This window comes from Trichosurus vulpecula, chromosome 5 (assembly GCF_011100635.1).
Source record: "Trichosurus vulpecula isolate mTriVul1 chromosome 5, mTriVul1.pri, whole genome shotgun sequence".
Taxonomy (NCBI): Eukaryota; Metazoa; Chordata; class Mammalia; order Diprotodontia; family Phalangeridae; genus Trichosurus; species Trichosurus vulpecula.
Window position 1 is genome coordinate 266,516,801 of NC_050577.1, and position 143,667 is coordinate 266,660,467.

Here is a 143,667-nt window from a genome sequence, read left to right on the forward strand (position 1 = left end):
CATCTACCACTATATCACTCAAGGCCTTAAAGCCTAAAATGTTGGCCTCGGAGGTAAGGAGGGGCAGAAGAATCATCAGTGGCCATTAAACAACTTTATAGCTGGAGAGGGAATGAAACCTTGCTTGCCACAGTCCATCAGCCATGGATATCTCCCCCTCCCCCACCCAATTTCTCTAGCACCTGCTATTTTGAAGTCAGGGAGGAAAGGGCAGAATCTGTCAGCTAGATGAACAACTCATCCCAGCTTCCCAGCAATACCTTTCATTGCCCCTCCTCCACCAATGACCCTAGAAGCCCTGGTTAGCAAGACTGCCTGGGAATAACACTGCATTCAAGACACAGACAGGTTATTTTTAAACCTTACCATGTGTTGCCAGTCCCTTTACCCCCAACTTGAATCTTTACAGATCCACAGAGCCTTTAGTCTTGGGATCTCATTATCCCCTACAAAGCCATTTCCATATTGCCCACAGGTGGGCTGTGTACAGATTTTAAAGCAGGACTCCCAGCACATATAACCTCCCAGTAAGTGTCCATTGCCTCCTTTTGTTAAAAATAATTATTTTATTTCTTTGGAAAATGGTGGGGCCCTGCTCTGTGGACTCCTAACCCCACCTGGGTTAACAATTCCCTAGCCCACTGCCCTGAAACATTAGGGCCTCCTGGCATTCCTCCCCCCAACGGACCCAGAGAAATTCTCACATTGAGAATGAGCCAAAGTCTCTGAGTCTGAAAGCTCCACATTCTGACTTTCCTTGACCCCATTACCCTCCCTTTACAGGGTCTGGGCTCATTTTCAAAAATCAGTGCTAGAATCTATGCTGGGGGTGTGGGGGAGAGAGGGGCAGAGGGCAGTGTTTGGGACAGCTCAATATCCCATCAGCCAAGTCTTTCTGAGGACACAAAAACCCTTCAGTTAACCCTGCCTTTCCTGGCAGCCTGTAAGTCCTTTCTCCCTTGTAGGCCCCTCTGGTTGGGTTTGAGGGAAGCTGGAAAGGTGTGCTTCTTAGGAGGCAGGGGAAAATCTAACCTTCCTTCACCTTTCCTAGAACACCAACCAGTACCCGTAGGTCTGCTATCCTCATTCTCTCATGAGTTCCCTTCTACGCACATGAAGAGAAGAGTTGAATGAGCCCTCTTCTCCCACCCTCTTTGCCAGGGAGGAAGTATCAGAGAAGTGTCCAGTGACCTGGTCAGTGTGGCATGGCAGTGATGCGCATGCTCTGTGAGGCAATGGGGTAAGTCACCATGGGGGTAGTGGTGTGGCTCATTGTGATTCCTGCCAGCGGCTGGGCCATTGAAACAGCCACAGGGGCAACAGACACCGCCACAGGGGCCATGGAGACTGGAGGTGGGGCCATGCCTTGGGCAATTGTCTGGGCCAGAGCAGCTGAGAGCGGCGTGATCTCTGGGTTCAGGTGAGGGGGTGGTGGTGGTGGAGGGGCTGTGGGAGGTGCTGCATTAGTCGGTGGGGCAGCTGGTGCACCTGTAGGGGCTACAAGCTCTTGCTGGGACACAGGTCTAGGCTGCAGGGCCTGGCTGCTGAGTGTGGTGTGTGTCTGAGCAATGCCATGGTTGTAGTTGGTGACAGTGCCCACGCTGGGTGCCAACGTTTGTTCTGTGGCTGGTGCTGTGGAGCTCAGGGTCATGACCTTGGCCTGGTTACGGAACTGGGCATTCTGCTCCAACAGGACTTCATTGGTGGCCAACAAGTTGCTGACCTGCTTCTTTAGCTCCTCCACCCGCTTCCTGAGCATAGCATTCTCCTCTTCTAGCAACCGGCACTCCAATCCCCGGGGTGGGGCCAGGCTATACTCAAATGTCTCAAAGTGGGAACTATCTGCGGGGCACCCACCCCCTCCCCGACGACGTTTGGGGCATGGCTCATGGTCCTCAAAGCCCCGGTCTGGAAGATCATATGTGTCATAAAGATCATGGCGACGGCTGGTGGGCACTGGACCTGTAGATCCTCCTCCACCAGTGCCCCCCCCACCCCGAGCTTCAAATTCAAAATCCCGCTGCAGATGGCGGAACTTGCACTTGGCTCCACGCTGACAATCCCCCTTGAGAAAGTCCCGACAGATAGGAACCTCCTCTTTGCCATTGGGTAGGTCAGCTGGGGAGAGGCCCAGGCCAGCTGCCACCTTCTGCCTTAGCCGTGGGGGTAGTTCACCTGTCTTCTTGTAGCCGTCCTCATCCTCCTTGGAGCCGTGGATGAAGCGGCAGTTCAGACGACTGCACTCTTTGTTCTGGAAGTCATGGCAGAAGATGAACTCGTTCTTGCTCACCCCCAAGTTGGAGACCTCACTCATGTCCGGGTGGCGGTAGCGACAGCGTTTGCCCCGCTTACACACATTCCTCAGAAAGTCCCGGCAGATAGCATCTGAGCTGCCTGCATTGGCTCCTGACCCAGCTCCACTGGTCTCCTCGCTGCCACCGCCTCCAGAGCCTCCATTACTGCTCCCTGTGCCATTGGTATAGCTGTCTCGGTCAGGCATTCTGGTCCCACTCCAAATGAGTGGCTTCCTCCTTTTCCACGACCCTTGGGTACAAATGGGAAAAAGGAAAGCAGTGTCAGACAAAGGGATCCCTGGAAAAGGAACCTGCCTTTCCCTATTCTTGGCAGTGAGAGACTGGCCCAAGGGGTCACTAGTAGATTCTGTGCCTACCATACTTACAGACTGGAACTGCTGCCACTGCTGGAGTATGAAGAGTATCAAGAGAGGTCTTGCCCAACTCTCTCCCCCCTGGCACCCCCCCCCATTTGTGTTGAGAGTGATTCACTTTCCTTGCTTATTTTGGGCAGGGGAGAAGGAAGGGAGGCGGGGAAGGAGGGTTAAGCCACCCACCTGCTGATTAATGATATCTAGCTGAAGAGGATAGTGTAGGATTTTGCCTCTCCCTCTCACTGACCTTATTAAAGTCACTGGAATGAAATCAAAACTTTTCCTAAGTGTTTGAATAAGCTTGGGGGGTGGGGAAAGTGAGGCGTTAGAGACAGGACGCAGACAGTACTAGGGAAAAGGACAATAGGAGCACAACCTTCATTTTTATGCTCTGATCTACTCTGTACCTTTCCCAAAGGTCTCTAAGTGGGGGGTGGTGGGGGTGGCATCTGTATTCCAAACCTCCAGACTTTCTGGAACCCCGGAGAAAGGGAGAAGCGTCACCAGCTTGGGAAGCCCCTGAACTTTTCCAGGTGGTTATTACATGGGGAGGAGGATTCAGCAGCTGTCGTCTCCCCATCCCCAGGATAAAAAGCTTTTTGGGAAACAAGGCCAAAATGGGAGGAGGAAGTTAATCTGAACCCTGTGAACTCCACAGAAACCTTCTTTCTGTCCCTCCTCCTCCACCACCAATACCCCTTCTCACCTCCTACTCCTCAAAACCCCACCCCAGCTCAGATGGATTTCATGAGAGCTTTGACTTAATACTAAGCCAGGCTACTCCTCACACTCATAAAATGTGTATTTATTTATAGACTCTATAAAATCCTCCTAAATCTTCCTCTTTCCTCAAGGGACATCTGAACTATCAAATCTACTGCTTGCCCCACCCTCTGGCCCAGGTCTGCTGTCTCTGTTACCATGTCTTACCCCCAAGTATTTTCCACATGTTGCTAAGGGCCCCCTCTGCTGCTCAGGGATGGCAACACCATCATTCTTCCCCTTGAATCAGTGAAACCTCTCCTGCTTTTACTCCCAGGGTCCAACTAATTCTTACTCCTGCCTCCCTCCTTAGCTATCCTTCAAGTAGGCCCATAAGGTCACCACCGGCCCATGAGATGCAGCGACAGTGGTAGCATTTAAGAAAGGGGAATCTAGAATTAAAAAGAGTGGTAAAAGGGTTGCTAAAAGAGATGGCTCTGAGAGGGTGACACCAGTGAGCCAGACAATATCCATCCTAAGCCTGTCCTCACCCTACATCCCAGATCAGGAGACACACTACCTCTCTCCCCTCAAACTGTCCCGGGACAGATACCTAAGTTATCTCAGGTATAGTCTGGGGCTGTTGCAGGTATCCACTTCCACATCACTGATGGGATCTGAGCAGGAACAGAGCCTTAACGGAGGCCTGCGGGTTTCCACGAAGCTGCAGAGTCCGACAGGGCAGTAGGATTTTGGGGGTGTGCACTCTGAAGAGTCTCGACTTGGGGTGCCAGGTCCCTTAGGCTCCAGGGTCTCTGCACTGTTTCCTACCTGTCAAAGGGAGGCGATGCTGATAGGAAGAGGGACTGGGGACAAGTCGGGATCAGAGATAACAAAATGTGGAGGAGAAGACAACACGCGTGGGAAAGCGGAACTTTGGGACGGGAGGAGTCTGGGAAAAACAGCGTGGATGTGGAAGGTAGGCTGGGGTTGCTGAGGATGAGTTGGGCCAAAGCTGGGGGAAAGTGAGAGCAGGGGCCCGGCGGCTCTGCAGCCCGCCGCGCGCCGGACGCGCGGGTGGCGCGCACCGGCTGAGCCACACGCTGTGAGAGCCTCAATCGGAAGACCGGGGATCCGTGACGTCACGGGGAAAGGAGAGGGGTGTGCTGAGCCAAGGGGAGTACCTGTGCTCAGGAAGCCCCGTCGAGGGGCCTAGGCTAACAGAGCGGCTCCGCTGGCCGGCCCGCGGCGGAGCCGGACCAGGCAGGCGTCTGGGGCCAGTCCCGGCTCCTCCCCTCTTCGGGCGCCGCCTCCCCCTCCCTCACCTGCAGCCGGAGCCACCGCTGTCCCTGCTGCAGCCGCCAGTACCGCCTGCCGGCTCCTCCGACTCTGACAAAGAGCCGCCCACCTAGAGGCACTTCCGCTTCCTTCGGAAGAGGCGACGCTCTAGGAACCAGCCCCGGAACCAAACTCGATCGACACGGTAACTGCGCATTCGGCCCCAGGAAGCTCCCAGCAGGCTCCGCGCGTTACGATGGTAACAGAACGCTTTGCGCAGCGCGATAAACAGGAAGTAACGCGCACCCGCGCAATCTTGGGTTCGATGTTAACCGCAGTCACCGTGTCCCACCTTCCTAAAATGCCTGGGGGGAGTCTTTAATTTTTAATACTTTATCACCTCCCACAACCACAATTCCACCCCGTTTCTCTTCCCACTCCAGCGTCGCAAAATCACTTCCAACTCATGCTCTATCCATTTTCATCACCTGGCACTCGCTGCAGAGCCAGAAATCTGCCCCCCCCAATAAGTATCCAATCACATATATTCCCTGGGTCGTATTTCCTTCATATGCCCTTAGCAAAAGTAGTGACAATAGGTAACAAAGGCCTTGAAATAATACACAAGCTCATTTTTTCACGCAAGAAAGTACTGAGGATTTATTATGCAGGTGCGCTACACTTAGCCACAAGGAAAACAATCAGTCCGGAATGACAAAAGTCCCATGGCACAGAGTCAAGAGTCAGGCTGGTGGAATTTTCATTAAATGATGGCATATCCTTCAGTCAGGGAGGTGGTAAGATGGTGGTAAGAATCCTTTTTCCAGATGGTGATGTCTCCTGATTGTTTCTGCTTTCCTGATGTCACCAAAGGTCATTCCATCTCTGCTCCTGTGGCCTCCGTGGTTAGCACAGTCTGGTTACTTGGACCTCTGCCTCATCTTTCTCCTCTTGCGTTTCAGCCTGTACAGGGAAACCAGGTAAGCCCCCTCCAACTTTCCTACCTAAGGGAAGTCTGTATGCAACTCAATTCCAATAAAAACAATCTACACGTACATAAGTTTATTATTTTTATTCCCACTGACAGCAATCACACAGAACAAAAAAAATGCAATCAAGAAATTAACCCATTTTTCCCGCCCAACTTCCTTCTTTTTCAGGATTATATAATTCGTGATTTTTTTTTCTAACGACTAGAGTTATTCTTTTTGCAAACTTGTCAACCACATCCACCCTCGACCCGCATCTACCTACCTACGCATTCGCTTCTTCCTCCACTGTAGTCCAAAACGAGCCGGAGTAAAATAAGAGTCAGTTAGTACCAATAAAAGTATCGTAAGTCCCCCAAACAAGCAACTGGATCCACACTGCTTCTCTTATGTTTAACATCTACATTTTGCAAAAGCAAGCCGGGCGCGTGATCCTTTCTCTTTCTAAAGTTCGCTAAAAATTCAACTTCTTTCCTTAAAACCGGGTCTACCCCAGAAAGCTCAGTGCATTTATCTAGTGACGATAGAGCTGCTGTACTGTTCATCCCCACCCCGGCGTTTTGAATTGAGAATATAAACGCAACTCGATGAGCACTGAATGTTGCGAATCTCCAGGTCTAACATAAGCACTGCCTCCCCATTCCCAGTACACCCACAGCCGGAGCTATCCCAGCCGCCTCTTGCTCCCCTTTTCCTGCTCTCCTACATCGAAAACCCACGCTGGCTTTCCTCTTCTGCTCACCCAGCTCCCAGGGGGTGGAGGGGGAGGCCGGACCCTGGAAGGCGAAGCGCCAAGCCACAGGCCGCTCCTTCCCCCCCCCCCACCCCTTTCCCCTTAGCAGGCCTCGCTCCCCTGCGGACTCCTCTGCCCCAGGGGCGCAGACAGAGATCCACTTACCTTGGCTCTCATGGCGCAATGGAAGCTGTAGGGAGAAAGGAAAACAACAAGGTTAGTCTGGAGGGCTGGTGGCAAACGCCGAGTCCAGATGGCAGCGGATTGCGAATCCCCGTCTAAGAGGGAGAAAAAGCAGAACGCACTCACTCGACAAGATGGCGCTAAGAAGAAGAGAGAGAGAACGCCTCCCGCGCGTCTTATTTAACAATGCGATCGTGTCGTCACTTCCGTCCTGAGTCCCTCACGGGTCCGCCCCTCTGGTGGGGCGGGGTTTCCCGGGAAAGGAATAATGGCGGCTGTCTTTTTTTTTCCCCCTGAAGCTTCGTGGGACCTCGATTACGCGGCGCACCTACGGAAAATCCTTGGAGAACACCCTGAGGAGTGACCACCAAAATATCCGCCGGGTTCTCGACCACGCCGACGCTTTTCACTTCACGGTCCTTATCCGGATTATCCCGGTACGGCAGCAGCTGCCCTTCTCCAACATGGCCTTTGGGGAATCAAGGTCATTTCCGCCCTCACTCAGATAGTTTCATGGGAGTTGTAGTCCCTTGGTGACACTCGCCATTTTACTGTGGATGGTCCACTCCCACGTGTGGAGGTGAGGTCCAGTAAGTGGGACCGGGGAGAGGAACAGGGAGAAGTTGCCTATTTTGTGTTTCAGTCTCTGTCCCTAGTGCTTATCAGTCTCAAAAAGAAAATTTCCAAAACAAACTTATTATCTTTCTTAAAAAAAATACACATATTTAAAATCAGCAAAAATCTGCCTTCTCTCCTCTCTTCCCCGACTCCCACCCCCATCCCCGTCCTCGCCAACCCTTCCCTCTTACCGATTGGGAGTGAAAGAAAATCAAAGCCCCTGTTATACACAGGTATAGTCAAAACAAATCTCTACTTTGATAGGTCTCATTCTGTACTGCAAGCCCTTCACGTCTGTATCAGGAGATGTTTCATCATTAGTTCTCTTGAAATATGGTGATTACACTGATGATTCCTAATTCTCTAGGAATTTAGGACAAGTTTTTTTTTTTTTATCATACTGCTGTCATTGTATGAACTTTTATCCTGGTTCTGTAAATTCTGCATCAGTATCAATCTTCCCAGGTTTCTTTAAAACTGTCTCCTTCATCATTTCTTACAGCACAATAATATTCCGTCACGTTTATATACCATCACTTGTTCAGTTATTCACCATTTTTCCATTGAGATTTCCATTCTTTGCCACCTCAAAAAGAGATAAAAATATTTTTACACATTTCTTAGAATTTTTCCCTTCCATTCCTCTCCTACTTAATCTACTTTCTCCTATTTCCCGGCGAGTAAGTTGTATTTTGTGCCCAACTACAGTATGTATTTTTTTTTTGGAGGGGGGAAAGCAGGGCAATTGGGGTTAAGTGACTTTCCGGAAGCGTGGTAAGTGTGTCAAGTGTGTCTGAGGCTGGATTTGAACTCAGGTCCTCCTGACTCCAGGGGCAGTGCTCTGCTCACTGCTCTATCTAGCTGCCCCTGTGTATTCTTTCTTTGACCAGTTCACGTGAGAGTAAGGTTCAAATGTCAGCCATCTTCTCCACACCCCTTTCCTCCTTGTATACATAGATGTCTACTTGCTCACCCTAATCATGTAAGATAATTTTCCTAGCTTTCCATTCCCTTTCTTCCCTTCACATCCTCAGTATATTCTCCTCTTAAGATAGTTAAACAGTAGAATCAATCCCAGGCCTTCCATCTAATTAGACTCCCTCCATGACCCATGATGATGAGGGGCAAACACATTATCTTTCCCTTTTCCCTCTGATGCTTCCAGCCACTCAGGTTCATAACCTAGTCTCCTACTGGACTCTTTCCTCCACCTGCTCTACCACTCATCAGTTGACTGCTTGGTCTTGTTAATTCTGCCTTCTCAATACCTCACCTATCCATCTTCTCTTACAGAACCACTAAAGGCCCTCATCACCTTTTGCCTGGATTATTACAATAGCCTCTGATCTCTCCTCTCCAACCCATCTTTCACCCGTTGCCAAAGTGATTTTCTTAAAGCACAGTTCTGACATTGCTTCTCAGCTCAAAAAGCTTCTGTGACTCTGTGATTGCCTCTAGGATAAAACCCTAAATCCTCAGTTTGGAATTTAAAACCTTTCATAATCTGGCTCCAGCCCATCTTTCCAGACTGGTTACACATTTCTCCCCTTCTGCTCCAGTCAAAATCACCTGTGTACTTGCTCTGTATCTGACAGATCGCCTTCTGCCTCCTTGACTTTGTTCTCGATACCCCTTCCCCACCTCTACTTCTTGGAATTACAAGGTGATTTTTAAGGCTTAGCTGAATTGTCGCTTCCTTAAAAAGATCTTTCCTGATTCCTCCAGCTAGTGCGTCCCCTAAATTAATTTGTATTTATTTTGTTTATATACTGTATTTACTTTATCTATGAACCCTGGTGTATTCCTCGTTTTCCAAGTAGATGGTTCACTCCTTGAAGCAGGGATTATTAAGTGGTGGGAGTGGTGCTAAGACCAAAGCTTAGTAGTTCCAGTCCTCAAGAGATTTACATATGTATATACATACATATATATGGTCATCTTGGAATGGGAGAGGGGGTATAAAGGAACTACAGGCTGGGGAGACCAGGAGGTATTCTCAAAGGCTGAGGGGAGGGGGGAGGGCATTCCGGGTATGCTTGTTGTGTATAAGGAACAGCAAAAAGGGCAGTTGGTAGGACTATAGAGTGGATGGTGGAGGGTACTGTGTGATAAGGCTGGAAAAGTAGTATGATGCCAGGTTGTGAAGAGCTTTAGAGGACACAGATGAGTTTATATTTAATAGAGGTGGTAAAGAGCCATCAGGATTTGTTGAATACTCACATCTCATCAGTACCTTGCGTCCTTGGGGGGCCTCCCTGATTGGAGCGGGGAATGGAGTGCTCTACCTAAAACCTCCATTTAAAGAGGGTGCTCAGGCCAGCCGCCTCTTCATTTCTCACCTAGTTGTACTGTCCTCCTTTGGACCTCTACATTATCTATCTTTTGCCTCCCTCCTCTACATATCCCCCCTTTTAATCATCCTTTTGTGTGTTGTCTTCCCCTCATTAGATTTTAAGCTCCTTGAGGGCAAGGGCTTGTCCTTCCATCCCCAGAGCTTACTTAGCACAGTACCTGGCACATAGTATGTCTTAGTAAGTCTTTATCGTGAACTGATGCTGAGTGAAGTGAGCAGAACCAGGAGAACATGGTACACAGTGACAGCCACAGTGTTCAATGACTGATTTCGATAGACTTAGCCCTTCTCAGCCATACAAGGACCTAAAACTTTTCGAAAGGACTCATGATGGAAAATGCCATCCACATGCAGAGAAAGAACTATGGAGTCGGAATGCAGAGAGAAGCAGACTCTTTTCTCCTTTGTTTTCTTTCTCATGGTTTCTCCCATGTTATAATTCTTCCATGCAACATGACTAATGTGAAAAAGTGTTTAACAGGAATGTATGTGTAGAGCCCATATGGGATTGCATGCTGAGAGAGGGGAGGGAGGGAGAGAAAATTTAAAACTTATGGAAATGAATGTTGAAAACTGAAAATAAATGTTTTTTAAAAAGTCTTTATTGACTGACATAATCATACCTATATTTTAGGGAAAGCACTCTGATGGCTTTATGGAGAATGGATTAGTGGGGAGAGACTTGAGAAATAGGGACTAATAGCAGTGCTATAGTCCAGTTGTCCAGGTAAAGCGATAAAGTCCTGAACTGGGGTAGTGATTGAGTGAGGACAGAGAGATGTTAAGGAGGTGGAAACAAAGTTCAGCAACTGATGGGACAAGTGGGAAGAATGAGATTGAGATGTCGAGGACACCAAAGGTGACTAGGACAGTGGTGCACTTGATAGAAAGGTGGAAGACGAGTGGGTTTGGGGTTTTCTTTGGACAACAAAATCAACAGATTTTGAGATGACTACAGGACTTCTAGTTTGAAATGTCCAATAGAGCTCCGGTGATGCCAGACTGTAGCTCAGGAGAGAGAATGGGGATGAAGATGGAGATTTAAGTGAACCCCTGAGATCTGAAGAAATCAGCAAGAGTGAGAGTGTGTTAAGAGAAAATGGGCAGTTTTGCCAAGCTCCCTCTTGGCACATCATTTTCTCGGCCTTAGTTTCCTGATCTGTGAAACAGGGATGCCTACTTCGCCGGGGATCTATCTGCCCCATGAGTAGCAAAGAAGGTCACGTGAGACAAAATATGTAAAATGCTTTGTAAATTATAAACCACTGTATAAATATCAATTATTATTAGAAGCATTCTCAAAGTTTAATTGTTGGAAGGAAGGCAGATTAGAGATCAGGAGAGACTTAAAGGGAAATCATCTTCCCCAAGGAAAATAGGAAGATAGGAAAACAGGAACAAGAGTCCTACCTGTTAGGGAATGGATAATTTTAATAACAACAACAATAATGCTTTTATTTATATAGCATTTCACATTTGTTCTCATTTGGTCTTTCAACTTTCATTGATGTTTCAGAAGCCAGTGCTTGCCCCTCATGGGCTCGAAATACAACACACACACCTACCACCACTCCAGGGTAAACCCAAGCAGCTGAGGTGCCTGTTTCCCCATTAAATTGAGGTGGGAGGTCCCTGGGCTGAAAGAGTCATTATCTCTATCATGGTTTATTTATTTATTTATCCTCCTACAGCTTGAAGTTTAGTTGCAAAACAAAGGATAAAAAAAAAAGGCAAACAGGTCATTCTCTTTGTTATTTGTTAAATTCAGAATAATAACTAAATGCAGTTCTACCAGGGAAAAGAAATTCCAATTGGCAAAGCTAGAATTGTAGTACCTGAGGAAGAGCCTCAAAGTTGGAACAGATTATGACACCACCATCCCCTACCCTTTGTGAACAAAATCCCCAAATGCTGGCTCCTTTCAACTCTATGGCTGTCTCCCCCTAGGAAGTAAAGGAGACAAGAAATCACCTAGTCCAGCCTCCTGAGACATGAATCTCGTCACAAATGCCCCCACCAAATAGGCTTCCATGAAGATCTCTACTAATTAGGAACTCAATAGTCCATTCCTCTTCTGGAAAGTTCTGGTCCTGAGGTAGCCTCCCCATACTTGGACCCAGAATCAGCCAGTTTGGCATACTAAAAGGAGCTGGGGGGCCTGTGTTGGAATCTCTTTGCTACTTGGATGACTTGGGGCAAAGCCCTCCTTTCTCCCATCTTCTTCCACTCACTTGTGGTTTTTAGAATAGCCCTTTACGTTCAAGAAAAACAAATCTAATTATCTCTTCACGGTGCCTAAACCCCTTCCTAGGGTTTTGTGGAATTTAGAGCTTTAAGAGATCTTAGAGATGATCCCTTATTTTACAGAGAAGGAAAATTAATAATCTCTAAGTTTCCTTCCACTTCAAAATCCTGAGGCCCAGATAACAACTTTGCAAGACAATAAGAGTAATAACACCAGATAGCACTTATTTATTATATATTTATATCTATAATATATTAAGGTTAGCAAAGTATTTTATAAGTACCATCTTATTTTATCCTCATAAACCTGGGAGGTAGAAGCTGTTATCATCTCAGGCTACTACCTCAGGGTCACATAACCAGTGTCTTAAGACCAGATTTGAACTCAGTTCTTCCAGACTGTTTAGCAGCCTATCCACCGGGCCATCTAGCTGCCAGGTCTTAAACCCTGGTTGATTCCCAAATACTCCTTTCTGCTATACCAGTTTTTTGAAGATGTCAGTTTCCCAGTTTCCTCTGCATTAATTATCCTTAGTCACTTCAACTGTTCTTCACACCATTATGGTTACGGTCCTTTGGATACAATTCAGTTCAGTGCCTTTCCAAAAATGTTGACCCAGAATCGATTTGACTCCCACATGTACGACAGGGGCAGTATTAGAAGTGGAGCTCACTTGTAAAAACTCATGAGCCTAAAGTTGGATCTGTGTACAATAGCAATCAAATTTTTCTGTACCTTCACCAATCATACTTAGGTAAAGAAATAAACTACCAAATGAAAACATGGCACTTGTTATTCCTATTAGAGGGAATGGCACCAGATTATTGTAGCTTGTTAGAATCTTTTTGGACCCAGATTCTGTGATCCAACAATTAGCTATCCTTCCCAGCTTCTCAAAAAATTGTAGACGTGCTTTCATTCAGATCATGGCTATTAATGTTGAGTAGAGCAGATCTGAGGCAGTCTTACTTGCATATTGGCATATTAATAAATGGCGGGACTTCCAGAGACTTATCTGCTGCCCTCCCTCCAACCAAATCCATCCACACACTGAACACAAATATTACTTATCAATTTTATTTTTAAAAAATAACAGAACATTCCTGGGGGGGATGGGTCATCCTATTATTTCTGAACAAATGGACTTAGCAAGAGGTACATTTCCACTCCAGAAAAATTAAACAACCATAAATCCCCCACTTCCTACAGACACATCTTAAAATTCTAATCCAGAGAAATTAGTGGGATTTTTCTTACTCTTTCATCACTCCCAGAGGACGGAATGTAACTTAGATGGTATAAATGGCCCTCATATGAGGATAGTGGGGAGCTATCATATCCTAGGAAACCTGTTCCAGTTTACTGGAACTTGCTTATCCAAGACACATCTACTAAGACCACTCCCTCCCCCCCAACCCATCACCAAATCAGCAGCATTACAAATGGCACATCAGAAAATCATCAGCAAATCCAATTTTTTTATTGACGCAATCTCAGTGCGTTTAAAAACCCCGTGAGTTAGTGGGAGCCCCAGCTCCCCAAGACCCCACTTGCTATCTGCCCCCTCCCACAACAACCCACAAAGCCCCAAGAATCTGTACAATCCAAGTCAACAGCTTCAGAAAGGAGGAGCCCCCTCCTTAAGAGTCAATCTGCTCCCCTGACTCCTGCCCTCTCTCAGAAGAGGGACGTTAGAGCACCACGCACAGGAACCAAACTGGCAGACGGGGCTTTCAGCTCTAGATCGGGAACTATGGGCAATTCCAGGAACAAGGCTGAGTTGAGAAGGGTCATTTCTTTATAGTTCTGTGAGAAAACAAGTGGATCCTGTCCTTGCAAAAATTAAAAATTTAAACAAGAGGATCCACATAACAGAAGAGAATCCCAAAATTATAGGCTCCAGCTCCTACAAAACGGGAGGGGCCTGGCCAGACAGCCTGGATCTGAATAGGATTCTGCTACATAAGAATCAAAATGAGAAATGGAGGAAGATACTTCCCCAACCCCATTTTGAGGCAAAGACAAAGACTTGAAGAGGCAGAATGGGGCTGTCACCCCAGACAAACAGTAAGATACTGACCACTAGGAAAGATGAGAGTAAAAAATTTCAGGGGAGGTGGCGGCGGTGCGTAAGCTAGATCGGCCATCTGCCTCTCCCTGTAGAGCTGGGCCATCAACCTTGACCAAGCAGAGAGCAATACAAAAAGTTAGAAAGAGGGGCTTGAAGACAGGTTTTGACTCCTGATTTTATTATTCAATTTCTTTTTCCTGTTTAAAGTAGTCTGCGATGGCCAGGAGCCCTAGCCTCCCAAGGCCAGAGTCAGTCGGAGCTGGTAGTCATTGGAAGGAGGGTTGGTTGTAGGGACTGGGATGAGGGGAGAGGTTCCTGCTCTGCCAGCGGTCCTGGATGGAAAAGATGAACCGCTCTTTGTGGAGCCCAGGGTGTAGTAGGAGGGGAAATAGGGAGGAGTGCTAGGCTAGAGAGATGGAAACCATCTCAGTCCCCGGCTTCATTCTCTTCCGCCGTTTCCCCAGTGGTGGCATTCTCTGCAGTCTTGGAGGCCTGGAATGGAAAGGACAACTAAAAACCTCTTAACAGTTTGGGTTAGTGTCTGGGTCAATTTGGTGGGACTTGGGCATAAAGAGACAAACTTGTCCATGAGGGCCAATGGGAGTCTGATCACCTTCAATGAACTATTCTTTGACAACTGCAAACCAACATTAAAGTTAAGGACCCAAGCTACGAGGATTATAACTGACCTTCTTTTTTTTCTTTTTCTGGGTCTTCCGACTGGCTGAACTCTGAAGGAGTGCCTAGAGGAAGGGGAAAGAAAACAGATGATATGTAGGAAGAAAACCAGCACTTCCTATAATGAACTCTCTTAGGCCTTTCTCCCTCATTCTCCTTCCTGTTCAGTAACATAGAGGTCCTGGATCCACCCTCCCACACCACTACTCACCTTTAGCTCTGCATCCTGGACCTCTAGCTCAGACTTGTACAGCTCAGGCTCAAAGGGACCACTAGTTATCCGCATGGGACCATTGGGCATGAGGAGTACTGTGAATTTGAACTGGGCAACAAACTCACCTATGGAAGAAGGGAGAGTTTGGGGTGGGGTAGAAGGTCAGTGACTGCCCTCTGACACAATAAGCCCCGACCCTGAAGTTACTCAGCTCCAAAGTCAAGAAATGCGTTAAGAACTTAATACATCGCTGCTTGTAACATCCCCCCATGGTGCCAGCACTCACCTTCCTTCTCATACAGAACATTGAACGGCTGGAGAAGCTCATGTTTAGCACATTCCACCACACCCATCCGGGCTTTCTTTTCATCCTCAAATGCCCTGTATTTCAAGAAGATTGGGGGATTTAGGCACCCTCACCACCCTGTCCGTGCTTTCAATAATTCAACCAATATTTATTCTCCTAATTTATACAAGGCACTATGATGGGTACTGAGTATACAGAGACAACAATAAAATTGTTCTGGCCCTCAAGGAGCTTACATGGGGAAGGGAGAGGGGAGAATACAACAGGTACACAATCAATAAATACAAGGTAATTTGAGGAGGAAGAGTATACTGACAACTGGGAAGATCAGGAAAGGCTTCAGGGAAGAGGTGGCACCTGAGCTGAACCTTGAGGATAAAGATTCAGAGAAAGAGTTGAAGAGTATATTCTCAGCATCAGCCCCTAAAACTTTTCTCTCATCCTGAATTCAAGACTCCACCATTAAGCATATGCCTGCTCCCTATAACTTTGACTTGGGGGGAGACAAGTCTGGGCAAGTCATGGATACAAGGAAGGATGGGTGTGTGAAGGCAGGCTCTGAGTCATTCCTAGTCCCCAACTTGTCCCCACCAAGACCAGTACCTGAGAGTGAATGGCATGGCATCGAATCGCCTCTCCACCTCGCTAAAAAAGGCACGGGAAGTTTTCATTTTTAGACCATACTGTTTTGAAGGATCTCGCTTATAGATGGTAGTTCTCTGTCCTGCATCCTTGGCCTACAAGAAAATAAACAAGACCCAAGTCCCTAATGGGGACTTTCTCCAGCCACATTTTACTTCCTTATGAGCACGGGAAGGAATCATGTCCCTTCCAACTTGGCTTTTCTTTCTCTCTCCTGGAGGAAGCTCACCTTGCCCTCTCCTGAGCTCACAAGAACATCCACAGCATAGACTTCATGGACTTCAAACTCAGCCTTTTCATGGTCCTTCCTTTTGAGAATAGGAGAAAAAAAGAGGATTAACGACGGGGCTTAAGAAGACTAGGAAGATTTAGCTAAGGACAGGGGGTCTGGACCTACTTCTGCTGGTCTGTGGGGTTTTGAATGATGGTTTTTTCTCCATCGATGACATGTTGCTTCAATTGGTGGGACAACATACCTATAAGCAGAGGGAAGAGAGTGAGCCTTTGGTACCTGCTGTCACAAGGAGGAGGTTGTCAAAACCCACCTCCCTTAGCAGTTTCTAAAAGAAGCTGCACAGAAGAGACAACGAAGGGAGCCTGATCCTGAACTCAGGAATGAGGTTGCTCTGGGCTGGCCTAGATGGACCCCCCGAGTCTTATTTCCTGGCCGAACATTCATTCTGGACATATACACCCTTCGACCCACGACCTCACCTTCTATTGGTGTGCAGTTAAATGAATGGGCAACTTTGTTCCAGGCATCCGTAACTTGTGTGTTCTAGAAATCAGGATAAAAGGGCAGAAACAAAGTCAAAGGTCACCATCAAAGGCTCTCCCCTCCCCAACACCTTGGGGAAAAAAAATGGGAACTAAGTACTATTGTTTCTCAAACTTTTTTGGTCTCAGGACTCTTGTATACTCCAAAGAACTTCTGTTTATATAGATATTACCTATTGATATTTACCGTATTAGAAACCAAAATTTTTATTATAAAAATAGTTTTGACCCACAGACCCCTGAAAGGCTCTCAGGATCCTCAGACTACACTTTGAGAATTACTACCTAGAACTATGACTTTTTAACTTTTTTATTCTCTTACCTATCACCCTAAAGCTACATTCATATCAAGCTTTCCATGCTACTCAGAGGGGAGAGTAAAGGTAGTAGTTTCTCTCTTCACCTACCTCAACTATGTGCCATATGAAAAGGAAGAATGGAGAGGAAAGGAAGCGAAAGCAACAGATTGCAATGTAACAATAAAAGTGGTAGGAAGGAAAAGAGAGAAAAGGGAAGAGAGACAAGACAAGTGGTGGGTGGTGAAGAGGTTTCAGGAAGGCCCACAGAGAACCAAGGTTAGGAAACTCTGCCTTGGGAGGCAGCTAATCAGAGATAATTCACTTTGGGGTATGGAGTTGGTTGGTGAGGATGAGGGGAAGGCACCAGCCTCCTCTACACTTGTAGAAACCATACTCCCATACCTGGTTTCCAGGCTTGACCAGGCGCAGGGCTGCCTCTGCACACAGGTGAGCTGCCTTAATCACATCTGCTTTTCTCCCAGTCACCGGGGTGCCCTTCAAATAAAAGACAGAAGCAATCAGTACCTTTCCTCGAATGTGACCCTTGCCATGCCTATCCAATGAGTAAACACAGAAAAAACTATTTTTTTCTTCATAAGAGGGAGAAACTTAGGGAAGGGGTACTTTAAACAAAGTTGGTTTATCTGCTGGTAGAAATAGAATTCTAGGTATTTTAATGGCTTGGGTTTGGGTGGGGGAGGATATTGGCATCACAGCCACACCCACATAGCTGGCTTCCTTGTACTAAAAAGGTCAAGCCACGCACCTTAGATGCATCAACCACGAAACTGTGGGCCACATTTGCAATGAAGCCATCCACATGGACTCCTAGGTCACTAAAAGACACAGATGGAGCAAAGTGTTAGGAACATTATTTCACACATGACAAGTCCCTATGTGGGGCTCAAGGATCAACCTGGGCACTACAGTGGGGGAGTCTGGACCAAGGCTGAGGAGAGGGAAGGCTAGTCAGGGACTTACATTTTTACTAAGTCACCCTCCTTGAGGATGTAGTCCTGGTCGCTCTTCAAGGGGGAGAAGTGACAGACACAGTTATTTACCGAGATGCTTGTAGGGAAGGCAATACCTGTAAAAAAAGTGACTGTCAACCCCAGTACCTGCTTCTCCCTAGTTCTAGAACCCCTAAGCCAAATAGGAAGACAGTCTTTAGCAGAGACTCCACCCAGGCTTAGCCACTTTGAATTGGGTAGGACAGGTCTCTGGTACCCTGCCCCACCTATATTCCCAAGTATTTCAACCCCAGAGATGGTTATATAAGTTTGGGATCATATGAGTCTGGGAAAAATTTAGAAAGCTAGTGAGGGGCTTGTTACCTTTCTTCATCTCCTTTTCCTTCTTGAAGATCTTTCCTGTCTCCTCCATGATCATGGCATCACCCTTCTCACACAGACCCAGCACCGATGCACCTGAGGTTGATGCCTCTACCACCACCCTCAGGACTCCTGGTAGGATAGAAGGGTACCTTGTTTAGAATCCCACCAACTCAGAGTTACAAGCACTGGGCACAACCTTGGTAAAATAACCTGGATGTTGAGCCCTGTACTCTTGGCCTTTAGATCTCATATCCCAGAAAAGCTGATGGAAAATCTAGATACTTCCTCCCCCTTTCCCTGTGAAAAATAATATGGTCAAAACATAACAGACTTAACAATAACTCCAATCATAAGATTTTTTTTCCTCCTTCCCTTGTTATGAAGGTGGCATCTTTGATATAGTTGGGCAGAATTGATGAACTTTTAAAAGAACCCAGGGGAAAACCCACGTGCAAGAAAAACAAGCTAGAAGGTTGTTTATAGGCATCAAAAACAGAAGGAAGACAGAGCTGAATACTGAGACTGATGCCTTGTTAAATGTCCTCTTCTTCCATCTCCTGACATCCTCAAATTAGGTGTGTATTAGTAAGTATAACTCACAAAAACTTCCCTCATAAACTTCCTGATACAAAGTTGAATGAAATTAAATGCTGAGAGCACATGGGTCAGAAGCAGCAGTGTACTCTAAATGCTCAACAGAACCACGGACTTTCAAAGGAGAATTGTTTTCCTCATCCTACAATCTGCCAACAGCCAAACTCTAAAAAAAAGTTCTAAAAACACGCTGGCATGGGGCTTTAATGTGTGTATGTTGATGGGTTTTAAGAGAAGCAACCATCTCTAAGCTTGGAGTGTATTCAAACCCCAATTTAGGTCCATCTCTTTCGTGATTAAAAAAAAGCTGTGCCTTTCCCAAGCCAGATTAAGCACCACAGACAGTATCAACCCTATTCAAAGTCACTAGGACAAAAGAAAAGACACTGCTGCTCTCCGGACAGTGGTCGGGGATAAAGTCCTGACAGACAGTCCAAAGAATTTCTGGAGAGAAGTGATTGTGACACCTGCCAGGCAGCGGGGACAGCAAAGGGACAACTGCTAGGAAAGTCACCGCGAGCCGAAGAAAGGGGAAAACTTGTTCGGGTTCGGAAAACAAGCTGCTTTCCATCTAGTGTTTCTTAAGTCCTCAGCATGAGAGCGGAGGGACTCGGAAACACCCCCGAGGAGATGTCAATTCCCGGGGAAATTGAAGCTAATCCGGGCCGTCCCCAGGGTGGCTCAGTGCACTTGGGTGGGGGGGGGGGGGCAGGAGAGGAGTGCCCTGGGACGTCGCTCCGGGGCAGCGGGCTGGCTGCTGTAGCCCAAAGATTTGGGGGCGCCCACATCGCCCGAGCCATGCCGGGGGAGCCCCCTTCGGGAGGCGGAGGTGCAGAGAAGAAAAGGCCCCAGCGAAGCACGTGGCGGGGCAGCTGGTGTCAGCGGCGGCCGCGGAGGAGGGAGAGACCCTCATGGGGGACTCGGCAACACGTGCCCGGGCCGGCCCCGGAGCCCCGGCCAGATGCAGAGGCCAGCCTGAGCCCCGGCACCGCCCGGTCCCGGCCCCGGTGCCGCTTCCCTCGAGGCCCCCGGAGTCCGAGAGGGGCGCGCCCTTCCCTCGCTGCCAACTGCCCAGCGCCCCAACCGCCCCGGTGCCCCGCTCGGCCCCGGTCTGGCTCTTACACACGCCCCGAGCCGCGGCCGCGGCCCCGGATCCCGAGGCTCGCCCCCGCTGGATCCCGCCCGCCTCAGCCCCCCGGGCCGCACTCACGGTTGGCGATGTCGCCCCCCATCTTGTACTTGGTCACCACCAGGTCCTCGGCGATCGTCTGTTCCTGCTGCTCGTCTTCGCCCGACATCTTCCCGCCGCCGCTGCTGCCACCGCCGCCGCCGCCGCTGCCACCGCCGCCGTCGTCGCGGTCGCCTCCTGCTCAGCCGCCTCGCTTGTGGCCGGAGCCCCCGCGGTACGTGAGGGAGGAGGGAGAGCTAGCGAGCGAGAAAGCGCGAGCAAGCGAGCGGGCGGGCGAGCGGGCAGGCGCGAGCGAGCAAGCGCGCGGTCTCCGGCGTAGGGCACTCTGGGATGGCGAGTCTCCGCCACCGCGGGCCACCAGTGATACCCAGCACCAGGTGGACTACAACTCCCGGCCTGCCTCGCGCCCGCCAAGTCAGGCCCCAGGGCCTTGCCTTGCATGCCTGTCCTCACGCCGGGCACGCTGGGAAAAGTCGGTCGGCCGGCAGGAAGGCGGGGCTAGTGGTAAGTGGGAGGAAGAGAGAAGGGAGCGTCCCGCCCTCTCAGTTAAAAGGAAAACTACACTTCCCAGAGAGCATCGCTGCAGGAACCCTCGTGAACCGGAGGCGGGGACGCGTCGGGGGGTGGGGGTGGGGCCTTGGACGGAGGAGCCCGGAGGTGTGCCCAGAGGAAGGCCCGGGCTCCTGAATCCGGTTGGCGGACGTAGCTTCGTCGGTGGCTAGCTGGTAGGGCCGGCTGGGCTGGCTGGGTGGGTTTGGGGCCCTGAGGGGAGAGGAGGGGCGGGAAGGGAAAGGAAGGGCGGAGCTCCCTACGTGCCTCCCCTCCGTGGCCACCTGCGCCGGCCCGGCCAGTTCCGCCTGAACCTGGCGGGCCTTTGGGCGGGCGTGCCAACCGGCCGCCGGTACTGAAGGGCTGATTCTGGCTCTAGAGAGCTGCCAGAGACTGACAGAGGAGGAAACTGAGTACCAGGGAAGCTACGTGATCTGCCCAAAGTCACGCGGGAAGCAAATGACAGGACTGTTTCCGAGCCCAGGTCCTTTGAAGTCCAAAGTCGTGGTTCTTTACGATATACCAGATCAGGTGCCTAGTAATAGACCCACAGCACACATGCACACCTTGGTCCGGCCGTTTTCGATTCCTGCACTGGTTCAGGTTGGTTCTAGACAGCCTACCCTAGGAAGGATGGACCGGGGGCAGCGTCTGAGAGCCAGGTTTGAGCTCGAGTGAAGGAAACTCCAGTAACAACTGTCCCAAAGTGGGATGGCCCAGATGGGCATGTCGTGGGGTTTCTTCTCAGTCAATACAAGCATTCATTAAGCACCTACCTGCCAGGCACTATGCCAAACTCTGTGGATCCAAAGAAAAGCAACAGACAGTCCCAACTCGTAAGGGGCTCACAGTCTAACGGGGGAGGCAACATGCACACCACTAACATACAAAATAAACTGTCGATCCACAGGGAAGGCACGTCTCACCGAAGGCTTTACTGCATGTACTGAAGTGAACCACTTGTGGCCCATTGTTGGAGAGAATTCTTGGCCAAGGCGGGGATTGGATTTTGGTGCCAGGCAGAGTTCTGGATCTGGAGTCAGGGGCTCCAGCCCACACATGTGTGGACAAGTCACTTAACCTTAATGATTTTAACTTCCATATCTTAAAAAAGTATGTGTGGGGGGAGGGGAATTGTTGGTCCCTTCCAGCTCTTAAATTTATGAGCTAATGATCAGGTTAACAAATGCTTATTGATTAACCAGATGGCCTTAAAAGCTCTCATTCTGTGATTCTTCTAGATCAGGGATTTGAGAGCTGTGATGGGGGTACAGAAATTAAGAGGGGTTTTCTCACCAAATCCTACACACACATTAGAGGAATATGGTAACTTTGGCATTTTTATTCAAACATGTATAAAAACAAACAAAAAAAATACAGCTCCTTCAGTGACACACCTGAGATTCTCCGCCCCACTCCCATTCCCCCCAAAAAGAGGTGGGCATTGGGGAGTTTGGACCCTCCTATCATACCAACTGGAGGTGCCTCTCACTATCACTGGTTTGGGCATGGCCCAGGAAAATTGCTTCTAGGAAGTCTGGTGAATTTGCTTTGGGGTAGTAGGAAGCCCCTGAATTATATGATGGTAGCTTTTTCACATGTACTGAAGCATGGTTAAGTATAAATGTGAGTGGAGGGAGGCTCTTCCCTCCTGGGAAGTCTTCTCTATTGCTCCAGCTTCATGTTTGTATGAGTACTTTGGTCAAACTTATGGTAAACTTAAAAAAGAAAAATCACTTCCAAGTGCCCTGTCTTCATAGTTTTCTTTACCCCCTCCTTCCTGTCTCTGTCCTTTAAGCTGTGTTGAATAGGGGAGGTAGTAAGTAGCTGGTCCAGCTCTTGCCTTTTGCTAGCCTTGTGTGGGTAGGTGGGGAATAAATTGTCCCCATCTCTACCAAGTAGCCACACTTTACACAGAGGCTTAAAAGTCCAGAAATACCAACAGAAAAATCTGGACAGAGGAATAAGGACACAGGGATTAATTCTTCATATCTCCAGGGATTCCCCCTAAGGGAACTGGGTCCGGCACAGTGTATAGAGGAAACCCTCCCATCCTTACCAGATCTTTTGGAGGAGGACCTAGAGAAGAAAGTGCAGAATTGACAATACCACATACATTGTTTGGGGGAGGGGAGAAACTATTTTAAAGCTCCCCCCCTCCAAGTGGGAATGAAGGGAGACAACCTCCAGGGGATGGAAGGAGAGCCTGAGAATATGGGGAACACTGGAAGATAGTACTGAGAGGATAAAAAAAGAGGGGGTGCCCTCTAGAGGTGCCAGCTGCCATAAAAAGCCTCCTGAGTACAGCAGGGAGGAAGGGTTATGTCCCCTGAGCATTGGCCTTGGAGAAAAGCCGGCTATGCCAGTAGTCGGGGTTGTCAAAGGCAGAGTGAGTGGCCTCTAGGCTTCGAAGGGGCTTGAGGTGGGCGTCATGGATGCAGGAGGCATGATGCCCAGGGCCCTGAAACGATCCCATTTCCTCATACCCTTGCTCAGCTGCTGGGCAACCCCCCATGGCTGCATAATCACCCCCAGCAGTTCCTCCACCATGTCGACGATTCATATATTCATAATCCTCATCGGGAGTAGTTCCTGTAGCAGGCATGATGGGTACAGGATGGAGTGGGCAGCTGTGGGTGCTGCCTAAGGAGGCACTGAGGTCCGATCCCACATCCATGTACTCATAGCCCAACTCTTCCAGAGATCCTGGCCTTGGGGGTCTTGGCAGACTCTGCTTTCTTCTTCGATTCATGTATTCATACTCCTCATCCTCATACTCATCCTCTTCGGTGCCCAGAATGGAACTGAGGCCCACAGATGATGACAGCGTGCCATCCCGGGAAGAGGGAATACCTGGGGCAGTATGAGTAGAGAAAGAACATTTAGGGCTAGGGGGAGGTATCCAGAGCGTCTTGTGGATGCAGTCATGGAAAAGATCAGGGTAGGAGAGGATCAGCAAAAACGAGGATTAATAGGATAGGGGAAAAAATTCAGAAGAAATTTCAGAGACCACAGTCTCAGAAGCCCCCACCCCAATTCAGGCACCTTTGGTATGTGTGTCAGGCATAACATAACCATTGACATCCTCTTCCTCTAGTCCTGGTGGGGTGAGCGGGGTGAGCGGGGTGAGCAGGCTGTGGCGTTGGGAATGATACGCACTGTCCCCTCGAGGCCGAGGGCTCCGGCTTCCACACAAAGATTCTGCCTCTTGCAGCTCAGCCTCGGAGCTTGTCCCCCGGCCTTCTGATGATTCTGAGGCAAGTCGGCCTCGTGGGTTCTGGAGTAGAGAGGTCGGGCAGGGGCATTGCTCACCGCTCCCACGAACCACAGACCCCTAAGGAAGGAAACAGATATACGCTCATAGATAAGGAAAGATGAGGTGGGCTTAGGTAGTTCCTCCTATAAACCAGCTGAAGGTTTATTTGGCTCCTGGAGCTTAAGCCTCCAGTCCCTAATGCCTTTTCTCTATAGTGGACCCCTGCTCAACCCCTAGGATCTTCAGTCTCTCCCAACAGGCTTCCACATAGATGGACAAGTCTTACCTGTCTGGTCCCTCCAAGGCTGCTCTGGTTCATTGGCATGTATCCAGATGAAGGACTCAGAAAGTTCTGACTCTGGGGAGGAAAAAAAGGGAGAAGACAAGAGTGGCACCCCAGAACAAAGATATTTATGGACCCCTCAGTTCTGTATACATCAGTGTTGCACTATTTTTGGAGGGGGGAGAAGGGAACGCCTTACCCCACGTGGCCTGGACAGTGTACCAACGGGCAGGCTGAGGGCAGAGCCCAGTGTGTTTGCCAGCTCTTCCTCCTCCAGCTCCAGCTCTAGCTCCAGCTCCAACTCTGGCTCCAGCGCTTCTACCTCCTCCAGTTCCTTGTCAGTCAGAGCAGGCGGCTCTGCGCCAGGAGGCAGCCCAGAACCACTATCCCTCTGGTGGGAGTTGAGGGATAGATTGTTAATGTGACTGAGGGCTTTAGTCCTTCCCCTTCATCTCCATCCAAGGGATACCTTCTCACCTTGATGACCAAATATCGTGGTGGATCCCGTGCCATTCGGGTGAATTCGTTAGCCAATTCTTTGAATGTCGGTCGTATGTTCTCATCAATCATCCAGCCTTGGGTTGAGATAAGAGAAATAAGGGGCCATAAAAGAGAGCTATTGTTAATAAAGTCCTGGTGGGAGGTCAAAAGGGTCGGGATCAGTGAAGATACGGAGGGGGCAAAGATCGGGAGTGAATCAATGACTCACACTTAACCATGACCATGTAGACATCGATAGTACAAATCTGTGGCTGTGCTAGACGCTCTCCCTTCTCCAGCAGGTCAGGCACTTCAGCCAGTCGAAGCCCTTTATAGGGTATGTCTCCAAATGTCATCAGTTCCCATATTGTCACACCTGGCCAAAAAAAAGTGTGAGTCAGATGGAGGCAGACACAACATGTAGGTTGGTGAAATGGGTGACATAAGACAAGACTCTGAAGGTAATTTTAGAAAGTATCTAGCAGGGCAGCTCTGAGAGTTTGAAAGACATTCAAAATGTGTGGGTGGGTGGTAGGGAAGGGTGAGTACCAACCATAACTCCAGACGTCACTCTGGTGTGTGTATTTTCCAAAATGGATACTCTCCAGGGCCATCCACTTGATTGGTGTCTGGTGAGTTGGGAGTGGAGGGGATGTCACCAGTTAATCCCCTGCCCCCGATTTCCTGAGATCCCGCTAACACCCTTCTTTCTCCATACCAATACTCTTTGCCTTCTGAACTTGGCTGCCTTGTGACCCAGGTACCCCCCTCACCCTATGGAGCCCACCAAGCACTAAGCAGCAGCTTGTTACTGGGCTGACTTCTTGACCACCCCCTACTATTTTGGCACCAGTGCCTTCTGTATCTCTTCCCCACCCCTTACCTTAGCCTCACTGTGCAGTAGTTGTTTATCATCAGGTGGTAGCAGGTCAGCCACCCCAAAGTCAGCAACCTGCACCTGACTTGGGGACTTGAGCAGCACATTTCGGGCAGCCAGATTTCTGTGCACCATGCCATGTTCTTCCAGGTAGTACATACCCTATAAGGGCAGGAAGAAACCTTGGGAGAGGGGTGCTGAGATCCAGAGCCAACTCTGGATTCTCAAGGCCTCAGTCAGCCTTTCTCCCCACTAACTCTTAGGAGCACTCCACCCATCTAATCGATCTGTAACCCCTAAGGACCTCTCACCTTGGCAATCTGCACACCCCAGTTGAGCAGTAACTGTGGTCCCAGAGCCCCTCGATGTTGTCGTACGTGGTCAAGCAGTGATCCCAGTGGCAAATATTGAGTGACAAGCTGCAGAGATGATCCCGGGCATAGCCCCAACAGCCGAACGATGTGGGTATGATCTAAGCTGCCAATGGCTAACATGTGCTAAAGGACAGAGTGGATTTAGATAAAGGGCAGTGTCCTCGCAGACCCTAAAAATATTTTTACACGTTAATATGGCTAATAGTGACATACAGTTGCTTCTAACCCAGCAGCAGCCTTCCTAATGCTGCTTTTCCCTTGACTACCACCCCCAGGCTTCATCCAGCACACCATCTCTCCACTCACATCAGTCACAGCCTGGAAACTCTGCCGTCCACTCCTGTCTTCAATGACCTTAATGCAGACTGGGATCTTGATGGACTCACCCTCTGGGATCCATATGCCCTGGGATAATTTAAAGATGAGGAAACAGGCCCAGAGAGAGGGCAAGTGACTTGTCCAAAGTCACACAGGCATTAAATGACAGAAGCAGGATTTCAGTGCTTTTCTTTTGACCCAGGGAGTACCACATCAGCCTAAGGCCATCATCCCCATAGATCAAGTCCTTTCCTCCAGCCCTTGATATTCTTCCCTGTCCATTGATCCCTCCTGCTTTTCTGGCTCCTGTGCCTCAGACTCCCTCCTTAGGAATTCTTGCCTTCCCCTCACCTTGTGCACAGTTCCAAAGACACCTGAGCCAAGCACTTTAAGTTTCCTCAGTTCTGTCTCCTTGAAAATTCGGGCCAAGACCTTGTTGGCCTTCTCACCAGGGTCCAGAGGCTCCAGGCTCTGTAGGGGACAGAGGGGAGCAGTCAGGAAAATCTCTTCCTGGGCTGAATCCTTTCCCATCCCCCCTAACTACCTTCTATAGGACAGCAATGAGTGAAGGGGGAACTACAGCCCACAGTGGTGAAAGGAAGAAGAAAGAGTTAGCATTTCTGAGAAACATCATAAACATGTTGGGAGATAGGAAATCCTGAAAGCTGCCAGGATCAGAGGTTGTGTAGTCAGGGCTCTAGCAGAGAAATATTATTTCCATGGTGTCAGGGATCATGAGAGGGTGTTAACAAGGACTTTAGAGGGAAATTTTCCCTTGGAGGGGGAGGTGTGTGCTGGGGGTGGGGGGAAGGAAGGGCAAGAATTCTATTTAAATGACCTTTCTCTTGTATACCATTTTACAAGGTACTTTCACATACATTATTTCACTGTAGCCTTGCAACCTGTGTGAGACAGAGCAAAACTTACCACTGTTTCACAGACGGGGAAACTGAGGCTTTGCTCAGGGTCACACAACCAGCACTATAACCCAGTTCAGGTTTTCTTACCACTGTGTCACTATTTCCTTGAAGGGAGGGGATTAAGAACTGACTGAGAATGGCTCAACAGTATGGGGGGAGGGGTCTCCACATGGAACTTGGGCCCCTTAAGTACAGGAAGGAGCATTCACCTCACCCCGCTCCAAGTAGCGCCTCATTGCTCTCTTATTCTGGATCTTCCGCCCTCGCAAGTAGAGCAAGGTGAGTAGCAGGACCAAGGTGATCACTATCAACCCTGCTACCACCGCTAGACCCACAGCCACATGGGTCTTACTGTAGGAAAAAGGAAACAAGGCTTACCCTGAGGATGCAGCTTCTTTACGTAAACTGTATCCCCACAGCATGGGAGATGCCCATCAAAGATCCCTACTGCCCTACCACTTCTTGGATTAGCCCAGGGGTGGGGAACCTGTGGCCACATGTGGTTCCCCACCCCTGGACTAGCCTATAGACATAAGTCTATATATGCAGTCAGTATATGCAAAAAATTAATTTATCCCTGGATACTCCAGCCTACGTCAAGTTAGTTTTAGAGGGGGAGGATAAAAATAGAAGTCCCTGGGTTCTTTCAGAGACTTCCCTTTCCCTTCCCTCTCCTGTCCTCCTGAAAATCTCTTATAATCATTGAACTCCAACCTACCTGCTTATGGCCTGTGGCTGTCCCAAGCAGTCATGGAGCTCTGGTCCATTACACCTGGAATAGAATAAGACCTCCTTAGTGAGGGACTTGGACAACTGGCATTCCATTCTATGAGCTCTTTTCCCCACTACACTGATCCCAGAACCTCCTATGGTTTGCTCACACTGGAATCCATATTTCATCTGAACCTAGCAATCAGGCTTAATTCTCTGATCCCTTCTTTTCTCTCTGGGTGCCACTTTTTCTTTTCTGGCCTATGTTTACCCCAGTTTCTCAGGATGGTTTCTGTGGTGGGATAGACCTCCCCATTCCAGCCCTCTTAAATCTCTTAGCTTTTTAAAAAATTAATTAATTTTAGTTTTCAACATTCACTTTTATAAGATTTTCAGTTCTAAAATTTTCCCCCCTTCCCAAGGTGGCTTGCAATCTGATAAAGTCTATACATGTACAATTGTATTGAAAATATTTCCACATTAGTCATGTGAAAGGAGAATAAGAAAAATTTGGGAAAACCAGGAGACAAAAAAAAATTGTATGCTTTGATCTGCATTCAGATTGCATAGTTCTTTCTCTGGATGTAGGCAGCATTTTCCATCATGAGTCTTTTGGGAAAATCTCTTAGCTTGTTGTTGGGTTTGGTTCCTCCCTAATCTTTTCCCTCCTGACTTATTGTCCCCTGTCCTATGACCCCTCTCTCTTTCCCTCCCCACCCTCTTTATCTTCACTGACCCCTGAGTGCAGTTCTCATGGCAAGGTAGACACTCTCGATGAGCATCTGGGTACTTGTAGATGGGTCCTTTGGCACCCACGAGGCCGTGGGGGCAGCTGCTCACACAGTGTGGTCCATCCCGGAAATGGGCACACTGAGCACAAGCATCTGAGCCCTAGTGGAGGTGGAAGAAAAGGTCAAGAAAGACTGAAGCCTGAGGATCCTTTGAGCTCATCCAGGAGGTTTCCTACCCTGGGTGAGGGAGCCAAGCAATCACCATTTCTACCTTACAAATACCAACATTGTATAAGCCCATGGAGGGCAGGGCCTGTCCTGCTTCTGTATTTGTATTCTTAGCACCCAGCATCCTGTTGGACTTTGGCAAATGTTTGTTGATTGATTTCCTGCCAGGCCTATGATATGCAGGCCCTTGAGTAGCCCCCCTCCCCCTCCAAGGAATTCTGGGACTTATACCATACCGAGCCATAGCAGGTGACATTGCCCTCCACAGGCTGGCACTCAGGATGGCAGGAGAAGCACTCATCCTCATGAGCAAACTCTCGGGGTTCTCTGGGGGTGGGCCCAAAGAGATAGCATCATTTTCAGGTTGTCTCCTCCATAAGCCCTTCCCCGACCTTCAGCTCTATGTAATGCCCACCCCATCAAAGGACAAAAAGTTGCCATAGGAGATCCAGCCCTCCACATGACACACAGCCCCTCATTGTGCCCCTCCATTTGCTGTACCCCACCATGTCCCCCTTCTAGCCTCTACAGTACCCATTAAGGAAGTTGCACTGGGTCACACAGACGCCCTTTCGACTGTAGTTTCGACAGGATAAGCACTGGCCAGGACCAGGGCCCCAGCAACCCCCAGATGAGCACAGTGGGTCACACACTCGACCCTCTGCCACTGGAGAAGGAGAAGGAGGAGAAGTGGGTCAGAAGAGCCCTCCTCAGTCTGCCCACCAAATGCCAACCACTGTACTTGGCCTTGGGTCCCACAGTCTCCAGCTCAGAATCTTTTCTCCCATTCCTGTCCCCATCCCCTTGGAAGTTCCATATCACCACTGCCTGTGCCCTCAGGCCTTCACTTCCCCCCCACTTACCACAGTCCTTTTTGGGGCGATTATGCTTGATATCCAGCCTGCCTTCCTTTGGTCCCCGAAGCAGCCTGGTCCAGTTCAGAGAGTGGTGGTAGCAAAGGCGCCGGTTGGCACTGATATAAATACGCCCAGCACTGACTTCTTTCAGGGACCTGAGCCCCAACGATGTCACATTCACATTTTTCATGATCAACAGTGAGAAACCTCGACTGGGGATGGGAATGACAATGTAAGAAAGGAGGTCCCAGAGAAAGAGATGAGGAGAATGGGCCCATGACTACTGGGTTGGAACTTTGTCTTTTTGCCCAGTGACCCCAAATTCCTCCTACTTGTTCCTCAGAAGGCACTACGGGTAGGCCTGATGCCAAAAGGTACCCCCTGCCAAGAATATGTCCTGTGCCAAACAACACCACCTTCTTCATAGACTTACTTGTAGAGACTTCTACCACCTATGGTTGTCAAGTTGGAGAAGACACTAAAGTTGTGCATGTGGGGAGGCCAAGACTGGATGTTCAGGTAACCTGCGGAGGAAGGGAGCTTTACTTATGGAGTCTGCCCTTTGCCCTCTGCACCTTCTCATTTGCTCATGTCTCTCCCAAGCAGCTGGTGTACAATTGCTTCTCCCTGGGTTCACTGTGTACCCTGCCAATGTTCCTAGTCTCCTTGTTTCCCTGGAGACACATCCCTTCTTCCCTGACCCCACTTACCTGTAATCTCCCTAACTGTCTGGAAGACATTGAGCTTCTCAGGATCCAGGGCAGGTATGTTGTGCCAGGGATCTCTGGGGAAGACAAGGAAAAACATGAGAGTTTTCTTTAAGTACTTTTAAAGTGAGCTGAAAGAGGTATTAGATCATAATTTATTCTAAGGACTAGAACTAGAACCAGAAATGGGTGAAAATTATAGGAATTAGATAGGAATTAGCATAAGCAGGAGCTTTCCAGCAATTACAGCTGCCCAGTCCTGGAATAAGCTGCTTCCCACCCCTACCCCAAAAAGCACAAATCCCTCATCACAGGAAGTGTTTGAGCCCAGGGTAGATGAGCACCTATTAGGGATATTAGAGAGGAGATTGCCTTGTTGATGTCACATGATCATTTCTTCTGTTAGAGTTGGGGTGAGGAGGTGGGTAAGGGTGTGGAAGAACCCAAGAGAGGTTTGAAGAAGGGAAGAATCTAACCCTTGGAGGCCAGTGATAAGGAAGTCCAGGTTTCCCAAGATCTTGGTACAGTTCACAAACCCATCAATGTTGCTAGAATCCACAGTCTGAAATCGGCTACCTGAGCCTGTCCCCTCACAGGCTGCAAACAGAAACAGGATGGGGAGGAGACAAAGGAAATTTAGAAGGGTCTGATGGTAGGCACCAAGACAAGACTTGGGGGAATAAAACTTTTCTCCCCCATACCATGACTGACTCACCTTTTGGACACAGCCCACCACAGGGCTCACACATCTTCAACCCATTCTTTTCTACCTCCATCTTGTCCCCAGGACAGGCCCTGACACAGGAGGTATGATCTATCACAAAGTTATCTGTGCCAGGAGAGAAGAGAGCAAGGAAAATGAGAAAGGGCAAATTCCACCCTCTGTCAGACCTGCCTAGGATTTCAAGTTGAGCAGGACCTCAGTGGGCATGTCCTCCACTCCCTGCATTTGGCAGATAAAGAAAATCCAGGCAAAGAGCTGATGAGACTTACAGAAGGCCATAGGTTGTGAGTGGCAGAGCCAGGCTTCAAACCAAGGTCCTCTGCCTCCCAAACCAGTGTTCTTTCCACTCCATAATATACTGGGAGCAGAGAGAATCCCTGCCCCTCCTGCACCCTCTCAGGTGTCCTGAGTGCCTCTAGTGGAGGTTCTTGCAGCCCTCTTTACCTCCTGTCCTTGGCAAAAGTCCCTTGACTTCCTCCCCAAGGGTCCCTTCTAGAAGGGTCACAATCCATGTGTCTCTCCCTTTTTTAATTTTCCTCCCCACTCATGGACACAGAGAAACCCCTAAAGTCACTTTCCCTGTTCCTACTCCACTAATCTCTGCCCAGGTTTCCTTTCTCTGCCTGTTGCAGTCACTTACGGGGACAGCTGGCTACACAGACCCCTCCATACTGGTACTTAGTGTGAGGATTGGGCTCTAGTTGGAAGGTGAGCTTGTTGTAAACAAGGGGCAGTGGGCACAGAGACACACAGGCTCCACTGTCATTGAAGTGTCGGCATGCCTAGGAAATAGGGAGAGAGTCAGGATGGAGGAATATTTGTGCCCACCCATACACTCCCCCCAGCCACCAGGCCTCCCTCCAACACTGTGTGCCAGGCCAGGGCACTCTTAAAAGAGCCCCACCCATCACCCCAGTACATACAAAGCAGTCTGTCTCCCGGGGACCTGCACATCCACCTGCACACTCATCATGGCAACACTGGTTGGGATTGGGCCCAAAGCAGTGACCATTGCATTGTGGGGCACAGATTGTCTTTGTCACTGGTTAGGAAAGAAAGGGAGAAGCCATGACCACCAAGATGTCCCCATTCCCAATCCACTATCCTCCCCATCCCCTTGCCTATTCACTACCCTTCCCTCTAACTCCTGGCTAGCTGAACTCACACTAAGGTCTTCATATTAGCTAGCTCAAGCCATAGGGGAATATTTAGGAAACCCAAGTTTAAGGGCTTAAGAAAGGTACACACGTGTTTGGCAGTCTCCTGGTCCAGGACCCCAGCATTTTCCCCCACAGGACTCATGACAAGGGGGACCTGGTTAAGAAAAGAGGCAGAGACAAGGAAGCCATCAGTATCTCTGCCCATGTCTTGTGCTGTTGTACCCCCCAATGTCAGAGAGCTAGGAAGGAGAATCACTCTCTCTCCCTCTTTGTCCCTTTCCTTAACACCTCCTTCAAATACTTAGACTTAGTGGGAGGGTACACTGAGCAGGAGCTGAGGCCAACGGAGTAGGAGATTAGAGGTGAGGGTAGAGGACTGCCCAGTGGGAAGGAGCTTGGTTGAGGAGATGGGCTTGCTTATTTGATGTGCCCATGGCTGAATGACTATTAAGAGTCTGCAAGGGCCCAGATGAATGTCCTGGGGTTAAGGGGATTGGACTGGATGAAACTGCCAGGGATCCAGAAGGATAAGTTTTGGGACTTTCCTGAGGGGGAATAGCAGTACCAGACCACTATGAAGTATTTCATCTTGGGAATTTATGTTGGTCCACCCTAGCACCTGAGGAATATCATGAAGGATGAACTCATTCAGTGTCATGGATCTAGGCTTAGGGCCTAATGGAGGGGAATCTCCTTTAGAGGGAGGACTTAATGGGAATGTGAGGGAGTGACTCACAGTTTTTTCCATTGTTCTTGACCACAATCTCAGCCTGTGGGTCCCTCACGATGTCTCTCCAGTCAATTGTGTCCATGTGACAAAGTCTGTCGTTCCTTTCAATGTAAACACCCCCAGCCAGGATCTCTGGAGGGAAAGATTGGTAGGGTAGAGTTGAAATCTCCAGGACCAAATTGAGTTGCTTGCCAGAGGTCTTCCACACACATCTATCCTGGCTTTGAGATTATATTTGAAAGGGTACAGGGGTGTAGAGTAGATGGTTTTGGGTAAAAGAGGCCCAAATTGCAAAGAAGAGCATAGGGGATAGGGAATGAGTCTGAAGCACCTCTTGTTTCCCCAGACACCTGTCCTAGATCTGGTTTAGCCAGTAGAAGAAGGCAGAGCAAGGGGAAGGCTGGAAGATTCAGCTGACTCAGCTTTTGTACTCCTCCACCTCCAGGCTGCCCTGCCTATTTATTTTTCAACTGACTGGGGCAAGGAAGTAGGAGGAGAAGCTGAGGGCAGGAGAGAAGTGAGCCAAGTCATATTTAACCAGCATGCTTTTCCCTAGGGGGACAAATACAAGAAATCAAGACTGTGGTTGGGGGTGGGGAAGTCAGGGAACTAGTAGAAGAAATTCAGGGTAAACATAGTACAATAACCCCAAATGCAAATAAATAGGCAGAGGCTTAGGCTCAAGACCAGATCTTCACTATGAGTCCCCTCAACCCCTGCAAAGGCACAGGACCTTTTTTCCTCCCCACGGACCCTGTGTGAAGGACCTGTGGTCATTGGTTTGGTAGTTAGATGGTTAACTGAGCCATTAAGAGTAGAAGAAAGTATGGATGAGCAGGGATGGGAAGAGGGGTGAAGAGATGAATGGGTAGTGATCAATGAGTGGCCAGTAGTCATCTGGAAAGGCCAGTGGACTGGTCAAAAGGGTCAGTGCAGTGCTTAGAGGTGGTAATAGGTGTTGCAGGGGATAGAGCACTGGGCCTGGAGTCAGGAAGATCTGAGTTCAACTCTGTCCTCAGTCACTAGCTATGTGACCCTAGGCAAGTCACTTAAGGCCTATTTGCTTCAGTTCCTCATCTCTAAAATAAGGACACTGGAGAAGGAAATGGCAAACCACTCCAGTATCTTTGCCAAGAAAATTCCCATGGGGTTTTATACAGTTGAACAAGACTGAGCAACTGAACAACGACTAACCTGTGAGCTGATTGAGCCGGAGCTGGCGTAGGGCATGGCTGGAGTTGGTGTTATAGTTGAGCATGACAAAGACGGCAAACTTCCCATCATAGACCTGGGCCCCCCTTACCACACGAAGGTTAGGGAGTGGCAGAGTCGAGAATTCATTCATAGCAATCAGGACATATCCTGTTACCTCCCGGATCCACTGTGTTGGGACACAGGAGCATCAGTGAGAAGGTGTGAATATACATCAATCAAACATAGTCTTATGCTCTTTTCCTCTAATCACAAAAGCAAAGTAAGGAGACTTAAGATAGGAAAGGGAGGTGACATTCCAAGTCTTCCAGATCCTCCATTCAGGAGGAAATTGGATTTCAAGATCAATTTTAGACCCTCTGCCTCTGGGAGTTGGGATGTTGAGAACCAGAGGAGACTGCTCGACTGCTCTGCAATGCCTTCTTCTCTTGAACTTCATCCATATGGATCTCTTCCCTTAATTCTATTCTCTTGGGAACCCCATTTCTCAACCATAAATATCTACAAAAGGCCTCCTGTTCCTCTCCCCCTTTCCAACTTTTGTCCTCATCTATACAGTTCTCTGTCAGGGTAGGAGGGGAGAAGACAGCTTGGGGGAAGACAGGTCCAAAGGAAAAAGAAGGGTTTTTCTATACAAAGGAAAAAAGGGGGACCATAAAAGTTGGGGGTAATATTCTCTGATCCAGAGGAAGACAGGTTGGGGTTGTATCTCAATTGGGTATGTGTGGGGGAGATGCAAGTTTCCTCACCTGCAGGAAGGACAGGTCAGGGCTATGCCCTATAAGCACAATTTCCAGGTTTCCCATCACAACCTCACACCGATCATAGAGTTTGTACAGTGTCTGGTACTGGTTTTCTGCATCACCGGTCACACTCAGTCCATTGAGGGTTCCTGGGCACACTGTTAGGAGAGGAATGTGGAGAGCTCAGGATTTGGAGAACCTCCCATAGGACTCTTCTACTGACTAGATACAGGGTTCTAGTGGCAGTTAGATATTGGATAGATAAGGCAATTGTTTTCTGTCTTTTCTGCCTTACTTCTTTGGGGGAATGGAGGTGGCAGAAGAGAGAGGTCAGGAGAAGGAAATGAATACCGGACTTTTACATTCAGAATTCCTAGAGGTGGGAGCAGAAAAGACATTGGGAAATCTTACCTATGAGGTATGAGGATTAAGGGGTTAACCAAGCCAAAACTACTGTTATTTCAAGATTTTTTTTTCAGGTAGCTAGTCTTTTAGTATTGGGAAGGGTGAGGAGGAAAAAGAGGAATACAGCTCTGTTCCTCCTTCTAGGGGCACCCAGCTCTTTTTCACCCCCCCATGCCCCAGGGTCCTTGAAATAAAGGTCCCTTTGGGGCCAGACACACAGCCCTCATTGTGTCCACTGTGGGTGAGGAAGGGTGGGGGAAGTGGAGTGGGGGCAGTACCCAGGGCCATAGCCCATCCCACAATGAGCTGATTCTGTCCAAGAGAAGGGGGCAGCCCCCACCCCTTCCCCAGCCTCCTCTTGCTCCCCCCCTCCCCTTCAAGCCCTAGGCTCAGACAGTGACCTCACTGGAGGGAAAAGAGAATGGTCTATAGCAGCTTTGTCTTTTTAGCTGGGAGAATAGGCACCACCCTCAATACCTCCCTCCCAAAACTTAGCTCCACCTCTCTCTACCTTCTTTGCTATCCTTTATCCAACTGTGACTCCATCATCACTGCACTCCATTCCTTTACCTTCAGTCTGAGTCCTCTACCCCTCTGCTCCTCCCCAGAACCCTGCATAGTTTCCACCAAGGACAAAAAACATTGGGATAAACAACAGGAAACTCGCCCCCCCATCACTGTTTGGGAGACAAAAAGGCTTAATTCAAGAGCTTTTCAACACAGGCCACTCCTAGACTAAAGAAGGGAGAATGAGCTATATTGGGGGCACATGAGGAAATTGAGCATGTGTGTCTTTCCACTTGGTGCCCATAGGTTGGAGAAACTGGAACAAATTGTGATATAAAAATGTAGCAGAATATGATTTTGATGAGGAAATGATAAACAATTCAAGGTATCTCTGCCCCCTTGATCTCTGGTCCCCTCCCTTTTCCAGTGGATTAAAGTCTGCGTTGGGAGTCAGGGACAGGGGCAGAGATACCACCTGTTTGCAACTACTCTTCCTTGGGGGCACTGCCTGCTCATCAGGAAGCAGGCATGAAGGCATGTGGGGAATGGAAGTCATAGAACCCCCTCTTGCCAGCTCCATACCAGGCCTGATCCCTTGACAGATCCCCACCCCACTCTCCTGGTCAGGATTCCATTACTGAGAAGGGGGAGGGGAGATGGGATGGAGATCAGCATGATCCCAGGAATCATCAACATTGTCATTTTGGAGGGGACAAGAAGGAAGGCTGAGAACGGCATTGCTTCTGTCTGAGAGTTACGCCATCAGGTTAAAACTGCCTCTACCTCCCTTGCTAACAGGATGCCCCTTTACCAGAGCCCTCCCCCATGCCCACAAAGCAAAGACTTGTGTGTCTGTGTGCAGATATGTCTGTGTGAAAATATGTCTCTGAGAGCAGTATGAGTTAGTGACTAGAGAGCTAGCCTCAGAGGAAGGAAGGGCTAGGTTCAAGTCCAGCCTGTGACAGAGACTTACACCTTGGCAACTCTTCAAGATTATAAATGGCAGAAGAATTTCTGAGCTGCATCAGTTAGAGAGAGAGTTTTCTCACTCCCATAGGAATGAAATCAGACCCAGATTTTTTTTTAAATAACTGAGAATATATGGTGCCCTTGCCCTACCTCTTTTCTCAAGGCCTCCCCCCAGCAGCCATAACTACTCCAGGAATGCTTTTGTACCCTGGTACATTGCCTTGGGCTACCGTGTCAAAGGACATCCCCCAAATATCTCTCTCTTCCACTGCCCCAAAGAGAATCACATTAACATATATGTTTACGGATTCTTGTGCACTAGGGGAGAGAATTAGAAGTCATTGTCTCCTACCCATAGGAATAAAATCCATCTCACATAAAAAAGGGGAGCAAAGGGCAGTAGATGGGGGTGGGGAAGAAGCAGGAAGGAAGGACCAGGAGCCTGAAGTTACTACTATAGCCATTTCTAGGGAAAAAGTAGGTATTTGTGGTGGGTTGGAATGATCCAACTTCCCAAATTATCAAGGAGCACAGGGAGAAGTTGTCAATCACAGGCCCTCTTAGGAAGACAATATTGTGGGATAGGAAAGGACAATTCTCTCCTACAACCCCCCCTGGGGATCCTCAATGTGAACCTCAACTCCAACACCCCCCTACCCCTGACCAGAGTTAGGACAAAGGGAGCATAGTACGACCCAGACGAGGCCGGATGCCCAGAGGCTGAAAATCCAGATAAGGGAAGGCCTGGCCAGTGCTACCCCCCCCCCACCCCCCTTCTCTCCTCCCCCAGGAAAAGAGCCAGGGGCCAGAATTCCTGGTTTCCTTGCTGATAACTTCTCAGATTCCCAGAGTCTGAAGGAGGTAGCTACTGTCACCCCTTTTCTGCAACTACTACCTCTTATACCAGACCCCTCCTCCATTCTTCCAGCTGGGAGTGTTCACAATTCAAGGTCCCAGAGGCTAAATTTAGACCCAGCAACTGTGGGGGAAACACAGGTGTTTTTTCACTCCCACACCACCCCTGCTGTGGGTGGGACACAAAATTCACCAAGCCCCAAATTGGGGGAGATGGCATTGGAATACCTAATTCTTTGATCCCCTCAAATCCCACCAGCACGCAATTATCAAAGGTCCCCAAGGAAAGGGCTGGGGGTGGGCAATCCTTCCCTGAACTGTCTCCTTAAGTTCTGTCTATGAGAGGAGACAGCCTGTCTAAGCCTCCTTTTCCTTCATGCCTCGCGTGCAAGCAAGAAGTTTAAGTGGTCGGATTTGCCAAAGTCTGGATTTCGTGAGGTGCACGGAACGAAGCACACAGGAGTGGTTTGCAGAAGTTCTTTATCACTATCACCTGGACTTGGCCCTCTGGCTAATCTCTGCCCAGCACCCCCCCCCCCCCACAAGTATTCACACAAACAAGCAAAGAAGGGGAGGGGCCCGGACCTATTTTTCAACACAAGAGAACTGCCCCCTCCACCCCCCCAAATCCTATCCTAGCTCCTCCCAGAGCCGGCAAAACACCGAAACTGGCGGTGCCTGAAACCTGGGGAACCAGGGAAACGGGACTGGGAAAAGAAGTTAGGCTCCAAATTCTGATTCACCTCTCGAGAAAATAAAAGAGACTACCCCATCTCAGCTCATCATCTCTACAAATTGGGGCTCCCAGAATGCCTGGGTTCCTTGCAGTCTCGAAATCAGATTGGGGAACTGAGGCAGCAATCGCTTCCCCGGGAGGATCCTCAGAAGGCGGGTGGAGGGTTGGGGGGAGGTCCAGCCCGTCCAAGCTTCGAGTGCTTCAGAGCGGGGCCACCCCGAGGGGACCGCACTGCGGCTGCAGTCAGTGACCCCTCTGTTTCCAAGGCTCTCAAGCTCCAAGTTCCCCGGGCACACCAAACTCCGGCTCCTCCCTGCACTTGAAGCTCCCAGCAGCGCCCAACTTCCCCTGTCCCGCAGCCTCCACTTACCTGCCTGCGAGCTGCCCACCTCCGAGCACCTGGCCAGATGGAGGAGCCAGCCCAATATCTGCAGCTCCAGTAACCCCTTCATAGCTGCTGCGTGCCGGGGCAGGGGGCCCGGGCCGGGGATCCGAGGCTAAGACATCAGGACTGAGAAAGCCACCTGAGTCCAGAAGGGAAGAGGCAGAGGCGGCAGTCAGTCCAGGTAGCAAACGCGAAGTGTTACAGGATCTAGAGTTGGAGCTGGGACCAAGGAAGGAGGGAACTAGGTAGGAAGGTGGGGGGGGCGCGGAGGAGAGAAGAAAGGGGGGGTGCGTACGTGTGTGGGGTGAGTCACGGCCGCTCCCGGACTCTAGCGCTGGCAGCGCCTCAGACTTTCGCAGGGTTGAAGTTCGATTTCGCCCTACTCTCAGCCTCTCCACCCGGCTCGTGCTGAGCCACCCTACACCGCCCGTCCCCCCCCCCCTTACGCGGGCCCCGAGTTCATTGGCTAGACTGTGGGAACCCCCTTGCTGCAGCCAATCAGAGCGATGGAGGGGCTCACCCTCATTTTCCCGGAGGAGAAGGGGAGCAGAAAATTCCTAAGACTGCCCCCACACACACCCCCGTAGATAAAGGAGGGATTCTCTACCAGACTGGCCCCGCCCATTATGCAAATGAAACCCTCCCCCACCCTCCTACTTCCCTGGCCGGTTGGTCCACTTTGGTGTTTTTTTTTATCTCTCTTGAGGTGGGGGGAAGGGGGCAGCTCCCGTCTCCTGCTCCTCCCCCGCCTCCTTTGGGAATTGAGACCCCACTACTGAGCCTACTCGTCCCCAAGATCCTTAGCCTCTCCGAGGCTCCGTGAAATTGCACTGTCTCCGGATGCTTCTCCCCCCTCCAAACCCGGCGCCTGCCCAGTCTCCCAAGAGAATTTGAGGAGGGGAGGGGGTACCAGTCTGGCAACAGACCCTAGGCCCCTCCCTTCCATTCCCACTCTGAGAAAGGGAAAGGAAAGGAGAGGAGGGGCAGACCCAGCCGGGCAAGGGTGGGGCCAAGTTTCAATGCACCTGTTGTTGCCTGCACCTCCCCTACCCCCCCCTTCTGCCCCCCACGGCCTATCTAAAGGACAGCTGCCTCTCTGCTTCCCCCTTATGAATTCACCCAACTGTCCCGCAGCTTCAGTGCCTTCTTTCTCGGGGGGAGGGGATAAGGGAGGCTCAGACAAGTTATACTGGTTGGTCCCTACTTTCTATCACCTCTAGCCCTAGTACAGGACTTTGTTCCCACTCACCTGAACCATATGAAATAGGCTCTGGACAGGACTTCCGCTCCTCTGGCAACTTTTCCTTGTAAACAAAGTCACTCCTATTATTTACTAGTCTTTAGTGTCTCCCTGTTGCCTATTAATTGAAGTCTAAACTTCAATCAATCAACAAGCATTTTAAAGTCCCTACTATGTGTTAGGCATTGTGCTAGAAGCTAGGGATAGGAAGACAAAAGTGATAAAGTCTCTGCCCTCCAGATACGTGAATACAACTATGAAGTGATGCCAGTGACTGGAGAAATCAGGAAAGAGCTCTTGAGGAAGGTGCTCCCTATGTTCCAGGCACTGTGCTGTACATTTGCTATCTCATCTAATTCTCACAACAACCCTATAAGGTAGGTGCTATGATTATCCCCATTTTACAGATGAGAAAACTAAAGCAAACATGTTAATTGACTTGCTCAGGGTCACACAACTGGTAAGTGTCTTGAAGCCAGATTTGAACTTGTCTTCCTGACTCTTAAGCCCAGGGCTCTATCCACTATGCCACCTAGATGCCCACTTTAGCTCTGAAGGGTCTCAAAGGGAAAGAGGTGAGGCAGAACATTTCAGATATAAAGGACAGTCCATGCAAAGGCATAGAGGTGGGTGGTAAAATATTGTATATAGGGAATAATTTAAAAGAACAATTTTAGATGAATTGATGGAATAAGTATTGAGTGCAGACTATGTTCAGAAGCAAGTAGCAGAAGTGTGGCTCCAACTCCCTGAGCAAGTGGAGTCTTGGTTCCGGCTTCGAACAATCTGAATCCTACAAAGGAATAATCAGAGCAGGAATCATAGACCTAGAGGCAGCTTGTAGTTCTATCACTCAGAATCAGCAGACCTTCCCAGCTGGCTTCCCAGCTCCAGATCCAGGTCAGGAATTTGCACAGCTCAAACTGGGAAACAATGATCACACTTTGTCCTGGATCAGATCACTTTGGGAACACTAAATGTTTACAGATCCCCAGCCTAAGCTGTTCCTGAGATCCTGGAATAACAAATAACACAGCGTTTAATACCCCAAGAAAGCAGCAATAGCCCAGACATTTCCTCCAGAAGTGAGCAGAGTCCAGCCCTAATATCAAGTCCAAAGTCAGGAGGTAATCTGGGAGAATGAGCAAACGAAAAAAGGATAACACCATAAAATGCTATCATAGTGACAAGGAACCTCAAGACACAAATCCAGAAGAAAAGAATGACTAAAACAACTGCAAAGAAAGTCTTAACAACAACACAAATTCAACTAGAACACCTGCAACAGATGATTTAAAAAAAAAAGCTAATAGGATTATTTATTGTAGCTTATTTTGTGGTGGCAAAGAGTTGGAAGCTGAGGGCATTCCCACCAATTGGGGAAATGACTGAACATGTGATGGAATACTATTGTGCTGTAAGAAATAATAAAGGGGTTGTTTTCAGAAAAACCTGGGAAGATTTACATGAACTGATGAAAAGTGAAGTGAGCAGAACCAAAAGAACAATCTACACAAAACAGCAATATTTTAAAGATAATCAAGTGTGCAAAACTTAGTAACTATGGTCAATACAATGATCTAACACAGTTCGAAGGAGTTATGATGTAAAATGCTTTCTACCTCCAGATAGAGATTTTGGTCTTAGAGTGCAAGTTGAAGCATGCTTTTTCCCCCCTTTTCTCTATTTTCCTTTCCTTTTTGGGGGTGGGTGGGAGGGGAACATGGTGAATGTAAACATGTTTTACATGACTTCATATATAATTCATAATGTAACTTCATATCTAATGGGTATCATTTCTTGCTTTCTCAATGGATTAAGGAGGGGTGGAGGCAGGGAGAGAACTTGGAATAGAAAATAAAAATGAAATTGAATTTTAAAAATCAATTGAAAATTTTCATGTAAAATGAAAAGGTTAATAGTGATGGAGTCAAGATGGCAGAGTGAGAAGTAGAATTTTTTGCCTTAGCTTCTCTCCAATCTCCTCCACAAAGACCAAGAAAGCATGCCATACTGAATTCTGAATGAGAAAGCCAAGAAAATGTTATAGTGAATCATTTTTTTCAGCCCATTGCAGCTTTGGAAGATAAAGAGGTCTGTGGATCCTGGGGTGGAAGGTGGCCAGGAGCTCAACACAGCAGCAGGTAAAAGTGATAGTGGGCCATGGCAGTAGCAGTGGCAGTGAGCAGCCCAGTGCCCTAGGATAGTAAGGGGACTGAATACCTGTGCAGAAAGAGATCCTAGGGGTCCCTTATACTAGTATTGGGAGCAGGAATGGGTGCCATCTAGCATCTCTGTTGCCTATTATTTATTTCTGGGTAACAGTTCTAGGGAGGAGAGGAGTCTTCATGGTCACAAGGGAGCAGGGGTCCTACCTGTGTAAGGAGCAAGGAACAAGTTTCAGAAACATAGCTGTATATCTCTGAGCCTAAGAGCAGAGTCGGGGACTCAGTTCTAACCTTTAGTCCTACACATAAGCCTGCACTGGAATAAACCAGGACAGAAGGCCAAAACCAAAGGGGAGCCAGTAGTTCATTCCGAACCTGCAGAAAATCCTAGGGGCTGTGACTGGGTCTGGCAGCAGTTTGTGGAAACTCAACCACACGCAAGCCAAGAGATCCAAAGCAGGTCAGAAATTCGCAGAGCACAGACCAGGAGAGCAGTGAACAGACCTCTTCTTGGATCACATCACTTTGGAAATACTGAAAACTTACAGAGCCCTCAGACTGAGCTGTGAAAGCAGTAGAAGGACATAAAAGTTCAGACTTGACATCTCCCCCCACCCTAGAGGTGAGCAGAACCCAACACTAACATAAAGTCCAAAGTCAAGTAGACTGGAAAAATGAGCAAACAAAAAAATAACCTGATGTAAAAAAATGACTGTGGTGACAGAGGAACCCAAAACATAAACACAGAAGAAGAAAATGACTTGAAAACATTGACAAGCAAAGTCTTGAAGGAAAAAAGAATGCAGACTGGATATAAGTCCATCAAGAATTCCTAAAAGAGTTTAAAAAAAGACTTTTTTTTAAAAAGCAAAAAAAAAAATTTTAATAAAATGGGAGCAGTAGAGGAAAAATTGGTAATAAAAATGAGAATAATGCAAGAAAAATATGAAAAGAGAATTAACAGCTTGTAAAAGAGATGCAAAACCTCACTGAAGAAAATAAATCCTTAAAAATTAGTATTGGCCAAATGGAAGCTAAAGACTCCACAAGACATCAAGAAACAATGTGAAGGGGCAGCTAGGTGGTGCAGAGAGTGGAGTACCGGCCCTGGAGTCAGGAGGACCTGAGTTCAAATCCGGCCTCAGACACTTGACACACTTACTAGCTGTGTGACCTTTGGCAAGTAATTAACCCCAACTGCCTTCCTCTCTCCCCAGAAAAAATTTTTTAAAAAAAGAAACAAAGTGAAAAGACTAAAACAAAAAGAAGAAAATCTGAAATATCTCACAGGAAAAGCAACTGACCTGGGAAATTGATTGAGAATCTTTTGAGCAAATTGAAAAATTGAGTATTTATTGGAATAAATTGAGGAATATAAGAATCATTGGACTACGTGGACTTCATGGGAAGTCATGAACAAAAAAAGATATATTTCAAGAAATAACAAAGGAAAACTGCCTTCAGGGAAGAGTAGAAAATGAAGAAATCCGCTGGTCACTTCCCGAAAGAAATCCTGACATGAAACCTAAGACTATTATAGCCAAAATCTAGAACTCGCAGGACAAGGGCAAAATAGTGTAACCAGCCAGAAAGAAAGAATTCAAATACCATGGAGCCACAGAATCACACAAGATTTAGCAACTGCCGCTAAATAGGAATGGAGGGCTTAAGATGTTATATTCTGGAAGGCAAAGGAACTATGGTTACAACTAAGCATAAACTTCCCAGCAAAACTGAGTATAATTCTGCAGAGAAAAATGGATATTTAATGAAATAGAGGACTTTCAAGCATTCTTGATGAAAAGAACAGAATGGATAATTTGATATTCAAACATAAGATTCAAGAGAAGCATAAAAAAGTATATGAATGAGAAGTCATAAGGGACTAGACAAAGTTAAACTGTTTACATCTCCATATGAGAAGATGACACAGGTAGTGCCTCAGAACTTTATCATAACTAAGGCTGTTACAGTTTATGTAGACAGAGGACAAGGATGTGGTTCAATTATGTTGGGATGATCTCAAAAGAAGGATGAGAAAGGGAGATGCACTGGGAAAGAAGGGAAGGAACAGGAAAAATGGGGGAAATTATCTCACATAAATGGGGTAAGGAAGAGTTTATGCAATGGAGGGGATAGTAGGGGGAAGCAGGCAACACTTGAACCTCATTCTCATCTGAACTGGGAAGAATATACATACACACTGTTAAGTATAGAAATTCATCTTGCTCAATATGAGAGTAGGATGGAAAGGGGTAAGTGGAAATGGGGGGTGTGTGTGTTAAAATGGAAGGTAGATAGAGGAAGGCAATCATCAGAAATGAAACAGACTCAAGGAGGGAAAAGGGTAAAAAAGAGGATAAGTATTAGAGTATAGGATGAACGGAAATATAGGTAGTAATTATAACTGTGCATGTAAATGGGATATATGATTATTTAAGAGAAGAGAAAATATGATATTTAAATAACCCTATGTTAGAAAAAGAAATTGAACAAGCCATAAATGAATTCTCCAAGAAAAAAAGTGCTAGTACCAGATGCATTTACAAGTGAATTCTACCAAACATTTAAATAACAATTCAAATACTACATAAATGATTGAAAAAATAGGTATCCAAGGAATCCTGTCAAATTTTGTTCAGTGACATAACAACCTTGAAACTTAAACTAGGGATAGCCAAAACAAAGAAAAATATAGAAAAGTTTTCTTAATGAATATTGATACAAAAATTTAAAATAAATGTTAGCAAGGACATTACAAAAATATATTACAGAAATCATACTCTGTGATCAGGCTGTATTTATACCAGGAATGCAGTGTGGTTCAATATTAAGAAAACTATAAGCATAATTAACCAAATTAATAAGAAAACAATGAAAATCATGTGATTATTTCAATAGATAAAAAGCTCTTGACAAAATACAGTACCAATCCCCATTAAAACACTATAAAGCATAGGAATGAATCAAGCTTTTAAAAATGATAAGTAGCACGATATGCTAAATATCTGTGATATCTAAAATTAAGAGCAAGATTTTCTGAAATAGGGATAAACTAGAAGTCTTTCTAAGAAAGTAAGGAGTAAAGCAAGGATGTCCATTATCACCATTATTATTCAATTTTGTACTAGAAATGCTAACTATAGGAATATGACAAGAAAAAGAAATCAAAACAATAAGCAATGGCAGTGAAGAAAGCAAACTATAACTTTTTGCAGATGATATGATGATTTACAGAAATGCAAATTAAAACAACTCTGAGGTACCACCTCACACCTATCAGGTTGGCTAACATGACAGAAAAGAAAAATGATAAATGGTGGAGGGGATGTGGGAAAATAAGTACATTAATACAATGTTTGGTGGAGTTGTGAATTGCTCTAACCATTCTGGAGAACAATTTGGAACTATGCTTAAAGGGCTATAAAACTGCATACCCTTTGACCCAGCAATACCACTACTAGGTCTGTCTCCCAAAGAGATGAAAGGAAAGGGACCTCTTTGTAAATACATACATACATACATACATATATCTATATCTATATATCTATATATATATATATATATCAGCTCTTTTTGTGATAGCAAAGAATTAGAAATTGAAGGGATGCCTAGGAGAATGGCTGAACAAGTTGTGGTATATGATTGTGATGGGCCACTATTGTACTATAAGAAATGATGATCAGGATGGGTTCAGAAAAATTTGGAAAGACATATGAACTGATGCAAAGTGAAATGAGAGAACCAGGAAAACGTTGTACACAGTAACAGCAATATTGTAAGGATGATCAACTGCGAAAGGCTTAGCTACTCTGATCAATATAATGGTCCATGACAATTCCAAAAGACTCATGATACTATTCACTTCCAGAGAGAGAAATGATGAATTCTGAGTACAGATTGAAGCATAATTTTTTTCACTTCTTTTACTTTGCTTGTTTTTTTTTTGTTAATGTGGATAATATGGAAGTGTGTTTTACGTGGCTTCACAAGTATGTTGTTGTTATTCAATTATTTAGTCATGTACAACTCTTCATGACCCTATGGATCATAGTAAGCCAGGCCCTTCTATCCTCCGCTATCTATAGAAGTCAGAACAAGTTCACTTGTTGTTTCCATGATACCATCTATCCATCTTACACTCTGCTGTTCCCTTTTCCTTTTCCCTTTGATCTTCTGAACATCAGTGTCTTTTTCAATGAGTCTCATCTTCTCATTATGTGGCTAAAGTATTTATAGTTTAGTTTCCGTATTTGACCTTTCAGTGAATTGCCTGAATTGATTTCTTTACATACTGATTGATTTGATCTCCTTGATGTCCAAGGGATTCTCAAAAGTCTTCTCTAGCACCACAGTGTGAAAGCAATGATTCTGTGGTACTCAGCTTTCTTTACAATTCAGTTCTCATAGCCATACATTGTTACTGGAAAGACCATAGCTTTGACCATACAGAACTTTATAAGCAAGGTGATGTCTCTGCTTTTTAGTATATTATCCAGATTTGCCATAGTTTTGCTTCCAAAGAGCAAGTATCTTTTAATTTAATGGCTGCAGTTGCCATCTGCAGTGATCTTTAAGCCCAGGAATATAAAATCTGACACTACTTCCATTTCTTCCTCCTCTGTTTGCTAGAAAGTGATAGGACCAGTTGCCAAGATCTTTGTGCTTGGGTTTTTTATGTTAAACTTCAAGCCAGCTTTTGCACTTTCCTCTTTCACCTTCATCAGGAGGCTTCTTAATTTCTGTTCATTTTCTGCCATCAGAGTGGTATCATCTGCATATCTAAGATTTCCCAGCAACCTTAATTCTGGCTTGAGATTTCATATGCTGTACTCTGCAAATAAGTTAAATAAGTAAGATGATAACATGTAGCCTTGTCATGTTCCTTTCCCAAATTTAAACCAATCAGTTTTTTCATGTTGCCTTTTGGCCCCCGTACAGGTTCCTCAGAAGCTAAGTAAAATAATCTGGTACTCCCATCTCTTTGAGGACTTGCCATGTTTTGTTGTGATCCACACAAAGGTTTTAAGTGTAGTTAGCAAAGCAGAAGTAGATATTTTTCTGGAACTCCCTTACTTTTTTCTGTAAACCAGCGAATGATGGTAATTTGGTCTCTAGTTCCTCTGCCTCTTCCTCAGTTAAAGACTAGCTTGCAGAATTATAAGCATAACCTTGCTGGCATGTGAAATGAGTACAATTGTTCAGTAATTCAAACATTCCCTAGCATTACCCTTCTTTAGGATTGGGACATAAACTGATCTTTTCTAATCCAATGGACACAGTTGACTTTTCCAAATTTACTGGCATATTGAGTGCACCACTTTAACAGCATCATCTTTTAAGGGTTTTAAATTGCTCAGCTGGGATTATATCACCTGCACTCACATATCTAATGAATATTATATTGTTTGCCTTCTTAGTGGCGGGGAGAAGGCCTGGAGGGAGGGAGAGAATTTGGAACTCAAAATTTTAAAAAATGAATATAAAAAAGGAATGTCATTTTGTCCGCTGTGTGGAGAATTTTTTGGAGAGAGGGAAGACTTGAAACAGGAAGATCTATTAGGAGACTCTGGCAGTTTTCTGGGCAACTGGGACAAAGGTGAGGAATATGAGAGATGTCAAAGAAAGATGTTATGAACTGGATTTTCGGTTAAGATGAAAGTGTAAAAAGTCACCAAGGAAATCACCGGATCCTGATGACTTACTGACCGGATGGGTTTCCAAGTGGACTTGAGGGGGACTGAGGGGAAACAAGGTGGATAGTGCCACTGTATCCTTGTGGCACATTCTTGATGTGCCAGGGCAAGGTACACTTTCTTTGCTAAATGTTTGTTGACTTGTGAGTGCCTCATTTTGTGCCAACATTGAACCTGAACTGAGAGGGTGATGGTGTTTAGAGTCAAACCTCCAATATTTGGCAAAGTCGCAGTAGGTTGGGACAAGATGAGATGGTCTTATAGTCCACACTGTGGTTGAATTTGAGGAGCAACCCTGAAAATACAGAAGAGGGTGGCTTGATCAGATGTTGGGGACACTTCATGGCTCTCTGTCACCAGAGTCCTCCTTATTGTATATGAGGAGTCCTCTCTGAGAGACAGGGAGCTGGGTTCGACTTAGAAAGGATTCACTTAGTGGGTGCTGGAGAAGGCTTCCTAGGAGAGTAAAGAAAGTGCCAAGTCCAGTAGTCTCTAATATTGTTGAATGTCTTGCATAACTTGGATTGTCAGACTAATCAGACAGAAGGTAAACTAGGCCAGGGCATTCAGTAGCTAGAGAAAGAGACAGAACTCTCAGCTCTCAGGGACTGACAGTACAAGGAAAGCTGAAGGGCAGCTAATAGAGCTGTCAGACATGAAAATTAAGGGCTATCTCCTGATGGGGGTGGGGACTGAGGGGATCCAGACAGGAAGCCATCCAATGGCTTATGACCCAGGCGCTCTGGTTCTTGATGAGATAGAGAGATCAGACTGAGTTTTGGTGACAAAAGGGTAGTTTTGTTGGAAGATACCTTGATTTCTGATACCATTGTGAAGTTTGCTATATAACTATTGTGGATGTGTATTTACCTGGAAGAAAAGGAATCCCTTAGTTAAGTCGGTGGTAATTCTGAGTCACTAGATGAGGAAAAAGGGGACAGACCCTCCACATGTCCCTGTAAGGGCGCAAGAATCATGTATCATTCCCTTGATGTAGCTCTTGGGGAAGGAGAGGTTTTGGCAGGTGAGCCAAGGAATACTGAGTGGGTGACCATACAGAGAGAGACTCTGTATCAACTTAGACCTCAGGACAAGTTGCATCGAAGAAGCTTATGGCTCTTAGCCCTTATAATACAGATGACCGGTATGCATGGTGAAGAATTGTTGACTGTTCCAGAAGTATCCCTGCTGTGGCCGTGATGTTCTTAGAGTTGTTCTCCTGCTCTTAGTTATTACCTCACAACAAGAGAAGAAATTTATGACTGTATTTAAGGGGTCATCCGTGCTACACTGTTCTTGGTGCTGCTTTAGTTCATTGTCACCACCTTGCATTAGGAGACACACCATGTACCTTAAAGGTTTTACATCACCTACCACATGGACTAGATCATAAGACTTGAAAATTGATTTTTCTAAAGGAGGAAAGAAAGGCCTAGGATTTCTGGGCTTTATATTTTTTTTCCTCCCTTCACCTCTTTTTCCCTTTCTTCCCCCTTAGAACTGCATGTGACAGATGGATTGTTCTGTCAAAACCTTATAAGCATTTAAAAGGTGGAAGGTCCTCTAGAATAGCATGTGACCTGGGAGCTGCATGTAGACCACAATACTTTTGAGTGTCAACCAAACCAGATTAAAATATAGCTTGGAAATATTTACCAAAATAAATGAAAATACAATAAAACATAGATAATATTCCTTTTTTAAAAACTAAGTCAACATGCAACCTTCAGGGATCCTTATGCATGGCTTAGTGGCCCCCATTTCTATCTGAGTCTGATACTACTGCTGTAGAAGATTCTTAGAATCTTGCCACCAAAGGGTGGTATGTGATAGGATTAGTATTTCCCTGACAAGACTTCTTTCCTCTCATCCACAACATGGGGAAGTATTACCTAAGAGAAGACAAATCTCCTCCCAGAAGCTGATTACCTTCAGTTTGCCTGATGCAACTTCCTTTCTCATCTTCCCCATCCCCAGCCAACATTGAGCAAGCCAAGGACAAAGCTTCCCCTGAGACCTAATTGGCTCCAACTTCCTAGATGTCTAGGGGAATAAAAAGTCTTAGCCACATGGAGTTGAGGCCTCTCAGATTTGGTAGGTGCCAAGATCACTCAAGTTGCCAGTTTCCAGATGGAGATGAGGAAGAGTTCATCTCAAGAAGATAAGTACCACTGTATCCTTATTCTATATGTTCACCGTTTTAGGGAAAAGTAAATTGCCTTTATTACCTATTCAGTTGCTTACAAGGACTTCATTTCATCCCACCATTGAACCTAAACTAAGAGGTAGGCTGGCATAGAATCTCTAACAGAAGGAAAAATTAGAAGGAAAATAAATCGCCTAGAAGAGAGAGGATGAACTTGTCCAAGGGGCAAATCTCTGAATAAATGAAACAGAACTCAAGAGTTCATGAGGCAATAAGAAATTGTGAATGAGTTACTGAGAAGTAACATAAGTACTCAAAGGATTATAAGGCAGGCAATTTATTACTGACAGGCATACAAGTGTGTAGCTTCACAACCCTTCAGTCCCATAGGCAAGCATAAGGTGGTAGGTGGCATGGGAGTATGGTAGGATGTGTATCCCAATTAAGTGCCCAGAGCCCTGGGCCTTTGCCCTTATATATGATTGTTGTTTCTGGGCAGATTCACAGAGACCAGGTGGGAAGGGGGCCTTTGGAAATGTCAATCAGTGGGTGGCCTAGAGTCCAACACCTCTTATTTATCCCAAGGGCATTGGGATTAGTCAAGTTTGCTAACCTTGAATACCTGAATTAGATGTAGTTTTCTAAACTTTATAATCAGGACAGCTTTACATTCCTTGCCTAAATGAAGTTGATTAAACCAGTATTAGGTATCTAGGAACTTCCTGGTACATAGTTGGGTCACTCAAAGGTTAAAAACAAAAGGCCACTTGTGTCAGCTAAGGCCTCACAACAGATCAATCCTCACAATTCACTTTCTTGACTTGCCAATTCTCTTTTTTTTTGGGGGGGGGGGTTCCTTTGGCCATGTCCTTTACAGTCATGTTCTTTTCATGGATACTAAAAAGTTGCTCCTTGGGGTCACCAGGCTGGGTGGCACACTCGGAAGGGTGTCAGGTTAGCTGCCTTAGCAATAGTCTCGATGTACTTCTGTAGACTATTGACTTTGTGGTAGCAGAACTGAAAGTAGTAGCAGAAGAATTGTTGGGACCAAATAGGTAGGTGTCATGGTGACAGGTGGGCCAGAGGACTGTGGCTATCATGACTGGGGCTATTTTTAGCAGGATCGATCATCATGGGGGTCTCAGGGATACGTAGAAGCGTAATGGACACATTAGATTCTTACCCCATTTCCTTCCCACATTTTCTTGGTCTTGTGTGTTTATTCCCCACTAAATGATAATCCATTTTCCCTTTTGCAACCAACACCATATTTCCTATTCCTGCTATGATATCTGTGGACATTGATTTATGACACCCTGTCTGTCTATACCAAACTTTCCCATCTGATTCTAATTGTAGGAGCTCCAAAAAGGTGGAGGAGAAAATCAATCAGAACCACTCTGTGACATTGCTGGGGAAGGAATGTAGAGACCTGAGAAAATTGTCTCCTTCCCTTCCTGAGAAGTAAAAACAGGAGCTTACAAGAGGGTGGAGAAGAGGGGGAGGAAGGAGAACAGTGGTCTGTGAAGTTGGTGCCCACACTTCCCTAACCAGCTGAGAAAAGAAACCACCATGCACTTGAGCTCAGCTTTGGGGGTGGTGGGGGGAAGAGAGTTAGTTGTGAATATTGTATAGGGCTCAGCAAACTATGGCACCTGCTGTCCGTTTTTGTAAGGCCCAAGAGTTTGAAATAGTTTTTACATTTTAAAATAAAGTTTTCTTGTATCTAAAGATCTAAAAACCATCCTTAGCACAAGGGCCATACAAAAACAGGAGTTGGGGGAGTGTTGAGGCTGGGCAGCTGACTCCAGGTATGGTACATCAGTTACTGACCAGGTCAGTTGCGATCCCTTGTCTCCATTCCATGATAGTTATGTGTTCAGCAGATGGGCTAGGGGAGAAGACCTCTTTGGGGGTATGGCGATGGTTGCAGAGGAAGGTGATCTAGCCATCCTTTCCATGGGTTGTTGGAAGTGAGGTCTATGAGTTGGGCTTTTAACTATCCATTACATTGCTCAGTTATCCCAGCTGCCTGAGGGTGATTTGGAGCACGTGATGCCTTGATCTCAGGTCCATTGTGGGGTAAAGGTAGAGGAAAATGAAGTCCTGTTATGGATAGAAATGTAATCTGGTTATCCAAACCTCAAACCGTTGTGAGTCTTGAGGGCATGGGCAGTGAGCTTGGCAATGGGATATATCATCACAACAGCTATTCCATGCCTAACATGAGTGCTGATTGCTGTAAGAACATATTGTAGCTGCTTCTGTGGGAGGCAGGTCAGTGTAGTGTAGTTGTTAAGGTGTGTTGGTTTTGTGTGCCCCTGGGCACTCTCTCTTCCGTGGGTACAGAAGAACGTTTCTTCTGTTGATTTCTTGGGCATTGCTCTAGTACCAACTAGACATACGTTTGGGTAGGTGAATTCCTCTCTGCCCATGCTGCTAAGGGTCAGTGGGTTACCATGCATAGTTTGGGCATATACCCAGGAGGCCACTGAGGCAATTGTCTTGGAGCAGGTTTCAGTGGCCTTTGTTGTTCACTCTTTTCATTCGTGCCTGACTCTTTGTTACCACACTTGAGATTTTCTTGGCAAAGATACTGGAGTGGTTTGTCATTTCCTTTTCCAGCTCATTTTGTAGATGAGGAAACTGAGGCAAATAGGGTTAAATGACCTGCTCAGGGTCATATAGCTAATAAGTGTCTGAGGCCAGATTTGAACTCAGAAAGATGAGTTCCTGACTCCAGGCCCAGCACATTATCCACTGTGCCATCTAGCTGTCCTTTAATGTGCTACTGCCAGTAACCAAATAGTGGGGAAGGGGAAAGGAATAAGCCTTTATTAAGTACCTACCGTGTGCCAGGCACTGTGCTAAGCACTTTACAAAAATCTCATTGGATCCTCACCACAATCCTAGACTGCTAAGTAGGTGCTATTATTATCCCAAGTTGGGGAAATTGAGGCAGAGGTTAAGCTAGTATCCGAGGTCAGAATTGAATTCAGGTTTTCCTGACTCCAGGAAGTGCTCTATCCACTGAGCCACCTGCCTTTCTAGCTGTCTAGTCTTATCAATTCTTGGGTGTCTTTTTGTTTGTTCGTTTCTAGGGGAGGTCATGGCTAACAGTTCATCCTGGGCCCCCAGCTTGGCAGTTCCCTGAATTATATCAGGGTTTGTTGTTGTTTAGTAGTTTCTATCCTGTCTGACTCTTTGTGACCCCATGTGGGGTCTTCTTGGCAAAGTTACTGGAGTGGCTTGCTATTTCCTTCTCCAGCTCATTTTATAGATGAGGAAACTGAGGCAAAGAAGGTTATGTGACTTGCCCAGGGTCACACATCTAGTAAGTGTCTGAGGGCAGATTTGAACTCAGGTCTTCCTGATCTGACTCCAGGCTCAGCACCCTATCCACTGTACCTCCTAGCTGCCCTTATCAGGGTTGGTATCCCTGTAATCTTGGTTTTCTACTTTTCTTTTTCTATTTGAGCCACCAGCACAATGTCATCTATGTAATGTAGGGTTGTAATGCCACGGGAGCAAGGGGCCCTTGGACAGAGTCTTTACCCAATGGGGAAAAATTTCAGGGTTGTTTAAGTACCCTTAGGGTAGAACAGAGGTGTACTCTCTTCTAAGCTAAGTAAAAGCAAATTGGTCTTTGTCCCCCCCAGTCTGAGAAGCACTGAAAAGAATGCTTTTGTAAGCAATCCCATCACAAAGAGAATCCCTCATCCAGGCCACTGAATTTTAATAGGGGAGGAGACCCTGGAGCTGGCCCCTAGCCTCATATCTAAGGTCAAGTCTTTGAAGTGAGTCAAGTCAGAAAGTAAGCCAAGTCACTTTGAAGTGAGTCAAGTCAGGGGAAGGCATTCCCTTTCAGTAACCCCTGGCAAAATCCTCCAGTGGACTACTTCCCTCACGTGTTTGAAAGGATGAGATCTGATGACAGTCCTCTCGACAATGCTGTGAACTCCAGTGTAATCAAGGAAGGGTGCTGCCCCCTCCCTACCCACCTCACCTCAGAGTCATCATTCATTCAGCTGTTCTCCATCTCTTCTGCCTTATGTTATCTAACTGTTTCACTATAACACCTCAGTTCCCACTTCAATATGAGTCTTTGTCATTCCTGGTCTCTCCTCCTTCGTTATAAGTTCTTAATCATGGTGGGGAGGTGAGGGCAAGTATTTCCTAAGAGCAGGAGGCATGAGAATGAATGTTTCCTTTGATTTCACACTGAACCCAGAGAATGAGTAAACTCCTGTGTGGTCCCTAGATTAATGAGCTCCCAAACAGCACTTCCCCAGGAGCCCTTCTCCCTCTTTCCATGAGGAATCTTCTCAATGCTTGGGGATCCTCACAGCCTTCTTATTCAAGAGAGGGATGACCCCACTCTCCATAGGCCTTGTGAGGAGATGCTGGGTGAGGTACTGGGAAGGATCAGGCAGTTCATTGCTCATAGGCATGCAAGTGTGCATCTACTCATCCTTTCAGTCCTATGGGTAAGCATGAGGTGGTGGCATGGATAAGTGGTGGGATGTGCACCCTAATTTAGAACCCAGCACTCTGGGTCTCTGCCCTTATATCTGATTGCTATTTCTGGATATATTACCTGAGACTAGGTGGGAAGGGAGCCATTGGGGAAGTCAATCAGTGGGCGACCTAGAGTTTGACGCCCCTTATTGATCACAAGGGTAATATGATTAGGCAAGTTTGCTAACCTCGAATACTTGAATTAGATGAAGTTTACTACACTGATTGTGGTCAGGAGGGCTTTGCCAAAATTCTTTGCCTCAGTGAAGCTGACTAGACCAGTACTCGGGTATATAGGGGTTTCCTGGTTTAAAGTTGGGTGAGTGAATGGTCAAACATGTAATCATTTTTATTAACTGAAGCCTACCAATAGAACAGTCCTCACATCAATATTCAAACAAATCAAAAGATTGAAAAATAGAAAACATAAGATGCATACCATCAAAAACAATTGATCTGGGAAAAAATGTTGAGGAGAAACAGTTTAAAAATGCTGAAAGGACTCACTGAAAAATGAAAACAAAAAAGCCCCTGGATACCATATTTCAGGAAGTTGTAAATGAAAATTAAGCAAATTTATTAGGACCAGAGGGCAAAGTAAAAATAGGAAGAATCCACTGCTAACCTGCAGAAAGAAATCTTAAAATCAAAACTCCCAGAAGTATAGCCAAAATCTAAAACTTCCAGATTAAAAAGAAAAACAAACAGACACAAAGTTAGAGTTCAAGTACTAAGGAACTACACAAGATTTGGCAGTTACAACTATAAGGGAAGGAAAATCTAGGAATACATTGTTGCAAGAGGTAAAGCATAAGGGCTTATAATAGAAAATAATCTATCCTTCAAGACTGAATTTAAGCCTACTGGGAAAAATAGACCTTTAATAAGATAGAGGACTTTCAAGCATTGCTGATAAAAAGACGAAAGATGAGTAGAAATTTAACAACTAAAGCAAAGTAGTCAAGAGAAATCTAGAGAGGAGGAAAAAAGGCTAAAAAGAGCCTCAGTTTCCAAAGGTAAAGTGGGATCATGGTATAAATGAAGAGATTTGATGGGAGTCACTAAGAGGAGAGTTGGGGGAATAAAACTTTTATTCCTACTACCATGACTACCTTTTAGACACAGCCTTCATTTTAGAGATGAGGAAACAGGCCCAGAGAGAGGGCAAGTGACTTGTCCAAAGTCACACAGGCATTAAATGACAGAAGCAGGATTTCAATGATTTTAATTTGTTTTGGCTCGAGGGAGTACCACATCAGCCTAAGGCCATCATCCCCATAGATCAAATCCTTTCCTGCAGCCCTTGATATTCTTCCCCTTCCATTGATCCCTCCTGCTTTTCTGGCCCCTGTGCCTCAGACTCTCTCCTTAGGAATTCCTTCCCTCCCCTTACCTTGTGCACAGTTCCAAAGACACCTGAGCCAAGCACTTTTGGTTTCCTGAGCTCTGTCTCCTTGAAAATTCGGGCCAAGACCTTGTTGGCCTTCTCACCAGGGTCCAGAGGCTCCAGGCTCTGTAGGGGACAGAGGGGAGCAGTCAGGAAAATCTCTTCCTGGGCTGAATCCTTTCCCATCCCCCCTAACTACCTTCTATAGGACAGCAATGAGTGAAGGGGGAACTACAGCCCACAGTGGTGAAAGGAAGAAGAAAGAATTAGCATCTCTGAGAAACATCATAAACATGTTGGGAGATAGGAAATCCTGAAAGCTGCCAGGATCAGAGGTTGTGTAGTCAGGGCTCTAGCAGAGAAATATTATTTCCATGGTGTCAGGGATCATGAGAGGGTGTTAACAAGGACTTTAGAGGGAAATTTTCCCTTGGAGGGGGAGGTGTGTGCTGGGGGTGGGGGGAGGGAAGGAAGGGCAAGAATTCTATTTAGATGACCTTTCTCTTGTATACCATTTTACAAGGTACTTTCACATGCATTGTTTCACTGTAGCCTTACAATCTGTATGAGACAAAGCAAAACTTACCACTGTTTCACAGACGGGGAAACTGAGGCTTTGCTCAAGGTCACACAACCAGCACTATAACCCAGTTCAGGTTTTCTTACCACTGTGTCACTATTTCCTTGAAGGGAGGGGATTAAGAACTGACTGAGAATGGCTCAACAGTATGGGGGGGAGGGGTCTCCATTGGAAACTGCCCCTTAAGTACAGGAAGGAGCATTCACCTCACCCCGCTCCAAGTAGCGCCTCATTGCTCTCTTATTCTGGATCTTCCGCCCTCGCAAGTAGAGCAAGGTGAGTAGCAGGACCAAGGTGATCACTATCAACCCTGCTACCACCGCTAGACCCACAGCCACATGGGTCTTACTGTAGGAAAAAGGAAACAAGGCTTACCCTGAGGATGCAGCTTCTTTACGTAAACTGTATCCCCACAGCATGGGAGATGCCCATCAAAGATCCCTACTGCCCTACCACTTCTTGGATTAGCCCAGGGGTGGGGAACCTGTGGCCACATGTGGTTCCCCACCCCTGGACTAGCCTATAGACATAAGTCTATATATGCAGTCAGTATATGCAAAAAATTAATTTATCCCTGGATACTCCAGCCTACGTCAAGTTAGTTTTAGAGGGGGAGGATAAAAATAGAAGTCCCTGGGTTCTTTCAGAGACTTCCCTTTCCCTTCCCTCTCCTGTCCTCCTGAAAATCTCTTATAATCATTGAACTCCAACCTACCTGCTTATGGCCTGTGGCTGTCCCAAGCAGTCATGGAGCTCTGGTCCATTACACCTGGAATAGAATAAGACCTCCTTAGTGAGGGACTTGGACAACTGGCATTCCATTCTATGAGCTCTTTTCCCCACTACACTGATCCCAGAACCTCCTATGGTTTGCTCACACTGGAATCCATATTTCATCTGAACCTAGCAATGAGGCTTAATTCTCTGATCCCTTCTTTTCTCTCTGGGTGCCACTTTTTCTTTTCTGGCCTATATTTACCCCAGTTTCTCAGGATGGTTTCTGTGGTGGGATAGACCTCCCCATTCCAGCCCTCTTAAATCTCTTAGCTTTTTAAAAAATTAATTTAGTTTTAGTTTTCAACATTCACTTTTATAAGATTTTCAGTTCTAAAATTTTCCCCCTTCCCAAGATGGCTTGCAACCTGATAAAGTCTATACATGTACAATTGTATTGAACATATTTCCACATTAGTCATGTTGTGAAAGGAGAATCAAAAAAATTGGGGAAAATCAGGAGAAAGAAAAAAAAAAGAAAAGAGAAAATAGTGTGCTTTGATCTGCAGTCAAACTCCATAGTTCTTTCTCTGGATGTGGACAGCATTTTCTATCATGATGAATCTTTTGGGAAAATCTCTTAGCTTGTTGTTGGGTTTGGTTCCTCCCTAATCTTTTCCCTCCTGACTTATTGTCCCCTGTCCTATGACCCCTTTCTCTTTCCCTCCCCACCCTCTTTCTCTTCACTGACCCCTGAGTGCAGTTCTCATGGCAAGGCAGACACTCTCAATGAGCATCTGGGTACTTGTGGATGGGTCCTTTTTGGCACCCATGAGGCCGTGGGGGCAGCTGCTCACACAGTGTGGTCCATCCCGGAAATGGGCACACTGAGCATAAGCATCTGAGCCCTAGTGGAGGTGGAAGAAAAGGTCAAGAAGGACTGAAGCCTGAGGATCCTTTGAGCTCATCCAGGAGATTTCCTACCCTGGGTGAGGGAGCCAAGCAGTTACCATTTCTACCTCACAAATACCAACATTGTATAAGCCCATGGAGGGCAGGGCCTGTCCTGCTTCTGTATTTGTATTCTTAGCACCCAGCATCCTGTTGGACTTTGGCAAATGTTTGATTGATTGATTTCCTGCCAGGCCTATGATATGCAGCCCCTTGAGTAGCCCCCCTCCCCCTCCAAGGAATTCTGGGACTTATACCATACCGAGCCATAGCAGGTGACATTGCCCTCCACAGGCTGGCACTCAGGATGGCAGGAGAAGCACTCATCCTCATGAGCAAACTCTTGGGGTTCTCTGGAGGTAGGCCCAAAGAGATAGCATCATTTTCAGGTTCTCTCCTCCATAAACCCTTCCCCGACCTTCAGCTCTATGTAATGCCCACCCCATCAAAGGACAAAAAGTTGCCATAGGAGATCCAGCCCTCCACATGACACACAGCCCCTCATTGTGCCCCTCCATTTGCTGTACCCCACCATATCCCCCTTCTAGCCTCTACAGTACCCATTAAGGAAGTTGCACTGGGTCACACAGACCCCCTTTCAACTGTAGTTTCGACAGGATAAGCACTGGCCAGGACCAGGGCCCCAGCAACCCCCAGATGAGCACAGTGGGTCACACACTCGACCCTCTGCCACTGGAGAAGGAGAAGAAGGAGAAGTGGGTCAGAAGAGCCCTCCTCAGTCTGCCCACCAAATGCCAACCACTGTACTTGGCCTTGGGTCCCACAGTCTCCAGCTCAGAATCTTTTCTCCCATTCCTCTCCCCATTGGAAGTTCCATATCACCACTGCCTGTGCCCTCAGGCCTTCACTTCCCTCCCACTTACCACAGTCCTTTTTGGGGCGATTATGCTTGATATCCAGCCTGCCTTCCTTTGGTCCCCGAAGCAGCCTGGTCCAGTTCAGAAAGTGGTGGTAGCAAAGGCGCCGGTTGGCACTGATATAAATACGCCCAGCACTGACTTCTTTCAGGGACCTGGGCCCCAACGATGTCACATTCACGCTTTTCATGATCAACAGTGAGAAACCTCGACTGGGGATGGGAATGACAATATAAGGAAGGAGGCCCCAGAGAAAGAGATGAGGAGAAGGGGCCTATGACTACTGGGTGGGAACTTTGTCTTTTTGCCCAGTGACCCCAAATTCCTCCTACTTGTTCCTCAGAAGGCAGTATGGGTAAGCCTGATGCCAAAAGGTACTCCCCCCCAAGAATATGTCCTGTGCCAAATAATACCACCTTCTTCATAGACTTACTTGTAGAGACTTCTACCACCTATGGTTGTCAGGTTGGAGAAGACACTAAAGTTGTGCATGTGGGGAGGCCACAACTGGATGTTCAGGTAACCTGTGGAGGAAGGGAGCTTTACTTATGGAGTCTGCCCTTTGCCCTCTGCACCTTCTCACTTGCTCATGTCTCTCCCCAAGCAGCTGGGGTACAGTTGCTCCTCCCTGGGTTCACTGTGTACCCTGCCAATGTTCCTAGTCTCCTTGTTTCCCTGGAGACACATCCCTTCTTCCCTGACCCCACTTACCTGTAATCTCCTTAACGGTCTGCAAGATTGAGCTTCTCAGGATCCAGGGCAGGTATGTTTGTTGTACCAGGGGTCTCTGGGGAAGACAAGGAAAAACATGAGGGTTTTCTTTAAGTACTTTTAAGGTGAGCTGAAAGAGGGATTAGATCATAATTTATTCTAAGGACTAGAACTAGAACCAGAAATGGGTGAAAATTATAGGAATTAGATAGGAATTAGCATAAGCAGGAGCTTTCCAACAATTACAGCTGCCCAGCCCTGGAATAAGCTACCCCCCCACCCCCACCCCAAAAAGCACAAATCCCTCATCACAGGAAGTGTTTGAGCCCAGGGGAGATAAGCATCTGTTAGGGATATTAGAGAGGAGATTGCCTTGTTGATGTCACATGATCATTTATTTTGTTAGAGTTGGGGTGAGGAGGTGGGTAAGGGTGTAGAAGAACCCAAGAGAGGTTTGAAGAAGGGAAGAATCTAACCCTTGGAGGCCAGTGATAAGGAAGTCCAGGTTTCCCAAGATCTTGGTACAGTTCACAAACCCATCAATGTTGCTAGAATCCACAGTCTGAAATCGGCTACCTGAGCCTGTCCCCTCACAGGCTGCAAACAGAAACAGGATGGGGAGGAGACAAAGGAAATTTAGAAGGGTCTGATGGTAGGCACCAAGACGAGACTTGGGTGAATAAAACTTTTCTCCCCCATACCATGACACATGAGCCACAGGGCTCACACATCTTCAACCCATTTTTTACCTCCATCTTGTCCCCAGGACAGGCCCTGACACAGGAGGTATGATCTGTAACAAAGCTATCTGTGCCAGGAGAGAAGAGAGCAAGGAAAATGAGAAAGGGCAAATTCCACCCTCTGTCAGACCTGCCTAGGATTTCAAGTTGAGCAGGACCTCAGTGGGCATGTCCTCCACTCCCTGCATTTGGCAGATAAAGAAACTCCAGGCAAAGAGCTGATGAGACTTACAGAAGGCCACAGGTTGTGAGTGGCAGAGCCAGGCTTCAAACCAAGGTCCTCTGCCTCCCAAACCAGTGTTCTTTCCACTCCATAATATACTGGGAGCAGAGAGAATCCCTGCCCCTCCTGCACCCTCTCAGGTGTCCTGAGTGCCTCTAGTGGAGGTTCTTGCAGCCCTCTTTACCTCATGTCTTTGGCAAAAGTCCCTTCTAGAGGGGTCACAATCCATGTGTCTCTCCCTTTATTAACTTTTCTCTCCACACATGGACACACAGAGAAACCCCTAAAGTGACTTTCCCTGTTCCTACTCCACTAATCTCTGCCCAGGTTTCCTTTCTCTGCCTGTTGCAGCCACTTACGGGGACAGCTGGCCACACAGACCCCTCCATACTGGTACTTAGTGTGAGGATTGGGCTGTAGTTGGAAAGTGAGCTTGTTGTAAACAAGGGGCAGTGGGCACAGAGACACACAGGCTTCACTGTCATTGAAGTGTCAGCATGCCTAGGAAACAGGGATAGAATGAGGATAGAGGAATATTTGTGCCCACCCATACACTCCCCCCAGCCACCAGGCCTCCCTCCAACACTGTGTGCCAGGCCAGGGCACTCTTAAAAGGGCCCCACCCATTACCCCAGTACATACAAAGAAGTCTGCCTCCCGGGGACCTGCACACTCATTATGGCAACACTGGTTGGGATTGGGCCCCATTCCCCAGTCAACCCTCCCTTCTGTCCCCCCACTCCCCCCCATTCCCTTTTCCCTTACTTTCTTATAGGGCAAGATAGATTTCTATGCCCCATTGCCTGTATATCTTGTTTCCTAGTTGCATGCAAAACCTTTTTTTTTTTTTGAACATCTGTTTTTAAAACTTTTAAGTTCCAAATTCTCTCCCCTCTTCCCTCCCCACCCACGCTCCCTAAGAAGGCAAGCAATTCAACATATGCCACATGTGTATCATTATGTAAAACCCTTCCACAGTACTCATGTTGTGAAAGACTAACTATATTTTGCTCCTTCCTATCCTATCCCCCTTTATTCATTTTTCTCCCTTGACCCTGTCCCTTTTCGAAAGTGTTCGTTTTTGATTACCTCCTCCCCCTATCTGTCCTCCCTTCTATCGTCCCCCCCTTTTTTATCTCCTTCCTCCTTCTTTCCTGTGGGGTAAGATACCCAATTGAGTGTGTATGTTATTCCTTCCTCAGGTCAAATCCAATGAGGGCAACATTCAGTCATTCCCCCTCACCTGCCCCTCTTCGTTTCCTGCAGAACTGCTTTTTCTTGCCACTTTTATGCGAGATAATTTACCCCATTCTGTCTCTCCCTTTCTCCCTCTCTCAATATATTCCTCTCTCATCCCTTCATTTGGTTTCATTTTCTTAGATATCACCCCTTCATATTCAACTAACCCTGTGCTTCTGTATATATATATATATATGTATACATACACACACACACACACACACACACACACACACACACACATATATATATATATATATATATATATATATATATATATATATATATATATATATATATATATATATTCCCTTCAGCTACCCTAATACTGAAACTGAGGTCTCATGAATTATACACATCATCTTTCCATGTAGAAATGTAAACAAAACAGTTCAACTTTAGTAAGTCCCTTATGATTTCCCTTTCTTGTTTGCCTTTTCATGGTTCTCTTGATTCTTGTGTTTGAAAGTCAAGTTTTCTATTCAGCTCTGGTCTTTTCACTGAGAAATCTTGAAAGTCCTATATTTTATTGGAAATCCATATTTTGCCTTGGAGCATGATACTCAGTTTTGTTGGGTAGGTGATTCTTGGTTTGAATCCTATCTCCATTGACCTCTGGAATATCTATTGCAAGCCCTTTGATTCCTTAATGTAGAAGCTGCTAGATCTTGTATTATCCTGATTGTGTTTCCACAATACTCAAATTGTTTCTTTCTGGCTGCTGGCAGTATTTTCTCCTTGATCTGGGAGCTCTGGAATTTGGTGACAATATTCCTAGGAGTTTTCTTTTGGGGATCTTTTGCAGGAAGTGATCAGTGGATTCTTTCAATTTCTATTTTACCTTCGGGCTCTAGAATATCAGGGCAGTTTTCCTTGATAATTTCATGAAAGATGATATCTAGGCTCTTTTTTTGATCATGGCTTTCAGGTAGTCCAGTAGTTTTAAAATTATCCCTCCTGGATCTATTTTCCAGGTCAGTAGTTTTTCCAATGCAATATTTCACCTTGTCTTCCATTTTTTCATTCCTTTGGTTCTATTTTATATTATCTTGATTTCTCACAAAATCACTAGCTTCCACTTGCTCAAATCTAATTTTTAAGGTAGTATTTTCTTCAGTGGTCTTTTGGACCTCCTTTTCCATTTGGCTAATTCTGCCTTTCAAGGCATTCTTCTCCTCGTTGGCTTTGTGGAGCTCTTTTGCCATTTGAGTTAGTCTATTTTTTAAGTTGTTATTTTCTTCAGTATTTTTTTGGGTCTCCTTTAGCAAGTCATTGACTTGTTTTTCATGGTTTTCTCACATCACTCTTATTTCCTTCCCAATTTTTCCTCTACTTCTCTAACTTGCTTTTCCAAATCCTTTTTGAGCTCTTCCATGGCCTGAGACCAGTTCATGTTTTTCTTGGAGGCTTTTGATGTAGGCTCTTTGATTTTGTTGACTTCTTCTGTCTGTCTGTTTTGGTCTTCTTTGTCACCAAAGAAAGATTCCAAAGTCTGAGTCTGAATCTGAGTCCGTTTTCGCTGCCTGGCCAGGTTCCCAGCCAACTTACTTGACCCTTGAGTTTTTCGTCGGGTATGACTGATTGTAGAGTAGAGAGTACTTTGTCCCAAGCTTGAGGGGCTGTGCTGTTGTTTTCAGAGCTATTTCCACACAGCAAGCTCTGCCACACCTGCGCTACTCCTCCCGCAAGAACCACCAACCCGGACCATGACTCAGATCTAAGCTGGCTCTGCATGCCTGCTCTGATCCACCACTTAATTCCTCCCACCAGGTGGGCCTGGGGCCAAAAGCAACTGCAGCTGTAGCTGTGTAAGCAGCCTCAGGGCTGCATCACTTCTGCTGCCCCCCGGTTGGTGGCCCAACCTCAAACTCCTTTCACGCTGCCCCCCACAGTTTTCCCACTCACCTCCTCTGTTGTCTTTGGTGTTTGTGGGTTGAGATGTCTGGTAACTGCCACAGCTCACTGATTCAGGGTGCCAGCACCTGTTCTGCCCGGCTCCCGCTCTGGTTAGTCTGGGTACATCCCAGGCTGGGCTCTGCTCTGCTCCCAGTTCCATGGGATAAATCTTACCCAGCGACCATCCAGGCTGTCCTGGGCTAGAGCCCTGCTTCCCTCTGCTATTTTGTGGGTTCTGCAGTTGTCGAATTTGTTCAGTGCCATTTTTTATAGGTGTTTTGAGGGACCTGGGGGGGAGCTCACGCAAGTCCCTGCTTTCCAGCTGCCATCTTGGCCTCTAAATCACTATTGATTAGAGAAATATAAATTAAAACTACTCTGAGATAACACCTCACCATATCAGATTGGCTAATAAGACAGAAAAAGAAAACGAGAAAATTGGGACACTCCTGCACTATTGCTAAAATTGTAAATGAATCCAACCATTCTGGAGAACAATTTGGAACTATGCTCAAAGGGCTATAAAACTGTGCATACCCTTTGACCTAGCAATACCACTATTAGGTCTGTATCCCAAAGAGATCATAAAAAAGGGAAAAGGATCTACAGTTACAAAAATATTTATTGCAGCTCATTTTGTAGTGGCAAAGAATTGGAAATTGAGGGACTGTCCATCAATTGGGGAATGGCTGAACAAGTTGTGGTATACAATTGTAATTGAATACTACTGTGCCATAAGAAATGATGAGCAGGCTTTCAGAAAAACCTGGAAAGATTTATATGAACATACAAAGTGAAATGAGCAGAACCAGGAGAACATCCTACATAGTAACAGCAATATTGTATGATGATCATCTGTGAATGACTTAGCTATTCTCAGCAATACAATGATTCATGACAATTACAAAGGACTCATTATGAAAAATGCTATCCACTTCCAGAGAAAGAACTGATGGAGTCTGAATGCACATCGAAACATACAATATTTCACTTTATTTTTTTCAGTGGTTTTTTTGGTGGGGGGTCTGTGTTTTCTTTCACAACATGACTAATATGGAAATATGGTTGGCATGATTACACATGTATTACCTATATCAAATTGTTTACCATCTCAGGGAAAGGGGAGAGGAGGGAGGAAGAGAATTTGGAACTCAAAATTTAAAAAAACCCAAAACTTGTTTTTGCATGTAATTGAGAAAAAATAACAAAATATTTTTTTTTTTAAAAGAGTCTGCAAGGACCTAGATGAATGTCCTGGGGTTAAGGGATTTGGCTGGATAGAACTGCCAGGGATCCAGAAGGATAAGTTTTGGGACTTTCCTGAGGGGGAAGTAATAGCAGTACCAGACCATTATGAAGTATTTCATCTTGGGAATTTATCCACTTGTAGGGTATGTTGGTCCACCCTGGCACCTGAGGAATATAATGAGGGATGAACTTTAGTGTCATGGATCTAGGCCTAGGGCCCTGAGGATGAACCTTTAATGGAGGGGACTCTCCTTTAGAAGGAAGACTTAATGGGAATGTGACTCACAGTTTTTTCCATTGTTCTTGACTACAGTCTCAGCCTGTGGGTCCCTCACGATGTCTCTCCAGTCAATTGTGTCCATGTGACAAAGTCTGTCATTCCTTTCAATGTAAACACCCCCAGCCAGGATCTCTGGAGGGAAAGATTGGTAGGGTGGAATTGAAATCTCCAGGACCAAATTGAGTTGCTTGCCAGAGGTCTTCTACACACATCTATCCTGGCTTTGAGATTATATTTGAAAGGATACAGGGGTGTAGAGTAGATGGTTTTGGGTAAAAGAGGCCCAAATTGCAAAGAAGAGCATAGGGGATAGGGAATGAGTCTGAAGCACCTCTTGTTTCCCCAGACACCTGTTCTAGATCTGGTTTAGCCAGTAGAAGAAGGCAGAGCAAGGGAGAGGCTGGAAGATTCAGCAGACTGAACTTTTGTACTCCTCCACCTCCAGACTCTCTTGCCTATTTTTCAACTGACTGGAGCAAGGAAGTAGGAGGAGAGACTGAGGGCAGGAGAGAAGTGAGCCAAGTCATATTTAACCAGCATGCTTTTCCCTAGGGGGATAAATACAAGAAATCAGGACTGTGGTTTGGGAAGTCAGAGAACTAGTAGGAAAAATCAGAGTAAACATAGTACAACAACCCCAAATGTAAAGGAATTGGCAGAGGCAGAGGCTCAAGACAAGATCTTAGCTCTAACTCCCCTCATCCCCTGCAAATGCCTTTGTTCCTCCCTATGGACCCTGTACAGAGGGCTTGTGGTAGTCAGTTTGGTAGTTAGTAGATAGTTATTTGAGTTATTAAGAGTAGAAGAAAGAATGGTTGATTATTAGAATGAACAGAGATGGGAAGAGGGGTGAAGAGATGAATGGGTAGCTATCAATGAGTGGCCAGTAGTCAACTGGAAAGGCTAGTGGGCTGGTCAAAGAGGTCAGTATACTCCTTAGAGGTGGTCAGTGGACTAGTTAGTCATTACCTGTGAGCTGATTGAGGCAGAGCTGGCATAGGGCATAGCCAGAGTTGGTGTTATAGTTGAGCAAGACAAAGATGGAAAACTTCCCATCATAGACCTGGGCTCCTCTTATCAGATGAAGGTTGGGGAGTGACAGATCTCAAATTTGTTCATGGTGATTAGGACATATCCTATTACCTCCCGGATCCTTTATGTTGGGACATAGAAGCATGGGTGAAAAGGAGTGAATATATATCAAACACAGTCTCATACTCCTTTCCTCTAATCACAGAAGCAAGACAAAGAGGTTTGGGGTGGGGAAGAGAGGGGACATTCCAAGTCTTCCAGGTTCTCCATTCTGGAGGGGGAAGCTTGAATTTGGAGATCATTTTCTGACCCTTTACCTCTGAGAGTCAGGATGTTAAGAACCAGATGAGACATGATTATCCTGGTGCCCAATGCTGCCTTCTCCTGAGCTACTTGATCTAAAGGGTTCCCTCCTCCTAATACTCTGCTCTCAGGAGCTCCATTTCTCAACCTGATAATCTACAAAGGGCTCCCTCCTCCTCCTGTTTCCCCCCTCCCGCCAATTCTTGTCCTCTTTATAGATACAATTCTTTTACCAAGGAGGGAATGTAGAGGACAGGTCCTAAGAGAGAAGTGGGGTTTTCCACAGGGAGAAAAAAGGGGAACCAGGAGAAAGTTGGGGATAATGTTCCCTGCTCCCAGAGAAGTCAAGGCTATATCTCAGCTAGAGAATGGAAGGAATGAAAGAAAAAGAACCTGCAGGAAGGAGCGAGGTCAAGTTGTGCTGTGTAAGCACAATTTCCAGGTTTCCCGTCACCACCTTACATGGCCCAGAGAGCTGATGCAGGATCTTGTTCCGGCTTTCCAGATTGCCGGTAACATGCAATCCTTGACGTGCTATTGGGAGAGGAATGAGAAGGGCTGAGAATTTGGGGATCCCCCTATAGTACCATCCCAATACAAGACTCCTCTTCTTCTCACTAGGGACAGGATTCTAGTGGGAGTCAGATGTCAGATTGGATAAGAGGAAGAGACAGGGTAGGCTAAGGCATATTGATATTCTGTGCCCTTATATTCAGTGGAGGGAAATAGACATGGAAACATCTTACCACAGGCATGAAGACTAAGAGGTTAACCAAGCCTAAACTATTATTTCAGAGTTTTGTTTTGTTTTTCTCTTCAGGTGGCTGGTTTTCCCCTGGTGGATGGAGGAGGGGGCAGAGAGCAATAGCTTTGCTCCATCTCCTTACCCCCTTCTTCCCCAGGGTCCTTGAAATAAAGCTCCCTTTGGGGCAGACACACAGCTTGTGTCCACTGGGGATGACAAAGGGTGGGGCAGAGAAGTGGGAGTAGTACCCAGAGCCACAGCCCAATCCACAATGAGTTGATTTTGTCTAAGATAAGGGGGCAGCCCTTCCTTTCCCCCAGCCTTCTCTTGCTCCCCCTTCAAGGCCTAGGCTCAGAGAGTGACCTCACTGGAGGGAAAAGAGAATGGTCTCTAGCAGCTTTGTCTTTTCAGCTGGGAGAAGATAAGATACAAGACCCCCATAAATCTCTCCAATGCTCCTGCTCCTCCTTCTAATCCCTCCAATCCGTCATCCAATATTGACTCCATTTTTATTGTACTCTATTCCCCCACCCCAAATCTTGGTATTCTGCATCTCCCTCCCCCCATCATTTCTGCATTTTTTCATCAAGGGCAAAAAATGACTGGGATGATTAACAGGAAGGAAACTTCTCCATAATATCATTTTTTAAAAATCAAATTTAATTTTCAGCTCCAAATTCTTTCCCTTCCACCTCCCTCTCTTCCCCATTGAGAAAGTAAGAAAAACAAAACCCATTACAAACATGTATAATCAAATAAAACTAATTCCAACGTTAGCCATGTCATATATGTATATGCATACATATGTGTATATGTTTGCATACATCTATATCTGCACTCTGAGTCCATCACCCCTCTTATCTGGAGGTGTGATGTTTCATCATGAGCCTTCTGGAATTGTGGTTAGTCGTTTGTTGTTTAGAGTTCCTAAGTCTTTCAAAGATGTTTATCTTTACAGTATTATGGTATAAATTGTTCAAGTAGTTTTGCTCAATTCACTTTGGCTCATTTCACATGAATATTTCCAAGTTTCTCTGAAACCATCCCTCTTTGTAATTTCTTATAGCACAATAGTACTGTCACACTCATATGCCATAAATCGTTCAGTCATTTCCCAGTTGATGGGCACCCTTAGGTTTTCCAATTCTTTGTCACCATGAAAAGAGCTGTTATAAATAGTTTTATACATATTAATCCTATGCCTCTTTCTTTGATCTGAATAGAGACTAAAAGTCATATCATTGGGTCAAAGGAATTCCAAATTGCCTTCTAGAATGATGAGAGTAGGGGCAGCTGGGTGGCGCAGTGAGTAGAGCACCTGCCCTGGAGTCAGGAGGACCTGAGTTCAAATCTGGCCTCAGACACTTGACACACTAGCTGTGTGACCTTGGGCAAGTCACTTAACCCCAATTGTCCTGTCTTTCCCCATCCAAAAAAAAAAAAAAGAAAAAATAAAATAGAATGACTAGAGTGCTAGGCCTATTCACAGTTCTGCCAGCAGTACAATAACATACCTGTTTTCCTACAGTACCTCCAGCATTTGCAATTTTCCTTTTCAAATCTGCTGATCTGATGGGTGTTAGGTGGTACCTCAGGGTTATTTTGATTTGCATTTCTCTATCAGTGATTGAGAACATTTTTTATTTGGATATTGATAGTTTGGATTTCCTCTGAAAACTGTCTATTCATATACTTTGACCATTTGTCAATTCAGAAATAGCTCGTATTCTTATAAATTTGTCTTAGTTCCCTATATATTTAAGAAATGAGATCTTTATCAGAGAAATGATGGAAAGATTTTTTTCCCAGTTTCCTGTTTTTCTTCTAATTTTAGCTACATTGGTTTTGTTTGTGCAAAAGATATAAAATTCTATATATTCAAAACTGTCCATTATACTTTCTGTGAACCTCTCCATCTCTTGTTTGGTCATGAACTCTTCCCTTTTCCATAGATCTGACTAATAATTTCTTCCATGCTCCTCTACTTTGTTTATGATGTCATTTTTTATATTTAAGGCATGTAACCATTTGAAGTTTGTCTTGATATATGGTATGAGATGTTGGTCTTTTACCTAGTTTATGTCACACTAATTTCTATTTTTCCCAAAAGTTTTTGTTGAATAGTGAGTTCTTGACACAATAAATGGGATCCAACTCTATTTCTTACCCAGTACCAAATTGTTTTGATGGTCACAACTTTGAGTAGTTTAAAATCTGATACTAGTAAGCCCCCTTCCTTCCCACTTTTACTTCATTAATTCTTTTGATACTATTTACCTTTTGTTTCTCCAGATAAATTTTGTTATTTTTTTCTGAGCTCTATAAAGTAATCCTTTAGTATTTTGATTGGTATGGTACTGAACAAATAATTTAAGTAGTATTGTCATTTTTATTATATTGTTTCAATCTACCCAAAGAAATGACTATTTCCCCAATTATTTAGATCTGTCTTTTTTTTTACATTTAAGTTTATTGTTTAGTTATTTTTAGCATTCTTTTCTTTTTAAATTTTGAGTTACAAATTCTCCCCTTCCCTCCTACCCCCTTCCCCTCCCACTGAGATGGCAAACAATATAATATCAATTATACATGAGAAATGTGCAGAACATATTTCCATATTAGGTATGTTGTTTTTTAAGTGAGAAAATTATGCTTCAGTTTGCACTCAGAATTCATCAGTTCTCTCTCTCTGGAGGTGGATAGCTTTTTTTTCACCATGAATCCTTTGGATAATTATATTGTCATTTCTGTCTTTATATGTGTAAAGAATGTTTTGTAATTGTGTTCATATATTTCCTATTTGTGTATTAGCAGATAGAATCTCAAGTGTTTTGTGTTATCTGTAGTTATTTTAAATGGATAGTCTCTAAACTCTTCCTTCTGGGTTTGTTGGCAATATACAGAAATTCTGGCGATTTGTGTGCATTTATCTTATATCCTGTGTCTTTGCTAAAGTTTTTCATTACTATTCATTTTTAGTTGATTCACTAAGGTTCTCAAGGTAAACTATTAGATCGTTATATTTATACTTCTTCTTTCCTGTTTATTCCTTCCATTTCTTTTTCTTGGCTTATTATCATAGGTAGTATTCCTAGCACTATAGTGAATAGTAATAGTGATAATGAACATCCTTACTGTACCACCAATCTTTTTAGAAAGACTTTAATTTATCCCTATTATAGATAATGCTGTCTCTTGATTGTAGATAAATAATATTGTTCTTTTTCAGGAAAATTACCCATGATTTCTAGTGTTTTTTTTTTAATCAGGAATGAGTGTTGTATCTTGTCCAAAGCTTTTGCTGCATCTATTAATATAATCATGTGACTTTTATTGTTCTTGTTATTAATATTGTCAATTATGTTTATAGTTTTCCTAATTTTGAATCAGCCCTACAGTCCTGGTAGAAATCTAGCCTGGTCATAGCATTTCATCTCTGTGGTATGTAGTTATAATCTTCATGCTAATATTTTATTTAAAAATTTTGCATAAATATTCATCACAGATATAGGTCTATAGTTTCGCCTCTCCGTTTTGACTCTGTCTAGTTGGGTATCAAGACCATATTTGTGTTACAGAAGGACTTTGGTAGGACTCTTTCTCTTCCTCTTTTTTTTTTCAAACAGTTTAGTATTAGAATTAATTGTTCTTTAAATTACAGGTACAAATCACTTGTAAATCCATTTCTGGATCCAGTTCTAGAACCAACCTGGTTCTAAGTTTTTGTTTTTGTTTCCTATCTTAGTTCATTTATAGATTGTTCAATTTCTTTTTGTAATACAGAATATTTTATTTCTTGTTAATAGAAATGTATATTTCTGTAAATAATCATCCATTTCACTTAAATTATCAGTTTTATAGGCATATTTTGGGGCAAAAATGTCCTAATAATTTATTTCTTATTCATAGGTTATAAGTTCACCTTTTTAATTTTTTTGTATTGGCAATTTGGTTTTCTCCTTTAAAAAAATAAATCAAGTTAGCTTATCAATTTTATCAGGTCTTTTTTTCATAAAACAAACTTCTAGTTTTATGTGGGGTTTTTGCTTTTAATTTTGTTATTTTCCTTTGATTTTCAGGATTTATATTTTGGTGTTTAATTGGGCATTTTTAATTCAGTGGGTTCCTAGTTTTTTACCTGCATGTCCAATTCTTTGATCTGCTCTTCTTCTCTTTTATTGATTAAAGTGTTTAGAGATATAATTTTTCTCTTTAGCTCTGGTTTGGCTGGATTGTTGTCATTAACTTAATGAAATAATTGATTGTATCTATAATTTGTTGTTTGATTCATTCATTCTTTAGGATTAAGATATTTAGTTTACAATTAATTTTTAATCTTCTTTTTAAAGGCCCTTCATCGAATATAATTTTTATTGCATTATGGTCTGAAAAAGATGCATTTAACATTTCTTTTTTGTATTTGTTTGTGAAGTTTTTATGCCTTGATCAATTTTTGTAAAGTTGCCATATACAGATGAGCATTTCTTCTCCCATTTAATACTTCAATTCCAATTCACTAGTCCAGAAGTCTATCATATCTAACTTTTCTAAAATTCTATTCAGGTTCTTAATCTCTTTTTTAAAATTAGATTTATTTAGTTCTAATAAGGGAAAATTGAAGTTCCCCACTGTTAGAAATTTAGTGTCTAATTCTCCCTGTAACTCATTCAACTTTTCCTATAAGAATTCATACACACCTGTGTTTAGTATCAATGTTGTCTGTAGTACCATTCGGCAAAAGTGTGTATCTTTCTGTTTCAAGTGTGTTTCTTTTAAACAACATATAGTTGGATTCTAGTTTCTAATCCATTCTATCTTCTTCCATTTTATAGCTGAGCTCATACCATTCATATTCACAGTTATGAGTACTAATTTTGTATTTCCCTCCATTGTGTTCTGTTAAACATTTTCTTCTGTTTTCTGCCTCCTCTTCAAATATTTGTTTTATTTCTGACCAATTCTTTTCTTAGTTTACCCTTCTCTCTGTCTATGCAAAACTGGCCTGAAAAAAATGACTCACTGTGACATTTTCTTGTATTTCTGCCATAGGATATAGTCTCATACATTTTCTCAATTTTTGTTCAAGACATTTGGTGGGGGGATCTAGGCTGTACTTGCTAATCTATCATTTTAACTCTGCCTCCTCCTTTCTGCCAATAGTACTGTTTGGGGGACAAAAAGGCTTCATTCAAGAGCTTTCCAGCACAGGCCACTCCTAGACTAAAGAAGGGAGAATGAGCTGTATTGGGGGCACATGAGGAAATTGAGCATGTGTGTCTTTCCACTTGGTGCCCATAGGTTGGAGAAACTGGAACAAATTATGATATAGAAATGTTATGGAATATGATTTTAATGTAAGAAATGATGAACAATTCAAGGTATCTCTGACCCCTTGATCTCTGGTCCCCTCCCTTTTCCAGTGGATTAAAGTCTGTGTTGGGAGTAGAAGCAGAGATACCACCTGTTTGCAACTACTTGGGGGCTCTGCCAGCTCATTAGGAAGCAGGCATGAAGGCATGTGGGGAATGGGAGCCACGGAACCCCCTCTGGCCAGCTCCATACCAGGCCTGATCCCTTGACAGATCCCCACCCCACTCTCCTGGTCAGGTTTCCATTACTGAGAAGGGGGAAGGGAGATGGGATGGAGATCAGCATGAACCCAGGAATCAACATTGTCATTTTGGAGGGGACAAGAAGGAAGGCTGAGAACGGCATTGCTTCTGTCTGAGAGATGACTCATACACCATCAGGTTAAAACTGTCTCTGCCTCCTTGCTAACAGGATGCCCCTTCATCAGAGCCCTCCCCCATGCCCATGAAGCAAAGACTTGTGTGTCTGTGTGCAGAGATGTTCTTGAAAATATGTCTCTGAGAGCAGTATGAGTTAGAAAGCTAGTCTCAGAGGAAGGAAGAGCTAGGTTCAAGTCCAGCCTGAGACTTGTCACCTTGGACAAGTCACCTTGGCAGTTCTTTAAGATTATAAATGGCAGAAGATTTCTGAGCTGCATCAGCAGAGAGAGAATCTTGTCACTCCTATAGGAATGAAACCACAGTGAGAGAGAGAGAGAGAGAGAGAGAGAGAGAGAGAGAGAGAGAGAGAGAGGAGTTAGTGATAATGTATGGTGTACTTGCCCCTGCCCTACTTCTTTTCTCAAAGCTCCATCCCACTCCAAGAATGCATTTAATTTTTTATCTCTGTACATTGCCTTGGGCTACCGTGTTAAAGGATATCCCCCAATATCTCTATCCCCAATCACTCCAAAAATAGAATCACATTAAAATATATAAGTTTATGGATTGTTGTGTGCTTGGGGAGTGGGGGTAGAGAATTGGAAGTCATTGTCTCCTGCCGGCTGGAGTAAAATCCATCTTACACAAAACAGGAGAACAAAGGTCAGTAGAAGGGGGAGGGATGGTGAGCAAGAAGAGAAGACCAATAGCCTTTGGGAGGTTGTTAATCACAGGCCCTCTTAGGAAGACAGTATTGTAGAACGGGAAGAGGCTATTCTCCCTCACTCCCCTCTCAATGTAGACCTCAACTCCAAAATCCCCCAATGCCTCACCAGGGCTAGGACAAAGAGAGCATAGTGTGACTCAGACAAGGCTAGATGCCCAGAGGCTGAAAATCCAGATAAAAAGAGGCCTGGCCAATGCCTCATCCCCTCCCCCAGGAAACAGACTAGAGGCTAGAAGTCTTGGTTTCCTGACTGATAACTTCTCAGATTTCCAGAGTCAAAAGGAGATGAAGATACTGTCACCCCTTTCCTGCAACCACTACCCCTTATACCAGACCCCTCCTCCATTCTTCCAGCTGGGAATGTTCATAATTTAAAGTCTCAGAGGATAAATTTAGACCCAGCAACTGTGGGGAAAACACAGGTGGTTTCCTTACTCCTACACCCTTCACCCCTGCTGTGGGTGGGACACAAAATTCACCAAGCCCCGAACTGGGATCTTGGGGGCTGGGGCAGGGGTGGGGGGGATGGCATCAAAATACCTAATTCTTTGATCTCAAATCCCACTAGCACTCTCAGTTATCAAAGATCCTCAAGAAAAGGGCTGGGTGGGGGGGTGGGGGGGGAGCAGTTTTTCCTGAACTGTCTCCTGAATTTTTTTTCCATAAGGGAAGACTCTCTAGGTCTATGCCTCCTTTTCCTTCATATCTGGAATGCACTCAAGGAAAAGTTTAGTGGCATTCAGATTTACTAATGTCTACATTTGATAGGAGGGGTGGAAGAAAGCAGAAGGGAGTGTTGTGTGGAGCTTTTTTTTCTCACCTAATAACCTGGACTAATAATCCTGTGGCTAATCTGTGCCCAGCCTGCCTCTCCCCTCCCCCTCACAAATAAGCAGGGAAGGGGAGGGGCTCCCATGGATTCAATTAGCGTCTCTATGTTGATGATTCTAAAATCTACTTTCCAGCCCTAATCTCTTTGCTGACTTCTAGTATGGCATCTCTAACTGCTTATTGAACATCTCAAACTGGATGTTCCATAGACATCTGAAACTCAACATATACTAAACTGAACTGATCTTCCCCTCCCCCCACTTCCCTAATTACTATTGAGAGCACCACCGTGCTCCCAGTCACCCAGGTTCAAAACCTAGGTGCCATCCTAGACTACTCCTCTCATCCTCCATAGCCAATCTATTACCTAATCCTGTTACTTTCCTAACATTTCTCCCCTAAACCTTCTTATGTCCCCGCCACCTGATACAGGCCTTTATCACCTCCCTTCTGGACGACAGCAATTGCGTGTTGGTTGGGCTCCCCGACTAGTCTCTTCCCAGTCCTTTCTGTCCTCCACCCCCTGCCAAAATAATCTTCCTAAAGTACACCTGTGATCGTGTCACTTCCACCCCCTCCCCACCCCCCCACCCCCAGTGGCTCCCTACCACCTCCAGGATCAAATCCTCCATTTGGCATTCAAAGCCCTTCATAACCCTCTCTCCCTCTTCCTCTCCAGGCTTCTTACACTTTACACCCTACTAAGTACTCTGGAACCCAGTTATACTCGCCTCTTTGATGTTCCTTGAACAAGACACTCCATCTCCTGACTCCTAGAATCTTTGCTGGCTGTTGCCCATGCCTGGAATGATCTCCCTTCTAATAATCTCCATCTCTTGGCTTCCCTAGTTTATTTAAAATCCCACTTTCTGGAAGCCTTTCCCGATCCCCCTTAATTCTAAGGCCTTCTTTCTGTTGATTACCGTATGTAGCGTGTTTGTATATGGTTGGCACGTTGCCCTCCCCTCCCCCATTAGACTGTAAGCTCCAGGAGAACCGGGACTGTCTTTTATCTTTGTAGGTGCTTTCTTAGCACAGTGCTCTTAACAAGTGTTTATCGACTAACGGATTGACAGAAGGAGGGCGGGGGTGGAGGGTTGGGGGAAGATCCAGCCGTCCAAGCTTTATGTGCTTCAGAGGGGGGACCACTCCGAGAGAACCGGGTTGGGACTTCAGGCACTGTCCCCCCGATTTCAGGGATCGCAAGCCCCAGGTTCCCTCCGCACACCAAATCCCGGATCCTCCCTGTGCTCTGGACTCCCAGCGGCACCCAGCTTCCCCTGTCCCGCAGCCTCCACTTACCCGCTTGCGAGCTGCCCACCTCCGAACCCCTGGCCAAGTGGAGGAGCCAGCCCAATACCTGCAGCTCCAGTAACCCCTTCCTTGCTGCTGGATGCTGGGTCAGGGGGCCCAGGCTGGGGCTCTGAGGTTAAAGATATAAAGACTGAGAAAGCCACCTGAGCTGCAGAGGGAGAAGGAGGCGGAGGTCATAGTCTGTTCAGGTAGCAAACACGCAATGTTATGGGATCTAGAGTTGGATCTGAGGCTAGAAAGGAAGGGAAGGAGGGGTGCATACACGTGTGGGAAGTGGAGTGAGTCACCGCAGCTCTCGGACTCGCTATAGCTGGAAGCACTTCTTACTTTAGTAGGCTTCAAGTTCAATTTTGCCCAAATCTCAGCCTCTCCACCCGGCTCGTGCTCAGTCACCCTACACTGTGCACTCCCCTTACGAGGGCCCCGAGTTCATGGGCCAGTCTGTGGGAACCCATTGCTCCGGCCAATCAGAGCGACCGAGGGGCTCACCCTCATTTTTCCGCAGAAGAGGGGTGAAGAAAATCCCTAAGACTGCCCCACCCACAATCACCTCCCCCCCTCCCTCCCCGCCCCGGTCTTATCTGCGGGCTGGTATTATGTAAATTACCCTCCTCCCCATCCTTCCAACTTCCCAGCCAGGATGGTCCATTTTGATGTTTTTTAATCCCTCTCCTTTGCGGGTGGAGTCTGGGAGGAATCCTCACCTTCCGCCTTCACCTGCCTCCCTAGGGAATTGAGGCCTCACTACTGAGCCTTCCCCGCCCGCAGGATTCTGAGCCTCTCCCGGGCTCCGTGAAATTGCGCTGTCTCTGGACGCTTCCCCCCTCCAAACCTGGCGCCTGCGCGGCCTCCCAGGAGAATTTGAGTAGGGTTGGGGGTTCCAGTGTGGGAACCCACCCCAGGCCCGCCCCATTCCCACTCTGAGGCAGAGAAGGGAAAGTAGGGGAGGGGCAGACCCAGCCGAGCAAGGGTGGGGCCAAGTCTTAGGGCCCTTGTTGCTTCCTGCACCTCCTCTACCCCCCCTCTTCTGCCCCCCACGGCCGATCTAAAGGACAGCTGCCTCTCCCCTACCCAGTTATGAATTCGCCGAATTGTCCCAGAGCTTCATTCAGTGCCTTCTTTCTTGGGGAGAGGGGATAAGGGGGCCTCAGATCAGCTACACTGGTTGGTTCCCTATATTCTATCATGAGTGCCATCGTTCTAGTACAAACAAGATTTCATTCCCACTCGGACAGTTAAAAGAGTCTCTGGACCTCTTTCCTGTGTCCGCGTCTCTTCCTGCAATCTTTCCTTGTAAATAGATGTCATTCCTATTATTTACTCATCTTTGGTGTCTCCTGTAATGTCCAAACTTCAATCAATCAAAAACATTTTTAAAACACCTACTATGTGTTAGCCATTGAGCTAGAGATTAGGCATAGGAAGACAGAATTGACACAGGTTCTCCCTCCAGGAGATTGTATTCTACTTAGAAGACTTTTCACATAGAAGTAAATGTTCACATTTTGCATGTTCACAGAGAAGTAAATACAGTGATTTCCAAGGAGCTGATTGAGAAATCAGGAAAGGGCTCTTGAGGAAGGCAGTACTATAGCTTTGAAGGGTCTCCAAAGGGAAGAGGTAAGGGTGAGACCATGCAAAGGCATGGAGGAGAAGATATTGTATATAAGGAATAGCAATTGGCTGGAATGTAACATGCCTTAGATGGAGTAAAGTGTAATTAGCCTGGAAAGATAGAGTGGAACCAATCTATAAAAGGCTTTAAGTGCCAAAAAAAGCTTGGATTTGATCTTAAAGGTAGTAGCAGACCCCTGAAGCTTTTTGAACATTGGAGTGAGTCAGGTCTATGCTTTGTGAATATCACTGCGGCAGCTGTGTGGAGGATTTATTGGAGAGGGGAGAAACTTGAAGGAAGAAAATCTAGTTAGGAGATTCACAGGTGTCCAGGCAAGAGGTGATGAGGTCCTAAACTAAGATAGTTGTGGTGCAAATGGAGAGAAGAGGTGGGATATGAGGGATGGAAGTATGAAAGATAGCCAGCAGCTACAAACGCTAGAGGAGGGGGTCTTTGCATCTAGAATAAGTACAAATAAACAGAGTGGAAGCCCTGGGCTGCATACTGACCTTGGGAAGTCTCAGTGGGAACAGATCACACATTCCTTTGGTTAAGGAAACCCCATGATAGACAAAAGACTACTTGGCATAGTAAATATAATATATAAATATAATCCAATGGGGAAAAAACTGATCTTTAATGAAATAGAGGACTTTTAAATTGTGCTGTTGAAAAAACACTAGGAAGGAAAGGAAAGAATATACTTTTCCCCCTCATAATACACTCTTTTGAGGTGCAAGGAAATCATATAAATTATATTAAAATGAAGAAAAGTTTATGAAGAGTGAACATCACTTGAACATCATTTTCATCTGAACTAGATAAAGGAATGTTGAACACAGAGATACAGAGACAGAGAGAGATTGGTTTACGTATATATTAAATTCTAAAGGGTTTAGGACAAACTCTTAAGAAGGAAGGTATAGTTGGAAAGGGAATCACTACGAGTAGAAGAAACTTCAACTGAAGATGATGGATATTTTATTTTTTTTAATTTATTTTTTATTTTTATTTTACAGCACCCAGTTCCACAAGTTTTTGAGCTCCAAATTTTCTCCTCCTCCCTCTCCTCCCCTCCCCCTCCAAGACAGCATGCAGTCTGATATAGGTTCTACATATACCTTCACATTAAGCTTATTTTCACAATGGTCAAGTTGTAAAGAAGAATTGTAACCAATGGAGTGAACCATGAGAAAGAAGAAACAAAACCAAAAGAGAAGGGAAAAAAAAAAAGAGAGAGCAAATAGTTTGCCTCAATATGCATTCAGATTCCATAGTTCTTTCTCTGGATGTGGACAGCTCTTTGATGAAGGATATTTTAAAGGGAGAATTTGGTGAGAGGAAGAGAGGAGTGGTATAGTGGAAGCAGATAGCTTAAATTAAGGAGATTACTGAGAAGGATTCCTTCTTTTCTTACTGAGAAGGATTCTACTTTCTTCTCTGTAAAGCAGATGGGGGCTAAGAGAGAATATGATGGAAGGAAACACACGATTATCCATCATAAATGTGACTGTGAAAGGATGAACTCACCTATTAGATGGAAGAAGATGGCAGAGTCAATTGGAAAGCAGAATCCAGTGATATGTTGTGTCAAGATATTAGGAGACACCCTGTTTTCCAGAGCTAAGACCCAGCAAGAAAGTTGTGCCCTGAACTTGACATAACAACAATCCTTTGTGCTCACCCTCTGGATGATCTCAGCCCCTGGGGAAAAAAATCATATAATTATTGTATTGCTTTGACCAGCACCAGGTGTTTTCTGAGCTTGGACAAGCACCTGCTGTATAGATGTTACAGTTGTAAAGGCCTGCTCTGAATGAAACTTGTCTCATTCTTACTGTTACCCCTCATTTTTAGGGCTACAGCTCACTGTGTATTGGTATAAGTATTGAGATTGGTATAAGTGTGTATAAGCCATTGGTATAAGTATTGAGCTCTCCCCACGCTGCCTGAGGTCCCCCCAGTAAGGGCTAGGCCCCAGAACATGTGTCTAGATTCTTCCTTGCTTCTAAGCTGTTTCTCACTTTGAAGTTAAATTTCTGTTTGATTCCTGACTCTCCTATCTCTGGCCACCCACAGGTTAGAGGCTGGTACAATTTGGTTGACATTAATTGGTGTCAAAAGTGGGACTGGACATGGGATGGGGTCATTGTACTCTCTGGTACCAGTGGCAATGGACTAGGAACCACTATAGATTTTTACTCTGGAGTCCAACCCCCTCCTCTAGTGAGTCCTCTGCCCTTGTCCCTGCTCTACTCCTCCAAGCTTGAGGTCACCATTCTTTTTGAAGAAAACTCTAGGGCCCCTCTAGTGACCCAGTTTGTCTAAGATCACTCTGGTAAGGATATCCTTTCTTAAACTGCATACCTCTGTTAATTGGCCTCTCTGTGTGCCTCTTTAACTGTGTGTCTCTGGAGGGACTGTGACTGTGTGCTTTGTTAAAACTGTGTCTGTATCTGTCTTGTCATTTTTGTCTGTGTTTGTGTCTTTGTAAAATGTAAAATGTCTGTGTTGTATTTGTGTTATGAGCTAGATTCTGTTACCTTAAAAGAGTTAAAATGCAGCTAGCCAGAAAAACTTCTATGGGCTGTAGCCAGAGAGTTTAGAGCACTGGGAAAGATTAATAAACTTTCATAGTTGAAACAATTGTCCCAGTAAGCAGGACTAACTCCCGCTTTAGGATTTCCATGGGAGATTAGGTAATAAGAAAAGAAAAAAACCTGTAAGACACTTTTTTGCCCTGTTATTTCAGCCTTGGCTATGTTGGTGTTACAGAAATAAAGTCAGATAATCAAAGTTTGTAAAACTGCTAAAAATATCTTACTAGATTAAGCAGTTTGGAAATTAATCATTTTAAGATTGCAGGGGAGAACTCCTGAGACTTTGAGGTAATTCCAGGAATTCAGTTTCTTCTGAAATATCTTAGTAAGTTTTGGGATACCACTTTGTAGAATTTGTTTCAAGGAAAAATAAGGATTAGATTTTATAAAAGTTTTAAAAGTAAATGGCAGGATTAATAGCTTAATTGTCTCAGGAAAATGAAGGAATGCAGCAAGTTTGGAAGTAATAACAGAGTGAAGAAAGAAAGAAAAAAAATAGGTAAACAGTTTGCACCTTATAACAACCTCTTGTTTGTACCTTATAGCAACCCTCCCTGATGTTTCTGACCATGAAAAGAGAAAAGATGGTTTAAACCAAACATAACTCCCCCACGTCAGAGACCCTCTCCCTCTCCTTGTTAACCCTGAGCATCTCAGATCATATTCCTAAATACAGGTGTTTTAAAAATGATGGAAAAATTCATGGAAACTTGAATTATGTTCCAATTGCAGAAATTTATTAACTGTATAATCTTAGGTAAGTTATCTTATCTCTCCTTGCTCCAGTTTCCTGATCTGTAAAGAGAAAAATAATAATAGTACCCACCTCCCAGGGTGGTTGTGAGATCAAGATAACATAATGATTGTAAAGTGCTTAACACAGTGACTTCCATATGGTAAGCACTACATTATTTCTTTAATTGAATGTGATTGTTCAATACCTGATAACTCTAAAGTGCTTTTAAAATGCCAAAATTAATGATATTTATATGAGATAATATGGAAATGCAATTGATGTCATTAGAAGTTTTGTTTCATGTTTTAAATACATTATATTGTTTATGTTATTATTGTATTTCTAAATTCTCTTATATTGTAGAATTTGAGAGACCATTGCAACAGAAATACTGATATACAAAACAATTTTTTAATCTGGATGCTGTTATATATCAATTGGGCTCTTAAAAGGATGTGATGAAAAATAGATATTTGAAAACTATTAAATATTTAATGAGGTATATTTTGTTGTAAAGCAGATAAGTTTACTAAAATAGCAAATTTTCATTTGAAAATTTTTGGCTATTATTATTGGTAGTTTAAAGACATAGTTTCAACATAACAATGATAAGACAACTACCAGGTATTTGCTGTATGTCTGAAGCCCCAGAATATGGGTAGTTTTAATTTAAGTAAGGGATTAGTGAAATGTTAACTATTAGGAAAACATCAGAAAAGATATTCAAGCCCTAAGTTATGGTTAGTGAAATTTTGCTATTTAAGGTAAAAATTCTTGGGATTATAATTTAGTATTGTTTTAAACTTTGATCATAGGTATAGTTGTCTGAATTGTCATGAAGCCAACAATAGAAAATGGCATGTGCTACAGTCTGGGAACTGCTAAAGGTAGATGTCTGTGTCTGGGAAAAGTTTTGGGGACAACTTTGGCATGGCCTAGGTAGGATCCTCTTCACTCTATTTCCCCATCATGCTATTTACTTTCTGAAAAGGAAAATTCCCCACCTGGGTAATACTGAGCCTTGCTACTAACACCCTGTGACTACATGATTGGCTGTCAGATATGATTTATCAAAAAACTTGAAACATATATATAAGAGTTAAAATGAGGGTCTATAGCAAAATTTATTATGTTTCAGTTGAATTAGAAAATTCAGGGATAATAATCATAATATCAGACAAGGCAATAGCAAATATTGACAGGGCTAAAAGAAATAAATTTAAAGGCACCATAGACAATACAATAATAGCAAACCTTAACATATATGCAACAAATGGCATAGGATCTAATAAAGGAAAATTTAGTAAAATTACATGAAGACAGCAAAACCAACAAAGTTGAGGAACTCAATGTATGCCTTTCAGATCTAAACAAATCAAAGAAAATGTAAATAAGAAAGAAATTAAGGACCTGAATAGAACTTTAGAAAAGTTACATATGCTAGATCTCTGATGGTTACTGAATATAAATAGAAAGGAGTACAGTATTTCTTTTTTTAAAAAACAAAATATTTAATAGTAACTTTTCTTTTGTTACATTATTAAATTTTCTCCAGCACCCTTTCCCTTCTCCTTCCTAAGAGTCACGCCATATAACAAATAATATTTTAAAAGACAAAAAAAAGAAAAAGAGAAAAAAATTATCAAAACTGATCACTAAATCACAGAAGTTTGAAAATATATTCAGTGTACCACATTTATGAACCTCCCACATCTGCCAAGGGTTGAAGTAAGGGTGCCTTCTTATATTTCTTTTTTGGAGACATGTTTATTCTTTGTCATTTTGTGACATTCAATTTTGATTTTATTGTATGTAGTTGTTCTTTCCATTTATATTGTGTGGTCATTGTGTACAACCACTTTATTGGTTCTATTTACTTTATTCTGTCTCAGCTCATAAAGAGCTTTCCACACTTCTCTGTATTCTTAATACTCATAATTTCTTATAGCTGTGTGATGTAAATAAAATGTGAAGACTTCACAAGGAAAATATGTATAAATATATATCTATATCTATACTAAGAAATGTTTAAAAATCAAGAAATAGGGAAGTAAAAAAAAATTCTGAGTCCCTGAGAGTCTGATGGCTCAGCCTCTGGGAAAGTTTACCCTGAAACTTTTTGTTCTTTCTTCTGGTTCTGGTTTAAAGATTTGCTCAGTGAGAACAGGGTCACTGTGACCTGCTTTCCTTTACTGTAAAAGTACTGTAAGAGAATGAAGAGGGTCTCCCCCTCCCCTTATCCTATTCTCCTTCTTTAGATTTATAGATGTCACTTCAGTTGTAATCATTAACTAAGGGAATGGGAATTGGAGTTTCTGTGCCTCGATTTCCCGGTTCTTTGTCTAGCTTTTGTGCTCAGATTGTAAGTCCGTCTCCCAGCCAATGGTGAGAAGGGTCAGAGGTGGGCAGGAATTCTCTTGTGTTAGGTATAATTATGGGTGCTTTGCCTCTTGTAAAGTGCCTCCTTTGCTGGTTCTGCTCTGTGCTAGCAGAGGACAACCAGTTCTTGAGAATTGAATAAAATTTATTTCTGTTCCTGCCCTGAGATGTCTCCTTATTAACTTTTAATTGGTGAGGGTCTTTCATCCCACACATAGCAAAGTAATATTCCAGTTCATTCACATAACAATTTGTTCAGCTATTCCTGAATTAATGGAGTATTTACTTTTTTTAATTAAAAATTTATTTTTAAACATTTTTTCCTTTTAAATTTTGAGTTCTATATTTTCTCTATCCCTCCAACCCCTCCCACTTCCACTGAGAAGGCAAGCAATATGATATCAATTATACATGCAAAATCATGCAAAACATATTTCCATATTAGCCGTATTTTTTAAAGCAAGAAGAAGGAAGTAAGAAAATTATACTTCACTTTGTACTCAGAGTTCATCAGTTCTCTCTCTGGAGGTGGATAGTGTATTTTCATCACGAGTCCTCTGGAATTGTGTTGGATCGTTGTACTGATCAGAGTAGCCACGTCTTTCATAATTTGTTATTATTACAACGTTGCTGTTACTGTGCACGATGATCTCCTGATTCTTCTCACTTCACTTTGTATCAGTTCATATAGGTCTTGCCATGTTTTTCTGAAATCATGCTTCTCATCATTTCTTATAGCACAATAGCACTCCATCACAATCATATATCACAACTTGTCCAGCCATTGCCTAGTTAATGAGCATCACCCTGATTTTCAGTTCTTTGCCACCACAAAAAAAGGCTGCTATAACTATTTTTGCACATACAGGTTCTTTTCCTTTTTCTTTGATTTCTTTGGGAAAAACAACTGACCTGGAAAATAGTTCAAGAAGAGACAATTTAAAATTATTGGACTACCTGAAAGCCATGATCAGAGACAGTATCTATATCTATATTTATAAATTATCAAGGAAAACTGCCCCAATATATTAGAACCAGAGAGTAAAATAGAAATTGAAATAATCCACTGATCACCTCTTGAAAAAGATTCCCAAAATGAAAATTCTCAGGAATATTATAGTCCAATTCCAGAGCTCCCAGATCAAAGAAAAAATACTTCAAGCAGCCAGAAAGAAACAATTCACATATCATGGAGCCACAGTCAGCATCACACCAGATTTAATAGTTAAAGGAGTGGAGGGCTTGTAATATATTACAGAAGGCAAAGGAGCTAGGATTACCACCAAGAATCACCTACCTAGCAAAACTGAGCATAATCCTCCAGGGAAAAATGAACATTTAGTGAAAATAGAGGACTTTCAAGCATTCCTGATGAAAACACCAGAGCTCAAAAGAAAATTTGATATTTGAATGCAAGACTTAAGAGAAGCATAAAAAGGGAAACAGGAAAGACTAATCATAAGGGACTCAATAAAGTTAAATTGTTTATATTCCCATATGGGAAGATGATATGTATAACTCCTAAAAACTTTATCATTATTAGGTCAGTTAAAACGAGTTTACATAGACAGAGGGCATAGGTATGAGTTGATTATGTTGAAATGATCTCCAAAAAAAATGAAGGGGTGAGAAAAAGGGATGCACTGGGAGAAGGGAAAAGGGAGAGGCAGAATGGAGAAAATTTTCTCACATGAAAGTGGCATGCAAGGAAGAGTTTTTACAATGTAGGGGAAAATGGGGGGTGGGGCAATGCTTGAACTTCACTCTCATTGGAGTTGGTTGAAAGGAGGAAGAATATATATACACTCTCAGTTGTATATAGAAATGTAACGTGCCCAATAGTAAAATAGGAGGGGAAAGGGATAAGAAAAAGGGGAGTGATAATCAAGGGGAGGGCAGAATAAGGGAGGCAGTGGTTAGAAGCAAAATAGATTTTGGAGCAGGGAAAGAATAAAAATAGAGAAGAAGCAGCTAGGTGGCACAGTGGATAGAACACCAGTCCTGGAGTCAGGAGGACCTGAGTTCAAATCTGGCCTCAGACACTTGACACTTACTAGCTGTGTGATCCTGGGCAAGTCACTCAACCCTAATTGCCAAGAAAGACAGAGAGAAGAAGAAGGAGGAGAAGGAGGAAAAGAAGGAAAAGATGATGGGATGAAAAGAAATATACAGTTAGTAATCATAACTGTGAATGTCAATGGGATGAGCTCATCCATAAAACAGAAGCAGATAGCAGAATGGATGAGAAACCGGAATCCCACAATATGTTGTTTACAAGAGACACAGTTGAAACTAAAAGACACACACAGAGTTAAAATAAAGGGCAGGAGCAGAATCTAATGTGCTTCAGCTGAAGTAAAAAAAGGCAGAGGTAGCAATTGTGATCTCAGACAAAGCAGAAGCAAAAATAGACCTAATTAAAAGCGATAATCAAGGAAACTATGTTTTGCTATAAAAGGTACCAGAGAAAATGAAGTAATATCAAGACTTTTTACAGTCAGTTTCTCTGATAAAGGCTTCATTTCTCAAATATATACTGAATATAGAACTGAGTCAAATTTATAAAAATAAGTGCTATTCCCCAATTAATAAATGGTCAAAGGACATAGGCAGTTTTCAGAAGAAGAAATCAAAGCAATCTATAGTCATATAAATAGTCATATATTGATTAGAGAAATGCAAATTAAAACAACTCTGAGGTGCCACCTCACACGTATCAGAAATGACAAATACTGGAGAGGATGAGGGAAAAATAGGTATGCTAATGAAGTACTGGTGGGGTAGTGAACTGGTTCAACCATTCTGAAAAACAGTTTGGAATTACTCCCAAGGGCTATAAAACTGTGCACACCCTTTGACCCAGCAATATCACTTCTTGGTCTGTATCCCAAAGAGATCATAAAAAAGGGAGAAGGACTCATGTACAAAAATATTTATAGTATCTCTTTTTGTGGTGGCAAAGAATTTGAAATTGAAGGGATGTCCATCAATTGGCAAATGGCTGAACAAATTGTGGTATATGATTGTGATGGAATACTATTGTCCTATAAGAAATGATGAGCAGGCAGATTTCAGAAAAACCTGGAAAGACTGGCATGAACTGATCCAGAGTGAAGTGAGCAGAATCAGACCATTGTACATAGTAACAGCAACATTGTGTGATGATCAGTTATGATAGACTTAGCCCTTCTCAGCACTACAATGATCCAAGACAATTCCAAAAGACTCATAATGGAAAATGCTATCCAGAAAAAGAAATATGGAGTCTGAATACAGACTGAAGCATACTATTTTCGCAGTTTTTTCTTCCTTCATGTTTTTTCCCTTTTGTTCTGTTTTTTTCTTTTACAACATGACTAATGTAGAAATATGTTTAACATGATTGCACATGTATAATCTGCATCAGATTGCTTCCCTTAGGGAGGGAGAAGGAAGAAAAAAGTTTGGAACTCAAAATCTTATACAAGTAAATGTTGAAAACTTTCTTTACATGTAATTGGAAAAAATGAAATACTATTTTTTAAAAAGACTCCCTCTAAAATGCCAGAAAACATGCCGCCCACCTCCAGAGGTGATGTATATGGAGACATCTTTTTTTGGACATGATCAGTGCGGTAATTTGTCCTATAAGAAATAATGAGCAAGATAGTTTCAGAAAAACCTGGAAAGACTTACATGAACTGATGCAAAGTGAAATGAGCAGAACCAGAACACTGTACACAGTAACAGCAATATTGTACAATGACCAACTGGGAATAGCTTAGCTATTATGATCAGCAATACAGAGTTCCAAGACAATTATGAAGGAATTATGATGAAAAATGCTATCCAACTCCAGAGAAAGAACCAATGGAATCTGAATGCAAATTGAAGCATACTTGAAAATTTTTTTTAAATTTTTCTTAGCTTTTTTTTCTGTTTTCTTTTACATGACTAATATAAAAAATGTTTTATATGACTGCACTTGTATAAACCATATCAAATTGCTTGCTTTCTCAAGAGGTGGGGAGGGGAAGAAGGGAGGGAGGGGGAGAGAATTTAGAATTCAAAATTTTTTTAAATGAATGTTAAAATTGTTTTTATGTGCAATTGAAAAATTATTTTAAAAAATATCATCAAAGAAACTCAAGCAATATTTTTAAATGATTATACAGTATTACCAAGTTGAATTCATGCCAGGAATGCAGGGTTATTTCAATAATAGGAAAACTATAAACATAATGGACCATATTAATAAAATATCTAATATTTTATATATATGTATATATAACATTTCACAAAATACCAATATTCATTTCTGCTTAAAAAATAGTAAAACATAGGAATAAATGGATTTTCATTAATACAATAAGTAGTATCTGTCTAAAACCAAGAGCCAGCATTATAGATAATGGAGAAATGATAACAACCTTTCTAATAAAATCAGAGGTAAAGTAAAAATGTTTATTATCACCATTACTATTTAATTTATTTCTAGAAAGTCTTGCTATAACAATAAGACCCCTAAAATTGAGAGAATAAATATAGGCAAAGAGGAAACAAAATTATTGCTTTTTGCAGATCATATGATAGTCTTCTGAATGGACTCATTAATTCATCTGATTATTTGGAGTTGACTGATTAAATTAAAATAATTTATACCTTCAACAAAGGATTGAGATATAAAATAAGCTCACACAAATCATTAGCTTTTCTTCATATTACCAATAAAACCCAGCAGTACGAGAAATTTCATTAAAAATAACCACAGAATGTTGTAAATATTTGATGGTCTGCTTACCAAGACACACACAGAAATTATATGAATAGCTTATTAATAGAAATAAGGACAGGAAGTTATCTTTACAGATTTCAAACTATGTTACAGAGGAGTGATCATCAAAACTATTTGGTAATGGTTAATAAATAGAAAAGGTGATCAGTGGGACAGATTAGAAACATGACACCAAGAAGTAAATGAACATAGTGGAGTAGAATTCAATTAAAATCTCAAGGATTTGGGAAAAGAGTCAGTATTCATTCAAAACTGCCGAGAATACCGACTGCTACCATGTGGTAGAAATTGAATTTAGATCGACATCTCACACCATATAAGCTTCACATGGATACATAACCTGGCTCTAAAATGTCAAATCATAAACAAATTAGACTGCTAGGGAAGGAAATACCTCTTGAATGTATTATAAGAGATAAGGGAGGTGCTTTTCAACAAATAAAGGATTGAGAGGATCATAAGAAATAAAATTTTGATTGCATAAATTTATAAGCTTTTGCACAAAAATAATACAATTTTGATTACATAAATCTATAAGCTGCACAAAAATCAGTACAGCTAAAATCAGAGGTGAAATACTTAATTGAAGGAAAAAATCTTTGTAGCAAAAGTCTGATATCCAAGATACAAAGGGAACTGATTCAAACAAAACCATTTCTTTACAAATACTTAAAAGATATGGACAAGCAGTTCTCAAAGGAAGAAATTCAAGCTATCAACAATCACATATAAAAATGCTCCAAATCACAAGAAATGAAAATTAAAACAACTCTGAGATCTCCTATTTTACACGCATCAGTGTGATGAAGACAGGAAAGAAATGACAACTGTCAGAGGGGCTGCAGGAAAACAGAGACATGAAGGCCATTGTTGGAGTTGTGAATTGGTCCAATCATTCTGGAAAGCAACTTGAAACTACATCCTCCAGACCTCAAAGTATGTGTACCAAATACCTCTAACACAGACTATGACTTCTATCATCTTTATCGATTTATTGAGTGTGAAGTGAAGCCTCAAGGCTATTTTTATTTATTCTGATTTAATCACCCCCCAAAAATCATTTCCATATACAGCAGAACACAAAAATATTTTTATGAAACTATGAATCTCCATTTTATACTACTTGCTTTCTTTTTAAGTGTGCATTACCAAGGCTTGGCTTTGCCCATGCTCAGATAGCCTAAAATGGAGGCAACTACCTAGAAAGTGCCAGAGACCTGTTTCTAAGAGAAGATATTCTGTGTTCCCTTACCATGTGGGTGGGAGTAACATCTTTCCATCAGCAGAATAGTCAAAACAGTTTGCTGTCTTTAAACTTTGAGACGGGGATACCTCTCCCATGGCATCCAAAGAAGTGAAGGACATGTTCTTCCACATCATGGGTTGGGTAGAGAGAAGAGTTACTTTTCTCTCCTCGCCTCTTTTGCTCTATGTCCCCAAATCAGGCAGCAGATCAATCCCAGGCCTAGTGGTCCAGTCTGTGAGTAGGGGTTTAATTACTCTCAGCTCCTCTGGAATTTCACAACCCTGTGGCTGTCTGTTCAGGGACTCCCAACTGGTCCAAAGTGATAAATTTTGTATTTTCTTCAATATTTGGTACTGACTTTTTGAGCATCTAAGAATCTGTTCTCTCTTTATGTCTTTAGAGACATAAAAGCTTGAGGGAGTGACTAATCTTAAAATCAGTAGATCCTCCAGAGTCAAGCCATGTGTGACCACAAGATCACATGCATCCTCAAAGAAGTGCTTGACCAAGAGATCCTGTTGGTCATTTTGGAGTGCTTGACCCGAATTGGTGAATGGCTCTTCCTGCCTGAGTAGTTGATATACAGATCAGCTGATCCTCAGGAATGGGAAAGGAAGCTTAAGATGCATCTATGCCCAGAAAAAAAGACCAGATTACATATTATAGGGGTGGAGTTGAAATCAGTCTCCTGTGAGGCAGTGAGATTTGAGCACAGATGTACCATTTTGCAGGCTGTGTCCAACTAGGGAAAAGTTGGGAGAAACTCAGATTGAGAAACAGAGCATAAAAAAATGTCCTTGTCCCTGGAAGAGTCTGCATTTATTTGTATCTTACTCCATAGAAATAATATGTCCAAATTCTTGTCCAAAAATAATTTGGCTAAAATTTTTAAAAATCCAGATTTATTTTATTTTCAGTTCTGAATTCTCACCCTTCCCCACCCCTCCCCCACCTAAGGGCCCAAGTCAGAAATAGAGGTCAAAGCTCCCCTCACAATCAGTAAGGTGAATCAGCCTGAAGGTAGCTTCTGCACTTCTAGCATAAGTGAGACAAGGAGGAGAGAGACAGAGAGAGACAGAGACAGAGAGAGACAGAGAGAGAGAGAGAGAGAGAGAGAGAATGCCAAATGCCTGGAGCTAAGAGGTGGGGGGTCTTGTTCATGGAACAGCCAAGAGGCCAACGTCACTGGTTTGAAGAGTATGCGTTGGATAGTAAGGTATAAGCAGGAGGGTGTTAGAGTATGAAAGGCTTTGAATGCCAACCAAAGCACTTTATATTTGATTCTGGAGGAAACAGGAAGCCACTGGAGTTTATTGAGTAGGGGGATGACATGGTCATAACTGTGTTTTACGGAAATCACTTTAGTGGCTAAATAGAGTGTAGATTTCTTATGAGGGATTTTTTTTTCCCTTTTATTAATCTTTACTATGCTGAGGTTCAGGGCTGCCTTTTTGGATTAGGAGGTTATTTGTCTGAAACCTGTCTCCTGAGAGGTTAATATTAACTGACTGGCTAAACCCTGACTCATGGAATGATAGTATTAAGGGAAAGCTTTTAAACATTTCTGAGACAATAAGCCAAAAGAGAAGAAGAAAGGAATATAGCATCTACAAAATTTAGCTTAAACACCACCAAAATGATTTAACTAGCTTGTTTGTAGAAGAATCCCAACTGGCTCTGACCATGTGGTTATCTTTATGGCATGTAAATCTCCCCTCTCAATCTGTCCATTGCAAACCTCTAAATGCAGTTTAATCTGTAACTTGACTTGGTTTACCTATAGATTCTAATATTAAGGTTGTTTGGCTAGGTCTGTTTCCTTAAAGGATATATGAGATTATGATTCTGTTTGACTAGGTCTGTGTGACTTTTATGGGACATATGATATTGTATGATATTGCTGTTTCATCAAAATTTATTTTCTGTCTCTCTGACTTAGAAAATATTTTAGCTTTATTAGAACCCTAATCAGTCGGTATTCAGTTATTTTTCTGAGCTCTGAACCTGTGCTAAAGTATGATAAAACCTAGGTCTTAACCTCTGGAATCTCTGTGTGGTAACAGTGTTATTCAGCAGCAGTTACCTATCACATGAACTGAGTAAGAATGTTTTTCCCATACAGACTGCAACAGGGAGAGACTTGGGGAAGGCAGACCCACCATAATATAACTAACATGTATATGGTGTTTACTATGTGCCAGACGCTGTGCTAAGCACCTCACAATTATTACCCCATTTGGTCTTCACAACAACCCTATGAGGTGGTGCTATTATTATCCTATTTTACAGATGAGGAAACTGAGGCAAACAGAAGGTAAGTGACTTGCCCAGAGTCCTCAGATGTTCCTGACTCCAAACCCAGCCCTCTATCCGCTGGACTCCCTAGCTGCCTCCAGCAGGCTATGACATTCATCCAGGTGTGAGGTGATGAGGGCCTGCACCAGGGTGGTGGTGGTGTCATAAGAGAGAGATGTTACACAACTGAAATTGACAAGCCTTGGCAATAGCTGGGGTGTAGGGGAGGGAGGGTGTTGAGAGATAATGAGGAGTCCAGGATGACTCCTGGGTTGAGACGTGAGGGACTAGGAGGAGGGTATTACCCTCTACGATAATAGGAATGTAGGAAGGGGGAGGGTTTAGAGGAAAAAAATAATGAGGTTAGAGCTAAGGTTGAAGCTGATGGATTCCTTGAGTTTCAGGAGTTCTGAGCTGCAGTGGGCTGTACCTGTCAAATATAGCGGGGGTCCCTAGAGGAGGAGGAGGGGAAATACCAGGTTGCCTAAGGAGGGGAGAATTGGTCCAGGTAGAACCTGCTGATTAATAGTGGCTAGTGAATTTGTAACCGGGGCAAAATGGGGAGACCTAGTCTTAAAAAAAAAAAGTAAAATTCCTCAAGAACTAGAAATTGACTGTACCAGATTTAAATTGTACATTTGATGGTTGTTCTTTAGAAATCCACAACCTTACTACTGTAAGTAGCCTCTTCCAAATGATCTTCATTTTATTTCTGAGATTGTTAAATTTGTGGCAGTGGATTGGAATTGTTCTGTATAACCCCAAGCAATTATTTACAGAGCCCATCTCATCTACATGAGACATTCCAGTATGTGTTGCACCAAGAAGGCCCCTTCCCACCCTGAGTGAATGTAAACCTGTTCCCTGGATACTGGTTTAGAAGAATAAAAAAAGCTAAATGGGAAATTCAGACCATGAAAAAACTTTAGCATCTTTGTCTTGTAGAATGTATGAAGACCCTACAGAGGAATTTCTCAGAGGGATTTTACAGTTTAAGGCCATCCTCTAGCCAACAGGCAGTTTAGGGGTGGGGGTGAGGGAGGAGTCTAAACTGAGGCTGACTCCTCAGCCCAGATATGTAGCCTTTCTTGTCATCCTTCATGCAGATCATTTGTGACTTTATCTTCATTCCTCAGTTCATTTACACCTAAGGCAATTCATTCTTATCCCGCCCTACTGCTTGGCAAAATGCACTTGAGCAAGGGGTTGTGGGAGGGAATTGGTGTTAACTGGTGTCTAAAATTTCTGGTTGAATTTTTTCTTTAATAGCTCAGTGATAGTGTACTGGTCTCACCTGCTGGGCATATAACGTTGGAAAACAAACCCAAGATAAGGAAGCTGCTAGATGGTGCAGTTGGTAGGATTTTAGAATGGTTTCAAGGAAGACCTGAGTTCACATCCTACCATAGGCACTAGCTGTGTGACTAGTTAAGTCAATCAATTCACCAATAAACATTTATTAAATGCCTACTATGTACCAAGCACTGTGCTAAACCCTGGAGATACAAAAAGAGGCAAAAGACAGCCTCTACCCTTGAGGAGCTTGCAATCTTTTTTTTTTTTAATGTAAATCATTTCCATATTAGTTATTTTGTATAAGATGACTCGAATAAAAGAAAAAAATGAAAGAAAGTGAAAAATAGGATGCTTCAGTCTGTATTCAATCAGTATCAGTTCTTTCTCTGTAGGTGGATAGTATGCTTCATCATTAGTCCTTTGGGATTGTCTTGGATCATTGTATTGCTGGGAATGGAGCTTACAATCTTATGGGGAGACAACGTGCAAACAAATATGTACAAAACAAGCTATATACAGGATAAATAGGAAATAATAAAAAGAAGGCACTAGAATTAAAGGGTTTGGGGAAGACCTCCAGTAAAAGATAGCAGAATGACTGAATATGTATAACGTATATCTGAATGCTTCTTGTCTCAGGGAGGGGGGGAGGTGAAGGTAGGTGAGAGAGAACATTTAGAACTCAAAATTTTTTAAAATGAATGTTAAAAACTGTCTTCACATGTAGCTGAGGAAAAATAAAATATTATTTGAAAAATAAAAATAAAAAAATAAAAGATTGGAGGAGCTGAGGAGAGAGTATTTCAGATATGGGGGACAGCCAGGGAAAAGGTCACTTAGTATGCCTTAGCCCAGAGATGTCAAACACACAGGTCAGAAGTACATCTGAGTACAGCCAAAGCATACTAAAATATAATTGGGAAATATTCAACAAAATAGAAAAATACAATAGAACATAGATGTTTTTTAAGTTACTAGAGATTAGTGACTCTGCTTCCATTTGAATTTGATACCACTATCTTAGCCTAACTTATCCATAAAATGTGGATAATAACAGCATCTACTTGTGAGGATCAAGAGTTTTGCAAACTTTAATAGCAAAATAAATGTTAATAAGGAAATAAAATGCTAATAAAATAAGTGATAGAGAGCAGCATACATGATGGGTCTTTCATCAACATACAAGTTGATTTTATTAAAATGATGAAATGCTAAATGAGGAATATATTATTGTTATAGTATGTATATATATATATATATGTGTGTGTGTGTGTATTAGGATGAATTAAAATTTACTGTCCATTAGACTCCAAAGCAGTCACAAGGGGAAACTGCTGATAGACTTCTGTGACCAGATTACCAAGTTGCTATAAAAGTAGCATCTTCAGTACTGAGGTTACCTATACCACACTGTAAAGGAACTTTTGCAAAAGAAGTGAAAGAACAGGACAGCTGTGCTAATAACCCCTCATTTGTCCAAAAGAAGAGGATGCACCATAACAGAACAAAGACACTGACTTGTAGTAGTGTTACAGGCCCAAAACCCCGCCAAATCAAAAAACTACACATTTAATCCTCATAAGGGTCTTTCTGGAAGGAACTATGAAAGATTTACCTGGGAAGAAGGACCTAGGGTCTCATTTTACCCCATCATCCATCAGTCCCTCCCAGATTGTCCAGAGCTTGCCTAGAAGGATACAGGCCACTCCCATCAATTTACAGAAGAATTTACTGAGTTCTACAGAAGTTAAATGATTTGATCAAGGTTACCGCAGGATTTTGTTTCACTGTTGCAAAAGAAAAATTCAAGTCCAGAAGCTCAGACTCCAAATCTAATGCTAATTTACATCACTCTATGATGCTCATGATGTTTTTTGCTCTATTATTCATTAGAATATTCCCAGCATCCCCATTCCAGAGGACCGGGTTGATGAGTGATAATATCAAGACAACCCACAAGGCCCTCTCAGTTGCCCAGAAGGTCACCTTTATGACTTCTGATGTCTACCCCGGGGATTCTCACAGGACTCATGAGTCTCTGAGCAGATCCTGCTCCTACTTACAAGCTGCCCAACCCCCTCAAACTTTTGCAGATAAACAGAAGAGCTGGTCCAGTTCTCACTGTGGTCACCTTGGCCATGGATCTTGCACCGCCCCCCTTGACTGTGACCTCTGACCCTAGGCTCTTTAATCAGCAACTGCCAGAGCCTCCTGAACCACAATGTGTCTTGGAGCCATGGAACAGCCCTGAGTTGGTGCCTGCCCTGGCCTGTTACATGTCTTTTATCTGCTACTTCCTGCCTTAATGGCCAGGAATGTATTTGTTAAAGTTTATACATACACATACATACATACATACATATATACATATATATATATGTGTGTGTGTATCTATGTATATATACATACATAAAAATATGTATATATGAATACATGTGTGTATATGTACATCTATATCTATCTGTAATAATTAACATAAAATTTGTTGCCATTGATGGTCATGCTTTTTTTACAATGATATCACTACATTTTGTATTGTAAGGTAAAAGATAATGGTCACGATTCCTGGTGATCTGAGAATGGGACCATATTGCTCCCTTATTACAGATAGTCAGTCTGGGAAAGGAGGCAGATGGTAAAATGCTGTGGATCATCAAATATCCCTTTCTTTAATAACCTGTTGCTCTATTACTCTGGTTGCTCTAAGATCATGGCTGTCTAATTGACACAAATTAACTAGATCAGAGTAGCACCTGAGTGTCCTTACTTTCTAGGAGAGGTAAGATTTAATGGGATATTTTTGTGATAGAGGCAATACTGCAGTTTCCATCTGGGCCTAGAAAGAGACTATTACTTCATAGAATTAGAAAGGCCTCTGATCTTATGACAGAAGCCTTTTGGATCAGCTCCAGGTGGGGTGGAGAGAGCTCCAGACCATTTTTGCACTAGGCAACCAAGTAAGAACTCTCCTTATTAATGAGTGAGATGGCCCAACAGGCCGAGAAGCTCCAATGGAAGCGAGTAATACTCTAGGGTCCAGAATTTCTTAAACGACTAGCTATAAACCATAACATGATTTCCCTCATCGGTGTTAGCTGGACAGTTCAAGGAATCAGGAATTCCTTCTAACCTGTAGCCATAAGGCCCAGAACAACGTTGGGAGTGCAGCTGCTCAGGGTGTACCTTCCCCATGAGGGAGTCTGGGTCCTGATTCAGAGACCTTGGGAAGTACACATGTGGAACTAAGTCAACTGTGATGTGTAGGAGCTAAATCAGAATAAGTGATCCTGGAAAAATGCCGGCTGTTTGGTATGGAATAGGAAGTTAGTAGACTTCCTGACCTTTATGCAGTGATCCAGTTGCTGTGTGCACAAAATTTTGAGGTGAAGATGTAGTTGCAATATTTGATAAGTCTGATTGGATTTCCAACATATGCTAGTCAGTGTGCTCACCAGGTGCGAATGATAGCTTTCTTGGAAAACTTAGTATATAGAATCAGAATACCTGCTCCATGATAGTTGCTGTTCAGTTGTTTCAGTCATGTCTGACTCCTTGTGACCCCATTTGGTGCTTTCTTGACAAAGGTACTGGAATGATTTGCCATTTCCTTCTCCAGCTCTTTTTACAGACGAAACTGAGACAATCAGGGTTAAGTGACTTGCCGAAGGTCACCAACAAATCTGAGGCCAGATTTGAAATCAGGTCCTCCTGAGCCTCCAGGCCCAGCACTCTCTCCATTACACCACCTAGCTACACCTATTCTATAATAGTTATGGCTAAAGGGATCAGACTACTGGCCAGTTATCCAGTAGAATAATGTCACTATGAGTTCCAAGTGCCTTTAAATTATACTATTTTGACCCTAGACAGATTTATTAATCTATATAGACTTTCAGCTAACATTCAGGAGATTAAAGGGTTGGCTGGAGACTCAGGTATGTTGAAACACTGTTTTGTTTTTTGTATCCCAACTCAAGGCAATGATCCAATACTATTGTGTCACTTGGTATACTTGTCATAACATCTTGGTGTATTGTTGCATTTGCTGTATTAAAGAAAAACACAGAAAACTCCGTATTTTGGACCAACTAGAGTAATATATCTTGCTACTGATTAGCAGGCACAAAATTGAGATCATAAAATTGATAAATATAGAGCACGCTTCAAACAACTATGCAAGAAGTACAAAAGAAGCGTTATATATGCATATTAAAAATCATATTTTTGCAAAACTAAAAATATTAAGAAATAATATTTTTTTCTCTAGGCTAAACTTTTCCCTTTAGGAAAGGGGATGGAACAAAGCTAAGGCTTTTCTTAGGAAAATGGAATGTCTAGATAAGATTATTTACTCTCCACCCACCAAAAGTCATCCACCTAGGAACAGAATCTTTTTTTGCATTCCAGGTTAAGATCCCCAGGGAGGAAAGTCTTTTCAGTCCTTAGAGAAGGAGTGACTATTCTGGAATGTTAAGCTTCAATTGTATTTTAACATATGAGTTGTCCTTGTTTAAGATTCCTACAAATACTACTTCAAAATGTCTTAGGGCAGAGAGTCAATTCCAAAAGTATGGGGGAATTATGCCAGTTTAGGCACCTATCTCTAAGCTAAAAATACTTTGATATTCGGTCAATGTTAAATTTGGAAAAAAATTTAAAATACAATTTTATTTTCGATTCCAAACTCTCTCTCTCTCCTCTTACTCCTTCTTCCATCTCTTGAGAAGGCAAAAAAAAACGCAGTCCGTTGCAAATATGTATAGTCGTGCAGAACAAATGCACAAATTAGTCATGTCCAAAAACGCAAAAAGAAAAGCAGATATGCTCCAGTCTGCACTCTGAATCCATCAGCTCTTTATCTGGAAGTGGATAGCATGTTTCTTCAAGAGTCCTTTGAAACTGTATTTGGTCATTGTGTTAATCAGAGTTCCTACGTCTTTGGGAGTTGATTTTTTTTATATTGTTATTATATAAATTGTTCTCCTGGTTCTGTTCACTTCACTTTGGATTAGTTCATACAAATCTTTCTAGGTTTTTCTGAAATCATCCCCTTCATTATTTCTTATAGCACACTAGAATTCCATTGCATTCATATACCGTAACTTATGCAGCCATTCCCCTCATTGATGGGCATCACCTCAGTTTCCGATTCTTTGCTACCACAAAAAGAACCTCTACAAATACTGTTGTATGTATAGGTCCTTTGATGTCTTTAGAGTATAGACCAAATAATGGTTTTGCTGGGTAAAAGGGTATGCATAGAGTAATTGCTTTGGGGGCATAGTTCCAAATTGCTTTCTGGAATGGTTGGACCAGTTCATAGCTCCACTAGCAGTACATTAAAGCGCCTGTTTTCTGAAAGCCCCTCCAGCATATGTCATTTTCCTTTTTTGTTAAATCAGAATTGTTATTTTTTTGTTAAGTCATTTCACCTGTGACTGACTCTTCATGACCCCTTCTGAGGTTTTCTTGGCAAAGATAGTAAAATGGTTTGCCATTCCCTTCTTCAGTTCATCTTGCAGATGAAGAAACTAAATAGGGTTGTGACTTACTGGGGTCACACAGTTAATAAGTGTCTGAAGCCAAATTTGAACTTAGGTTTTCCGGATTCCAGGCCTGGTGCTCTATCCACTAAAGTTAAATTAAATAAAATTGTTTCTTTTGTTTGTTTGTTTGTTTGTCTGTTTGTTTGTTTTTAGTTTACAACATTCAGTTCCTTAAGTTCTTGAGTTTCAAATTTTCTCCCTCTTCCTCTCCTCCCCCCTCCCCTCCCAAGACAGCAAGCAATCCAATATAAGTTCTACATATACCTTCACACTAAACACATTTTCACAATAGTCAAGTTGTAAAGAAGAAGTAGAACTAATGGAATGTACTGTGAGAAAGAAGAAACAAAACAGAAACAGAAACAAAAAGAGAGCAAATACTTTGCTTCAATCTGCATTCAGACTCTGTAATTCTTTCTCTGGTTGCGGATAGCTTTTTCCATCATGAGTCTTTTGGAGTTGTCTTTGAACCTTGCATTGCTGAGAAGAGTCGTCTATCAAAGTTAGTCATCACAGATACGTGTCTGTGATTGTGTATATTGTTCTCCTGGTTCTGCTCCCCTCACTCAGCATCAGTTCTTATAAGTCTTTCCAGATTATTATGAAGTCTGTCTGCTCCTCATTTCTTATATTCCATTACATTCACATACCACAACTTGTTTAGCCATTCCCCAATTGATGGGCATCCCCTTGATTTCCAATTCTTTGCCACCACAAAAAGAGCTGCTATAAGTATTTTTGAACATGTGACCTTTTCCCACCCATATGATTTCTTTGGGATACAGCCCTATAAGTTGTATTGCTAGGTCAAAGGATATACACATTTTTATAGCCCTTTGGGCAAAGTCCCAAATTACTCTCCAGAATGGTTGGATCAGTTCACAACTCCACCAGCAATGCATTAGTGTTCCAATTTTCCCACATCCTCTCCACATTTATAATTTTCCTGTTTTGTCATGTTAGCCAATCTAACAGGTGAGATGTGGTACTCAAGAGTTGTTTTGATTTGCATTTCTCTAGTCAATGGTGATTTAGAGCATTTTTATATGACAATGGATATCTTTAATTTCTAATAAAATTGTTTCTGACAGATTTCTGCCTAAAATTCAGCATAGTATTTGTATTTTTTCTATGCCAGAAGCCATTTCTTAAAAGCTAAAGTGGTCAGAGGATATGAACAAACCATTCTCAATGGAAGAATTGCAAACTATTAATAATTATATAAAAGATTGTTTCACATTACTATATAATGGAGGACTGGCCAATGTTGGCCCAATCCTTGGAACATGTGCAGTGTTATTTTCTTGTTTCATATTCACATGGAGGCTTGATGAGCCTGCTTCGGGGCATATGTACTAGGACGCTCCTCTCCTTGATCCCCAACATGTAAAGATATTCTATGCTTGTTTCCTATTTGCTTACTGCTTGGTGATGGAAAGTTTTCTAATTGAGCCAGGGTGCAAACAAAAGGCAAAAACAGAAGAAAGGTTGTTCCCTTCCCTGGAGGCTTTCGAGTAAGGAGGAAGAAATGATTTGAGCTTCCAGACAGGGGAAAACATCACACACGTTACTATGAGGACACGAACAACACATTGAACCACTGTTCCTTTTTTCCTTTGTTATGTGCCTTCTTTCTTGCTTTTTGATGAATGAGTATCAGAGACAGACAGACCAGGTTACAATCCTGTGCACTTCAAGAGGTAAGAAGAGCCACCTGAAGTCTTGCAAAGTGACCTTGAGGTCTTAGAGTCCATGGCAGTTTGCCTTGTAACTGCATTAGCTGAGGGTAGAGAAGAGCTGTCCATAAAGACTGACTTGCTGACCCAGCCTAATAGCAAATTGAGCCAACAGTCAAAATATTGTGTCCTGCAAGCAAGACACCAACTCATCCATTGACTATGCCACATTCAGAAATGAACTTGCTTGAGGGAACTGATTGGAGTAATCACTTTAAGGTTAAGCATTCTTTCCCAGAAACCATATGGGTGTGTAATAAAGTATGCCCCAGTTTGATGGTTAGAGGGGAAGATGATTTTGTAATCCTACCCTTGCTAACCTTTTTCTGTAAATATCTCTTTGTAAAAACTGGTTGATGTTCATTATTTGTCAATGATATTGAAGAGATTCATCTAATCAAATTGATATTGGGGTGGCAATCACTGTCAAGTGATTTTGAGCAGAAATCAACTGGTTATATTGATGTTAGGGAGATGTTAATTGGTGAATGATATTAGGAGATTACATCTCAGGTGGGGTCTTGTGAGCTACAGCATTAGAAAGACACTCCCTATCCTTCAGGAATGTGCCTAGAACCTTGAGAGGAGCAGTACACTTGTTCGGGGGACCTTATCTTCTAGTTGGAATATAGATAAAAGAGTTATCCCAGAGTTTATGTGTGATACACTGATAATAGAAATGTAAATTAAAACTCTGAAGTTTTACCCCCTCCCTTACAGTAAGATAAGATGACAAAAGATATGAATAAACAATGTTACAGGGGTTGTGGTTAGGCAGGTGCACTAATTCACTCTTGGTAGAGCTGTGAATTAATTGGTTCAACCATTCTAGGAAATGATCCAGAATTACACCAAGAAAGTAACTAAAATGTCTGCACCCTTTGACTGCTAGTCAGGAGGTCAGCTACAGAAAGAAGAGCCCAATGTACACCAACGTATTTATAGCAGAACATTTTGTAGTAGTAAAGTACTGGAAATAAAATAGACCCCTAGGGGGATTGGGTAGTGATAGAGACAGAAAATTACAATATTTTTTAAAATGCACAGAAAAGAGAAGGAAGTTTATAAGGGGTCATAGACAATTAGGCCAATGTTGGTTCTACTGGTTTAAATGTAATATATACTTTTCTTTGTATATGGAGATGCCCATGTTTGTTGATAGTTTTAAGTTCATAATTTTAAAAAAAGAAAAGAAAATTTACAAAGACAAATAAAGTACATATCCATTAACTGGAGAATGGCTAACAAGTTGTGACAATGGAATCAGTGTAATGGAATATTATTGTGCTATATGAGAAGATGAACACGATGAATGCAGAGAAATATATTCAAATGCATTTGTGAATTCATCAGATAGGGAGTTCCTTCCAGTGATCCATATCTCAATCCATCCATGCTTACCCATGGTGTATGACTCTTGTTCTCCCATAAATGAACTATAAATTAACTATGGGAGGTTCAGCCAACGTGATGGAGGCCTTCTTTGTTTTTTCCCTGGACATTTCTAGATTATCAGTGGAACATTCTGGTTGTCCACTAGTTGTCCTAGTTCTTGCCCTGTGACCAGCCTATCTTCTCTTCTTATACATTTCCTTGATCTTGGCCTTTATTTTAGTTCTTCTTGGGAGTCCCTCATTTTTATATATTGTAGCCTGTTCACACCCACTATGTCTATCTCCATTGCCCTCTGTGTGACACTTATTTAGAAGTTGTGTTCTAACATCCTGCTGCCATGTAGAAACTCTGGTAGAATATTTAATATTCAAAAAAGTTGAGCTTTTGCTTTCATGGGAAGCTTGGAGTCAGGAGAGAAACTTTGTTCTAAAAGCAATCCAATCTATTTCCCTCCTCCTGTTCAACTTCAAAACCAACTCTCTAACTTTACTAACTTTACTGTCTCACTAATGGGTGGTGCAAGAGACAGCTCCTACATGTTTAAGAGAACCCATTGTTAAATTTCCATTGTCAGAATTTGTACCTTGGAAATCAGCAAATGTTACAAATTGGAGTGTGATTTATTATTTTACTGATTATCTAAGCTTAAGAAAGTGACACAAAAATGTTAATAATACAAATTAAACTTAAAAGTGTGTCCTGCATTTTCAGAGAACCAGTTGTTAAATAAAACTCACCACTGACTGTCCCAAATATGCATGGACAAACTGATGGACAAACTTTATAGGATGTCCATCCAAATGTGGGTTAAAATTTGAGCGATGGACATTCTTCATCCATTTGGTCTTTCCCATGGAGATAGACAGGACAAACTCCTTTGGGTTTCCCCTTCTCTCCTCTTCCTCAAATCATATCTCCTAGGTGCCTTTTGCCACCATCTTCTCCTCCACCCTTCCCTCGCATAACAAGGTTGCCTTTCTTGCCAAGGCAAACCCCTTGACATGTATGAGTGATCCCATTCCACCCATCTTCTTTTTTTATGTTTTATTGCATTTTAATTTATTTTTTAGCCATTTCCTAATTACATTTTTGTCCTAATTTTTAAAATTTTGGTTTCCAAATTCTCTCCCTCTTTTCCCTCCCTCACCTATTGTCAAGGCAAGAAATACAATACCCTTTATACATATGAAGTCATGCAGAACATATTCCTACATTAGACATGTTCTGAAAAAAAAATAAAGAAAAATAAAGGAAAAAATATGCCTTAGTCTGCCTTCTGAGTCCATTAGTCCTCTATCTGGAGGTGGATAGCATTTTTTATCATGAGTCCTTTGGAGTTGTGATGGATCACTGTATTGATCAGAGTTAGTAAGTCTTTCATAGTTGACTAGCTTTACAATATTGCTGTTACTGTGTATATTGTTCTCCTGGTTTTATATCACTTCATATACATCTTCCCAGGTTTTTCTGAAGCCATTCCTTTCATAATTTCATAATTTCTTACAGCACAATAGTATTCCATCTTATTCATAGACCATGCCATATTTTACGACATAACTGTTGCAGATTTTATGCCAATTTTTCTGCAAAAAAGTGAAGTGTGACCATTATGTGAAGCTGTAAAAAAAATTATGCTGGTATTACTTAAAAATAATTTATTACTGAACCTGCCTTTGGTGCAAGATTGGGATGCATAGGATACTTGTGAATGTATGTTAAAATTGAGTGGTCCAAATTGATGCACAAGAGAAGGGATTTAGGATAAAATCTTGGGCTATACCCACAGTTTGGAAATAAGGATAGTGATCCAGTAAAGAGTACCTAGAAGGGCTGACTAGACAAGTAGTAAGAGAAACAGTGTTCACGTAAGACCTGTTTTTGATGTAGTTCACTACTCTTCGCCATCTCTACTTCCTTCTCTAGATGTTCCTTTTAATAATCCCTTTAATAATATGTGCCACAAAGATAATAAACAATGATTTAGCAATCATGTTTGCCATTTCCTTCAGGACCTAGGGATATAATTTATCAGGTGACTTGAATTCACTGAAGCTAGCTAGGTACTCTCTTATCACCTCCTTTAAGGGTAGTAATCTTTGGTTGTATGTCTCAGCCATTATGGCAGACGAACTGTACAGTTTAACTAGCTTGGAAAGTTGTCTTACCATATCACGTGACTTACTCATGGCAGCTTTGCCTGCCTGCTCCCCTTGTGCCTTCATTGGGTTGAGTACCATCAGTACTGCAGCACTCTAAACAAACCATACATAAGTCTTTCGGAAATATACTGACAATGTGCACGTGCTACAGCTCACAATGCACAAGAGATAAATTCATATCCATATGCCACTGGTGAATACGTTGCTGCCCTATTTACTTTTTAAGTGGTGTGACCAACAGAATTATACCATGCCATGATTACAGGATGAAAGGTTACAAACCAATTTTTGGACTAAAAAAAAAAAAACCCCAAAAAATCCTGACTGTGACAATTATGCAGTGGTGACAATATGTGGTGAAATATGGTAACTTGTTTAGACATTCCCCAACTGTTCTATCTTCTTCAGCAGATTGCTCCCCTCTCTCATCTATATTCAATCTCTTCTTGACTACTGGCTATTTGTTTACTGTCTTTCAGAAAGCCTTGCAGAGTCCTGGGGCTTGATAGTCAACACAAGATACTGCATTTAGTAATCATTTTGTACTGTAATCAGTCCAAATGTACAAGGTACATTAGGTGATAATGTATGTTTGACAAAAGTATTTGTAAAAGGTATTGCAGGATCTCCTCCAACAAAGGAGATCACAAAGTCCAGGTCAAAGAGGGATTCCTTAAGGATGGTGAGGTTCTCCAGATGTTCCTGTTTGTCGGTGACATTGTACTAATTGCATCAAGCCCTAGGACACTGCAGAGCCTTCTGGAGGAAACCTGCAATCATTCACGATTACTTAGAGGATCTAACAACAGAGGGTAATTGAATGGAGCTGTTCTTTCTTGGTTCAATCTTCCAAAGAACGGTGAATGATTTTGGTGGATTTGATGTAGAATCACATAAAGAAACATTTTGTTCTATAAAATCAAATGTTTTTTCGTAACAAACAATAATCACAATGAAATCTTACATTTTCTACAACTTTCAGTTAATTGTGAAATGGCAAAGATATGGCCAATTGTTAAATATCATTTATGAAAACCTGCTTGTTCCCTCCCATTAAAGATGCACCCTCATTAAAGATGCACACAAGTTGTATATAAACAACTCATAACAATTTTGTAGAGATGGGAGAGTAGGCATATATGTGGGTAATTATTCATGTTTTTCAGTTGTTTTTTTAATTAATAAAGCCCACTTTTTTTCTATACCTATCTTCTTCAGATACTTTGTATATCAGTCACTCAACAGCCTCACCATAGCTCTCACCTCCAGCATGGTTATACACTTGGTCCAATTTGGCTGTTTTTACTATCTTTTTTCTCTTTGGTGTCATTTCTTTCTCTTCTACAAGCACATCTGGGACTGTGATGTTATTGTCCAAGTGTGATGGTGCTACTGTCTTTGGTGGCATTAGATTGTAAATTCCTTGAGAGCATGGACTGTTTTTCTTTAAATTTTATTGCCAACACTTAGCACAGTGCCTGACACATAGTAGGCATTTAATACATGTTTATTGGATTGGATTGGTGGATAAAAGTTTGTTAAACTGATTTTTGCAGATCTTTTCCATTTTTCTTCTATTTGCAGTCGTTTTAATCTTTGAACGTCCTTTGCTTTAGCTGGATATCTTGCCAAACTTTAAAAAGTGGTTTTGTCCTCCACTGCTTCTCTCTATTTTGTGAGGTAAAAGCACTCATAATCATCTATCATCCTTTTTTGTAAGATTTTATAAGTCTTATATTCTGATAACAGCAATGTTTCTGGCAGCCCTTCTTTCAGTCCTAAGTAAGTCATAGGACTGCTAAGGTTCTTTTTAGACACTTTTGGTCTCCTTGTTGTGGTAATTAGTTTACATTGATTAAACTAGAGCACTCTGCAAATCTTAAAGTACTATATAAATATTACTATTATTAATTATCTCTGGGTTCAGATCATGGATCCAATGGCAGGAATATTTCAATGGTAATTTACCTCACCTGGCTCATTTTACTCTGAGTTTGAAAATGAGAACTTCAAAAGTCACCCAGTTCTTGTTGGTCACCATACTAACAAGACCCAGATAAGATATAATCTTGAGTGAGTAAAACCTTTAATCAGGCCTAAAACAATTATAAAATAAAAGGGAAGTAATATCACATGCATAAGCAAATGAAAACAGTATGATTGTCTCTTTCCCTCTGAGTAGTCTGTAAAACAGGTTCCTACAAGACACATGACTCTGCAATGGAAAAGATTAGAGCTTTCAATGCAGAAAGGCTTGTTATCACCTCTCAGAATCTACTCCTGCTAGGATCTGCCACTGGCTTTCTCCTTCTGTGTCTGCTCACAATTCACAAGATCACAGATTTAGAGCTAGAAGGGAACCAATCCTCTCATTTTATAGAAGATGAAATTGAGAATCAGAAAGTTTAAGTCCAGGGCCGTGTAGCCAGTGAGAGACCCAGGATATGAACCTACGATCCTTCCACCCTCAGTTCTTTCCTAAACAATCACCCATTCTTCATCTTGATCCTTTGGTGAACTAGTTCAAAGTTCTACATTGTCTTTTTCTTTTGAGTCCCTTGCCCCCTTATGCTATCCTCTTTCTGCTGGGTCAAACCTTGTTTTTGATTACTCTTACCATCTTCTGCCTTTGTTACTGCTCATATGCTGCTAAATGAAGTTGGAGAAACATACCTACTGGGTCCACTACAAATTTATTTTATATAATCTCAACTGGGCCCTCACTGTGGCAAGGTAATCTTTTTATATCTCCCTAATTGATTCACTATCTCACTCACCACAATGACTTATCCAAAACCTTTCATCCCTCCTCAAACTTCCCATAGCTCCTCCTCTCCACTCTTAGTTGAAAATTTTGCCTCCTATTTCACTGAAAAAAAATTGAGGTCATTCACAGAGAACTTCTTCTTCTCCTTCTTCCTCATCTGATATCACTCAGATACCTTCTGCTACTATCTCTTCCTTTACCCCTGTGTCACATGAAGGGATGGGGCATAGAGTGTATTCAGGAGTGTAAGGGCTGCTGAGCCCTTTTCAGGGCTGCTTTTCAACTGATCCACCCAACTCTCACCTGTGGCTCCAAGAAGTTGTAGCATGTGCAGTGGCCACAACCTAGTAAGCCATTTTAGCAGATGGGCTAAACCAGATGGTTAAGGGTAACTGAGGGGTCTCAAACCCTTTGGTGAGCTAGTGGGATGTCTATCCCAAGCATATGAAGATTTCCTCTGACAGAATGGGTGGATGAGAAAAATTTGTTCCAATGGTCACAAAAGCAGCTTAAGCAGCCACTGCAGTGCACTTAGAGATTGGTTAGACATCCAAGAAACCAAGGTCAGTCACTGCCATCTTGAGCTGTCTTAACTTTGTTTTTCTACTGTCCAATGACTCTGGAAAAGAAAGTGAGGCTGTGTTTTAACAACCCAGCTGGCAGCTTCGGTGGGGGCGTAAGATCCCTCCCCCACAGCCGGCACCCAGGAGGCTGCCAGGACCCAGGAGGCTGCCGGGACCCAGGAGGCTGCCGGGAAAGCACAGGTTCTTTTTATCTGCTTAAACAAGGAAAGCACGGTGAAGGGGTTGACCAGCTTACTTTAATCCAGCATTCAGTTAGCATATAGACAACAATCATTTAGTTCAGGGAAAAATGCTAGCATTCAGTTAGCATTCAGTTAGTTCAGGGTAAAACGCCAGCATTCAGTTAGCATTCAGTTAGTTCAGGGGAGCATACAGACAAGCATCAAGAGACAGACCAAATACAGATTCATTGACTTACTTCAGGGGAAAAAACCAGCACCCTGAGGTTCAAAACATTCATTTAGTTCGGGGGAAAACAAACCAGCACCCCAAACCTCAAAACCAAAATATAAACAAATTACAAATATCAACAGACAGACCCAGTACAATTCATAGTTACCAACATCTGGGCTCGGCCCGAGAGCAAGGGCTGGCCCAGAGTCACGCTCCCCGCTTGCTCCCACACCAACCGGAAAAGGAAAGAGAACCCTTCAAGCTGTCCTCTCCCCTCTTATAGGGTTTTTGACATCATCAAGTGCCGCCTGAATGACCAGGGCTGATTGGTTCTTGAGTTGGCTCCTCCCCCAGCATAGACGTTAACACCTCCCCTCAGCCAGCCCCATGACTCATCACACAGGAAGTTGTCTGCTTCCTGGCATGCTCTCTGGGCTTCCTGCCCCAGAAAAGCAAGCCACAGCATCCAGAAGCTCAATGAGGTAAGCTGAGTCATTCAAAGAAAACAAAGGCCATTCCGGTTACAGTCTGACGACCTCATCCAACTCTACTGCACTTAAATCTAATTTCTGTGTGAATCAAAAAACATCACCCATACCATTTTACTTTTTTTTTTTTTACCTACCTCAAAATACTGTGGTGACAGGCAAATGACAAAGCAGGTACGGATACACTGGAAGCTGTAGTCACAACCTTGCACATGGGCAGCCCAGGCCATAGGGTTGTATTCTCACTGGAAGGAACAGTGGGATTTGGCAACCCCTGGATGTCTGAGCAACCTTTTAAGGACCTCACTGCTCACCTCCTGGTGTGAGGAAGGGGCTAGAAAAGGTGCCCTAAAATTTTTCTTCTTCACCCAACCCTGGCCTGCTTACCACGGCAGTTGGGGATCCCACCTGGCAGTTGAAACACAAAAAAATACACAAAAACTTTTGCAAAGATGATTCCACTCACCATCGGCACATGGAATGTGCACACACTTATAGACAACACAAAATCCAGTAGACCTGAAAGATGAACAGGTCTTGTTGCAAGAGAACTCAGCAGGTATCGAATCCAAATAGCAGCCCTGAGTGAAACAAGGCTGGCAAATGAAGGCCAGCTTACTGAAGTCAGAGCTGGATACATTTTCTGGAGTGGCTGCAGTGAAGCGGAGCACTATGAAGCTGGTATAGGTTTTTCAATCAAGACTAATCTAGTCAGCAAGCTTGTATGCCTACCAAAAGGAGTAAATGACAGACTAATGACAATGCAATGACCACTTGCAGGAAAGTGCCATGCCATCATCATCTGTGCATATACTCCCACCATGATGAACTCTGATGAGGGCAAAGAAAATATGAAGACCTGGAGTCCCTCATTATCAATGTGCCAAAAGAGGACAACCTTATAATTCTGGGTGACGTTAATGCAAGAGTAGGAACAGACTACCAGACATAGATGAAGTCCTAGGGAGGAATGGAGTCAGAAACAGCAATAGGAATGGTTACTTACTACCAAAGGCTTGTGCATCTCATGACCTTTTCATCACCAACACTGTCTCCTGTTTACCTAAATGCATTAAAACTGGATGCACCCTCACAGCATACATTGTTACTTAATAGGCTATGCATCATTGTAAGGAAAATAAACAGACAAGATTTGAGTGATGAAGGTGATGTGTGGTGCAGAGTGCTGGACTGACCATAGACTTATCCTCTCCAAGGTAACTATTCTCATACAACAAAAGTAGCAGCCCCAAGGAAAGATGACTACCAGGTGACTTCATGTCAACAAATTAGAGTGCTTCTCCTTGTGTGAACAGTTCGTTGCTAACTTGGAGGGAAAGTTGAGCCAACGCATAGTTGACAACAGTGGAGCAGAAAAGGAGCGGGCAGGTGTCAGAGATTTGGTAAACAGCAATGCATTTACTCATCAGACCTGAACACTGACAAACATTGGTTTGAGGGAAATGATGGGGAAATTCAGAAGCTGCTAAATAAAAAATGAGAACTCCACAGGGTTTGCCAGCAAGATAGTTCAACCATCTCTAAGAAGGCAGTGTTTAACTCCATCAAAAGTAAAGTGCTTAGAAAGATACATGATTCTTGGGTCAGTAAGAAGGCAGATAAAATTCAGTTTTATGCTGATAGTAACAATTCAAAGTGCTTTTATGATGCCCTGAAGGCTATTTGTGGGCCAAAGACCTATGGCACATCTCAACTACTCAGTGCTGATGGAGCCACATTGATTTGTGATAAGAACATGATCCTACAGAGATGGGCTGAACACTTCCATAGTGTTCTCAATAGACCATCATCAATGAATGCTAAAGTCATTCACAGTTTACCTCAGGTTGAAGTCAATCCCTCCCTAGCTGAAGTTCCAACTGAAGAAGAGATTTTGAATGCCATTAGGCTCCTTTCATGTGACAAAGTACCTGGTGCTGATACTATTTTAGCTGATATTTACAAGGCATGGGGTCCATTGCTCATACAAAAGCTGACCAAAATTTTCTGGGTTCTATGGCAAGAGGAGGTTATCTCCCAGGAGTTCAAATATGCTTCAATTATTTTTCTCTATAAAGGTAAAGGAAATAGATTGTCCTGTGACAATCACAGGGGGGTGTCTCTCTCTTAGTTATTGCTGGCAAGATTCTCCTTAATAGGCTGATCACCCCTTGGTGATGGTCATCTACCTGACAGCCAGTGTGGCTTCAGAAAGAGCCGAAGAATGTTCAGTATGGTGCTTGCTGCCCCATAACTCCAGGAGAAATGCCAGGAGGAGAACAGAGGTCTGTACACAACATTTGTCTATCTGACCAAGGCCTTTGCTACTGTCAGTTGTAAAGGTTTGTGGAAAATTATGTCAAAATTTGGTTGCCTGGGGAAGTACACTAATATTGTATGTCAATTACATGACAGCATGTTTGCCCAGGTTCTGGATTATGAATGACACTCTTGTGCTGTCCCAGTCACCAATGGAGTGAAGCAAGGCTGTGTGCTTGCTCCCCTGCTTTTTAGCTTGCTGTTTTCAAAAATATTATCAGAAGCTTTCAACAAGGATGAAAATGATATCAAGGTCACTGATGGTAGACTAACTTGAAAAGGCTATAAGCCAAGGCTAAAAGTGGAGGGAGAGTTAGTGCAAGATTTTTTTGTTCACAGATGATTGTGCACTCAATGCAGCCTCTAAATGCAACAAAGTATGGATTGGTTCTCTGCTGTGTGTGCTAATTTGGGCCTAACAATTAACACCAAGAAAACACAGGTTCTCCACCAGCCGGCACCACACCATCCATATGTGGAACCATTGATTACAGCAAATGGAGAAATTTTGAATACTGTGGGTAAATTCACTTACCTTTCCAAAGATGTTCACACGGATGATGAGATTGACACATACATTACCAGAACTAGCTCAATGTTCGGGAGGCTTCAAAGGAGAGTGTGGTAGAGAAGAGGTATTATGATGCCTACCAAACTGAAGGTCTACAGCGCTGTTGTACTGACCTCATCTTTATATGCCTGAGAAACCTGGACAGTCTACCAGTGCCATACCAAGAAACTGAATCACTTCCATTTGAATTGTCTTAAAAAGACTCCGAAGATCACCTGGCAAGATAAGGTACCAGACACTGAGGTCCTTTTTCGAGCTAAACTGCCAGTCATTCAAACTCTGCTACAGAGAAGGCAACTTCAATGGGCTGGCCATATTGTTTGAATGCCAAATGTACATTTGTCTAAAACGCTATTTTACAGAGAACTCATGCAAGGCAGGAGCTCACATGGTAGTCAGAAGAAGTGATACAAGAACACTCTCAAGGTCTCTCTGAAGAACTCTGGAATCGATTGCATGTCGTGGAAGACACTGGCAAAAGACTGCTCAGCATGGCATGCCCGCATCAAAGAAGGTGCTGTGCTCTATGAGTGAAGCAGAATTTCAGTAGCTCAGAAGAAACATGAGATGCACAAATTTAGAGACATCTTCGCTCCAAGTGTTCATACGGACTGATCTGTGGTAGAGCGTTCTAAGCTCATATTGGTATGATCAGCCACTGTCAGTCACACTATACCTTGACTCCAATGTAGTGGTCGTTCTGGTCCTCTTTGAGCACAAAGGACAACAACCAACCAACATGAAAGGATAGCCCTTCTCCTTGCTAAGGCAAACCCTCCTTCATACACAAGCTAATCAGTCATAAGCAAGAAGAACGGCAAAAGAAAGAATCCCACAGTCTAATGTGGGAAACAATATGTAAAGAACTATGTACAAACTAGTTATAGACAGGATAAACTAGAGATAACAGTGGGAAGACAAAAGTGTTAAGGGGGATCAGGAAAGGCTTCTTGTAGCAGGTGGAATTTTAACTGGGACTTGAATGAAGTCAGGAATACAAGAGGCAGAGAATTCTAGTAATGGAGGACAGCCAATGAACATGCTCAGAGAGGGGTGAAGGAGTATCTTCTACAAGGAACAGTAAGGAAGCTGCAGTCACTGGATTTCAGAGTATGTGACCTCCTGTAGCTCTCACCCTCCCCACTCTCTCAGTTGGGAACCTTGTCTCATATTTCACTGAAAAAATCAAGGCTGTTTATCAAGAGCTTCCTTTTCTCCCCACCTCCTCAATTCACATCTCCCAGATGTTTAAAGCTGAACTAATAGTCTTTCCTCCTTAAATCCTCCTCCCTTCCTGGCAGAACATATGCTTCTTGGAGCTATGGATAAGAGATGTTTTATACATATACACATATATAATATATGTATGTGTGTATAAAATCTGTTTTAATCACCCAAAATCTGGCTTCTCACTCTCTTACCTGCACTCTACCCCGCCAAATTGAGAGCAGAAGAAAAAAAAGCATTACAACTATGTAAACAAATTAAAACAAATTTTCACATTGCCATGTCCAAAAATATATTTGGGGGAGGCAGCTAGGTGGCATAGTGAGTAGAGCACCAGCCCTGGAGTCATCAGGACCTGAGTTCAAATCTTACCTCAGTCACTTGTCACACTGACTAGCTGTGTGACCTTGGGCAAGTCACTTAACCCCAATTGCCCTGCCTTCCCCCCTCAAAAAAAATATTTGTTCCATTCTGCATTCTTAGTCTTATCTCTGTCAGGAGGTGGGTAATTTGTTTCATCATTAGATTTTTGGAATTATGGTTGGTCATTATGCTGATAAGAGTAGAAGATCCAACAAAGGACAGAGCCACAAAAGATAAAATAGACGATTTTGATTACATGAAACTGAAAAATACAAAATAAATGAAATATTTGGGAGTCTACTTAGCAAGACACAAAGGAACACAAATACAAAATACCCTTATAATACTCTTATAAATAAAGACAAAAATAAATGGAGAGATTGAAATTGCTCTTGGTTAGGCCAAGCTAATGTAATACAAATGGCAGTGCTACCTAAATTAATTTGGTTATTCCGAGCCATACCAATCAAACTATGAAAATATTATTGTGTAGAGCTAGAAAAGTAAGAACAAAATTCATCTGGAGGAACAAGAGGTCAGAATTTAAAGAGGAATCATAAAAAAAAAGGTGGGAAGGAAAGAGGACTAGCAGTATCATCTTAAACTATATTGCAGAATAATAATCATCAAAACTATTTGACACTATTTAAAACTGAAAAACTGATGAATGGAACAGATGAAGCATATAACAAACAGAGGAAAACAAACATTGAAGCATAATATATGGTAAACCCAAACACCTCAACAGCTGGGGTTCAGTGAAAACTGCTGAGAAAACTGGAAAGCAATCTGGCAGAAATTAGGTTTAGAACAACATCTCAAACCATATACCAAGGTAAACAAATGAATATGACTTAATTATAAAAGGTCATATCATAAACATATTAGAGGAGCAAGGAAGGAAATAGCTATGGATTGAGGAAGAATTCATCATCAAATAAAAGCTAGAGAGCATCACAAATGATAAAATGAACAATTAGGGTCACATAAAATGAAACTTTTTGCACAAGCAAAATAAAATCAACTAACATTAGAAATAGATAACTGGGGAAAACCTTTGCAAGGAGTTGCTCCAATAAAGGTCAGATATCCACAATATATAAGGAACTGATTTAAACAGATAAGAGCAAGTGCCAATCCCTAATAAACAAATCATCAATGGGTATTAACAAGCAGTTTAAAAAAAAGCTATCAATAGGCATAAAAATGCTCTAAATCACAAATAGAGGAGTATAAATTAAAGCAGCTCTAAATTTCCATTGCACAAGTGTCCAACTGGCAAGAAGAAAAAAAATGGAAAATGACAACTGCTAGAGGGATTTTGGTAACAAGGGGCAACTAGTGAATTGTTAATAGAGCTGTGAATTGGTTCAGCATTTCTGGAAATCAATTTAGAACTTGCAGGAAAAGTTACTAGTTTTTTATCTAGCAATACCAGTATGAGCCCTATACCCCAGAGATCAAGTAGAAAGGAAAGATCCATATGTACAAAAATATTTACAGCAGTTCTATTTGTTGTAGTGAAGAACTGGAAACTTAGAGGCAGGGGTCCCCATCAACTGGCAAATGGCTGAACAAATTATGATATATAGGGGCAGCTAGGTGGCACAGTGAGTAGAGCACCGGCCCTGGAGTCATGAGGAACTGAGTTCAAGTGTGACCACTGACACTTGACACATGTACTAGCTGTGTGACCTTGGGCAAGTCACTTAACCCCAATTACCCTGCCTTCCCCCCTCCAAAAAAAAGAAAAATGAAAAACAAAGCAAAAAATTATGATATATAAATGAAAAAGGGATACTATTGTGCCTTAAGAAATAACACAAAAGATGGTTTCAGAGAGTCCTGAGAAGACTTGTATAAACTGATGCAGAGTGAAGTGAGTAGAACCCAGAAAAAAACTGTATTTGTATGTGTATATAGTGACAACAACATTGTAAAGAAAGACAACTTTGAAAGACTTTAAAGTTGATCAGTGAAATAACCCACCCTGATTCCAGAGGACTGATGATGAAGCATGCTACCTGCCTACTGACAGAGAGATGTTGCTGTCAAGGAAAAGATTAAAACAAACATTTTCAGACATAACCAATGGTAGATTTGTTTTGCTTAACAGCATATTTATCATGCTGTTGGGGCAGCTAGGTGGCACAATTTAAGAAGACTCATCTTCCTGAGTGCATATCTAGCCTCAGATACTTACTAGCTGTGTGACCCTGTTTGCCTCAGTTTCCTCATCTGTAAAATGTGCTGGAGAAGGAAATGACAAAAAAGGAAAATGATAAATGTTGGAGGGGATGTGGGAAAATTGGGACACTAATGCACTGTTGGTGGAGTTGTAAACTAATCCAACCATTCTGGAGAGCAATTTGGAGCTATGGCCAAAGACTATAAAAATGTGCATACCTTAGGTTTTTATCTCAAAGACTTTTAAAAAAATATAAAAGGGAAAAGGACCTATTTGTTAAAAAATATTTATAGTAGCTCTTTTTGTGGTGGCTAAGAATTGGAAAACAAAGGGATACCCATCTGTTGGAAAATGGCTAAACAAGCTATAGTATATGATTGTAATGGAATACTATTGTGATATAAGAAATGACAAGCAGGATGATTTCAGAAAAAACTTACAAATATATGAACTGATGCAAAGTAAAGGGAGTAGAATCAGGAGAACATTGTACACAGTAACAGCAATATTGTACAATGAAGAATTGTGAACGACTTAGCCATTCTCAGCAATACAATGATCTAAAACAATCCCAAAGGACTAATGATAAAGCATACTATCTGCCTCCAGAGAAAGAACTGATATTGATTGAACATACACTGAAGCGTGCTATTTTTCACTTTCTTTCTTTCATTTTCTTTTCTTTTATTCAAGTCTTATATAAAATGACTAATATGGAAATGTTTTACATGATGGCACACGTATAACCTATATCTGATTGCTTACCATCTCAGGGAGGGAGGCAGAGAGGGAGGGAGAGATAGAATTTGGAACTTAAAACTTTACAAAATACACAAATGCTTAGAAATTGTTATAACATGTAATTGGGGGGAAATAAAAATCAAGGGCTAGAAATGTAAGAATTCAGGATAGAGAAACTAAGGAGACAGGATATTGCGCACCTGAGAAAACAGGACCTGGAAGGCCTGGTTAGAAGTTCCTCTTGCACATATCACCAAGTGCAGGATGAAATCTATGAGTGACTGGGACTCTCCTAATTTGCCTTCTTTGGAGGTGTGTAATACCCCAGTTTACCATCTGATTAAACCATATGAGTAGGCTAAAAGGATATGATTTCGAGATTTTTGTCCCTTCTGCTACCAGTATTTGGTATTTTGTTGATTTAGGGTGGGTTGGGAGTTGGAGGGGGGAGCAGCTGCTGTTATAGGAAAGTATGGGTAACTAGGAAAAAGAGTACGATCTCTCTCTTTCTTGGGGAGGAGGTGAGGCAGAATTATAGCCAGAATACAGGTTATGAGGATTCCAGCCTAGATCACCTCCCTCAGTAATGCAGCATTATTATCTTCCTTGGGGTGGAGGGTAGAGAAAGAAAAACACCACTGGGGTGTGCTGGAGCCAGCTCTAGACTGCTTGGAAGATTATTGTTAAATTTTCATTGTACTTATACCTCAGAAATCATCAATCTACAAATCAGAACTTGATTTATTGTTTTGTTAATTGTTTAGACTGAAGAAAGTGTTAATAATACAGATTAAATGTAAAAGTGCGAGCTTGCATTTTATAGAGACTGGTTATTAAATATTTACCAGTACACCCCAACTTAATATCCTCAAATGACCTGTAGTCCTTAGAAGTCAGCAAATAACATTCACCCCTACTTGTTTTCTCTTGTTCCCCTCCCCCACTCCATTTTTTTCCCAAATGGCTGGGGCAAAGAGCAAGCAGATGGGGTAAAGTTTAAGGAGTGGCTAGGCGATGATTAACTCTACATGGAAAACAAGAAGATGAGCATTGTACCATACCTTTGATTTCAAAGGGACAGGTCTGGCACTCAACTAAGAACCTAGACCATATCCCATCTCTTACTCCTGCCAGGACACAAGTAGAATCCTCTGTTTTGAAGCTTGGGCCTCCAAGTCCTAGAACAGTGCCTTCAGTTATCATTCTTAAGATTGTGTCATTCTTCAATATAATAAGCTTGTTTTCATCTAAGTTACTGATAAGAGAACAGATATTAACACCTTTTCATTAATTATGGTTTTATAAACAGATTTATAGAATGTCGCAGCTGGAGGCCCAAACCACTTATTTTTTCATTAAGGAAAGAGAAACTCAGAAAAATGAATTAACTTCATGAAAATCACCAGATGGCCAAGCATTTGTTGTATGCCTGTGAAACCTGGACAGTCTACCCGCGCCATGCCAGGAAACTGACTTGCTTGCATTTGAATTGTCTTAGAAAGATTCTGAAGATCACCTTGCAGGATAAGGTATCAGACGCTGAGGTCCTTTCTCAAACTAAACTGCCAAGCATTCAAATCTACTTCAGAGAGTGCAACTCCAACGGACTGGCCATGTTGTTCGAACATAAAACGTACACTTGCTAAAAAGACTATTTTATGGAAAACTCACAGTGGGCAAGTGTTCACATGGTGATCAGAAGAAGGGATACAAGGAGGCTCTTAAAGTCTCTCTTAAGAACTTTGGAATTGATTGTGTGACACTGGCACAGGAATGCTCAGCATGCTGTGCCCGCATCAGAGAAGGTGTTGTGCTCTATAAGCAAAGCAGAATTGAAGTAGCTCAAAAGAAACTAGAGATGCACAAATTTAGAGAATCCACCCCAAATATTCACATGGACACAGATGCGCCCGACCTGTGATAGAGCATTCCGAGCTTGTATTGGTCTGATCAGCCACAGTAGTACACACTGTAACTTAACTAGCATAGTGATGTCATTTTGGTTCTCTTCAAGAACAAAGGACAACAACCACCCTCACCACCACGTGCTGGCACTGTGCTAAGCGTTAGAGATACAAGTGTGAGAAAATTGTCCCTGCCCTGAAGGAGCTGACATTCTAATAAAAGAAGACAGTATGTCAAGGAAAGCTAGTGTTACTTCCCTGTACTCCACATTACCCAGCTGTACTATGGTCTTGGGCAACTAGGTAGCACAGTGAAAGAGATCCAGGTCTGAAATCAAGAAGGCTCCTCTTTTGGAGGAAGAAAATTTTCATCATGAGTACCTTCAGCATTGTCTTGGATCATTGTATTGATGAGAGTAGCTAAATCTTTCATGATTGGTCATTGTTAACAATATTGCAAATATTCTAGCTCTTCTCAACCTATGCCATCTTTACTCTAACTGCCCTAATGCCTATCAATCACTGATCTTTCTCTGAATTATCTTTCTCTAACAGCAACAATGCCCTGGAGAAAATTGACCAGGCCCATGAAGATCCCTGAAAGGTTCAATTTGCCAACCCAGTCTGGGAGCAGCCTGAAAGAGGGGTCTTCTATACCTCTACCAGAGAGTAACAGAGGGAGACTGGGCAACAAAAAAGAAAGCCAGCTCTGGACTCAAGAAAGAGCTTAGCCCCAGCAGTCTAGAGGTGAGGTGCGGATATGAGCAAATCCTGGGAGTACAGCTTAATCAAGCCATGTCCATCAAAATGTCCATCATTTAGGAAGCTTCATGAAGACTCATGAGGAAAGAAAGGACAGAGGCCCTGAAATTCAGGAAGAGTGAGTTACCTCATTCCGTACTTCTTACATGTGAATCACAGTACCGTGATACTAAACTTCTGCTCATCCTCTCCTTGGATTCGATGTGTATTTGTGGGAGAGTATGTTCCAGTAGTATGGAGGGAATATTTTATAGCAATAGTCTCCACTATGATATCTTAGTGTCTTTGCTATGAGCAAATTGTGACCACTGGCTGACCAGCAGTAGCCTGAACCAGAAGCTCACAAGTGAGGACTCATGAGCTAGAGTTTTAGAAACAGTTACCCACAGACAACACCCTTAAACCTAGGAGTAGCAGCTGTCTTCTGGGGACCTAACCTCTTAGTGTGTGTAAGTTAAGAGAATATCCTAGAGCAGATGCTACATTGTGGGAGTTTTATCTGGGATATATTTGGGCATTTGCAGGGACCCAATGGAAAGATTCTCTACTTGGGATTCTCCTTAGATACCCTAGTTTTGCAAAGATCCACTGGAAGAACATGGGCATTTTTTTTTGTTTTATATTTTAATTGGACCAGTTGATTTGAGATAATTTCTGCATGGTTTGATGTTTGTGTACTGGTATCTGTTGTCTTATGCTGTGCATTATGAGTGTGGAAGCTAATATCTGCACTAAGGATGTCATAACCCTAGAATGATACTGGAGCCTAGCCTTTTGAGCACACTATAGGAGCTCATCCATGTTTTGTTTTGTTTTGTTTTTTAAACTTCTGAGCAGACCCAGCCCACTTGCCTGGCTGTAACTTGAGTCCAGACAGCTGGTCTGATATTCTCCTGTGGATGGAAGATCCACAGAATAAGGTATGTCCTATGTAATCAATCCCAAGTGCTTAATCCCTTTTGGGAAGTCCCACACTTTTTGAGGGGCCGTTCTCAGTTTGGTTTATACTTATATTAACTTGTCTTAATTTCTTAATTAATTTTTGGAATTCCTTTTGTGTTGCAGGGGTCCATCATGGAAATTTCCCATGTTCTGTGCATTTCAGAGGCCCAGAGGAAATTTAACCCAGGAAAGTTTGGTTTCTTATCTTAAGGCGAAGGGGTGGCTTCTTGTCAATCCCAAGGTCTTCAATTCCTGTTGGGAACTCAGAAGGATCAAGTTTTCCTTTGGAAGTAAGGAAGCTCAATTTTCTTTTTCCCTTTTTAAAAAAATTGTCTTTAGATTATCTTAAAGAAACTGGTCTAACTTACAAAGGAAGCACACCAACTAACTGAATGTCTACATTAACTGTTGAATTTAGCTTTTTTAGGGCCTTTAGGGGTTTGGTCAATTTTCACCCATCCAGAGGCATCTGGATCCCTTCCCTTTCATCCCTTCCTATTCAGTCAGAAAAAGGTACATCTCCTAAAGGGAAGAACCAAATTTGAGAGTTGAAAGAGATTTCAGTGACTATCCAGTCAGCCCATATATAGTTTCTCCTATTCCCCTCCAGGCAGGCATCCCTCTCTGGGGAAGGGAGACTCCAGGCAAGATTCCGGAAATATCTATCTAAGCTTCCCCAAGAGCCTCATTTAGATAAACTCATGTGGATATTCACATAACCAACATGGACACACTCGACATATAGAAATATTAATTTTTTTTGTTGTGATTAAGTTCCAAATTTTAAAAAATATAATTAGAAAAAAAAAGAGACAAGTGGGTTCCCTTTCCTGGAGATCTGCCAGAAGCTAGACAACCACTTGTTGGGTAGATTATTGTAGGAATTCCTTTTATGTATGTAATAGATGGCCACTGAAGTTGCTTCCAACTCTCAAATTCAGTGGCTCTGCCTTCTGCCTTCAAATTCAATGTTCTTTCCACTATAGTCTATCTTTGCTTGAGGTTATATACATTATAATTCGTGCTACTGATGGATCCGAGCTATCTGTGCCTTTATGCTTTGAACACTGCTACAACTACCCATTTTTGGTGATACCCTTGGAGAGGTTTTTTTTTTCTTTTTTTACAGCCAGCCAATTTCCCATCATCATCCTTAAAATATCCATTTTGGCTTCCTCATCCTTTCCAGGTCAGTTCTCTGAATTTTAGAGATAGATCTAAAACTTTAGTAGATGAGTCTTTGAGAGTTGGTTGAGGCTCAGAGAGGTTACTCCAAGATTACAAAGTTAGTAAGTAGGAGGGGTCAAATTAGAACACAGGTCTTCCAGATCTAAAACTTGATTCGTCATATCACGCTGCCAGATTTTACAAACCAGTGTTTAAACTGGTCCCATTCTCCTGGTAGGGCTTTGCTCTTATTTGATGGACAAAAGGATTGTTATGACTTTCTGTACTAAAATGGAGTTGCCTTAACAAAAAAGTTTTATTGATGCCTTTTGATTTTATACCATGGCAATTTTCTTATATGTAGTCTTCCCTCCCCAGTGAACATTTCCTTCTAACAAAGAAAAACAAACAAAAATTAACCTGTCCAGCAGCGTATGCTGCCTCCCTCACATATCTGAGAGAGGTATGTTCTTCATTTGTTTTCTGGAATCAAGATTGATCCTTGTGACTCATCTGAGTTCGGTCAGCTGCATTTGAGTGCTTTTATTTACATGATTGTAATCCTGGCGTATATTGTTTTTCCTTCTTCGGTTTACTCTCTCCTATTTCAAGTAGTACAAGTCATCCTATGGTTCTCTGAGTTCCTTATAGTTCCATCTAGTGGTTATATCTGCCGAGGTTTGGAGATTGAAGTAGAAAGGAAAAGGTAAAGAAGGAGCATTCTCTCCTGCTCACCTCCACCTGATTCACTCTTTCCCAACTTCTCACTTACATAGCCTGGAGGGTTTGATTCTCCTTTAGTCAGCATCTCCATTCTGCCCCTCCCTCAGGAATGATGGGAAACCTTTGAATGGACTGGAAATTGATGATGGGAGTGGGGGTTGGGGGGAGGTAGGGAACTCTGCCAACAGTCTGACTCCTCAGAGAAAAAACATCCTGCCTTTTTTTTTTAATTAAATCTGTCAATCACATAACCTAAATCTGCTTACACAGGATATAATAGCTTAGGATAAATAATCCCAAATCAGAGTTCATCTGCTATTTAAGAGCTTATGAGGGTAACTTTTTTTCCCTAAAAAGCTAGTATTTATATAGTATTTTAAGATTTGTAACATACAAGCCTGGGGTAATAACAACAATAACATTAACAATAACAATAGTTAACATTTATATAGGGCTTGCTATATAAATTGGTGTATATATTTGTATATATGTGTGTGTATGTAAATACATGTGTTTATATTTTATATGTGTGTATATGTATGTGTCTGATAAATGTGTATTTGTGTATGTAAATATGTGTATATATTGTGTGTATATATGTATGTATATGTGTGTACATGTATGTCTGATAAATGTGTATATTTGTATATATGTGTGTGTAAATGTGTATATATTTTATACATGTGTGTATATATGTATGTCTGATGTGTTTGTATATATGTGTGTAAATGTGTGTATATATTTTATATGTGTGTATATCTGTATGTCTGATAAATGTGTGTATTTGTGTGTATGTAAATGTGTGTATATATTTTGTGTGTATATGTATGTATGTATGTCTGATAAATATGTGTGTATATATTTTATATATGTATGTAAATGTGTTTATATATTTTATGTGTGTGTATATATGTATGTCTGATAAATGTTTGTATGTATGTAAATATGTGTATTTTATATATGTGCGTATGTGTCTGATAAATGTGTGTTTGTATATATGTGTGTATGTAAATGTGTATATATTTTATATATGTGTGTATATACATATGTATGTCTGATAAACATGTGTGTATATATGTGTATGTAAATGTGTGTATATATTTTATATATGCGTGTGTATATGTATGTATGTCTGATAAATGTGTGTTTGTATATATATGTGTGTGTAAATGTGTGTATTTTATATATGTGTGTGTATATATGTATGTCTGATAAATGTGGTATGTATGTGTATGTAAATGTGTGTATATATTTTATATATGTATGTCTGTCTGATAAATGTGTTTGTATATATATGTGTGTAAATGTGTGTATTTTATATATGTGTGTATATATGTAGTCTGATAAATGTGTATTTGTATATGTGTGTATGTAAATGTGTGTATATATGCATGTCTGATAAATGTGTTTGTATATAGGTGTGTATGTGTTTTATGTGTGTATATGTGTAGTTATATATCTGTATGTACATATAGATATACATGTGTGTATATGTGTAGTTATATATCTGTATGTACATATATATAGATATACATGTGTGTATATGTGTGTGTGTGTGTAAAATATGTACACACACACACCCAGGCACCGTGCTAAGTGCTTTACAATTATTATCTCATTTCATCCTCACAACAATCCTGGAAGGCAGGCAGGTCCTATTATTATCCCCATTTTATGGATGAAAAAACTGAAGAAGACACAGCTAGCAAGTATCTGAGGCTGTATGTGGACTAAACTCTTCCTGATTCTAGGTCCAGTGCTATCTACCCAGCCCAGCTGCCTAACCAAAGCCACATATAACCCTTAATGCCAGTATGAAACACTAACTCTTTTAGACCAAAGTTCAAACCTTTATCCTGTTTAGTTCTAAGTATTCCAAGCTATTCATTGGCTTCCTCTCTTGCAATTCCTCAGTTGTTGCTGTTGTGTCCAACTCTTCGTGACCCCATTTGGGGTTTTTTGGGGGGAGCGGGGCAAAAATATTGGAATGGTTTGTTAATTCCTTTTCCAGCTCATTTTACAGATTAGGAAACTGAGGCAAACAGGGTTAAGTGACTTGCCCAGGGTCACCCAACTGCTAGTAAGTGTTGGAGGTTAGATTTGAACTCAGAAGTCTTCCTGATTCCAAACCCAGTGCTCTATCCACTGTGCCCCTGCCTTCCAAATTCCTCAGCACACAATTAATTTACTGATGTGGGACACAGAAAATTTATGATCAGCCATAGTTTTATGTAAAACAAAATTGGGAATTGGAAAAAATAACCCTTAAAAAATAAAGAAATTACATAAGACACATCTGATAGCTGCAGACATAGGGGTAAGGGAGTTAAATCTTCACTGTCCTTTCTCTGATCTTGAGTGGCGACAAGGGATCAGCTTCAGTCAATTCTAGCCACACAGCCCTTCTCAGGAGTTTTAATGAGCCATATCAATGGCCCCAGTTTTAGTCTCCATTTAAAGCACCCACTGGAGGCTTCTTATCTTCCAAAAGTAAGACGTCTGTTATAGGTCTTCTCCAAATTCAAATTTAACATCATGTTCAGTGACTTTGGCGCCCCCTAGAGTCCATCCTTCACCAACTGGGCTAAATTGGGGAGGCAGAGCTCAGGCTGTCCTTTGGAAGTTCATTTCCCAGAAGTTCATGTTGTCAGGTCCCAGAACCTTTTTCTGTTTTTAAAGAAAAAAGTCTGAAAAGCAAAAAACCCAGTTACGTTCCTCCTTAGGATTTGGAATTTTGAAATCCCTCGAAAGTCAGCTCTAGCACACTTGGCATCTACAATTACATAGCACAATGTGAATGTTAGCACTTAACAGAACAGGGATGATAATCCGGTGTCCACATCATCACAGGAGGATGGGATCCACAGGAAAAACACAACAATGCATGTAACAGACATATCAAAATACAAACCCTCGCTTGACAAGCTGTGCAGGTAATGGGTATAATACATGTAGAATAGAAGGGTTTGTTTCTCCACTTAAAGCATACACAGGTATTCTGTGACTATTTCCTGCCTACTCACTGCATGGCGAAAAAAGAGGCCTTTTGGTTGCCTGCTAGGCCATAACTGAGAGTGTATATAAAAAGCCCCAAAGGAAGAAACTCATTCTTTTCCTTCCTGCTGACTGAGGTATGAGGACAGCCCTTTGAGCTCCAGAGGGTCATGAAGGGGGCAAAGGGGGGAAACTCATTCCAATAAGTTGGACCATGGTCTCCTAGGCAGGCCCATGTCTGGGCTGGGGCTGTCTCCTGTTTGTCTACTTTCCTTTGGTACAGGGCCTTCTGAGAGCTTGAAAGTTTGGAAGTTCTACCAGATGTCACCAGCAACCAAACCCATAAAGAGGCCAGCCCTGAGGAATGACCTGCTTGACCCAGTTCACAGTGGCACAACCTGGCAGCTTGACTTGGTATCCTGAAAGCAAGGGGGCAATTCCATCCATCAGCTATGCTCCATTCAGAACTTGGTAGGACAAATGCTTTGTAGCAATTGCTTCAGGCCTGAGGACATTCTCCCTAAGGACCAAGGTGGTAGAAGAGAGTATGACCACCCCTAGTTTGGGAAGGGAGCATTTTTTGTATTTCTGTTCTTGCTATATCTTTTCAGTAAATATTCTTTTTGTTTAACAAGAGAGGGGACAGAGAGAGAAAGAGAGAGAGAGAGAGAGAGAGAGAGAGAGAGAGAGAGAGAGAGAGAGAGAAAATAGTAGCCTATTCTCCCCACCTGTCCTACCTAACATGTAGCCTGTGAATACATGGCCCTATGATTGTTTCCATCCCTGCTGGTTATCCTTGCCTGACTTAGGTGAAAGAGTTTCAGAGAAGGAAAAGACTAAGTTATAATGAACTTTGAAATGTCAGAGGTCCATGAACAGTCAATGCTGGCCCACAATACAGCCCAAAGGAACAATTAGGAATCAGCCTAGCACTGGGTTGACCCCATTGGACCCTATAAGCAAGGGAGTGACTCTTCCCATCCACTCTGCTGCATTCAGAAGTGAACTTGGTGAGATGAATGCTTTGTAGCAAATGCTTTAAGGTTGAGTCCACTCCCTTGGGACCAAAATGATATAGGAGAGAGTGTGTCTTCAGGTATTAGGAAAAATGTTTGTATTTCTGGTCTTGCTATATCTTCTCAGTTAAGTATCCCTGTGGAACAGCTAATTGATGTTAATTGGTTAAATGAAATTGGTCAATTGATACTGCATACACACTAGAATGGAGGCTTGAGCCAATAGCATTAAAAAGACACACCAACCAACTGGGCTACCAGTAGAATCCTGAGTGGGAGAGGCAGCCTTGCTCTGGGAACACAACTTCCCAATGAGAGAGAGGAGTTGAGGTAAGGACCCTAAGAACTTATAAGGGCTCCATTTGTAAAAGATATTTGATATTAATTGGTTGTTAGTGGGATGCTAATTGATGGTATTGATAATATTAAAGACACATTAACTAGAATTGACTATTGATATTTGGGAGAACAGGAATTCTCCCAAACTGGGAGTTTGAGTCAATTGGCTTTAGTCAATAACATTAGAGAAAGGTGCTCCAAACCCTCAGAAGTACCCCTTGAGCCCTGGGAGGGATCAGTAGCCACCCTGGGTTGGGGACGGGGTGGTCCTTATTCCTACTCACGCTGGCCAGTATAGAATCTTTGGTGGAGAGCTCAGTTTTGAGGAGATTCTAGCAGCCTTGAAGAAGGAACTATCACTCAGATTTTGTGTGACATACATACAGAGAGGTGGGAATGAGGTAAGGGATAAACACACAAACCTGAGGGCTGGAGGAGATGAGCACAGGGCAGGGATTGCCTGGAGCTGAGCCAGGCTGAACTAGCAGTACTGGTAGTTGGTGACAGTGCAGTGCAATCAAGAAGTTCCCTTTGTGAGACAAGAAAAAGCTTGAACAGTGGAGGGGAAGAGGGGGAAGGGAAATGGAATGAAAAAGAATGAGTCAACCTTACTCTCATGGGATTTGGCTTAAGGAGAGAATAACATACACACTCAATTGGGTATCTTGCCCTATAGGAAAGTAGGGGCGAAAGGGATAAGGGGCGGGGATGATAGAAGAGAGAGCAAATTGGAGGAGGGGGTAGTCAGAAACAAACATTTTTGAAAAGGGACAGGGTCAAAGGAGAAAACAGAATAAATGGGGGCGGGGCAGGATAGGATGGAGGGAAGTAGTCTTTCACAATATGACTATTATGGAAATGTTTTGCATAACTACACACATATAATCTATATTGAATTGTTTGCCTTCTCGATGAGTGTGGGTGGCAAGGGAAGAAGGGAGAGAATCTGGAACTCAAAGTTTTAAAAATGCATGTTAAAAATTGTTTTTACATGCAACTGGGAAAGATACACGCAATGCGGTATAGAAATCTATCTTGCCCTACAAGAAAGGGGAAAGGAGATAAGGGTGGTGGTGATAGAAGGGAGGGCAAACTACAGGAAGGGGTAATCAGAATGTATGCCATCTTGGGGTGGAGGGTAGGGGAGAGATGGGAGAAAATTTGGAATTCAGAATCTTGTGGAAATGAATGTTGAAAACTAAAAATAAATTATTTTAAAAAAAAGTTCCCTTTGTTCTTCCAGAGTCCTGCCTGGGGCAAACTCCCCACTAGTGTTAAAAGCTGCCCAATCTTCTTGGGAGGAATGAAGTGATGGGGGGTGGATTGGAAGAGAAGCTAAGCTGTGGGTTAGTGTACTTTGCTATTCAAATACTTTTGATTAATGTTTATTTGGGTTTTCTACCCTTCCTGATTATGCTAATAAATTACATGGTCACTAACACTGACTTAATCTAAACCTATAAATTCAATGTTTGAGAATGAGAGAAGAGAAACTGCTCCATGGGAGCAGAGATTTCTCTGGTTTTATTCTGGGGGGGAAGGTCCATCCAGTCAGAGTTTCTGCAATTTTGATAATATCCAGAGATTACGCCCTACACCACCTTTGAACCAGAGGAAAGAGAACTAGTAAAGAGATGAACCAGTAGTGAAGAGGGGTGAGAGATGATCCATTTTCCTCTGAGTGTACCTAAGGGACACTACATTAGCTATTCTATTTTTATTCTAAAATGGGCAACCAGGACTCTTTATTGTTCCAAGATGCCCAGATGCATGCATCTTTCACTGAGGGTCCACCAGTTACCTCTAAATCCAATCTATGAGCCTGCACCAAGATCCTTAATTACTCACCTTTATTATCTATAATTATGCTTTGATCCATTTCTGGTCTTCCAACATTTCTTATTCCTAGTAAAACAATGCTGCAACTGAGCTCCAGAATGAAACTAACAAATTGGACCATTTGGGGCCCTGGAACCTCCAACAAAGAGGTTTATAGCTGAGTTATTTCTGTCTTGGAGAACCAGTCTGAAATTTCTCTAACATCATCTTTTCTTAATTTGAATTTTAAAATTTCTTTTTTCAATTACATGTAAACAAAAATTTTTCAAATTTTTTTTTTCAAATTTTGAGTTCCAAATTCTTCTCCCTCTCTTCTTCCTTTCTCCAGTCCTTGAGAAGGCAAGAAATTTGATATAGATTATACATGTGCAGTCATATAAAACATTTCCATGAGTCATTCTGAAGAGGAAGACTCGAATAAAAAAAATGAAAGTGAAAATAGCATGCTTCAGTCTGTATTCAATCAATCAGTTCTTTCTCTGGAGACAAATAGTATGCTTCATTGTTAGTCCTTTGGGATTGTTTTGGACCACTGTATTGCTGAAAATAGCTAAGTCATTCACAGTTCTTCAGAGAATAATATTGCTGTTACTGGGTACAATGTCTCCTGGTTCTGCTCATTTCACTTTGTATCAGTTTATGTAAATCTTCCCAGGTTTTTCTGAAACCATCCTGCTCATTAGTTCTTACAAGACAATAGTATTCCATCACAATCATATACCACAACTTGTTTGTCCATCCCCCAATTAATGACCATCCCCAATTCCTTGCCAGCACAAAAAGAGCTGCTATAAATATTTTTGTATATGGGTCCTTTTCCCTTTCTTTTGATCTCTTTGGGGTATAGATTTCTTAGTGATATTGCTGGGTCAAAGGGTATGGATAGTTTGATAGCCCTTTTGGTATAATTCCAAATTGCTCTCCAAAATGGTTGGATCAGTTCATAGCTCCACCAACAGGGCATTTAGTGTCCCTATTTTTCCACATCCCCTCTAACATGTCATTTTCCTTTTTCTGTCATTTTAGCCATAGCCAATCTAATAGAGGTGAGGTGTTCCTCAGAGTTGTTTTAATTTGCATTTCTCTAATCAATAGTGATTATTTTTTCATATGACTATAGAAAACTGTGATTTCTTCTTCTGAAAACTGCCTATTCAGTCTTTGACCACTTACCAATTTGGAAAAGACTTGTATTCTCACAAATTTGACTCAATTCTCTATATATTTGAGAAATTAAGTCTTTATCAGAGAAACTGTAAAAAAAAAATTTTCCTTCAGTTTTTGGCTTTCCTTCCAATCTTGGTTGCATTTGTTTTGTTTGTGCAAAACCTTTTGAATTTGATATAATCAAAATGACCCATTTTACATCCCATAAGGCTCTCTATATCATTTGGTCATAAATTCTTCCCTTATCCATAGATCTAACAAGTAAACTGTTCCATGTTCCCTCAACTTGCTTATATCACCCTTTATGTCTAAATCATGTATGCATTTTGACTTTATCTTGGTATGTATGGTGACATGTTTTTCTATACCTTCTGCCAAACTGCTTTCTAGTTTTTCACAATTTTGTCAAATAGTGATTTCTTGTCCCAAAATCTTGGATCTTTGGTTTTGTCAAAAACTAGATTACTATGGTCATTTAATACTATGTATTATCTATCTAATCTATTCCACTGATCCACCACTCATTCCTTAGTCAGTACCAGACTGTTTTGATGATTACTGCTATGTAATGCAGCTTGAGATCTGATACTGCTAAGTCACCTTCCTACACATTTTTTTCATTGACTTCCTTGATATTCTTGACCTTTTATTCTTCCAGATGAATTTTTTCATTTTTTCTAGCTCTATAATTTTTTTTTTTGTACTTTGATTGGTATGGCATTGAATAAGTAGATTAAGTGGAATTGTCATTTTTATTGTAATGACTTTGCCTATTCATGAGCAATTAATATTTCTCCAATTGTTTAGATCTGACTTTATTTGTGTGAAGTGTTTTGTACTTGCGTTCCTGGGTTTGTCTTGGTAGGTAGATTGCCTACAGATATTTTAAATGGAATTTCTCTATCTCTTGCTGCTGGACTTTGTTGGTAATATATGGAAATACTGATGATTTATGTGGGTCTCAGGAATTCTCTTGTATTTACTCATTCTCGGTGCCTTAACCTGGACCAACTTTATTCAGACAACTACATCCTCCATGACTTTTGACACTACTAAACACGCTTTCCTCCTTCAATTTCCCTTCCTTCCAGGTTTTCTGGGACATCTCACTTTCCTAGTTCTCTTACCTGATTGCTCCTTCTCTGTCTCTTTTGCTGGATCCTCTTCCATATTATGCCTTCTAACTATAGGTGTCCCTCAGGGTTCTTTCCTGGGCCTTCTTCTCCTCTCCCTCTGTAATATTTCACTTAGTAATCTCATCAGCTCCCATGGGTTTAATCCATCATCTCTATCCTGCCCTAACGTCTCCATTGATTTCCAACTGCCCTTCAGACATTTCAAACTGGATATCTTAAAACTCAACAAGCCTATCATGATGGAAAATGCCATCCACATCCAGAGAAATCTGGAGTCTGAATGCAGATTGAAGCATGCTATTTGTTCTCTTTTTTGTTTTGTTGTTTTTCTTTCTTTCTCATGGTTCATTCCCTTCATTCTAATTCCTCTATACAACGTGACTAATGTGAAAATATGCTTAATAAGAATGTATATGTAGAGCCTATATTGGATTGCATGCTGTCTTGTGAAGGGAAGGGAGGTGGAAAAAATTTAAAACTTAATGGAAGTTAATGTTGAAAACTAAAAATAAATTTATTTAAAAAAAAAAAAGACAAAACCCCTATAATTGTGAAAAAGAAAACCTTGATACGCCTAAAAGAGAATTTATCTTTCCCCTAACTCTTCTTTGCCGTCCTCTATTACCGTCAAGGGCAACATCATCCTCTCAGTTTTTCAGGCTTGCAACCTAGGTGTCATCCTGGATTCCTCACTCTCTCTCACCCCCTCACATCTAATCTGCTGCCAAGGCCTGTCCCTTTTATCTTTGTATTTTCTCTTGCCCCCTTCTAACACTTCCACCACTCTAGTACAGGTCCTTATCCCTTCATACCTGGACTATTTCAATAGCCTGTTGGTGGGTCTATCCAACCCATCCTAAATTGAAGCTCTGACCATATCACCACCTACTTCTATTCAATAAACTCGTGACTTCCTGTTTCTTCCAGGATTAAATACAAAATATCCTATTTGGCATTCAAAGCCCTTCACAACCTACCCCCTTCCTACCTTTTCCAGTCTTCTTACACCTTACTCCCTACCATGTACTTTTCATTCCAGTGACACTGACCTGCTCTTAAGTAGCTTATAGTCTAGTGAAGACAACATGCAAGTACACATGTACAAACAAGTTAGATACAGGATAATTAACATAGGGAAAGTACTAGAATTAATAGGGTTACTTCTGTAGAAAATTGAATTTTACTTGTCACTTCTAGGAAGCCAGGAGGCAGAGATGAGGGAGAGTATTCCTGGCATGGGGAACAGCTAGAGAAAAGGCCCAACCAACACAAACAAGGTAAAATTAAAGTTATATGTACAGCCTGACCCAGGGCAGACCATTCATTGTTGTTTCTTCCCCCTCAGTAAAGGTTCCTTGGCAAACCTTTGGATTGTAGAGCAGTGGAGAATGCTGCCTTCAGCGCAGAAAGACCTGGCCTCTGACTCATACTTACTAGCTAAAGGACCATGGACCAATCACTTGATTTCTCTGAACTTCAATTTCCTCTCCTGTAAAATGGAGATAATGATACCTTTAGTCCCCATCTCTCAGGGTAATAGTGAGGCTGAAATGAGATAATGCATATAAATTGCTTTGCCAACTTTAAAGGACTAAATATCAGTTATTATCATTCCCAAGATTTCCCTACAAGTCCCAGACAGACTCCCAGCTCCAGCCAAATGAGCAGTTTGTCTCTTGTCTGGCAGGGCCTGCCAATGAGCTAATCATAGGGTTGGGGGAGGAGACCCGAGTGGTCATCGAACAGTCTTCTGGGGTCTATAGGAAGGTCAGGAGAGCATGTAGCCAACCCTTGTGAACAACTTGGTGGTTTAACTCTCATGTCCCCAGAGGTGAGGGTGGGAGGGAAATGGTGTGGGTGCCCTGATTCCTAGCAGACTCAATTCAATAATTCAATTTCCCATTCGTTAAATACTTACATGCATTCTTAAGGCTATGCATAAGAGTCTGGGACCCTTTGGAAGCAGATAGTTACATACACACACCCTTTTCAGAGTTGTCATCCCTCCTTAGAGTGTAAGCTCCCTTGGGGCAGGAACTGTGGTTTGTATTTGTATCCAAAGAATTTAGCATAAAACCTGTGACATAGTGGGTGCTTAGTACTTTACCCATCCATCTCTCTAGGAAAGGGCCCTTTCCTAATAGCTCTCTCTGAATGCCTTCTGCTCCCATGTGGCAGCTAGGGGAGGGGCTCACCTGAGCAAGTTGAAGCCTGAGCCTCTGGCTGCCTCCTTTGTTTTGTGTTTCTTTCCTCAAGAATTAGCCTGACTTTTTTGGAGAAGCTATCTCAGGAATTTGGAAGTTCCCAAGACCCTTTGCTGGCTGTACAGTGGGAGATGTCCCTTAAATAAACATTATAGTACTCAGAACAGATGTCAAGATGTAATTGGGAAATGTTCAACAACATAAACAAAAATGCAATATAACGTGAATTTTTGGTATTCCTAATCAGTATGCAGCCCACAATTTTAATTGAGTTTGAGACCACTGTCTTAGAGAAAATCACTGATACAAGGGGGCTCCTAATTCTATGGTTTGACTTCCTCAATGACTAATTCAGCTCACTGGTTAAATGCTTCATGTGTGAATGGTTCTAAGCATAAACCTCTAGGAGAGCATAACAATAAGTTTTTGCAGTCAATCTTTGCTCAGTGTGAGGCTGTTAGCGTTAAGCATTTCTTTTGCACAGAGAAAGTAGCCGTATCACACCTGATTTGCAGGTATATTTAGCACATCTGCACTATAATGTGTGGCAGAAATGTCACTTTAAAAAAATGACTTTTAGTACCCTCCTACTTTTTGAGGAGGCCCTAAACAAGAGCTGAACCCAAGTTTTAAGTGATTATCCTTGGGATTTACCCTGACTCTGCCTCTTCCCCCCACCCCCCCGCTGGAAAAAATATGAAAAACTACAGTATTTTTTTAACATTACTCCTTTTGTCTTTCCTCACAAATATATGGCAGAATATTTTTTTTAAATAATGAAGTTAAAAAAGGCAAATCTTATGTTTTTTTTAATGGGCATGCCCAATCATTACATCTAGTCTGATAAGCTAGATACAACATATATGCATATAATTTAAGATATCTTTATGTTTACCTTGGATTTGATACACTCAATACTGACTTGTACACTGTAGCTATAGAATAAAATGCTCATTGATTCTACAAAGAACAAGAGGGTACAGGATGTAAGCTTCACTGGGAGAGACAGTTGTTGTGAGGATTATTAGGTATTGGTATGAGTTGGAGACTCCTCTGGAAGCTTTAAAGACTAGAAAATATCCATATTCTCGTTGGCATGGTTTAAATGCATCCCTCCCCTCAAAACGGAATAAACAAGGGGATTTTCCAAGGACTCTTCAATTGCCAGCATTTTGGCCTGACTTAATTGGCATAGGTTGTTCATTATTGGATCCAGCCCATTTTAAGCACAATCATATTACTGTAGAAACGGACGGCATTCATCAGCTAAGACTTCTTTCTAGGTAAGGTTTGAATTGCATTAAAAATTTTTTTCAACAAGCTTTTCTCTCTTCCCATTTCAAGGAAGGGGTTGGTGGGAATAAAACTTAAAAATGTCTTGTTCTGCAGATTCCGTCCATCACCTCTCCTCATCGTTAGCACTCTGGAATCGTGGTTCATCATTGACTGTTCAGATTTTTCTCCTTTTTTTTGAGGGGGGAAGGCAGGGAAATTGGGGCTAAGTGACTTGCCCAAGGTCACACAGCTAGTGCATATGTCGAGGCCGGATTTGAACTCAGGTCCTCCTGACTCAAGGGCTGGTGCTTTACTTACTGTGCCACTTGGCTGCCCCTAAATTTTTTAAGCCTTTCAAAATTGTTCATTTTCACAATGTCAAAATATAAACTTTTCCTGATTCTGCTCACTTCACCGTATCAGATCATAAAAAAAGTCTTCCCAGGTTTCTATGAAGTCACTCCATCACTTCTTATGGCACAACAGAATACAGAGCATTTTTATACCATAATTCATCTAGCCAGTCCCAACTGATGAGAACACCTTGAGGGTCCCTTTCGTTGCTACCACAAAGACCTGCTATAAATGTTTCACATTTTTCTTTGATCTCTCTGGGAGGTACAGGCCAAGCAGTGGCATTGCTAAGATAAAGGAAAGGCACAATTCAGTAACATTTTGGCTGGATCAATTCACCAACAACACTACATGGTGCCTGTTTTCCTGAATCCTTTCAGTTACTTATTGCCTACTTTGCCAATCTAATGATTATGAGACGGAACCTCAGAGTTGCAGGTTGATAAGCTCAGAGCCAAGAAGGACCTAGGACCTTTAAAAGCAAGCCCTGTAGTCCAGCAGGTCTCCAACCACAGTTTAAGAAGCACATTTACATTTTTTTTTGAAGGGGGAAGGCAGGGCAATTGGGGTTAAGTGATTTGCCCAAGGTCACACAGCTAGTGTGTAAAGTGTCTGAGGCTGGATTTGAACTCAGGTCCTCCTGACTCCAGGGGTGGTGCTCTACTCACTGTGCCACCTAGCTGCCTCCACATTTATGTTTTATAGAGAAAACTGATCCAGAGAGGTTAGGTTACTTGTCCAGGGTCACAGAGGTGGTAAGTGTGTGAGGAAAAATTTGAACCCAGGTCTTCCTCACACCAAGTCCTGAGCTTTATTTCTCACATGATGTGGGAGGACCTTCTCAGAAGCTAGTCCAAGGAGGGGTTAATTAAACCTGGTACTAAATATTGCTAAGGTAGAAACTGTTGGTCTTGCCAGTTCACTGAATATGAAGAGTAAGGATAACTACATAAAAGTTTCCAATATAGCAGAGAGGAATACTACTAGTGATAATACTGATGAAAACAGCAAAGAGTAATTCACATAACAGCCTAGATTTTAGGGGGGAAAAAAGGAAATGAGGGATCCTGATAGACACAGACAGGCACTTGAAGACAGATCCGGGAGTCATCTACAGAGCAGTAAGAATTAAAACCACAGGACTGAGTGCAACTGTGAAGCCTAGAGTCAGAATCAAAGGATGAAATTTTTGGGTAAGTCTACCTCAAAGGGTTAGGAACTTGAGGAGCCCATGAAAGAAAAAGTAATCGTTAAGAGAGTTCAGCAAATTAGGTTGAGTATGTGACGGTTTCTACAGCCAAGGGAAGAAGGCTGATCCAGTGTGAAATTCTCCAGAGGGTAAAAGGTAAATGGGGAGGGTGGGGAAAGAGAAAAGAAGAAGGGGGTGTCTCTTTAGGGGGATCAAGTAAACTCAGCATCATAAGAGTAAAATGTCCTTAAAGAGCAGAGATCACAGCAGGGGGGAAGGGATCAGCAGACAGGATAGTTGAATGCACAATATGAACATGAACATCCAACTACTAAGTCTCTTGTTCCATACCTACACTGGAATTTGTATTTAATTTGCATGTATTTATTCCACATGTTCTTACCTATGTACATATTGTCTCCCCACTTAAAACCTGGGATGATTTCATTTTGTCTGTGAATCCCCAGGGTATATATACTGCCTGGCACACCGTGGGAACTTAACAAGTGCTTGTTTTTATTATATACCCTGCCTCTAAATTCTAGTTATCTGAAATCTAGTCTTGGTTCCATCCAACCTGAAATTCAATATACAGATGTAAGTGTCATGGTTACTACATGCAAGGCAATGTTATATCTTAGAGATAGAAAGATGAAAGCATCACACACCTCTTGGCCTCAAGGAACCTCTAATGTAATGAGAAAACATGGCATATGCAAAGATACAAGGCTGAATGTTATTCGGAGTAATGGAGATTCACAACAAATGCTCAGGAAAAATTGGAAAATCACAGCTAGTGGGATAAGGGAAAGCTTCAGGAAGGAAATGGAAGCTAAGCTGGAACTTGAATAGTCTAATGGATAGAAATGAAGATGAAGTGAGATCCAGGAAAAGGGTTAGGAGGGCAGTCTGAAATTGGGTTACAGCTAATATCCCTTTGGCTTGAATGTCAGGCTAAGTGAGGGCAAAAGGGCTTTTGAGCAAGTGTGTCACAGCCAGACTCGGGCTTTAGGGAGATGTTGATTATTTTGACAGATGTGAAACTGTACTGAAAAGGGAGAAGCTTAGATGGCAGGTAGCAGGAGTTAAGTGCAGCAAATGCTCCCACCCCAAACTCCTCCAAACAGTTAGAAAACATACCTGACTGAATACTCACAGAGAAGTCGGAGGGAAAAAAAGTCACTCCTAACCATTTTTCCACCAAGATCTCCATTGTCTGTGAACACCAGGAAAGGTCCAGCCAGGAATGAGCCACACAGAATACTCCAAAACAGAGCTCACTACACAGATCTAGGGTGTGCTGAAGAGATCATCTGTATCCAAGGTTGGTGTCCTGGGGGTTAGGAGCTACAGGCCCTAGGTGGTTCTCTCCAAAAGAGGAGCACCTTCAGAAGCAAGCAGTAGCAGTGTGGCTCAAACCCCAGGAACAGAACAGGGTCTCAGTTACAGCATCTAGCCCAGTCTGAAGCCTGCATAGTATAAGCAGTATATGAATCCCATATCTAAGGGAATCTTGCAGTTCTGTCACTCTGAATCAGAGATTCCTAGCCAGCTAGAAAGGGGCTGAGTCCAAGTAGCACTTGACTTTTGCTCACACTCAAACCTAGGTTGTGGGTTAGGTCCTTGCAGAGCTCAGACTGAGGTAGGAGGAAGGGGAGCTGCAATCAGACTCTGCCATGTATGAGATCACTTGGGGAGTACTGAAAGCTTGCAAGTCCTCAGTCTGAGCTCTCCTGGAGAGCCTGACAATCCAGACAACACTCAACACAAGAAAACAGCAACAAGACCAGCTCAGACATTTCTTCCAGAAGTCTACAGAATCTGGCCTAACATTAAATCCAAAGACAGGAAGAAGGTTGGAATTAACAAACAAAAAGCATCAGACTATAAAAAGCTATTATGTGACAAAGACACTTAAGACACAAACACAGAAAAAAATGACTCCAAAACATCTACAAACAAAAGCCTCAGATAAACACAGCCTAGACACAAATTTAACTAGAATTCCTAGAGGGGATGAAGCAACATATTAAAAAAAAAGAATAAGTATTTTTATAAATGGAATGAGAGTGCTTTAAAAGAAATGAGTACTACAGGATAAAAAATGGGAAAGGAAACAGCTACCCAGCAACAAACTTCCCTCAAAATTAGGATAAAATAGAAACCAATAGTTCAAGGAGAAACCTTAAAACAGTTAAAAGACTGGAAAAAAATGGAATATAAAAGATCTCATAACAAAAACTGGAAACATAAAAACAGCCTGAAAATAGATGGGAGGAAAAAGTCATGGGACTGAATGACATGATCAAGAACCTGGATATCCCATCTCAAGAAATCTTAAAAAAAAAAAAACTGCCCAGATCTCCTAGTACCAGAGGACAAAGTGAAAACAAAGAATCCACTAGTTACTTCCTGAAACACCAAAAAGAAAACCACCAGAAACAAGATAGCCCAAATCTAGAGCTTCCAGATCAGGTCAGGATCATACACGGTTTAGCAGCCATCATTGTAAAGAAACAGAGAGCAAAGAATCATATTCCAGAAAGTAAAGGGGAGATACACATACACACAGTTACAGCCAAGAAAAAATTATCCAAAAAGAGCAAAATCCTAGAGGGGAAAAAAAGGAACCTTTAATGAAATAGGACTTCCAAGTATTTTTTATTTAAAAACCAGTGCTGTATAAAAACTAATCCAAACACAGAACAGCAACATAAAAAGGCAAACACAATCATAAGGGACTAAACAAGGATAAAATGTTTACATTCTAACATAGTGAGATGATGCATGTCTCCTCTGAATCCCATCAGGGTAGTCATAGACTCTAATTAGATAGAAGGCCTGAGAATGGTTCTGTTGTTTTTAACCATCTTTAAAAAAAAAAAAAACACCTTAGCAAGGGAAGGGAAAGTTAGGGGAAACTGTTACATAATCAGGGTGCCCAAGTAAATGTATTACCAACAATGAGAGTTGGGGGGGAGCAGCTGACACTGCTACCCTAATCAGAACTGGACAAAAGAACACACGTACATTTCAGAATACAGACATACACTTCACTCAGAGAAGTAGGAAAGGATGAATTAGAGCAGACTAAGAGAGAGATCGCTGCTGTTCAGTCGAGTCTGAATCTTTGTAACCCCATGGACCACAGCACACCAATACTGTCCGTGCAGGTTTCTTAGCAAAGATAAGAAAGTAGTTTGCCATTTCCTTCAGTGGATTAAGGCAAAAGAATGTTAAAGTGACTTGTCCAGGGTCACACAGCTAGTGTCTGAGGCTAATTTTGAACTCAGGTCTTCCCAACTCCAAGACCAGTGCTCTATCGACTGAGCCATGTAGCTGCCTCGAAGAAACAGATCTGTCCTAAACAAAACATATTCCAAGGATATACAAAAATAATTGTAGCTCTTGAAGTGGCAAAGAGTAGGAATCCAAGTTAAGTGCATATAAATTGGAAAATGGCTAAATAAGTTACAGTATATAAATGTAATGGAATACATTAAATGCTTTAAGAAACAAATGGGATAGTTTCAAAGAAATTCACAGACTTGTATGAATTAATGCAGTGAACTGGGAGAATAATTTAAGATAATACTGTTGAAGACAAAAGTCTTTGACAGACTCAAGAACTCTGATCAACACGATGGCCAATCACAATTCCAGATTAATGATGAAAAGGCTATTTAGTTCCTGATAGAAGTGAAACACTACCACAGAGTGAGACATCCACACGCAGGTATTACATACACATGTACATAAGAGGTACAGTGATGGTCAGAACCAAATACAGTCAAAGTATGAACATACAAGGTACAAATAAAAACTTACTGTGAAAATACCAATTCCTGAACTAGGCGCCCTGTGTTTGTGTGGCATCAGTAGTCAAGTTTTGCATCTGCAAGGGACTTGTGATAGGAACTTAATGTTTACTGAATCTGAGGCACCACTAGAATAGATTCATCAATAAACATTTCTTAAGTGCCTTTGGTGTGCTAGGGAGGAAAACTATTCAGAGGGAAGACCGTTGATAGCACGGCACGAGGGGAGGCAGCTGGACGTTCGGAGTTCCAGGGAAAGAAGTTAGATATACTTACATGTTGATCACCACCTATTAAGCACCTACCAAGTGCCAGGCAATGTGTTAAACACTGACACAAAGAGAATGCCTGCCTTCAAAGAGTTTATAATCTAACAGGAGACAACACACAAAAGGAAGCTGAAAGGGAGGAGGGCAGCAGAGGTGCCAGTTGGGGGACATGGTAGAGAAATCCATCAGAGAATTCCTAAAGTAGTACAGCCAGGTTGAGAGATGGAGTCATCTGGGCTTTGTTTTCCTTAAACAGAGGTTTGGGAGTTCATGGCCTCACCCTCCTATCAAAGACAATAACAAGCGTCCTGGGGCCTGGTGGAGAAGTTGGTCAGAAGTCCCAAAGTAGTGCATTCAGGAGAGAAATGTGGTTAGTTGTGGTAACTGATGACAAAAGCGGTGGGAATTCAAGTCATTACCAGGGGAATGTTAGAGAGAAAAAGGCTAATAACTACAGCTACCTCAGGATGATGACTGTCTGAGCAGAGTAGATTAAGACAATCTAATGAGATTATGGAGCCAAAGAATAGGGAGTGGTGAATTAAGGGGGAGGGGGACACAAGTATTAAGTGCTTACTATGTACAAGGTACCTTGATTTTCACCACCCTGGAATGTAGGTGCTCTTATTACTGTCATTTTACATTAGTATTACAGGGGAGGAAGGAAAGTCAGACAGAGGGTTAACGTGAAACACCTGAGGCCAAATTTGAACCTAGCTGCCTCACATCAGCATGTTGCATAATAGTCAAAGATGGACACTGAGCAAAGTGCATTAGGGACTTCAGAGTAGTGGGGGCAGGAAATCACTGCTACTCTGATACGGTCTAGGAGGAACTGGGCAAGGGAAAAGGGTTCCTTTTAGTAGCCACGCTCTTCTGGCCATCACAGGATGACTGTCACTTAAAACCAAAATAAACTGTCCCCTGATTTTCTAAAAATATAGGTACAGTCTCTCTACGCACACACTTCTCATTCTACTTACACCACTTGCTATCTTTATATCTTTCTAGGTTTCCTTATATCCTTAGATAACCATTAAAATTTCATATTAATACCCCTTTTATTCATCAATCATTGGGCATACCCTAGTTCTCACCAGCATTCACAAGTGAATTCACTTACAGTTTCAAGAACTCCTTTATCTGATTATCATAACATAGAATTTGATCTTTCCCTATTGACTTTTAAACCTTCACCCTTACCATGACCTCCAATCCTTCCATTTAATACTTTGCCAGCTGTCATCCATCCTGACTTCACTTTTCTTTCTATTCCCATATAGACCCTTTAGCTGACCAGCTAAACTTCGCTATTTACCTGGCCTTATACCGTGTCACAAGTGAAAAGACAGGCTGTGAGTTCTTTATTGTTCATAACTCATCTCCCCATTCTCCCTTACTCCAGTTGCCTCAAGGGCCTGCAATAGGCAGTCCCTGAAGAAGCCCATTAAGAACCCCTCTACATGTACCCTTCCAGCACAATGCACCCACTATCATCTCCTCTTCCTAGTTTTTTCCTCAATGACTACAGACTCTCAACTCCCCCAACTTTATAAAACCCTCCCCAGATCCTGTTTACCATCTTTGAAAGCTACTGTGTTAACTCTATCTTCATTTTCTGGGATGAGAGGGGAATGGACCTGTGGTTTCATCGGTATACTCATTTCCTTCAATTTTTCACTCTAAATTTTACTGTACAAAGTGGCAGCTGAACTGTTAGATTAAAACTGCCATTTACAAAGTCACAAAGTCCTAATTGACTAATCTGATGACCTTTTTTCAACCCTCAGGCTTCTTGATTTCTCTGCAATACCAGACATTGTTCTCTTGTTACTCCCACCTAATAACTCCATTACAGAACTGACTACAACCTTACTTGTGTAAGAACACCTCGGCCATCTCTCAGTGATCCCATCAGCTCAACAAGCTGTTTAATTATGCTGATGACTCCCAGAGCTAGTCTCCAGAGTATCAGTTCTGCACCATCTTGAATAGATTCCCTAGAGATCTCAAAATCAACAAGCACATTCCTTCTCTTAGCTTCTAATCCTATTTCCTTTTGGGCTTCCCAGGTTTGCAATCACAGAAATCAACTTACTACTCACCAACTTTCAAGATGCCCACCTAAGGGCTTCTGGTCAAACAATCACAAACCCAAGATAACTCAAACACTAAAACCCTCATTGTTATTATTTAATATGTATAAAACATAAGAATCTAACTCAGTTTGGAAGAGAAAGTGAAGATGTGTGGCACCTCAGTGCTAAAGGGTGTCAGTAATTAAAACTTCATAAAATCCCCCAGCTACCCAAGCACAAACATCAACCTAGCCTTCTAACCATAAAGTTTTCATCAAGTTTGGTACTCGCATGTTATTTTGTCTATCTACACTCTTTAAAAAATTGTCTGCTCTTGAATAGGCTATGCCAAGGACACTGATTTTTATATGAAAGTTTCTTTTCAAAGTCGAAAGGTAGGATTACGTTCCCCTAACCCACAGACACACCAGGCACAATATAAGATAGACCAACCATTTTATTTTCCTCTGATCGGTTCAGGAATGTTGATGGACAGCTCTTTTACATGGGCTTTGGAGGGGGTCTGGGGGCAGCACCCTACAAAAATAAAAAAATGAGATAGTTTGTGAGCAACATGGGAACAATGTCATTCCAAGCATTTCTCCGCTATGGCAAGCAGAAATAGTTGAAACATCTTTCTTAAGTCTAGCATCCTTTCACAAACATCAATAGGGAAAAAAAATTTACTTGGGCTATGTAATACTTGTATAATGGTCAGAATATAAGGAATTGGCTAAGTTTCAAGAGATGTCTATAATTAGAATTACAAATCCAATAACATTGGACACCTCTGGTTTTAGCAGTACCCAGTCTCTTTTCCAACTCAATATAATATTTTCTGTAGGCACAGTTTACTTTCAATCATACTCCATTCATCTTTAAAGATCTCTCAAAGTTTATTTTCATTTCCCTCTTTAGAATAATCTCTCCCCAGCAGGGACTTTTTCTTATTAAAACTTCTCCTCAATCCCAACCAATCTTAGCAGCCTCTACTACCTCTCCTCTTCCTCCTTTTTGTCCTCACTTCTGTTAAGAGACTTACTGCAGGTCTGAATCGGGGCGGGGGCGTCCGATCCTTCCGAGCCTCACGGGAGCGATTCCTCACTACCTTGCTGTGGATCGCGCAGCTCACACAGTAATGTAGTTTCACATACAGTTTGGGCAGCACATAGGCTGGTGAAAGAACAAGCATTAGCACTGTCCTGAGGTGTCACGCTTACTCTGAAGTATACACAAATGCTTTGTAGTACCCCAAATACACAAATGTATTTCAACGTATTTAAAACGCTAAGTTTTTAAGAGGACTTTAACGTTTTGTGAAATGGCCTAAGGTAGAAATCAGTAACATCAGAGAAACTGGAACTCAAAAAAAATTTAAAATCAATGTTAAAAATAGTTAAGTTAAAGATAAGAAAAAGAAATCAGTAATATCAGCAGATATTATATCACCATCCCCCATCCCTGCAATGGGTCCAGGCCTCTACACAGACCCCTTTGGTGTTATAGTCTCAAGCTCCAGATTACTCTTCAGTGACATGTAACAGCCACACAAATTACCGTACCCGATGTTAAAGAAAACAAAAATCTTAATCCTTAAGATTAGACAGCTAGTTATAGAATAGAAAAGATGCCACCTACACCCAACTCTGCTTTTCACAATTAAGGAAACCAAAGGCCAAAGACGTTAAAGTGACTTGACCAGGCAGGGCCCCATTTCCCATTCAGGGCTCTTTCCATCCCCCTCAGCTGCCCCCACTTTTACGGAGGATAGGATGACCTAAGGACCTTGGGAAGTATGGGATCCGAGTTAAGACTAAAAGCACGCGCCACGCCGGTAGCTGGCTTTACCGCCCGGGCTCAGGGCCAGCCCCGGCCAGGACTTACAGTCGAAGACGCTGGCCTCGGAGATGTCCCTGACGGCCGCAGCTTCCACGATGTTGCGGATTACAAATTTCTTGATGGCCTTGTCCTTCGGCACGCAGCGGGCGCAGTTAGTGCAACGGATGGGCTGCACGTGGCCGCGGCCCTTCTTGGCGCGCCCGTTGTTCCTCCTCTTCTTGGTCTAAGGTGATAGGGGGCAGTCACGTGGGCCCGCCCGGGGCTCTACCCGGGCGTTCAGCCTCTCCCCCGTCCCAACCCCGCTCCAGCCCCCGGGCCCAGCGTCTCTCCGCGCCCCGGGCCCGCCTGGGCCCGGCCTTTCCATCCTCTCTCCCTAACCCGGCGTGCCCTCTCGCTGGCCTGAACCTAGAGGCTCCACTCTCCTTCTTCACGGGCCCGGAGCCCTTCCCACCCCCCCGCTCCAACGGCCTCGGAACCTGCCTTCCCAAACACCAGAGACCCCAACCCCACGCCGCTCCCTCACCATCTTGGAAGCCAGGAACCGAAAAAGGATCCGGTTCTGCCGCCGACCGTCTTATATACCCAGAGATCCGTGCGCCAACACATGCGCGCAGACAAAGTTACTCCTCGGAGACAAACTACTCCCAGGACCCACTTAACAAAAGGCCTTACTCCTTAAGAGACCCATATCCTCGGTTAAAAGAGATTTCTGGAGTTGTCTTGGTCTCGGAGAAAACACCCAAATGGACTATTTTTTACACGTGGAAGAATACAGGTAAAACTATTTCCCAATATGCTCCGCGAGGCTTCGGCTTTACCAGAAGCGCTGCTGGGAGTTGTAGCCGGTCAGCTGTAGTGTCTCAAGGCACGCCGGGAGTTGTAGTCCACCGGGTAGAAGTCAACATGAAGGACTGCGTTTTGGGAGTTGTAGTTTGAACGTGCAGGTAAGCTCACATGCGCGATGGGAGATGTAATTCAGACACGGCCCTCGGGCCCCGAAGCCCGGGTCCCACTAGCAGAGGAAGCATATTTTCCACCTCCTGCGCTTCTGTTCCCTCAATGCTTCCTCCTGGTCTCAGCTTTTTCTTTTAAGAATGGGGGACAGAAAGGCAGAAGATGAAACAGCTATAGGGACATCCCACCCCCACCACGAAAAAAAGACTCCCCTACTCAGTATTAATTTAAGGGGCTCCCGGGCTCCCCGACTCCCCGACAGGATCGAATTCACACAGCCTGGTCCTTTCCTCCCCTTCGAGTTTTCTTCTTTTTCCTCCTCTCTTCCAGAGATTCATGTCTTCTTAGGCCCTGGGTTTGGTACATCTGGGCAGATGAATTTCACCCCAAGGG

General features: G+C 42.8%; 4 protein-coding genes, 2 long non-coding RNA genes and 1 pseudogene across 10 annotated transcripts; all 7 read right to left on the reverse strand.

Moving 5' to 3' along the window:
• Positions 1-550: 550 nt before the first annotated feature.
• On the reverse strand, positions 551-4,810 carry ZC3H10 (zinc finger CCCH-type containing 10). Of its 4 annotated transcripts, none has more exons than XM_036758767.1 (3): positions 4,696-4,810; positions 3,984-4,201; positions 551-2,544 (listed from the first exon to the last, which is right to left on the reverse strand). In XM_036758767.1, the coding sequence occupies exon 3, from the start codon at positions 2,498-2,500 to the stop codon at positions 1,196-1,198; it is 1,305 nt and encodes a 434-aa protein (XP_036614662.1). In that variant the 5' UTR covers positions 2,501-2,544; positions 3,984-4,201; positions 4,696-4,810; the 3' UTR covers positions 551-1,195. The 4 variants fall into 4 exon arrangements, with proteins under 4 accessions (XP_036614662.1, XP_036614663.1, XP_036614664.1 ...); XM_036758768.1 differs by lacking the exon at positions 4,696-4,810 and adding an exon at positions 4,555-4,644 and having other exon boundaries at positions 565-2,544; XM_036758769.1 differs by lacking the exon at positions 4,696-4,810 and adding an exon at positions 4,555-4,644 and having other exon boundaries at positions 565-2,544; positions 3,951-4,201.
• Positions 4,811-5,280: 470 nt separating this feature from the next.
• Positions 5,281-6,699, reverse strand: LOC118851420. Its single transcript, XR_005010494.1, has 3 exons — positions 6,536-6,699; positions 5,903-5,925; positions 5,281-5,611 (listed from the first exon to the last, which is right to left on the reverse strand). It is a non-coding gene; the product is annotated as an uncharacterized LOC118851420 (long non-coding RNA).
• Positions 6,700-13,227: 6,528 nt separating this feature from the next.
• PA2G4 (proliferation-associated 2G4) lies at positions 13,228-20,209 on the reverse strand. The gene is made up of 13 exons (XM_036761091.1): positions 19,896-20,209; positions 18,092-18,220; positions 17,739-17,844; positions 17,524-17,593; positions 17,160-17,252; positions 16,396-16,459; positions 16,079-16,157; positions 15,911-15,989; positions 15,643-15,776; positions 15,019-15,113; positions 14,730-14,857; positions 14,530-14,583; positions 13,228-14,332 (listed from the first exon to the last, which is right to left on the reverse strand). Exons 1-13 carry the CDS (start codon positions 19,981-19,983, stop codon positions 14,267-14,269), a joined length of 1,185 nt encoding a protein of 394 aa, XP_036616986.1. The 5' UTR covers positions 19,984-20,209; the 3' UTR covers positions 13,228-14,266.
• Positions 20,210-21,745: 1,536 nt separating this feature from the next.
• Positions 21,746-55,771, reverse strand: ERBB3 (erb-b2 receptor tyrosine kinase 3). Of its 2 annotated transcripts, none has more exons than XM_036759326.1 (29): positions 55,753-55,771; positions 38,577-38,730; positions 34,741-34,892; positions 33,974-34,160; positions 32,786-32,911; positions 32,138-32,203; positions 31,813-31,931; positions 31,530-31,671; positions 30,881-30,994; positions 30,642-30,762; positions 30,169-30,242; positions 29,892-29,982; positions 29,465-29,670; positions 29,136-29,268; positions 28,838-28,928; positions 28,379-28,533; positions 27,650-27,703; positions 27,141-27,282; positions 26,363-26,482; positions 26,000-26,098; positions 25,631-25,816; positions 25,326-25,481; positions 24,996-25,071; positions 24,672-24,818; positions 24,440-24,537; positions 24,162-24,353; positions 23,966-24,037; positions 23,469-23,757; positions 21,746-23,276 (listed from the first exon to the last, which is right to left on the reverse strand). In XM_036759326.1, exons 2-29 carry the CDS (start codon positions 38,656-38,658, stop codon positions 22,744-22,746), a joined length of 4,023 nt encoding a protein of 1,340 aa, XP_036615221.1. In that variant the 5' UTR covers positions 38,659-38,730; positions 55,753-55,771; the 3' UTR covers positions 21,746-22,743. The 2 variants fall into 2 exon arrangements, with proteins under 2 accessions (XP_036615221.1, XP_036615220.1); XM_036759325.1 differs by lacking the exon at positions 55,753-55,771 and adding an exon at positions 38,887-38,996.
• Positions 55,772-57,917: 2,146 nt separating this feature from the next.
• LOC118851286 lies at positions 57,918-61,251 on the reverse strand (annotated as a pseudogene).
• A 3,645-nt stretch (positions 61,252-64,896) lies between these two features.
• LOC118851903 lies at positions 64,897-76,070 on the reverse strand. The gene is made up of 3 exons (XR_005010510.1): positions 75,876-76,070; positions 65,213-65,338; positions 64,897-65,091 (listed from the first exon to the last, which is right to left on the reverse strand). It is a non-coding gene; the product is annotated as an uncharacterized LOC118851903 (long non-coding RNA).
• Positions 76,071-140,920: 64,850 nt separating this feature from the next.
• RPS26 (ribosomal protein S26) lies at positions 140,921-142,949 on the reverse strand. The gene is made up of 4 exons (XM_036760390.1): positions 142,844-142,949; positions 142,366-142,543; positions 141,524-141,654; positions 140,921-141,018 (listed from the first exon to the last, which is right to left on the reverse strand). The coding sequence occupies exons 1-4, from the start codon at positions 142,844-142,846 to the stop codon at positions 140,983-140,985; spliced, it is 348 nt and encodes a 115-aa protein (XP_036616285.1). The 5' UTR covers positions 142,847-142,949; the 3' UTR covers positions 140,921-140,982.
• Between the last annotated feature and the right edge of the window lie 718 nt (positions 142,950-143,667).

Coding starts and splice junctions, on each gene's coding strand:
- ZC3H10 (XM_036758767.1), bottom strand. CDS start 2,500: ATGCCTGACCGAGACAGCTATACCAATGGCACAGGGAGCAGTAATGGA.
- PA2G4 (XM_036761091.1), bottom strand. CDS start 19,983: ATGTCGGGCGAAGACGAGCAGCAGGAACAGACGATCGCCGAGGACCTG. Junction 15,777..15,910: donor TGAGCTCAGGAGAGGGCAAG/GTGAGCTTCCTC, acceptor ATTTTCTTGTAG/GCCAAGGATGCAGGACAGAG. Junction 14,858..15,018: donor TGTTCTGTATGAGAAGGAAG/GTGAGTGCTGGC, acceptor CTTCTTCCATAG/GTGAGTTTGTTGCCCAGTTC.
- ERBB3 (XM_036759326.1), bottom strand. CDS start 38,658: ATGAAGGGGTTACTGGAGCTGCAGATATTGGGCTGGCTCCTCCATCTG. Junction 32,204..32,785: donor CAAGAACAATGGAAAAAACT/GTGAGTCACTCC, acceptor TTTCTTAACCAG/GTCCCCCTTGTCATGAGTCC. Junction 28,929..29,135: donor CAGTGCAACTTCCTTAATGG/GTACTGTAGAGG, acceptor GCCCACCCCCAG/AGAACCCCGAGAGTTTGCTC.
- RPS26 (XM_036760390.1), bottom strand. Junction 141,655..142,365: donor CGAGGCCAGCGTCTTCGACT/GTAAGTCCTGGC, acceptor TTCTTTCACCAG/CCTATGTGCTGCCCAAACTG. Junction 141,019..141,523: donor CGCCCCGATTCAGACCTGCA/GTAAGTCTCTTA, acceptor TTATTTTTGTAG/GGTGCTGCCCCCAGACCCCC.